The following is a 143,496-nucleotide window of genomic DNA, read 5'->3' on the forward strand; positions in this document are numbered from 1 at the left end:
AGGCACAAGACAAGTCGAAAATGATCAATCAGTCATGATAATCGTGATAATCCATGAATATTACGTATAACGTGACTCTTTTATTAACAGATGTCTTCTAAAAATTAATTACATAACCGAACTGAATCGGTCGAATATGTCTGTTTTCTTTATGATTTACGTAATATCTCACAGAAGGTCCTGGTATAAATGTTTTACTAAGTGTTTTATTGGTGCTTTTGACATAGATCTCCCTTTTCAACCAGTAAGGACCAACTGCATAACTGCATTGTCAGAAGTCGGGTCATTCAATTTCTTTGCACGTAACTTCCCTCAAGTGTTCCTAGTTACAGTGTATTGTTAAAGTGATCTTATCTTAGGATATTGACTTTTATGGCTGGGAAAAATATCACGAAAATTTTTTAACATTATAATTTAACTTAGTCCGACACGATTTTGCCAGGTAAGATGAAGGAAAATTAAACCGAATTTAGAAGGACAGCGAGATGAATAAAGAAGTCGAGTTTATTTAGCCGTCAAATGAATGGTTATCCAAAAGTGCAGACCTTTTTGTCTTATATTCTCGCGGAAGCGAGGAACTGCGATGAATTTTAGCAAAAACAACCACCCAAATAATGCAAAATTGTGCGAAAAAGGAAGTTGTCTAGATCGTGATTTGCCAGAAGTTCCAAATTATAACACCCAACCAATGTAAACTGCGAGGAAATTTTCTCCAATAAAAAAGCGATATTGTTTACCTTACATCTCCTTAGTACACAATTCATGATTTCTGCGGAAATCCAGGAGGATCATCATGAACAAGACAAAAAAATTTAACATGTCAGCTTTCAAGTTTTTGCTTTTGATTTAAACAGCAAACCAGCGAGAACATCTGCCGCAACATTTTAATAATTCAAACACTTTTTTTCAGATAACAAATGTTTTCTTCTAAACTGAGACGAAAACCATATAAGTGTTCTGGTGTCGGCCTTTATTCTAGAACAATATATCTGTTCCTTAATTTTCTCTCTTCATTTTTCTCCAAGAAACTTGATATAAACAAAAAAACATTTTTTTTTTATGATCAAACTGATCATCAGACTGTGTCAGAATTGTGTATAGATTTAATAACAATGACCAAAACCGCAGATTCTAGGTAACTTACATTTAAATTGATTCATAATGATTTTGATGAAAGGTAATTGGCTAAAGGTAAAGAAACCCATATTAAGAGCCAATTAAACGTCTTAGGCACGAAAGCATCCCAATCACTGGCATTTGATGCAAAAGATTTCAATTTGACTTTGATACCGACCTTACCGAAAAAATGCACTCAAGATACAAACACTTGCTATTTCTGGAAATATTAACAGAACCATGTTAGTTGAAACAAAATCTTTGAGCTTTATCAAATTGAAAGCGTTCGGTTGTTTCATACTGAAAACAAAGCTTCATTTTCAATTCTGATAAGACAATATTCGCTATTGTCTGTGTGATTTATAATTATACAAATACAGTCTAAACGCGTTCAGGAGTATTTTAGAGTGGTGATCTATTCGACTTTCAGTGTGCGAGTGTGAACGAGATGTCTGTGGGTAAAAACTGCATTCATCAAAAATTTGAACATATTATGGCGTAATAAAACTTTTCGATCTCATGCTAAAAGCTAGATCATTATACTAGCTTTTTCCTGCCGATTTATAGATTTTAATGTCAGATATCAAGAAACAAGATTAATTAACGAAATGCACGCGATAAACGTTCGAAAACGGCATAAGACCGGGAAGAAAAAATCGACACATCACTTCAACAGTTCTTTGCGGCAGACCGCTTCAAGTGTACTGCTTCCAAAAAGTCGCTGCCACTGATTTTAGCGGAGCGACTTGTTGTGGAAACAAAAGTCTGTCAGAACGTCAAACTTACTATGCCTCGTGTGTTTCAGGCTTCCTAGATTTTGAAAAACGATAATTGCGCTTTTTCGTTTTAACTTTGAGTAATATTGAATTCAATTTTATCTCTTACTTCGACTGCGTTTCGAAAAGAGAGAGAATGGAATATTCACGCCTATCAAGAATGTCACATCTGAGCCTGACTGTAATACGAACAGCGGCTATTCAATGGGCACACATGCTCACAAAACTCCCACTCAAAATTGATGAAATGTCACGCTGTTGGGTTTGATCCGTCAACCAAGGGCTTCATATTGTTTCCATAGAAACAGTAGGTAAGAACTCTTATCACTGATTACGAATAGAAACTTCAGTTTCTTTCACTTGTACATTCGTCGCTCCATCAATTTTTATTTAAAAAAATGATTTTGTTCCCTTACACTAGTATGGCTTCATGTTACTCGTCATTGTGCTTTATTTTTTAAAATTTTTGTTAGTTTTCCTTTTTCATTATTGTTTTAATTTTATTTATTATTTTTTATGTCTGCGGGAATTAAATGCGGTCTATCTTCTCAGCTCCCAATCAGAAATAACTCTTAAAATAACTTTACAATGAATTTAAACTACAGCAAATAGCAAAATTGAAAATTACAACATTTGGTGATTTAGAAAAGTTGAGCAGACATCTTCGCGATCATTCTGATTTTCTGGTCTGGGAAATCCTTCTTGAAACTTTCGTTTCTTCGATAGTATTAAGATCTTACGAAACCAATTAGCGATCCTTCAAACTTTCTGAACTGATGAGTTACGCATATTTCAAAATAACTAAGATACTGCGTGAGGCCCGATTGGTCATTGATTGTATCAGTAAAACCTAGGGAAATAGAAAGCTTTTACAGTTATGCGGTTAGTTTTTTGGAATAATCAGAGCTAATTTTCGGGCTTAAAATTGTCATCGATTTCGAATGTCATGTCAACACTAACCGTTATAAAAAATGGCGGATTGTTGTCTAAACATAGATCATTTTAAAGTTCAAAACTACCAAAACATTTGAACCGAGGGTTTTTATTCTTCGGAAATACCGTAACCTAATTTTATGACTAAAGCGTTTGCGTATTGTTTTGCCAATAGCCGTTACCTAGCTATGAATTGTCTCTTCTATCTTAAAAAAAATTTCCATTTCTCTTGGCTCTGAAACAAAAAACTATATAGAATATTATTTCTGTTATCATAGTGGCTCCCGTAAATTTGTTGATGCGAATGACAATTTCTTGAAATTTGTGAAAATTATTTTTCATCTTCCACATGGCAATTCTGTGTGAATCGTTACACCGTAATTATATTTATAAAATTCATTCTAAACCGAAACCTGCTCAAAATATCTCGTCTGGTTGAAATTTTTAGAAATCAGGCCTGTTCAAAGCTGAAGCCTGGGCAAATGTACGTCTCTTCATAGAAATGAACAGACGAATCACGAAATCACTTTCACAGATGAATATAAATGTATCAGAAGTAACTAGAAAAGGAGAAATTTACATAGATTATGAAATGTGACCCCATTTACTACCCATCATGAAAAATGTTCGCTGAGCTTACCTTCAATTTGTAATAACTATCACCTTCTTCTTGTTTAAAAAACAAATCTTTTACGAAAGCCCGTCTGTTCGTTTTAACAAAAGGCTGTGGTCGCGCCAGAATATCCTCATTTAAATCGGAACCATACCGCGGCAACAAATTCATGCTTACGCTGGTCATTACAGAGGTTTTCTCAATGGCGACTTCGTTTGAGTTCTCCCGATGCAATCGCAAAATACTTCTTCTTCCGATGTCTTGTGGAACTGACAAGCATAATCCGTCGCGAGAACTGCGCTTTAAATTTGTTTGAAGATGAGTCGAAGACGGATGCAATCGATGAACAAGTGTTTCTGAGCCATTTTCGTTTGGTTCTCTCAATACCTCATTAATTTTTACTCGCACGTCGCATTCGTCTAACGAGTCGTTGCAGTCATCGAACAAACCATAATCAGAGTCTGGTCTCACACGGGAAATATACTTGACTTTATCCCAGTTTGTTGCCATTACAAGAACGTTAAGAATCCTTCAAGTGCTCTCTGATCAACTCATGAAATAGGTTTGCAGGTTGTTTCTTTAATCGTTAGCAAAAAAATAATAATATTCTCCATGGCTCAATTGAAAAACACCAATATGCTGATGATATTGATTTATACGAAGAGTGCTGTTCGATCGCTCTATGGTCGCTGATTCCCGGTAAAAATTACGACAAGAGTAATTTATCATTGTTCAGCTAGCTGGCACTTCGTCGAAATAGGATTAAAAAAGTTTTCATACTGTTGTCTATTGAGTAAGTTCATCTTTCATCAGTGCCAACAATAATGCAAGCCGCTCACTGAATAAATAATTTTAAAAAATGAATCTCTTCATACACTCGGCAATATCTGTTAAATAAAACACCACTGGAAATAAACCACAATTTGTCCAAGGCGAGGAAAACATTCAAACTTCTTATCAACGTTGCATCTATTAAGCTGAGTCTTCCCTCTAATGGCTTCAAAGAGTTACCGGATTTATCCGTCTGGCGAGCTATTGGCTGGAAAATACAAAGCACTCTTGCTCAGCTGTCACTTTTAACAATACTTCTTTCGCTCTCGTAGTGGGTAGTGAATAATTCATCGCCGAATTACCCTCCATTTAATACACCTACCAAAAGCTCTTGGTACTTTTTGGTATCAAGTTTGCGTGAATTCGCCACGGTTGTATCCAGTAATCCTTCGATTTAGTCCATACAGACAATGAAAATGTAAAGCTAACTTATATGTTTCAAAGATCTCAATTAATATCACAAGACAAGGGGGAGGGGATATCTACAAATGTAAAATTGCTTTTCAAAATTCTGGGGAATACTTTAAAAGTATGTCTTGCTTCCGTATCTTTTAAGATAAAAGCCGTCGTAGAGGAAAAGCCCCTAACTATTTACACTCTAACATCAGTATGCATATTCCCCATACTGCCATTTATGCATTTTCTACGTTGTTGACGAGGATAATTTGTTTGAAAATTAAGAGCTGTTTTATTTTTGATCATTCCTTTATTCTCGTGACCTAAATATTTGCTCCAACGGTAATAATATCCACTGCCAAAAACCGAAGTTTTTTACTACTTGCCACAATTATATCAAGACAGCCACAACTTTGCATTAACAAAAATATCCCAATTATGATCAAGTTCTTTTAGTTTCAGTAACGTAAAGTACCACTGATGTTGCATGAAAGAGGTTTTCTTTGATTTTACCAAATTAGCCAGGGTTACGCGGATGCAGAAAAGAGAAACAACGTTCTCTCAAAATAAAATTGCCTGAAAAATAAACATCTGTCACTACACACCAAAGAAACTACGTGGACTCTATCGCCCTAACTTCACGCTGGTTAATTTGCTTTCTTTCCCCAATGCAGGAAGATCTTTAAAATCAAAATCAATCCTTTAATATTGTTGCTAAGTAATTCCCCTAAAGATCAATGATCCGCGCATTGTAGTATTATTTGCTTTTATCGGAGAGATTGACCCCCTACCCAATTCAACTAAATGTTTCCAGTCAAATTTGAAATTATCGACCTTGTGTAATTTCGTGGTTTTTACATAATTTAATCTTGTTTTGTTCCATTCTCGCTTTTAATTTAATTGAGCTTGATAATTCCGGCTTTTACGGTGCCAAAAATGTTTCAATTGGTAAGATACTTTCACTTCTCAAATAAGATATGATGATTCATAAAATCCTTAGGAAGCAACGAATATTTGCTTGGCATCAAGGGAAGTGAGCTTGTTTCTGTGACTGCGAATTTAAAACTTATTTAGTTCTTATCAATGCATTTTTGTCGGAAACATTTCCGACGCATTCTGATCTATCCCCTAATCTATTCTTACTAACCACTGGTGAAGATTGGCCATGACATAACTGTCAAATCGTTTAGTTTCTTTGATAATCAACACATTGGAAATTTCCCTCTAGACACCCCTCGTCCACTAGCATCTGACTATTTGTGAAAGCAAACAAAAATGTGCTCCATTCTAATAAAATACGCGTCCTTGCTTTAATATCAGAATAATTTTCGTCCAGCCATGCATACGTTATTCGCGCTGTTCCAATCGATGTCATTGTATCAAAAACCCCTGTTCAGGTCACTCCACATGAAAACAATAAAGCGACACTGTCAAATGATTTAACGTGAAAATCGTCTTTTAAGAGCTTCGTTTTTCGGAGCCCAAAACGAACTTAGCATGCCGTTACAGAAGACGAGAATGACGAAGAAAACATCAATTTTCAAAGCAGAAGGCAAGAAAGTTCCTTCTCTCGGTTACCTTATTCTCCCCCTCCCCCTGAGAAAGCTCATCCTCCAATGTTTCGTGATGTATTGATATGAGACGAAGTCGAGACGGAAATGTACGTGTGTAGTTTTTATTCATTACACAACAACATACACCTGCAGACAAACGTGAAAGGTTTACAAAAATTCATCGCTAAAGAGAAAACTAGTTGTAATCTAAATAAAACTAAAAAGACATCTGTTAATAAAAGCTCGCTTAAAAATGAGATAAAATGTAGTTATAGCCGTGAGAACGGAGCGACCTTCCCCTCTGCATGAGAAGTAGGTCACGTAGGCAATGGTCTTCTGAACATGGCTACTAATATCGCTGATGAAAACCACCTCATCAGATCACCTCTCTTGGTTAAGATAAGAAAATAATTGTAGCTTTCATGTTCCTCAGTAAAATGTTTGCGGTTTTACAATAATCATATTATTATTGTATTGGGTTTATTACAAGAGGAGTTGTTATCAGCCCGTGTCAAAAAGTAACCAACACACATTCTTCCTTCCCCCTCGGAATACACTCTTCACACGTTTTAAAACAATAGAAAATTATAAGAAATAAGGCTATTGCTCAAGTAGTAACTAAGATTCTACTCTATGGGGGTCCTTGCAGAACTGCAAAGGTTTTTATAAAGAGATGTAAACCATCAAAACGGGTCAGTTTAGTTTGGTTGTCAAATTCTCCCCGTATGTTTTTATTTGATTTATAATTCTCGCTTGATCTTTCATTCAGCAGAATCAGCTACAAGGTGGATTGTCCTTTCTCATGAAGGCAACCTTTGCCTAGCTACGCTACTTTTGGTACATTATTCTATCACTCAGTAATATCTTCCAATTGCAACTCGTCAGTTTTGTTATGAAACCCACGCCAGGAACACACGAATCAAGATGCCTCTCCTCAATGCCTCAAAGCCGCACACACGAAAGTAAATCGAATTTTCTCGAGTTCCGTTTCATACTTCATTGTTTTGAACAAAAGTTCACATCTCAGACTGCTTCCTTAACAATGCTTGCCATTAGAAAATGCAGTTATTCAAACGACGTCACTCAAGCTGCTGATTGTGAATGAAAAAGCGAAAGGTGGCAACTAAATGTGTTGTTAAGACGACGATATACACGCGATTTTATCCTTTGAGTTGTGCACGCATGGTCAAGCCGCATTTACATCTACAGACGATTTACTTTGTACAGTAATCTACACGAACCTCTTTGGCTTTTTAGGACTTTTTTTTATTTTTAAAGAAGCGACAACTGTTAGAAATTCATTGAAAATAATTTCGTTCGAGAAAACATCTGCTTTTTTATCACCGTCGGTTTACAGTAGATGCAGCTAATGCAAACAATTCTGAACTATTTAAATGTGTATTGTTCCTTTACCACAGTAGCGAACACTTTAGCACAAACGGTGTCTCAGATCAGTAGCTATTTTTCATACCCGTCCAATTTGGCTTCTTTATCGCAGAGTTTGGAGCGCTCGTAAGTCCTTCCAAACTCGTCGCATTATCATATTGACCAAACGCGGTTTAAGGGTTATTCCAATTAGGTATAAATAAATTCCATATTTCGCTCGAGGTGAGGTTCTTTTTTCCCGGCGTTAGAAAGAAATTCATGAAATCACATTTAGTAAATTGATAGCAACCAGAAAAAATGAGTTCAAAGGCTATGTTGGTTGAAACCTCATTTCACTTCTTTGATGGCCTTATTAAAAAAGGGGGTTTTTAAGAAGTTTCATGAAATTAAATTCGGTTTTAGGGACCTGAAAATAAACCTTACCTTTTTCCGGAAGCTGAGTCTTTTTGAACGAAGGTATCGCGAAGCTCTCATGTTTTCATCTCAAGAAATTGACCTGTCATCTCTTTCAGTGAAGAATGACTGACAACATGGCGGCCTTAGAGGCTATTGGATATGAAATGAAAGGTTTCATCCATAAGAAATTAACCTCCCACCTCATAAAGTCAGGGTTGAGGAGATTCAAACCAATAGGATGGAAGCCACAGCAACACTTACGATTCAGTGGGTCGAGAATTTTGTACGTTTTTCGAAATAATCCAAAGGTAACTAGAAAAGTCAAAGGTGCTCTTCAGCCTCGATATAATTTACATTTTGTTTCTTCCTTTTTCATTCGCCAATTACGAAGGTAGTTTTGCGATAAAAAAGAAGATAAAGCAAGTTCGACAAAAATCTTCGTCAGAAATTAATGTCGTGTGCTTGTAAATGCAAATAATTATGGAAAAAATTGTATGCGAACCACACTAACCGGAAAAAGGCATTTTGCAAATTAGACAACCGCCCCCTGGCAATTGGCTAAGAACTGAGGGGAGCAAATATGACTAAATACTTAGAGCAGCTGAATACTTAGAGCTGCTAAAGGCAGTTCACAAATGAGGAACAGCGCTCCATCAGGAGCATTTATCGCTTGTCATGTTCTATTTTTTAGATGAATACCTGATTTACTTAGAGTCAAGTCTCTTAATAATTGAGGAAAACATTTCATAGGAGAAATGACACACTGTTAAGTTTACATCGCCGTAGTTTTTTTCAGTGAAAGGGTAGAGCTAGAAAATCCGGTAAAAAATACTCGATTCTCGATACTATCGAGAGGTCCCGAAAGCTTTGGTATACATGGTCAGGTGCCTGGGTAGTTTCAGTCGAGGTAACTGAGATAGTCATGCGAACAACTCTTAGTCCTTTGCCAAAAATGTGAGAGATGGCCATATAAACTGGTGATGATAAAGCAATTTTCAATTGATTGTACAAGGTAACCTACGCTTCTGATTGGTCCAGAAACTCCTGCTACCCTCTCGACCACCCGATGCAAGACTAAAATTAATTACGTCTTTACGTTAATTACTAACGTTTTTCCGTGCTATGATCTGTTTGCATATTTGGCTCTTAAGGTATTATCCTTTACTGTTACTGGCCGATGTGATTTCTTCGTTTGGTTCTTACGACATTTAACGAGCTATTCCTGAGATGCCGAATACCTCTCCTTAAGAGATGGAAAATGGCGAGGCTGAGATAGAAATCCCTGCGAAACTAAGTTTGTAATGTCCAATATTTAAACTTTATTCCAGAGTCACAATCATGCAGTGACACAAGGTATTAAACTGGCGGTATCTATACTCAAGACAATTTGCATAGTACAAATTGAATGTAATAAATAATTAGCGTGGCACAGAATTTAAATAAGCTTTTAGAATAAGTCTAATTAATTGCCTTTTTTGTCATTATCTGAAGATAATTGGTATCAGTTTGGCAGTTTTGCAATGATTACCATCCTTAGCCTCGCCCTTTTTCCCATCGTTAATAGAAAATGTCGAATGCTCCTGGAATTTCGTCAAACCACTGATATAAAACGAGGGTGATTGCGAAGCTTTTGATGACTTTCTATTCTCGCGCAAACAAAAAAAAAAAAGAAAGGTTTTGCATCTAACCATGGTTTTGGGACTCGCACATGGCCCATTAAAGAAGGTATGTGTAGCTAGCACCTAGCACACGTCCTCAAGAGCGCTAATGAGGAATGAGTATGACCAATAAAAAATGATCCCGAAAATAATGTATGACCCACTGGCTTGTAGATAACTCAGGTCTTTATTATTTTGTTCAAAATAATTGCCATGGGAGTTATAGCACAATACTTGCAATATCTCTAAAAATAAGCCAGGAGAGATATAGACAAGTGCTATAGTATTGATTTGATGAATATAAGTAACAGGCGTGCAAGGACCTTCCAAATGACTCATAACAGGATGGGTATTTTTTTTGTCTTCCATCATTACTACTATCGCTGACATCATTAAAAAAAAAGATCTGGAAATCCTTTTTTCTTTTCCTATTTTACAGCTGTGGTAAGAAAATAAACTGTAAAACAAGGAGCTTCATTTGCCAACAAAATAAAAAGATTTTCACTCAGTTTGCAAGAACACATCTTTACAATATTTGCATAGATGCTTGATAAGTTTCCCCCTAAACCTGTTTCAACACAATCACTGAACCATTAATTACAGCAGGAGCACAAGCAAACAAGAGCATGCTATCAGTACATCGACAAGTGATGAATATGAAATTTATGATCATTCTCTGACAGGCTTAAGTCCATATATATACCTATGCATTAAAGGAAATTTATTTGCTTAAAGAAGGTATACTTTGAAGATGAAATTTACTCCATTCAAATATTAAAGTTGAGGATTTACCCATCCTGCATTCACTGACATTTGATTAACACTAGTCAGAGGGAGTAGAACAATAAATGGTAAACTCATCAGCTTTGAAATGTGTAGTCTTTAGAACATGTACAAAATATCATGAATTAGAAATGCAAGGAAAACAAAAAAAGAATAAATGTGCACAAGACTTGAGCCATACTACCATGCACTTTGCCAATTTAAATTGCATATTAATTTACACACACAGACAGAATTTCAGAGTTTCCTCAATTTTGAAACATATTGCCACCATTAAAATCAGTCAAAGTACATATACAATAAAGCTATACATTGAAGGTAACCTTGCCTTAACCAGCTTTTCAACAAGAATTAAACGATAATTTCTTCAGTCTTGTCCTGGACTATTTATTTCTAAAATTAATGTACTATGGAAATACATGTGTACGAAACACCTTTGAAAAGGTTTTGTTATGCTGTAAGTAAAGAGCAGGGCTTAAAGCCCAATGAGTATTTGGACAACAGTAGTCAACTCAGGTTTCTTCTTGACTAAGCATTACAACATTGAACTTTCTTTTTCTGAGCATCTTCATTCGTTGGATGTACGATAATGGGCTGCACATTATTACTTGGTTGGCTCCCATCACCACCAGGTGAATCATGAATTTGTTTTTGGGATACAATGTGGTAGATTTCTAAAAGGCAAAATAAATCATGGTATTAATGGCAATATGAATGGGCAACTCAGCTCCAAAACTTTCAAGTAAATCATAGTTCTAAATTCTCTACAGTGCCATCTTATTACATCTGAACTTACCCTACTGTATGATGATTGATCTATTACACTGATACCACCTTTTCAAAATATGTTTTTCAATTTTTTAAAAGAGCTTAAATATAATTACAGCTTGCAAGAGAATGCTTTTGAAGAAACACTGTACTGACCTGTTAAAATGTTGTGAAATGCCACCTCTACATTTGTTGAGTCAAGAGCTGATGTCTCGATAAATGAAAGACTATTTTTCTCTAAAAAAAAAAAATAAATAACTCTCTCCACATGAAGAATAAAATAAAGGGGCAACATTCATAAAATCACTTTCACTTCTTCTTAGCAGTGTTAAAGTTTATGCAAAATTGTGTGCCCTGTAAATCATACTTTACACCAAAGACACTGTTACCATCAAGAAGAGAGCCCAATTGTTATTGACTACAAATATAACTACAGGTATTTCATAATTCTTCAGTCTAACAAGTACTTTCAGTTCATGATACATCAGGCTACCAATCAGTTTGAAAGTTGAGGGCATTAAAAAATAGTTGGCTGCAAGTTTGTTTTTTCAGATCATATGCAAGACTGGGAACTATTCAGATATAATGTCCACATGTGTTCCCCAAAATTCCCACAAACCCTTGAGCACACTCTGAACCTAAAATAAAATTATGCCCAATGCAGCTACTGGTAAAATGTACACTCTGTTCCACTAAACACAGGGAATTGGCCACTGTACAAAATATCTTAGATGTTATTTCAATAATTGTACAATTTTACTCCAGCAGTCATGGGAAAATGAGATGAAAGAGATGCCTGCTAGGATAGACTGGCCAGTTGTTTTGGCTGGCTGACAGCTTCTGGCACTATAAGTATTTACGGTCAGCAATAGCCAAGTAGGCACTTCAAGCTTCAAATTTAATAATTTCTAGTGTATAGCTGCAATGTGCAAAATGTTAACCAGCATGCAAGGTTACTTTCAAAGTAAACTGGTGGTTATTTCCAAATTACCTGCAAAGGCTTTTGCCTCATCAGTAGGGACTGCACGAAGATGACGAAGATCGCTCTTGTTTCCCACTAGCATTATAACAATATTACTGTCAGCATGATCCCGTAGTTCTTTCAGCCACCTCTCCACATTTTCATAGGTCAAGTGCTTCGCAATATCATACACCAAAAGGGCACCTACAGCTCCTCTGTAATACCTAGAGACAAAACAACTCAGTCAGTGCAGGATTACCTAAAACCCAGTAGAGGACAGACCCACAGATGACATTATCATTAAAAGAACTTTGCTTTTAAATCACACAAAACAAATAAATTCCATGTTGCTGTGTGTCCGTACAGTTATAGATCACAAATGACATAAAAATGTTGTAAAAACATTAGTGTGTGCCACTTTTTTGGTTCCTACCACATTTTGACGTCATCTGTGATCTACATGTTTTACTGCACAGACACACAGCACCATGGAACTTATTAGCAATCAGGGCTCAGAAGAGAAAGGTGTACCATGTGGTGAGATATACAGAGGTTTCATTAACATTAAGAGCATAGGGCATTTGGATTTGGCTACCAGGCATACTTTACGTAAGCTTGAAGAACCTTCCCTCACCCTTAAAGTCATTTTGAGGCAATTCCTAGAAAATTCTGTAAGTTCAAATATGTATTTTTCAAAAAGTCATAGGAAGAAGATACAGAATCCCAGCTTGTACAGTATTTGTTCAGCTGAGATTTTGATGGCAGCTTGTGTTCCCAGCTGGTTAATTTTCCCTGTGCTGGGCTTTTATGAAATCCCTTGATAGAACATTGGTATTACCTAAGCAATTAAGGTAGTACAGCATGTGTTTCTTGTATTTCAATACAAAATTGTGGTCAATATCACTTCAAAATTGTTTGAGTTGTTCTCTGTTTGGTTCCAGGTACAATACCATAGTACAAGAACAGAGGAAACTACAAATCAAAACTAGTATGAAATCATTTCAACCTAAAAATATATGTTGAAGTGTAACATACGCGTGTGCCGGATAATTATTTGACTACTTTTGTGCTGAAGTTGATTCCTAAGAAAAAGTCTTTAAAATAACTAGTAAGCTTCCATGAGGGATAACAGAGAAAGAGAAAGAAAGATAAAAATGGCGAAATGAGCCAATTTTTTTAATCAGTCCAACATCAGTAATGTCATCGTTTATGAACACAATGAGAGACTCCAGTGAGAAAAGTCTACCGACCACACTCACAACAACTTTCAGTATCAAAGTAAAAAAAAGATTTTCATTCATCCTTGATACAATGTTCAGAAAAATTTAGAGGAAATTGCTAGCGGGAAAGAAATAGTTCTCGCATGCAAGACTTCGGTATGACAGGAATATTGACAAGGTTTCTTCGCTAAATATTAGTTAAAACCTTGATCTATTTTAAAATACCCAAATAGGCTCAAAAATAAACTGAATTTCAAACTAGCAAAATTAAAGGAACAACCTTCTGAAAATTCAAGCTACTTCTTAAATAATAATTTCCATAATTGTAATCTTACGCTATCAAACACTTTGGTAAATTATTGTGATACACACCAAAGCGTCGCTCAATTTTGATTGATAAAAACACCAATGATTAGTTAACTGTTACTGGCATTTATATTATGAGTAAATTCAAGATTTTACTAACACTTACGCGCTTGTTATGGCTCTGTATCTTTCTTGTCCAGCTATGAAAAGTGAAACAAGTCAAGAGTCGATCGCGTCAATCTACGATCAATATTGAACACCTCTACAACAGCCGTTTCAACGAGATTTAAAAGTTTGCCATAATTTTTTGAAAACACAAAATGCAACATTAACATTACAACGCTTGAGCCCAACTCTTTGTTAAAATAATGGGTTTCTTCTATGTCAAATAAAAATGCTGTCAACCACATTTAAAACTGGCTTCCGGGAGGAGCGAAGGAAACAACTCCCCCTTGCTACGTAAACTTACACCAGTCCAAAAGATCGAGCGATTTACCTCCTAAACAAACACGAAACTGGTAAACAAAATACCAAACCTATCTTACCAGTGTCCCAGATTTGGGCTTTTATAGTTTTTCCATCCACTTGAATGCTTCTGGTAGCAAATTCCACACCAATGGTCGACTTTGACTCCAAATTAAATTCGTTTCTTGTGAACCTTGAGAGAAGATTTGACTTTCCAACCCCAGAGTCTCCTATTAGAACAACTGATGGAAACGTAACACAAAATTAGAAACTACGCCATCACTTCAAAAGCAAATGAAGCCATGATTTAGCCACATTACCTTTGAAAAGATAGTCATATTCGTCATCTTTCGTCCCCATTGTAGTATCCTTCGAGTAATCCTAGATAAATAATAACGTCTTTCAAATCCTGAATCTGCTGATCACGGCCTCCTCCTCTAAATAGTATTTTTGAAGCCAAAATTTTGGCAAAAAGTTAAAAAAAGGGCTTTATCGATTTGAGATAACGAGAAAATTAAGAAGTAGACCGAACGATGACGAAGATTTTCAAAGGATTGCAGTTGTCACTGACGGGCGGAAGCAAAGCAAAATGGCCGCCCTTCAGGTCTAGGCCTATTCTTCCAAATTTGGGAATGATCTAAGTGCCTGGGAATGAGTCTCGTTGTCATGCCTCACGTAACCATTGCAACGTCACATTCCAAATGTCACGCTTTCCACTCGACCATTTTTCAAAAGCCATTGCTATACGGCAAAAAAGTGGGGGGTTTTGATTATTGGGCTAAAAAAACTGTTCATGATTTTCATTCATTCCAAAAAAGATTAAAAATTAAAATCAAATCGGCCGCAAAGATGATTTGTTTTCTCTAGTCGCACAAAAACTCACCGTGAAACAAAACTCCAGCAAAATTTGTGGCTACATAATTTTCCAAAAGACATATTGGTGACCGGAAGCAGAACTTAAAAAGTAAATAATCGGAAGATTATGCGCTTTGAAAGACAATTTGAGGTAAAGGAAACTCGTATTAACAGAAAAAAATGATAGCCTGAATATACTAATGTTTTGCGGAAGCTATGTCATTTTGCTGATCAAAAAGAAATCGGCTTCTGAAACAAAAACTTGACAAGATATCGATTAAACTCAATTATAAAGAAAGTTGGTTAAAAATAAAGTGTGGGGTGCCTGTGGTTTCTTTCGTAGTTCGAAGTTTGATGGTTTTGATTTTGATAATTTGTGGGATTCGATCTCTCTCTTTGAATCAGTGGATTTTTTCATGCAATGCCCGGAGATGGGAAAAGAGCAAGTTAAAGACAAAAAATTGCCGAAAAATGCCACAGTTCTGATAAAATCAGAATATTAAATATTTGTAATGAATTGGACGCCTTTATATCTCACAGGGCAGTCTTACATGTTATAAAAGTTAACATGCTTAACAACTGGATCAAGATATAAGCACCAAAAAGAGTTCGTTAATGAAGACATTTTAAACTCATGTTTAAGATGATTTTGTAATAGATTAGCGGTAAACTTTGATCGTATTGTCAATTCTGCATTGTGACATGATAGATTAACCAAGGATTTCAATTAGCTTTAACTGCTGAAGCAGCAGACAAACTTTTTACTGGGCGAACAAAAAACTAAACAAAGGTGTTAGTAAATAACAGCGAAAGCAATACGAAGTTAACTTAGGTTAGAACAGCTCACAGACGAGGACTAGAAAGGAATTGAAGTCATAAACATATCATTATTTTGGTAAAGTTCCTCGCATTTCTATAATTCGATGCTACTTGTCTTTCTTTCATTCTTTTCCGCGGGCAAAGGGCAAAAATGATACAAAAAAGTTAAATTCGAATCTTTCATATCCCGATAAATCTCGACCTTAATCGACGACGCTCTCGCGAAGACCACAAACCATTACACTTATCAAAATAAGGCCAAAATTTATGGTCAATGTCATTCTTTGTGCACAGCCACTTGATTCCATGAAATAATTTGCAAGAAAGTTGTGATACGATTGGTGCCAGATACATACCCTAAACGCTGTGATCGGTGCAAGATATCCAAATGCTGTGATATGATTGGTGCGAGATACATACCCTAATGTGGTAATCTGATCGGTGGGAGATACATACCCGTATGCGGCAATCTGATAGGTGCGAGATACATACCCAAATGCGGCGATCTGATCGATGCGAGCAACATGCCATTCTACACGCTAACATGGAATTTTTTTTTTTTTCATAAAAAAAATTACTTAAAAATGGTTCGATTTCCGCTGCTCTTTCGAGTGCGGTCATCGTGGGCTCAATTCCCGAATAGCGACTGGTTATCGAGCCTTACGATTATCGTGCGGCTCCCGGAATATTCCGGGTTTCCGAACATAATTGTTTTATTGGCGAAGAAGTTCGGAATATGTCGGGCTTATGTGGTTTTACGGTCATGGGCCTACCCAAGGGACATAAATTAAGCATCCGACAGAGTTCCGAAGATCCGAGTAGAATAAAAGAATTAATTAGCATGAAATATATTTTGTTGCGCGGTAACACTGATAAACAAAGATGGCGGCCAATATTGTATTTGTTGATGAAGGAACTATCGATGAAGTTGTTGGTGGCGAGGATAGCGATTTTGATGAAAACACGGATAGTTCTGAAAGCAGCGAAGAAGAAGATGACAGAAGAGAAGAAGACAGTGATGGCGAGGGGGAGAGCGAAGAGGAAACCGAAGAAGACAACTGGGTCCTTGGCGATCGTATCCCGCGAAGGTTTGACTTCACAGCTGATCGAGGGTTGAATGTGGAGCTTCCTGACAATCCATCATTCTCTGACTGCTTTCATCTCCTCTTCCCTGAAAACCTATTCGATGAGATTGCATCCCAAACAAATAAATATGCAAAGGAAACAATTGCATCTTTACAGCGAAGAGATCGTTTACCTCAGCACTCGAGGTTTAGAAATTGGCCTGAGGATGGTGTGACATCTGGTGAGATGAAAGCTTTTCTTGCCGTGATAATTGCAATGGGCCTGGTGAATCAAGAGAATATCCAGGATTACTGGTCTACCGACGAGGTTTTATCTACTCCCTTTTTCCCTCAAATTATGTCAAGAGACAAATTTATGAACATTTTAACATTTTTTCACTTGTGCAATAATGATAATTATATTCCTCGAGGACAGGAAGGGTATAACCCAGTAAACAAGCTTGGCACTATATACAGTGTTATCACTGGGAATTTTTCAGATGTCTGGAAGCCAGGCAAAAATATTTGCATAGATGAGGGAATGATTCCATTCAGAGGAAAAGTGCACTTCAAAGTGTACAATCAAGACAAGCCAGATAAGTATGGTGTTAAGTCATACCAGTTGTGTGACTCAAGTAATGGCTATTGTTGTAGGTTTGAAATTTACACTGGTGTAAACCAAGAACCACTCAGTGCTAAAGGCAAAACACATGACTTAGTCATGAGGCTCATGCAACCTTATTTGAATGTGGGTAGGTGTTTGTATGTTAAAAACTACTACACATCACCTACTTTATTTGCTGAGCTCTATAGGCAGAACACTGGGGCCTGTGGAACAGCCCACTACAGGAAAGGTATTCCCCAGAAATTTAAAAGGGCACAAGTGAAAAAAAAAGGTGACAAGTTTGTTATGAACAATGGAACTTTGCTGACAGTTAAATTTAGGGACCGCAGAGTTTTCCAGATGCTGTCATCAGTTCATTCCATTGCAGATGTAGAAGTTGGCCGAAATCACCCTGAAACTGGGCGCCCAATCACTAAACCCGAGATTGTACATGACTACAACAAGTTCATGGGGGCAGTTGACAGGTGTGATCAGGTGGTGGCCTATTCTTGCTTCAGGCGATGCACCATGAAATGGTGGAAGAAAGTGTTCTTCCATCTGTTTTCCTTAAGCGTCCTGAATGCTTATATCCTCTACAAGCAAAGAACCTGGTCACCTGTGCTGCAAAGGACCTTTTGAAGGGAGCTTGTGAAGGAGCTTATTAGGAATTCTGGCATCTCCCATTCTCTCACTCCAATAGGCCGCCCAAGGAGGTCAGCCGAAGGCTTAACCCACCTTCAAGTTGGAGGTCACTTCCCAGAGAAAATACTGGGTACTGGGAAGAAGTCCAACATCACCTGGGCATGTGTGGTTTGCTTTCCTGCTCAAAAGAAGATTCTAAAAAGGACAGGAGATAAAAGGAAGAGGCCAGGGAAGGAGTCTAGCTTTCAGTGCAGTGTCTGTAAAGTAGCACTCTGTATGCAAGACTGCTTCCAGTTGTACCACACTGTTGAGGATTATGTTGCTGCCTACATTTGAAGACATGATGCCAATAATGATAATGTGGATGCTGAAACCAATTGATCAACTGACCATAGCCATTATTCATCTTTTTTTTGGTTTTGTTAGGTTTTGAAGTCAATTCAAACACAGAAATAGATAAATTTAGACCAAAGACCCATTCAACTGAGCTGACTGTTTTGAACTAATTCAAAACCAAACAATGTATATAAATTCCTAATTTGATTATGTGTTAACTTGACAAATATGCAATTTTGCTACTATTTTGAGAAAAAAATGCTCTCACAGTCACAGGAATTGTTTTATCAAGTTGGTGGACTAGGACTTAACTCTGGCTGCCATTTTAGGCTTGTACAGATAATTTCTGGAAGAAATTAATATGATGTGTTATTTGTTAATGTATAACCTTTGACAAAAACATGATTTCATAGCTAAATTTTAAAAGCAACTTAGGTTCAAAGTTTATTATAATAGAATAATCAGAAAGGAAATTTATTAAGCTTTAATTAGATATATAGGTTGTTTGGATTTGATGAAAAGCAAAGCTTTCAATGCTTTTGAAAGGATCAACTGTCGTGTATGAGTGCGTTTCTGAAAATAAAGTCAGTTTAAGGGATTGTAACCTGAACTCAAAGTCAGCATGCTAAGGGTTAAAAAGATATATCTAAAGAATAATAAACATTATGAACTCAAACAAACACATAAAAAAGAACGACGTATATATACCTTGGCGACATTCAAAAATAAAGAAGGAAGTAATGATGCCGTATTTCGTTCTTGCAGAGCGTCACATGATATAGGCTTCTAAATATTGACTCAATATTCGGATAACTGAAACTCGGGATTTTCATGTGACCGTCTGGTATTTTGTCAATTGTTTATAAATAGCTTCACCGCATTTTGAGTTAAGTGAAGGAATATGACGCTTAAGCAGTGAAACAAGCTGAATCAAGAGTATATCTATTTATGTAACAGGGCATTATAGGGAAAAGTCCCATAAAAATCACGAGTTCTTAGAGGTCTGTCACCATGTTCCGCCTCCCAAGAGTTTCATATTTTTTTTCCTTGAAAGAAGTAGACTGGTAATTTGTGTGAAGGAGAAACCATAGTCAACGTTTGAAAGTTAATTAATGTTACAAAACACGACGATGTAAAATAAGGCAAATGATTCGGCGGGGAATGTTTCGTTAATTTTTCCTTGCATTTTCACTTCCGGTCTCGTGATTAACAACACGTAAATTTGTTTGTTTCGAATGCAAATCAACACTTCCGTGAAAAAGCATTTGAGTATCTTGGCAAGGACATATAAGCACGTTCCTCGCTCATTAACAACAGAACAAGTTAGGATCTGTTTCTGTGAGTGTTTGGAAAGTGAAACATGGGAATTGTTAGCCTAATCCAGCGCGCTTGTATAATACTTTCGCTTTTGATTGACTCTGGTAGAAGTGAACTGTATCCATCCATTCAATGGACAAGACATAATCCAAAGTAAGTGCCGCTGCAAACGTTTACATTTCGAGGCTTGTCAACACTTCAGATAACAACTTTAAAAACGTAAAAGAAGGGTTATTAATAGCTTACATCTACGGAATCTATTGTATAAGCAGCCACCGAGGAATGTGAGATGATTCGATTGTTACTGTTCGATTGTTACTTTTTTGCTTAAAAAGATGTCATTGTATTTTAGAGGTAAGGGCAATTTTGGACCAATTTTTTCAATCGACAATGACGTTATATGTTTATGCACTGTGTTGGAAACAAATCTGAAGCGAATCGAAAGGAGAGAAGGAAATTTATCGTTTAATAATTTCGATGGATAATTCTTGCTGCGCGAAAATCTTTTATTAACCCTGGACCTCATGTAGAGGGAACGTGGCTGATGTTTTCGTTTTCTTGAGCTGAAACTTTGCCGTGATTTGAACGATAAGAGCAATAAACTACTTTCTCTTTTTGTTCTCAGTCTGATATACTCTGTTTGTGAGAACAAAGAAAGATTATCATTTGCAAATATGACACAAGTTTACTGAGGTGGATAAACAATATACTTATACAAATGAAAATTTAAGCTCCTGCCGCTTTCATATTGCCTACGAATGCCATCTTTTATATTCATGCTTTCGGAAGCTCTTGAAAAATAACTCACAAACACCTGGTTTGAAGTCCAGCGGTGAAATTCTAAAGAAATTGTCGACATTTACACTATGTCACCAGACCATTAATATTTACGTCAAGTGCAATTTTATTTCTAAGAAAACCAGATACTTGTTAAAACTTTTCCTGTTTTTCTTTCGTCATTTTCTGTTTCTTTCAAGCTAGTTTTATGCTTAACTTAGCAAAAAGAAGACTTATAGGTTGCCAACTTACCACAAGGCTAACCTGCTATAATTCAGTTAATAATTTAAATGCTTATAGCAAGGAAACTCTCTAATGAATTTTGCGAAAAGAAAAGGACTCGCAGAATAATTCCCCTATGCCACCAATATCTCCTCAGAAACTTACTTCCAGCTTGATTGAGAAGGAAATACAAGAATTTTAGCTAATTTTGGTACATCAATTTGCCTTCCAGCCGACGGAGTTTTGGTTGCACACGTATATCACAATCGTTATGCACCTTGCTTCTTGGCGAAAATACCTTATGTATCTAATGATGATGCTAAGAATTTTCGACTTTGCAGAGCGGCGAAAAAATTAATTTGAAGTACTACATATCTTTTATTTTTAGCAAGTTATGGTTCTGAGCATCATACTTATTTTATCCATTGCGTGAAAGCCTTGAAGATCGACTTAGGCAAAATGTTTATCTTTAGTCGATGACGTAATCAGAACAACTTGAATTTCGCTTTTACATAGCTCTCAACTTGGCAAGCCTAAGGAAGAACGTTACATCAAGATACAATGAAAAATCTTTCGCTTGCTATTAAGATAAATCTGTTTCGAATCTGTTTCATGTAAATTTTTATACCTATTTCGAACCATGCTTATTCAAATTTTATTTCATTTTCATAATTAGCCTCAGACCTATTATTATTTCTTCTCTACCATCACAAGGACTTGTGTTAATCTAAAAAATTGCTGGTATTAGTTTTTAATTACTCCAATATGGTATCGAAGTTGGCCTTGGCTTCGCTTCGTCAGAGCAGAAAATAGCCGGAAGGAATGAACTCGATCGTGCTCCTTTGGCGAAAACATCACGTGAGTGCTTAGACGCAGTTACGAAAACAGTTGCTAGATATTTGTTAATGTTGGTGGCTGCCATGTTGATGGGGGATCTTTTTAATCGGTTGCCGAGTAACAAGCTCAGGCAGAAAAGACAATTGCTAAAAGAACATCAATAATGAAAAACAGTTAGCCATTGGTTTTCCTAAGTGCAGGTTTCCCCTGATCTTGCCTGTTGTTATGGGTCTAAACAGGTATTTGTTTGAAACAGATTCAGCTGACTTGTGTTGACCTTTACATCAAGCTTATTTATAGCGATGATACCTGCTGCATGCATAGAATGATGTGACTTTGTTTCTGCTTGTCACACGTTTGTCTGTTACTCACATAGAGATTTTATGAAATCGTATATCAATCCTGAATCCCAAAAAGTCTCAGAAATGGTACATGAGAAATCGTGCTGAAGTGATCGTGAGAAAATTATGCATCTATATTTGCCTAATAATGGAGCCCTTACTCAGCCAAAAAGCTTTTGACATGACATAAGATGTTGACTATGATTATACAGCTTTTTGCTTATCAGTCTAAAGCTCTTAGAAACATTACGGTACTTAGATACAAGAGAAAACACAAGAAAATAACGAACGACTATTCATCGAAGTGGAAGTGACAAAACACCTCCTCGGAAAAGCTGCTCACATCTTAACAGATTATATCCACGGACAAATATCTGTGCCTTTTTTTCGTGCCAAATAGAGACTTTTGTTCATCTAGCCACTGACACTGAGTTTATGATAAAACACTCAGATAATAAGGCACGAAAACACGATTTCAACTCATTTATTCCTGCGACGATTACAATATCGTGCAAATTGCGCTCGAGTTGCTCGCAGGTGAATAGCAAAGGATATCCAGCTGTTCAGAGCCCAGAAAAGAACAGATAACGCTTTGCAGCTGATAAATCGCTCCCTGAGGAATAAGCGTTACATACTTCCCTTTCCATTGGATAGAGATCTATCCAGTGAGTAACGAAAAACTGGAGCCTGGATGCGAGCCCTCGACCTTATTAACAGATCAGTCTCATTCGATCATTTCCATTGTTTGTTGTAGATTTGCATCGAATAGGACACAATGCGTTCACCCAATGTCTAAAGTGATCTTCGTGTGCCCAAACACAGCTACAATAGTAAAAAGACTCGTTCACAGTAGTTATGTAGATCCACAGTACGAAAATCTGTGGCTGGTCAGGAAACAAAGTTACGAGCGGTGTGTAATAAATACGACCACTGATACGAGACTATGGTTGTGCGACGAACCGCTTAAACTGAAATATTACACCGTGACTTTTAAAAGATTCAGCGCCAGCAAGGAGCCCGAATTTCAGCCAGGAAAAGATTACTATATTATAGGTAGGTCCCACCATTTCAAATTATACGATAAGCTGAATTACGTTTTTGATTGGTTCCCGTTATGACCTATTTATGACCTATTAGAGGGGAATACATCGATGACGTCACCATAACAAGTTTATGCTTTTTTGTTGTATTAAACTATAGATTTCATTTTGCCATGAGTCTGTTTCGCAGTAACAGAGCACAGAAAAATGAAATCTATAGTTTAATACAACAAAAAAGCATAAACTTGTTATGGTGACGTCATCGAAATCGAAAGTTAAATTCCCTGACCTTTCCAAGACAACTATGCCTAACATTATCACGCTGGAAACGAAACACTAGTTCTAAATAGTTTCCTATTGACCATAAAAACAATGACGGACAAGCGGCATCCGCTTTCAGTCTCTTAGTTCGGCTGTCTGCAAACCTAAAATCCTCGTCTTCGAAATGTTCTGTACACTTTGGTACGCGATGTTACTTATTTTATCCTAAGATTTCACAGTCTATGTTTTCAAAAAAAACCGAAAAACAACCATGACATCTAAAAATCGAGACGAGACAAAATAATTTGTCAGACAATTTACTGTGATAATAATAATAGTAATCTTTAATGAGGATGCCAACGTCACGAAGTGGTTTACAGAAGGGTCCTCAGAAGAATACTAAGTTTAGATTAAGATCTAGTTAAACATACAAAAATGTAAAAGATTAAAAGAGTATATACAATCATCAAGCATCAAATATAACCAGTTAAGAATACAAGAATGTAAAAGATAAAAAGAATACACAAAGGGTAAAAAGCAAAGAATGTCGTTAAGAATCAAAGATAACTTTGGACAGGCCACGTTTAAAAGCAGACAGTGACTCTGCATTCCTTAATGAAGTGTGTAACCCGTTCCATATATCAGCGCTAAAATTTACTGACGACCAATGACCCCGTCTTCCTGTGGCACTGGATTTGCGAATGTCATCTCTCGATCTTGTGTAGTTACTATGAAATCACCGTTGAATGTGACAGGGATAGAGTGACAGAAATGGTTGTTAATCAATTTATACATAAAAATAACATGATGTTCCTTTCTACGTCGCAATAATGGCTTCCAGCCAAGTCTCTTTAGCGCCTCAGCTGCAGAAAAATGCGCAGGAAGGTCTAAAATGAGGCGAGCGGTCTTATTCTGTAACACTTGTAGCTCAGACATTAAGGAGGCATTCCCGCGATCTCTCCAAATGATATCCCCATAGTCAAAAAGAGGTAAAATGAAACTATTAAAAAACATAATTCTACCATTGAGGGAGAGGTAAGATTTAATACGCCTTAAGAGACTTAACTTTTCACTGATCTTACCACGAATATAATCAATGTGGTCAGTCCAGGAAAACCGGTTATTAATCACAATCCCCAAGTACATATAAGAATCTACATTATCGAGAGGGATATCATCAGCAGAAATAAGGATGGATCCAACTTTGCTTAAGCGGGAACTACTACCAATAAGTAAAAATTTGGATTTCTTAACATTCAGAGTAAGTTGGTTAGCCGGAAGCTATTTACATATACGTCTTAAGTCAGCATAAATCTTGCTTTGTAAATCCACAGTAGATTTGGAGGCGAGATATAGAACGGTGTCATCTGCATTTAAGGTGACCTGACAGAACTGCAAAACGTCAGGTAGATCATTAATGTAAATTATAAATAGAAGCGGGCCCAATATAGAGCCTTGAGCGACGCCAATCGAAACAGGGGCAACTTTGGAGCATACATCATTACAGCTGGTCACTTGTTTTCTGTTCGTAAAGAATGAAGTAAACCAGGCTTTTGGCAGCATGATCAACACCATAATTTGAGAGCTTCTGAAGTAGTATTGTGTGATTGACAGTGTCAAACGCTTTGGCGAGGTCTTAGAATACAGCACCGGTCAGGCAACCATTGTCCGTGGAGTAGAGGATCTGATCAGAAAGCTGAGAGGCGGCAGTAACAATAGATGATTTTAACCTAAATCCAAACTGGTTGGGTGAAATTAAATTATTCTCAGTTATATATGCATAAAACCTAAGTATGAACCACCTTCTCCAAGATCTTGCTTATAGTCGGCAGAATGGGAAATTGGCCTGTAATTAGAAGCGTTCTGTTTATCATCCTTTTTAAACAAGGGTATAACCTTTGCTATTTTCCATTTAGAAGGAAAAGATCTTGTTTGAAGGGATAGATTAATAAGGCCGTTAAAGAAGGAGTAATAACGTCCACAGCATCTTTTAGCGGACGCACGCTAATTTTGTCGAGACCAACGGCCTTATTAGTTTTCAATAAACTGATGGATCTTGAAACAAAATCTTCACTTATCGGTTGTAACATAAAGGTAGAATGGCAGACCATAGCTTTAGCTGTGTACGTCTCAGGAACGATCTTTTCCACAAGGAATTTTCTCACACCCACGAAGTTTGTATTAAAAGCCGAGGCAATAGATTGAGCTGAGGTGAGAAGGGCGCCCTCAGCTAACAGACTGGTAATTCTGGAGGACGTTTTAGAAGAGGGTAGAGTTTATTTGAAGCTCTCCAGAAGTCTTTAGCGCTTGATTTGCTACTGTCAATTATCAGGTTAGTGTAAAAATTGGATTTGGCTTTCTTGATGCTATGGCTGACTTTGTTCCTCAGATCACGGTACAGACGCCAATGAATACTGCATTTATTTCCCTTGGCTTTCTTCAGGTGGTAATCGCGCTTATTCATAAGATCTGTAACGTGAGAGTTCAACCAAGGAATAGAAAGCCTCTGACTCGGCTTGTTCTTTTAGGAGCATGGGATTCGGCAACCTCTGAGAATAGTTTACTCCATGTGTTAATGCAGTCATCGATATCTTCATGGTTGTTTACAGCCACATGCCAAGGTACTTGGCGGAGTTCAGATACAAAGGAATCTCTATTGTAGTTTTTATACGAGCGAAATTGAATCGTGTTTGGTGGAGCTCGATAACGACCGCTCTTCATTGCGCAGTAAACCAAAGAATGATCGCTCAATCCAGGATCTATAACGTCGGACTCGGTAATTTTTCGTTGAGCATTGGTAAAGCACAAGTCGACGAGAGATTCAGAGTGTTCCGTGACGCGTGTTGGAGATTCAATCACTTGCTTGAGATCGTGAAGCTCAGTAATTCCCTTGAGCAATCGTTTCTGAGACGAATTTGCATTTCTCCTTCCAACTGGAAAATCAATGTCAAAGTCACCAAGCACGACCTTGTCAAAGCCAGAGTCAATCTTAGACAGTGACTCACTGAAGTTATCAATAAAATGGTCTTTAGGTTGATCTGGTGGTCTGTAGATACAACCAACCGACAAGAGGTGTACAGATTTTTCGGTTAACTTGAATCCAAACAGCTTCATTTTAATTATTTAGATCTTCGCGAACAGTAAAATTTATAGAATCGCGGCAATAAATTGCCACTCCTCCACCAGCCTTTCTTTGGCGATCCCGCCTCACACAGCTATAGCCAGGCATAAGAATCTCGTCATCAGGCATCATATCATTTCGCCAAGTCTCCGAGAATTATAATAAATGAAACAACTTTGCACCGCCCATGACGAGATTCACTTGATCCATCTTGTGTAGCAGAGTACGAATATTAAGATGAGCTAGAGCTAATCCTCTACTTTTGGGGCCAAACGATAATCCAGAACTGTTTAATTGAAATGTAGGACCAGGTTAAGGACAGATATCACCAGCTAATAGTATAAGACCAGCCAACCGTGCAGATTGAAACACAAATTCGTGGGACCACAGGTTGAAGACTTGAAATATAGCATGGATATTTTACTTTTGAAGCTTATAATCTTGAAGGTATTTATGAAAAGACAAATCAGAATTTGTGGAATATTGTGACAGTTACAAACGCAACACTAGTGGACCATTCTCTACGCTTCGCAGTTAATTGAGTATGGCCGCGACTGTTGTTTACCCATGTCGGACCACGTGACCAATCTATGACGTATGAAGCTGAAAAGGTCTATTAAGCAGGAAGGTTCAGGTTACTTAGTGAGGTGTATGAATTTCTTTGAAAAAATTTTAATAGTTTAAGTTTTTTTTATCGACTAGCAACTTCAGATGGAAGAAAAGAGTCCCTCAACAGTACGTCTGGTGGAAACTGTCGAACAAACAGAATGAAGCTGAAATTCTATGTTTGCACAAGCAATGCAGGCAAGTCGCCGTTAAAAGTTTCAAGGAGAAGCCCTTTCATTTGGAAAACGGAAAAAAGAGGGCTGATTTACAGTGTCACAACTGCTTCCAGGGTCACAAAATTAATTGATCACACTACAGGAAAGGAACGATGATTAAAGTGTTTACAACCAGTGAAAGGAAAGATGACATCGTATTATTTTAGATTAAATTCATTTCATGTTTATGGCAGTCAAATCATTGATTTTACCAAATCATTACGCGTTTTCACAGAAACCTGTAAAAATAAATAAGTTTGGTCCGGTGCAATCTTGCGACCTTTTATTTCTAATTTATTTTAATTTTCGATGTTTCTGTCTTTGTAGATCCACGTTGCAAAAGTGAAGACGAGTGTAATAGGGTCTCTCCAACACAATCTGAATTTACCTCCTCTGACCCTACCAGCCCGACAAAAACTGTTGAATCTCATTCAACTCTCAACTCGTCTCAGCCTACCAGCCGGACAAAAACTGTTGAATCTCATGCAACTCTCAACTCGAACATATCATGTGTAAACAATACTCACCCCACGATAAGAATCATCAATCCTGGTAAGTGAAAGGGCTGACTCGTTCATAATCAGTTCAATGTTACTGGTATTCACTACAAAATGTCACCTGGAATGCTCATGTAACTCAAGCAGTTAAACAAGCAGTAAATAGTAATCCATAAATAAGTTGCAACTTGGAAGACGTTTTATAAGCACCGTCCCTAAGGAATACTGTAACTCAGTTGTACCTCCGTGCTCCTCCACTGTCTCGATAGAGAATGTACACCTGTTTGTCCATGAGTACAACACCCAATCCCTTTTGGAGTGTCGTCAAGAAGATTGAGTGAATTAATAACCCTTTGAACGACTTGAAGAAATGACACGAAGACATAAATTCGAACTATGGAATCATTCATCACTCACGGGTTTATTACGAAACAACAGAATGAAAAGCTACCAGTTGCCTAGTTAGCTCAGTTGATAGAGCACTGCACTGGTATGGCAGAGGTCATTGGGTTCAACTCCCGTAAAAGCCTGAATTTTTTTCAGGATTTATTTCCACTATTGCTTAGGTAGTGTTCATAATTGCGAAGGTTACTCTCATATTCATTTAATAGCCCTTTGCACCACTCCAGGAACCTCCCTGTAAGCTTGATGAAATTTGAATTTTCCAGTCCCTTTCATTTCATCACCCATCCCCTCCCTTGACACTTCGTGGCCGGGATTTCTGAAGGTGGAAGGGGGGTGACCAAATTTGTGCGCGCCACTTTGTTCATTGTGTATAAGCTGGCTATCTGCAGGTATCTCAGGATCCTCCTCTCTGTAAGTGCATTCTTTGGAAAGGAACGGTTCAGGGTTTACCTTCAGGGAGATTCTTTCTTGCCAGTGTGGTAACTATGTTCCTATTAAATCATTTTATCGCAACTGTAGCAAACCTTGTTTTCTAAGTCGCTGTGCTGATTCGGAAAAGCCCTGGTCACCAGGCTCGCATTTTTCTCCAAAGAAAAAACTCTTCGAGGCTTTTTAACCAATGTCATGCGATAATGTATTGAAAAACTGTTCTAAAGGCGAAGACAGTTTTTTTCCAGTCAATAGAGAGATAACAAAAGTGTATTCTTTTTACAGATGATCCTGAAAAAGAAAAGGACGTGTTATCAAGTACATCAGGTTACGAGATTTCTATTGGTTTTCTTGGGGTTATGATCTTTCTTCTGCTAGTTCTTTCCACTATCCTGATGTACAAGCTTCACCTTAAAAGAAAAGTTCCGGCTTCTTCGTCACGTAGCAGTGCGCTTTTGATGAACGAAACGAAAACGAAAGCAGTAATGGCAGCGCAAATGGAGACTCGGAATACCGTGCATAGTTCTGTTTGATTTTGAAAGCGGCCGACTACTTCCACTCGATTTGAGCTTTGGTTGGCTATATCTGCGCTAAGAATGACCAAGATCGGGTGATAATTCTCGGACGATCCTATTGCGTCTTTTCAAGGTGTTTCAAAATGGTTTTGCTAACATGGGTTGACTATTTTCTGACATACCGGGTTTCCATGGCAACAGTAGACTTCAAGAAAGACTTTGCTCGGCTGTTGATAATAATAATAATAATAACTTTATTTAAGTGTCAGTGTATTTTAGCACTGCTGTGCTAATTGGGGACAGTGTTAATAAGGAAACAAATATCGTAAATGAACAGAAACTCGTTAAAAACCCCAACTGGTAGGAGGCAGACCAGTTGGTTATTTACAAAGCGTGCAGGAGTTGAATTCGGGGCCACCGAAGACAAATCCATCCAGTGGCAGGGAGGAGGACTTGAACCCGGGACCTCCGGCTTACAAGTGCAGCGCCCTAACCACTAGGCCACGCTCGCCTCCTCCCTGTTTCAAAAAGCAGTTTGATGTCCCTCATTTTTATCATTTATTCGCAATCAGCATATCAATATTCATCTTTCTTTAGGTAATGGTAATAGGACTAAGTAGAGTCCAATTCGGTCTTAAATCGTACGAGTTTGATTATCCTGACTATTATGATTACAGACCGAACCGGACAACGCGAAGAAACATTACAATTTCCGGGGCAAGACGAATAGCCAAGTTTTAATTAAAGTTTTATTTAATTAGTTGATTTTGATTAAAATAATAGAGTTTTAGTTAAAACAAATACATATAATCGTCAAGAGGCCGTCCCACAAACACGCACAGCAGAAAAGAAAAGATAGACAATCCTCGAAAGGATCCCTGAGTTTATTGATCCTATACAAGAATTTAACATTTCTAGTCCTTTGCCAATATGTGCTAAAATTTACAGTTGGTAATTGTATAATTTTTTATTATCATTTTTCAATGTCAGTTTAAGCAACGCTGTGAAAGAAGCTGAAAGGATGAGCAAAAAGATTTGATAAATTCTTTTCTCCAAGTCATTAATTGGGCCTAATTAGATCCACGCAGAAAATCAAGCAGGAAAACGCGTTTTTAGTAATTTTTAGCATTTTTATACATACACATCGTACGTACGGAGGTTAATTAGTTTATTTATAACCACACTTTTGAAAATTAAAAAATAATTTAAATGCCCATTCATGAACTTGTTGTGTTTTGATCCTTACCTGATTTCTTGTGTAACTAGTTAGTGACTAAGAAGAATTGATACCTAACGTTAAAGTTAACAGACCCACTGAAAAAACTTCGGCTGGCCGCGTGTAACACAACCTACAGATCGACAAAAAGAAGTATAAGCAAACTAAGGTGCCTCGTTCACATTCTACCTTCTTAGTTACTCCGGATTAAGCAAGTGAAATGTTTGAAAAATATGACGAGGAACGCGTTATTTACGAGCGTAAAAGCGATTATGACACCCAGTTCGTGGTCACTTGAAAATTGGTTGTAGCGAAAACAAAAACCTCCGAAAAGAGAATTTAAGAACTAGAACCCGAAAACAAGAACCCCTTCATTTTTTTTTCTTTTCAGTATGATATTGTTATGGTTCCTCGACGGAAACATCCAGAATGAAACACTGGTTTTTCATGGGCATTTGTTCCCCCCGAACTAAGTGCCAGTGACAACCGTGTGAGAACTGTTGGATTTTCAGTTCCTTATTGCTTCCTAAACAGCCCTCATCAAACTTTGAGTGTGGTACTGTAATGGGAAATTTCCCAGCTGAACCAATATGAAACGAAAACTCGAGGTAAAAGCATCGTAGCTGGCATTGCAGATCAGTGTAAAGCTCGATCGATTGTATCATCGATTATGGCCTGTTTTAGATCGTCCTAATCCTGTTCAATAAGATCGACCGTGCTTATTCAAAATTCCACACTTGCATACAGACCCCATCTAACATTTTATTGGCTTTAATTTGAAGTCATTTCGGAGTAACGGGCTGCAATAGAAACTCCACACGGTTTTCATTTAAATTTAATGAAGTTTCGGATTTACAAGTAGAATGACAAATCTGAGGTAGGCTTAAAACAGAATGCAAGACTCCCTAAAAATAAGCCACCTATTATTACATCTACAGAATCAATTAAGTAATAAAATTATCTAAAAATTCGTCAGTGTAACATGTCAGTTATAAAAGACATGCGAAATGATCGCTTGTCCATAAAATTATTGTAAATAGACTAATGATTTAGTAAAGTACAGTGTGAAATTAAAAAAAATCTACATTGAACTTATCATGATAAAAGGCCATCAAATTCTTACGAAAGATCGACAAGGTGTTTGACTCTCTTATACTAAGATGTAGTTCATTCCACAGGCGACAGATTCGAACAAAAAAAGAATTCTTAAAGACGTCAGTCTTAGTCGAAGGGCTAACGCTCGAAACGTCAGCATTTTTACCTTTTACGGTGGCTAATTTACGTTTTCAACCCAGTTGTTAACACTAAATTACTTGCTGAAAGATACATCAAGCGTTAAATGATCAAAGTTTCTCAACGGTTTGATACAAGAGCGAAACAATACATAATCGAAGATATTTAACTTGCATATATTCTTAAAACACTTAAAAAAGTGAACTGAATCATTAATTTCTCTACGATACTGCAAAAGTAATAAATTTAATTTACCGAGGCGCTCTTGCTCCGAATAATCCTTACCAAGAATCTCGTAGCCCTGCGTTGGACATGTTCCAAATTGTTGATGTTTCGTTTGGTATGAGGTGACCATACCACGTTAGCATATTCAAGTCGCGACCGAATCCAAGCAATATAAAGCAATTTCTTTGTACCTATATCAGTTATGTCCCTGCTCGTACGGTAAAGGAGATTAAGCATTCTTTGAGCTTTCGAAGAGATGAGATCAACGTGATTATTCCAGCTCAAATCGTGGCTAACCAAACCCAAGGTAATAGCCTTTATCAATGATTGATCCTATACGAGCCACCCTTAGAACCTTCTACTTCTTGCCATGAAACTCCATTCCCCAGATACGAGACCACTGAAATGTTTGATTCAAGTCATCTTGCAATTTGTCACCGTCATCCCGCCCAAGAATTAAGCGAAAACACTTAGAGTCATCGGCAAAGAGGTGTAACGATGTTTCCTTAGACATTACATTGGGCATATCATTGATAAAAATCAATAAAAAATCAATTGCCGAGCCCTGTTCATTTATGTGGAACTTAAGAACCTCAAACAATTTATACCAGCATCAATTTTCCCATACAAGCTTTAAAGGAGTTTAAAGATAACTTAACTGCTACGCAGCTTGCGGTTTTCAGTTGAGGTCCGATGAAATTGAACCGCCTGTCACCACTCCGCTTCCTTCATGTCTTCTAAGCTTCAGAACGCGCACAAACAATTATCAGCTACGCAGGCTACCACCCACTATCAGAGTAATGCTGAAATACGGAATATGGTTACTGATTTCCTCTCGGTGTGACCTCTTTCTATTTCCTAACCAGTTCTGGGGGGTCGATTTATGTTTTGATTGACTTACTTTATGAGATAATGATCAAACGGATCTTTAAATCCTCTCCAGGCACTGTCACATATAACTAAAACAAGTAAATCCAAGTTTCACCGTGTAGACCTCTTCTACTTGGTTCCTTTTACGGGCAGGTCCATTTATTGCTTTGGATAGACGATTTTAGTCAGAGATTTGCAGTTTTATTAGTACAATGTCAGTTATTGAGATCGTGAGCCTCGTCTGTCTCTTTATTTTGTTCTTAATAATGTTTTTCGTCGTCAAGAACTGCTTAGTCTTGATGCATTTGTGGCGGCAACGAGCGGAACGGGACGGTGCCGTGATGGATGTTCAAGACAGAGAGAACCCGACACTTGATACGCCTCTACAGCCTAGGGTGGTTGAGATGGCTCCCATGGGAATGCATCTTATACCGCGTCAGAAGGGTGTTCAGGAGTCAGGAGGAAACTACATCGACACAGCGATCGGTATACAGCGTATCGCTATGGAGCCAGGTACATTTTTCCATCAAAGAATTGTAAGGCGCCCACTTCCTCGAGAAAACGATGAATAACTCTTCAAAAAAGGTAAGAGAAATTAATCAATAAGTTTTACACTCCTTTTCTCCTATTTCCCTCGCTGCTCTTTCAAGCTACTCCTACAGCCAGTTTTTAGATGTTAAAAATGACTTATTTTATCGCTCGATAAAATGTTTACATTTTCAATCACTGCTTTTAATATGCGCAATCTAAAGCAAGCAGAAATAAACAGCACACAAAAAAGGCAGAGAGATCATACAATAATTTTAATCGCACATTTTCATCCCAACAGGTCTTTTCCGGAGCTGACTCTTTTACACCATGCATCTGTTGCTTTTTTAACATTCACCATTTCAGAGAGGAGAAAAAAAATTGAAGACATCAACAAAATACTATATAAAAATAGATTTGAGTGCGCTCGGTCGAGTTGCTATCCGCTCCAGTCAATCAGGGTCTCAAAGTCTTTCAAGGGCATCTCAGTTTGTATTCTTTGAGTTTCAATATAGTTCCATAATCATTAAATTGTTTTAGATATCTGTAATGTATCCATTAAATTTTATTTGACGAAAATGTTGGCTTACGCCCTTGGTATTCATTGTTTAAAAATTATAATTAGTGGGAATAAGTTAAGGTATCGATCAGGCACATTGACGACGTACAATGATGACTACTAAGTTTCGTCGAAAATAAATTTCCCGATTAATAGATAAGTCTTTAAAATTTAAGATCCGTGTTGGCGACCATTTACAGACAAAGCGTTGCTAACAGATCATAGAGAACACATCGCAAATTGATTCAGGAGTAACTCGTATGGTCCAATAATTCAAATGAGGCGAATATAGATGTTTTGCTAGCCGCAATCTTTACAACTGCCGAATTTGGAACGAATCTGGAGAGCTAGAGAGCACGCTCTTTTCAAAGTTGGCGTGGTAGTTTAAAAATATGGGGGTCTTAAAGTTTTCGGGTATTTGTTTTCGTAACATTCGTCTCCGCCAAAAAAAAAAAAAAATATATATATATATATGTATATATATAATGAACCTGTTATAAGGAAAAACTACCAAATCTTTCGAAAATTGTGCTCATTAGTGCTTAAAAATCAAATACGGCCACCGCCATCTTGAATATTGATTGGCAACTTAGTTGCCTTCCTTTGGCGTAACAAAGGCTTATTGTTCCTTTTTCAGAACTACGCTAAAAAGGTGTCTCTGATTCTTTACTGATTATTCGATAACCAGAGCAGCTGCTGACTGTGAAGCTCCCTTTGTGTTCGACCGTAAACGGCCAGGTTTATCAGACGATGTTCGAAACGACAGCGTCAATATGCGCCCATGACTATTTTAGAAGAGTTGCCTATTGTTGAGTGACTCACTTAAATCTCTAACCTCGATGAGGAGTGAATTCTCTTTTACCTGGTGGTAATAAAATTAAGTGGTTTCTCGAGTAATTCTCCTTGTGAAAGTGGCCGATGGTTGCATTATTTGGGCAATTTTGTCTCCATAATGAGCTACATGAAATGTGACCAAAAATTTCCCTAAATGCCACTTTTCACAAGTGGACACCATTATTTATCACATGAGGTTCAAGGTGTATGTCTGTCGAGATAGGCAAGGTTGGTCAACAATAGATAACTATAGTTAAATCTCCGACCTGCGGGTCTTTAAATCATTTAATTATTGTGGTCCAATTCCTCTTCGCTCGTCCGTCAACGATGTCTATGTCATCGTCGTCGGCAAATTCGTCCTTCACTTCGTGATATCTACCACCTCTCCTTCCTCTCCTCTGTCTCTGTCTTTTCAAAACCCACCTCAACCCACCCATTCCTTATTTCCTTTTCCAATTTTTCCCCTCCTTCTCTTGCTCTATCTCTGTAATTCAACAGCCTTACGTCCGCTACATTCTACTGAGTTGCGAGTCAAGAGATAATCTTAACATGAAGCAAACACAGCAGATAAATGCATCATTATGATAGATCATTTTAAGGGATTTTATTGTTTATAGTTCTCATCATAGACCTTTACAATGGCTTTATACAAATTAAGGAAAATGATAAATAAATATTTGTCGCTTGGACGGCTATTCCTTTCAGATGCAAGATGCACGGAAAGCCAGCCGTGACAGTCGTCGAAGCAGAAAACAGGAACGGTGTTCCAAATGTTCTCTACACGGACTCACTCAACAAACACACGAACAACTGAAGTATCGTTAAAACTCTGCAATAACACAGCATGATATGATTACTGAATAACTTTTCATCCGAAAAAGGGATCCCGCGGAAGCATACCCTCTTTCTAACCTATATCAATGTGTCCCAAATATGCAGGGCAGGGAGTGTATCCTGGGGTACATGTTACTCCCCCCCCCACTTTGAAGCTGATCTTGCTTACGCCCTTGGCATTCAGTGTTTCTAAACATAACGGGAAGTTGCGGCTCACCAAGTCTCTATAGAAAATTGGCTGCCAATAAACTGCCAATGAGGGAGGATCAAATGAAAATCACAGAGCCTTAGCTTTGGAGGATCAGGTAATTTGTATCGTGACATAACAAAAATCCTCCAAGCTCCCGACCTCCTTGAGATAATCATGACCATTGCACTTAAATTCGTCAAACATTTTGCTACGATGAAATCTGCCAAATGGCTTCCTCTTTCTAAATTGAATTTCGTCCAATTTCCGGTACACAATAGAGAACATTGGACAAAACCTTGATTTTAGTATGTATCTAAAAAGGACGAGGATTTTACGAGGAATTCATGATTGGCTCTAGAGAAGGTATTATTGTAGGTAAATTAGAACGGGGTGTCCCGAATATTTATTTGGGGGGTTATAGTTCCTTTTAATAAAATAACCTCGTAATTGAGGTTTGCTCATTAAATCCTCAGAGCAGTTTTTTTAGCGGAATTAGCTAAATACGAATAACAATCCTAAACGTTTAGGGAAATTTGATTACAGATGTTCTAACAAGAAAGAAGATTGACACAAAAACACACTCACGGCTAAGCATCACTTTTTGGATTTATCGTCGGTATCTTAGCAACTGTGGCGGTGTTGTTCATAACCAAAAATGCCTACCTGGTATGGCACATACACAAGAACAAAAATGAAAGCCATGTTAGAAGCAGCCTTTGCCCTTATTGCTTCAGTCGGAGGTTATTTGCCAAAAGATAATGCAGTTTATCATGACATAAATCGTTAGTGAAGCTGTACATGTCCAAGATGTTTATGGGCAAGAAAACTGGGCCGAGTTCATGAAAACTTCGAAGTGGTCTTTCGCGGTTTGAATTGCTTCAATTGGGTTTTCTCTTTTTGTTGTTGCTGATGTTGTTATCTCTTTGTTTTTATTATTAATTTCTAGTTCTCACCAAAAATTTCCAACGATTTCCTTGTTACAATTTGTTAAAACAACTATCGACAAAAGACAAAATTTCTCACCATATTCTCAACCATGTTAACCATGCACCTTTGTTATTCTAAAGCTTTTCTCACATATCGCTTTCTGCAAGCTACTGACCTAAAAGCTCTGAAACTCTTTACCATCCTTTATGCGGCCTTGGAAGCTTTATAAATTGAGTTCGCTTCTTCAAAGGGTTCACGTGAACTTTGTCTTGATTTCAAAAGTTTTCGTTTTGATACTTAAGAAAACAAACCCAGATATATCTAATTCGGCGAACTTTGCGATAACTTTTAATCAGAGGTTTGTACTGAAACGGAAGTAAACAGAGTACAATTTGTGATAAAACAAAGTAAGAATATAGAATTCTAATAAAAATAAGGGATTAATTTACAATATTGTGTGTACTGAGGAATCATCGTAACCTTTATTCATTCCCAGTATCTTTTATTTTCACTGGTGATAATTTAGGAAGGTACACGTATCAATCGTAATGAATGTCTATCCCGGCTCTTTTGTCGAGTCCCAACGTGGAAACAGTGTACAATGATACAATTATCATATTGTTTTCATTTTGCTGTTGTTCTCGTCGTTGTTATTGTTTCTGCTGCTTTTTTTTTCTCTTGTTATTGTAACCGTTTTACATATTCACAGCAACAGTGATATGCTTGTTCACTAGCACTGAGACCTCTGTTATTTTGTTAAACAAATACGGATTCAGGGGGACCTCCAGGGAAATACCAACAGGGAAACACAAGAGAGTCCTTTAGCAAAATTTGAAAATCGTCAGAAGTTGCACCGAAATGCACCATAAATGTAGGTTGTGATTCTAATGGATTTTAACCGTAGAAATCATTAATGATTCAGCTTTCTCGAGTTCCACCTGAAACAAGAACATTTGCGTGGATATCAACGCAATCGGACCGCAGTGAGGTGCCTCCTGAGTTCGTGCCTTCACCTCAGCGGAAACCTGCGTACATGCGTCACTGGACAAGCCTTCATTGCCGAAATTTTAGATGTGCTTCAACGCTGGCTCTTGAAATACGTTTTCCACTTCAAACTAACTGATGCATGAACTTACATATTCCGGGTTTTTGAGGGTTTTCTTTGGCCATTAAGACCGTTACGTACAACTTGTGCGAATAAGCAGGTGTCTCTGTTGGTGTGGTCGTTCATAGTATTATTTTTGGTTACTTCTTTGTATGGACTAATTCATAAGAGAAATCGTGACCATGTTAGCTTTCCCTTAGGCAATGATAGTGTGTCAGTTCAGCTCGAAAAGACTGGAAGAATTGGGGCGCCTGGGTCGTCGAGGCAGCCGTTCTAACTTTGAGCATGCTTCAGTTTTCACGTGCCTCACGAAAAGAGTTTAGATCGGAGTTTTTTAAGATATTTGTTCAAATAATTTGGATGAGCTCTACTACGGATAAAAATTAAATCAAAACTGCTCAACAAATCATTTATCACGTCCTCTTCCAACCTGCCATGAATGACATGATTATTACACATCGCATGACATGACTATCAATCATAATTTTTTAATGAAAACATTAAAGCCAAACCGTTCTAATTAACTAATTCAAAACACAGTGGGGAGCAAGAAAGCATGCAGAGAACTGCTTAAGTTTATTTATAAGATCAATTTTCCCTTTCCCCTCGATTGCCTAAGAATAAAAACGAGCGCCAAACGTTTCTAAGATGTAGGACGTTTTAATACGAGCAATATGAGTTGCCTGTGGCTTTTTAGGAAAACAAATGTTTCGTTATTTGGGTTGTAACATGAGTTTGTCATTCTCATTATGATAAGTTTTGGCAGCCCCCTGGCCTTGCAAAGATGTTTTAACAACCAAAACTTCCATTTGCTGAGTTAATTTTCTAATTTAGAATATTCTTGCAAATGTTAATGGATACTTTCTCGTATTGGCCTATTTTTACAGTCACATAGTAAACAAGGGTAATAAACTTCGGTCTTCTCATTTAGACTAACTTTTTTCGAACAAACCTTCATTGATTTGAGTATTCCTTTGTCACTTCAGTGAGTAATAGAAACCATCCGATACATTCCGTGGTCTTCGTGGGCAATAATGTAATGTTTTTACGGCAGGGGGCACAAAAATCATAAATAAAATTGTTTAGCTTAATGAACACCAAATGAAACAACTCGATATACAAATGATTTGGCTTAAAAAGGTCATCTTAAGATCGCCAGCAGGCACTTGTACTCGCTAATCTTGAACATATGTTACTCTAATACCTAACCAAACAACAAAATTTCCTCTTCGGCTTAAGATGTTCGGGAACATGAATTGCAAAGTTAATATAAGTTGGCGAAATTTGTTTTAGCAACAATTCTTAGCACACAGCTAGGGGAGGGTACGGACAAAACGGTACTTACTAAGGGTGGGAAGTGGGTTTGTCCTAAATCAGCACTCCACTTTTCAACGCCTATCATGCGTACGAGTAAATGAGAGGTCAGTTCCGTTTCGAGTGTCGGTGTTCCCAAGAGCATTTAAGAATTAGAGGGGTTAAGATATAGCCATAAAGCCTTTACCAGCGTCTGATCCTTGTGAGGGAAAGTTATAAGATTGGAATTTCACATTGCTGTTTTGCGAGGCGAGAGGACTTGTACCCGCGAAAGTGATAATACTGTGTGGGACTCAATCTGTCAACAGCTGTACACTCAGTATTCTCACCATATTGGTTTGCCGTGGGCTAAAATGACAGTCTGATATTCGTCGATGAAAACATTTGTTATTTGTGGCTGAAGGATTAAGGAGAACCAAAGCGTTTCCGGTGCGTTTAAAGACTTCGCTGGAGAGGAAGCTGTGAAATATTCTTCTCTCCAACTGTGGTGAACGGAACTGAGGGAAAAACCACAGCAAGAAAACTCGCCTCACTTCACATGACTTGCGTCGTTTAACGAGAACCTACACGATGCCGCGACGAACGTATTCCTTCTTATTACTTTTAGCTCAGATCGTCGCTCTTTTCGATGTTTTGAAGGGTGCTGTTTATCCATCGATTCACTGGTCTCCGCAAAATCCTCTGTAAGTCAAACATTTTCTTTACTCATTTGTGTGTAATGATTTAATAAGATTAAGCACGCAGAATCATTGGCTCTTCTTGAATATCACTCGCTGCCTTGTGGAGTTTCATGTCCTTGCGCCATGTCCGCGTTTCATTTTCGTGTTTCTGTGATTACATTTTGACGGTTTGAGCCTCTGACACTAGTTGATTGCACTCCCTATAGAAATAGCTCAATTTTCTATTGTCTTGTTCCATAATTACCTGTTTTGTGCGGTGCTTTTATGCTGTTCGATCTTAGGACAATCAACGTTATCAGATCGATCGCGTTCGAGGCAACTACTTCGTAAATTTATTGGCGGTTTCCCTTATCTTCATATGTGTCGAAAGTTGCTGATAACACAATGGGGAAACTTGAAACTAGCGCTATCGCGATTGTATTTCTTCAGCGTGAATTGAGAATGTCTCATCTTTGTTTTACTTGCGAATGGACATGATTCACACTGCATTTGTTTAGTATTTTTGTTGAAATAATAATTTAGCATTGCGAGAATCCGCTCCTACATGGTTTTATCTCAGATTGCCAAACAGAGCTGTCGTAAATCTTTATTGTTATTTCAATCCCTAGCTATCCTTGTTAGCTTTTGTTTGGTTTCGCTCATGTCGCGCGTTGTTTACATTAGCCTTGCGTTCGGTTTTGCGTCCGCGGTGCAATATGTGCTTTGTCAAAATAGAGTACACGAAACTTAACGCATGATATAGTTTACTACTCTTTTTAGACAAGCATAATAAAAGTCTGACACGTTGTTAATCAATATAAGACCGATGACCTTTCCAAGTTCATGGAACAGCGCTAACCCAGTGTGTTCAAGACGAGAGCAAGAAGAAGATTTAATAAATTTGGCATTCCTAAATAATGGATGTGTACACAGTTTGTGCTGCACTAGAAATTCTTAATTTGCAAGATATTTTCATTCAGTGGATACCGCATAATAAAAGTCGTGTTTTGGTTATAAACGTATTCAAAAGTCATGGCAGTTTCAAATAAAACAGCTGGGTAAACTAGAATTCAGTTTAACAGTGAGGAAGGCAGGACACAAACGTATCTATTCATGTTCAAACCAAGAATAAACGCTGTTTAAGTTTTACAATACTAAGAACACAAACCGGAAACTCTATTTGCTTATTTCATATCCTTAAATCAATTTTACTTTAGCTGCTTGACATAAATTTCCCTGGTCGGTTTTGGCTGTGTGATTTCAAACAAAGACGGATGACCTATTGAATTGTGCGAGATGACCCAGTGTAAATTAAGTTTAATAAAAATGCGGTCCCTCAGAACAAAAGAAGATATGGCGGTTTAATTTGGCCAACGGTGCGCTCAATACGAAGACGGTTGATTAACTCAGCAGATGCGAGACAAAGGCGAAACAATTTTCACGTTGGACTTTTAGGGATCTTTCTTAGGGGTAATCCTGTTTGCGGAGAAAATTACTTAGTCTGCAAACTCTAGGAATTTCAAATCCCCACATGTTTTTTCAGTTATTCCGTTACTGCAAAGGATAACAACGTTGACTTGTCGACATAACTCGATTATCACACGAAGAAGATCAGATCCACAGCCAAAAATCACATTATAAAACTACAAAATTGCGCTCAACATTAGAGGAGAGATGGCAAGGATTGCCATAACTTTTATTGTAAGCAGATCACCAAGAGAGAACAAGTCGCCATATTGATAGCAGCACTTAATATTCTAATACGTACAACTTACATGTATTTCTCCCAAAAAAGGGGACATTTGATAGTTATAGTTATCGAAATTGCCCAAAAAAGAATTTGACATAAAATTAGAACGTGATGAAATGATATATGTTGATGTTAGTAACCTAATATTGTAATTCACCTCAAACCCCAGTCAACATTTGTCAAAATACGCGCGGAGATATAAGCTTGTTTGCTTTTTCCAAGTTCACTCTTGTCAGACCTTTGAGAAAAACATCCTTGAATATGGCGTCATTAGACAGATTTAAGATTTTTTAGGAGTTTTCGAGCTAAATTTGACACAGCGAGTACGTGTGAAAATGCGAATACGATATAATTGTGAACACTCTGAACACCTTATTGGGGTAATCGATCTGAATTTTCTTTTTCTCGTCACTCAACGAAATCCAAACAGTTAGCAACCAGCTGACAAGAAGTACTTCTTAAAAATTTTTCTCCGAAAGAACTGACCTAATTTTAAGGAAACTGAGGAGATAGATGAGAGACAGAGAGACTGAACAATTCAAAATAAACCCCTGTCTAGCACGTCCAAATCACAACCTAAAATGTTTACGATATGAATGTCGGATTGTTCTGTCGAACTAATGTTGTCTAAGCTGACGTCTCGGCCGGAGTTCCGGCAGTCCGACTGTTACGAAATGGATGAACATTTGTCGTTGGTGAGGTCATGAGCAGGTTGTTGTACGGGGCTAAATTACAGAAATATCTTCACGAATGAGATAGTAGATTCGCAGCGTTCGTTTGTTCAATGAAACGACACTCTTTCAGGATAATTTTAACTTAGACCCTCTCGAACTTAGCGCGCAATCTTTTTAATCTCGCGTGTACTTTGCGCATCCCTATTAAAGGATTACAAATAAAGGTTCTTTGAAAGGGATAGTGTAGGTCATGTATCCGATATAATTCAAGTTTTACGTCTAAGACAACTTTCCAGTGTAAGATACGTGATGGACAGTTGGAAGGTTTCCTACGCAATAGAGAATGTCTCTTTTTCCACTGGAGAAAAAGGTTCTTGATTTTTATGTACTAAACTTTGAACGCTAATGTTTCTCAAAGTTTTTTTTTTCCTTTTTTTTTTCACTCATTTAACCCACAAACAAAATATAGTAAAGTTTCCTTTAATGATCGCTGGGTGGAGTGATATTATCGACATGAGCACTGCACATCCATATCTGTGGAAAGCTGAACCTTGTTGAGGCTTTTAGCCCGAGTAATAACATGCATCTGTTTTTTTTCTTCCTCTAGATTTATCAGTCCTCTTTCATTCCAATATGCATCGTTTTCTTTTCACGGAAATAAGTTGTAGCTCCAAATATCTCGCCAATGGTAGGAAAAAGGGGGCTTCGCTGTTTTCAATTCGTGCAAGTCGAGTGTGCATCGTTTTCCTGTCACTCATGAATTAAAACATGTCACATTTTAAGTTAGAAACTTGAATACGTTCTTGAAAGCGAATGACCTTACCCTTTCGGAGAGCCATAAAGGAGCAAGAGATAAAATCACATGATAATTATGTGTTTTGGAAGATATCTGTCAAGACAGGATTAACGAGGAATACAGACTATTTTCGGCTGAAGGGATCTGATTTCGCGCATATGGTTTCAATTTGTCGGAGAATTTCACAAATTTGTAACCCCTCGGGTTGGAGCGAAGATTCCAGGGATGACCTTAAACTACAGTAATTTCTATTTATGCATCCATTCCGAGTGATTTTTTTCCTTAAAAAAAGGCATTCTCCGCAATGATTAAAAAAGCAGAAAGATACCGATATAACAAGTTTGGCCATGTTCCTCTTTCGATCATAAGTGTTTATGCGGTGGATTTCACTTAAGATTTCTCGCACAATTTAGCCCCACTTCAAAGGTAGCAAAGTAGCCAAAAGACATTCAATATCAGTTGTTTTTCCTTTTCGGCAAAATATTCCCAACCTTATTTGTCAAGAAACATCAATATATTTACGAAGATAAAATGTTTTCGCGTCATATCTACAGGTGTGACTATATAAGTACGGCGGCGGATTTGGTCACGCATATAGTCACAATCTTGATTTTCTTTCGATCCGAGCTAAACAATATCGCTGGCGGTCTCTTTCTCTCCATATTACTAGTTTTGAATGTTTCAACTTAACGTTCTCTTAAAAGTTAAACAAATTCCGAGGTCTGTCTCGTTTAGACCACCAGCGCCTATGTTTACACAGTTTTCAGTCTAGCAGGATGTTTTTGCGGCCAATTTGGAAAACATTGTCGGTGTATTATTTGCGAATATAAGATTAAAAAAAATATTATAATTGAATGAATGTAATCAATTCAATCTCAGTTTCCTATATTTGTTTTGGTTTCTTCAGTTATGTCTGATTTTGGTGGCATTGCGGTTTTAATTGCTAGGGGTACGGATAAATTTCGGTCTTCAAACCTTATAAGATACCTGCCCGTGAGGAAGGCTGTTTTACTGGTCCAGAAGAAATTTCCAGACCTCGCAGGTTCTCCTAGATGTTAATTACATCAATTGATTTTCTCGCGTGATTTTCATGGAAAGAAGTAATTAGTTATCATGGTTATCTCATATCACGCCCATAAAAGGGGTTTCGGGAAAGCATAGGAAAACTTTTAGGATTTGTTCTGGTTTGGTGTTTTTTCTCACGTGTAAACAAAAAAAAACCGACAATAATAACGCGCCTTGTCGGAAAATTGGATCCTGCCCCCTTAAAACCACATCTGTTTTTCCATCAAAATCCTCGATGGGGCCTAATTAATTTGCAGAATACGAAATATTTTATGTTTTTGGAATAGCAGACAAATTAGTCTTTCTTTGCTCTCCCGCAAAGGGTTTTCAACGCCAGCGAGTAATTAAGTTAAGTGGCACAGGCATATGGCATATACGTTACACTTCTGTCATTCATGCGCATATCACAATATTATTGTGAAAGACTCGACATGCCCCCTCATTGGTCGGAAATTATGTTCAAGAAAAGGAAAGAAAGCGTGTGAAAAACAAATGGCTCATTAAACTCTCCCTACAGCAAATGCCTTGAACTTTTCGGCGCACTTTATAAATTTTGATTTGTAACCATTTCGTAACGTAAAAGTGGAAGCATGTTTGACGCATTTAATAAGTTGTTAGCGTCATAATATGTACAGTAAAGGATAGAGAGATCGCAACAAACAAATGGTTTCTCAATTCCCCCATCATTCCACTCTACAGTCCCTTTCAATAAGCACTTCAAAAAATTACAAAATATCAGAGTGTACTCTTTTTAGTAAGATCGTCCGACCTCATTTCCTCCGCTCACCCATGAGTTACACCAGTTTACCTTGAGAAGAAAAATTTTTGTTCTCCAATTTGTCGTAACCTCTAAAGCACTCTATATTTCGGGCCCTCATATAGAGACATCGTCCGTCCGCCTTTTTAATACGTAGAGAACAAAACATACTATACAAAACTTATATTAGGGAATAGAACTTAATTATGTTCCTCACCAATTTCTTGACGTAGTTTTCTTGTCTCAATAATTTCTAAGTAGTTTTTTTCGCATTAGACTAATTTATACTTTCAAACCAAAACCACAGTTTTCGAATTTGATCCACTTTTTTTAAACGTACGTGGCTCTTAGAGGTTCTAGGAACTGCTTTCTTTCTGTTTGCATTTTCTTTTTGTCGTTGCCTGAAGAACTGATGTATGTGCGTGTTGTCAGTTGTTTATTTTTCTGATCATTCTCCTCAAGGGTTCTTGAATATAAAGCTCATTTCCGTTGATTTTCTTATTTTGCCAATATTGTCTAGTCATTTGGATAGCTCATAAGTATGAGCACCACCTTGATAAAGTTTCTTGCATTTCATTATAATTCTAATTGTTTGAAAATTTTTGTTTAACCCTCTTTTAGGTTTGGCAATGGTGACAGCGTTCTCAATGTCCTTCCGATGTCCAAGCTTCACATCGTTTGTCCAAATCCGTCCACAATCTTGAAAATGGTTCGAGACAATACGCCCAAAGACAAACTTTATGAAAATGTTTGGATTGTGTCACGCGACAATTATGACAGCTGTAGTACAGACTCTTCTAAGGGGAGTAGGCTTCTTCAACGATGTACCACCCCCCTGGCGCTGAAGTATTACACTCTGGTGTTTCAGAGGTTCAGCGCTGTGTCAAGCCAGGTGTTCAATCCAGGCCGAGAATATTATCTTATAGGTATGCTTTCCATTGAATAACACAATTTTAGGTACTTTTTTCACGCCTCAGTCAGTGGAAGTTAGGGTTAGCGTTAGGGTTAGTGTTAGGGTTTCTTGAGTTAGACTAGCAGCCCTTCCAGGCAGAATGGCATTACTCTTTATTGCATTATTATGCGGAAATCGGAAAAAAGCTTCGATGGAATGGAAAAGTTCATAGCAATATTAACTGCTACAATACTCTGTAGTTTCGTGATTTACCTTTATTCTGCGAAATCAAACTCCTGGCAGTGGAAGACTTTTAACACTGGTAAAAAAACCAATAATTTTTTCAAAATGCCTTTTTTGTTTTGTTTTTTACTTTAAATCATCGCTGAAGACATTTGCAATGTTATGCTGTTCACATTTCAGCGACTTCAGATGGCACGCAAGGTTCAATAGACAGTCGATCAGGAGGAAACTGTAAACACAACAAAATGAAACTACGGATATATGTTTGTAAAAACACTAAAGGTGAGAACCTGTAGTTAGTGAAAAGTACGGTAGAATAAGAGACAGACCAGTGGCGTATGTGGGCAAGCCTCAGTAATGTTTTAAATGACCTAAAACTTTATTTTCAACATGCTGATACGTTCATGCAGAAATTTTCTTTTTCCTTAAAACGCAACGTTCCTGGCCAATATGTTTTCACCTTTCAGAATGTGATATTTGATTTGAGGAAAAGATATATGCTAATTTGGATATCGTTTATTAAACGTCTGACGAAGTTTAAAGTGGAACAATAGAACGGGGAGTTGCGTTTCTGACATGAAGGGTGACGAGATTCTTAAAAATTGTAGCGTCCGAAGATGACTTTTGCTGTGATAGCCGAAATTTCTAGACCTTTTTTTACTGGTAGTTTACCAAGTTTGTATGGTGTCCATCGCACCAGCTATACGTTACTAATGTTGTTATCGTTTTTCTTTTTTTTCTTTCTTAAGATCCCCGATGCAACCGAAAACCTACAACCACTGCTACTAAAGCTCCAACGACTTCAACTACAACTTTAAAATCTACCATTCCATCTACGACTACAAGCTCCACAACCACTTTTCAAACTACTAATTCAACCACTACGAATGCACCCACTGAGAAGGTCACGTTGTCAACAAGATCAACAAGCGCCAGCGAATCGTCCACAAGAGCAAAAGCTGCTGAAGAACTGGCCACGACTACAGACGCAGATGTAGTTGGTCGCCCAGTGAATGCTGAATTGAGCAGTCCTATAAAACCAGGTAAAAGACAGGGCTCTCCAATAAGTGCTTCATTGCCAAGCTTCGTCGCCAGAAATATAACCTTCCGATTACTGGTGCGGATGTCGCAGTATCTAAACTGTAATGAACTTCCTTCAGACTGTTGCCATGATGCAATTATACCCCAAAAAATTGAGAGGATCCGTTCAGTTCAAATGGTTAGACGTTTTGTCGAGATTAAAATTCCCCCAACTAGTCGCATATCTGGCTCTCTTAATGACAAATCTTAGCACTCTTCGTACGGTTTCACACCTATTCCGCATCTACTTTCGTATACACGTGAAAGGCACGTGAAAATCATTTGGAAAAAAGAAAAGGGAAAGTATTAATCCTTTCACACAGTGTTCTCACATGCCTTTCAATCAGTTCTTGAGGGCGTACATGTGATAAACTTGCACTCGCGTGAGCACCGCAGAGCGTTGGCAGTGATTTGCGGCTGAACCAAACCCGAATTTTTAAACGGAGGCCTCCCACAGAGTACGTGCATAAACACCATTCACACGTGAGGTCTGACCAATGTTATATTTGTTCAGTTTCAGAACTTAATTGGACGATCATGATTCCTTTAATGGCCTGCCTTCTGCTGTCGATCATGGTGAACATTATTTTGTTTTGCCGTCTGAAAAAACGAAAACAGGGATATGATTTAGAAGAGAGGAAACCTAAAATGATTGAAACAACTTCAGTAAAACACCAGGAGAAGGACAGAATAGAACCACGAGTGGAAAGAACTTGGCTACTATGCAGACGATCGGCAGACGTCACAGACGTGTGAGATATTTAAGTTGTTGAAGAAAAGGTGCAGAAAATGGAGCGAAAATGCCTCGATGTAGGCGATTCAGCCGTAACTGGTGATGATATGATCAGATGTTGTCCAGTTCAAAGATGACAACTAAGACGGGAGGAGTTTCCACCAATCACTGCTTGGCAGCTGGTAGGCAGTAGAAAACGCCAAAATAGAATCAGCTGTTGTGTTCATCTGTCCAGATTAGTTATTGGGTTCTTTGGTATTTCACATCTACGTTATATTCTTGTCTGACTGTTCATCGTGAACTGACCATGGTCGAAACCATGAAAATTGTGAGGTAGTTTTCTTTTCATCTCAGTAGGTGTTTTTTATTTGTTTTAACATTGCTTTCGAAGCCACCCTTCGTTAGCTCTCTTGTGAACTCTTGATTATTATATTCTGTGATAGCTTTATTGCCAATCATTAGAGTTATCTGTAAGGCTTGAGTAACAGCTTCTGACACAAAGACTCCTAGGAGCACTTCGGGAACCATCAACCTCTACCATTAAATTTTGGCCCGAAATGATGGTGTCTAGCCCCTGAACGATATTTAGGATTCAGTAGAGCGCTTCAGTAGCTTTCAGAATTGGTTTTATTTGAAGGAGAAGTTGTTTTACAGTGATAAAAGATAAAAACGCATCTTTTTTTTGGCCACTAAAGAGAAAAGTTGATGGTCACAGTTTCACTAAATTCAACTTCTGTCAGTCATGGCGTATTTGATCGCACTACAACAAAAAATCAACAAAAAATTAAAAAAAAAATTAAGAAGCCACAAAACAGCAATAGAACTAATATACAAAATTTGTTTTTGAAAAAAAGAAAGAAAACACCACCAGCTCTAAACATCCATCGTTTACTTTGTTTGTCGCAATATTAGCCCGCCCTCCTGTAGTGATTGATGATTGTCGAGATGCAGCCATTGTTGCGTCGTAGTGAGGCTGAGTAAGCCTTCCCAGAAGATATGTCACTGCTTTGACCGATAAGCCTCCGCGTTGGTCCTCATTATAAGCACTTCGGTGCGAGTGTTTCCGCCGAAAGTACGCTAGGAACGCGAGCCGACGAAGGGTTTGCCGTGGTCTTGCACTGATAATTAGTGCTAATTAAAAGTAATTTCTCCCCAACTTGTCTTGAATCTTCCCGCGGGCGGAGAAACGCGCTTCCTGCAGCGCTTATAATAAGGGGTTGATCGCAAGCTATTGAACAATGAAATGTCCCAACTGTAGCGTTGGTTATCGCGTTTATCTCCTCTTTTGTGGTTTTTGTTTTGTGGCTCGTTTTATTATTTTTATACACATGATATATATATATATATATATGTATATATATATAACAGATATTTGCCAATTATGATGGTGTAAATAGTTTGTATTTAATGAAGAATATTTTGAAGAAAGACATTTGAATGACATGTAAAAAGACTTAAGCACATGCCAACCGGAAATAAAGTCGAGTTAAAATTTTATTCTGGCTGTAATGCAGAATCAAATCGTTCTTTTTATACACACGTTAAATCCATTTACGTGTTAATATAATTATCATTACTTTGGTAGAGATATTTAGGATGTTATTTCGCTGAAGATTATTTCTGTCTTGTGTTGCGTGTCACACTCCGTAAGTGAACGTATCTTAGTTTCTCACCCCTTGCTTTTTGTAACCCTGATTTTAGTTAAATTTTTATTCGAAAGTCGTTATCTTTCAAAAGGTCCATCTTTTATTTAACAAATAAAGAAGGCTGGACTGTGTTCTATTCTGTTGTAAAGCACGCTGGAAGCGGCTAGAGCACGGAAGAAGAGTAGTCTCCCTGCGAGCGAAGAAACACTCGTGCGGCAGCGCTGATAAGGAGCAACTGTTACAAGTTACATCAGATAAGTGCCTAGATTTTTTCTGAGCAAATGCAGTCTACGTTAATCTAGTCTACTCACGTGATAGCAATCATTTTTCTTAGCCACTAAAGCGTTGTAATTAATACAGGATACACCGTTTTATTCTTTGCTTTGATTCGCATTACCTATTGCAAGGAAAATTTTCCTCCACAAAGGAAAACAAATTGATTCTGACCTTTTGAGCCTAATCGGCACCTGGTTCAATAAAAATTCCTTTAAGCATGACTATCAGACCTTATACATATACGCACTTATTTGAGATCTCGCGGTTATCTTCCTATATTATTAATCAAATAAAATGAGGTTTTTGCTTCAGCGTCAGGGTGTCGTCATCAGGCTTCTCCATCGTTGACCTCTGTGATATTTGTATATGTCCTCTGAATTAAATCATTAGAATAAATTAGTCACAAAAAAATTTGAATAATGATAGAAACAACGTATAAGAACTAAATCTAATCGAGAATGGACTTAGGAACAAGCAAAAGAAGGAACGGACGAAAAATAAGGTCATATAGATAGACGGGAAAGGATGACTATGTGTACGAATGGATGGGTGGATAGCTGCAGTTGACGATAAAAGATTTATCAGAAGGACTGATAGGGTGACAGAGGGATTCATGAAAGGGTGAAGGGAAGCAAAGATGAATAAATGGAAGGAGGAAGAAGAGGGCAGATATAATTTTTAGAACAGCGAAAGGAAGGGAAGAAACCTTCTAAATACAACCATTAATTACCTTCACTTCTCGCAAAAAATTCTTCAGCTGTTGAGCGATCTGCGAAAAGGCTGGTCTCATCAAAGGATTTTCTTTCCAACAAGAACTCATGAGTTCATATCTAAAAAATTCAATACAGTATTAGCTAACATTGTCTTGCAACTGATACTCTCAACATCTGAATTGACCATACCAAGCGTTGAAAGGGGTGCAAAGAGGGGATTTTGAACTCATGACAATGATCATCAAAAAGATCACATATTGGCCGAATGTGACATTTGATTTGAAGTACAAATTGTCAAATCACGACTGATTCAATGCATCGTTTTGATTTTCAACGAGAAATATTGAGTGTCAGCGGATCTTGCGAGACTTTGCTCGAAAGGTAAAACGCTTTTCAATTACTTTTAGAAAAATCCGGGAGATAAACGTCCATTTTTTAAAGCCTTCTTGATATTCAATGATTCAACTGAATTTTATTAGCATTATTTAGGACTTTATAGCTTACAGTTCTTCCGAACATCGATCGGGACGAGGCATCCGGTATCCCGAAGCAAGTCGAGTTACTAAGGCAATTGGTGATGTGATGTCAGGGTACGGCAACTCACCTGTTTGGCGGAAATAAGATATGATTTAACGATTTCAGTTTTTAAAGAATACCATTTAAGACAATAAGTATTTCAGCAATAACTTTGTGAATAAATAGAGACTTGCAAAGACTTTATGTGGATGATTTAGGTAGATAAAATTAAGTGCAGCACTGTGACAAATAAGATATAGCACGTATAAAATGTTTGACACGAGCACAACCTATACCTGGAAGCGGTCTTCTCATCTTGTTTAGTTTCGTCTGACTGGCAATAGTCATTTTCAAAATGAAGATACTAGTGTCTATATTGTTAGCTTTACAGAAGAGCCTTGCTAACTTTGGGTTGCTTTACGGATTGGAGCCTCATGACGAGAATATGATTTGTAGTTCATAAGATGTCGTTTAAGTCGCACATAGTAACACATCACACTTACCATAAGTGGTGATTTCCCATAGAACGATACCAAATGACCACCTGCAAATAAGTATCAAGGCCTTAGCCCAAAACAGAATTTCTCCTTACAATATCAATACAATATCAAGCAGGCAAGTGATGTGATTTAAAAGGAGACGGTTTAATTTTTAAAAAAATTACCAATAAAGAGATTATTATAGTTGAGCCCATACCAAATTCTCCGAATAGAAGCTAAAGAATTGTGTGGCAGACAGTAAGGAGAATTAACAATGAGATCTTGGGAATGAAAGGGTTAATAACTTCAGCGAGTAAAGAATTCGAACGATAAGCGCTGAATTGATTAAAGATCGAGTCTCGTTGTATTCTTTTAGTGTTTAATGGATATTTATATCACTCAAAACTTCGTTGAGTCTTTCCTTTTATGTGGACCTTGCCTCTGGTATTAATTTCAATCAGGTAATATGTGCATATGATGCTCGATTTGAAGGAAGTAATTTCTTAAGTCACACTAAGTTCCCATGGTGTGTCCATAAATGCAAATAGGTATAGATACACCATGCATGTACATGTACATGAAGACAAACAAAAAACGTAAAAGAAAGCCTAGATGTAACCATGACAATGCTCCAAGAGATATAATCGAGCGCACGGCAGAAGTTTTTTTTTTCGGAAATCCTTTCAACTAGGCAATACTTTCGACTCGAAGTCAAGAGACAGAAAACTGACAAAGACAAAATGAAACTTACACATCACTCATGGATGTAAAATGCAGATCTCGTAGAGATTCTAACGACGACCATCTCCACGGAACCTTGCCCTGTTGAAAAGATAGATTCATGTGAGCAAGTTACTGTTTGTGGTGCAGGCAATGCCCTTTGAAACTGTGAAGCGGATAACTTATGAAACGGAAGGATGCATTCATTATAGTAAGCAAGTTCTTTTTCAACGTTAAGATATATAATGGTTTGTAATTATAACTGATTTCCAGTAAAAAACCAGAGTAATAGTTAGCGTGCCCATTATTTTTATTATTATTAACATTATCCTAGGTTCAGACACTATCCCATAATTAATAATGGTAATAAGACCGAATGGAGTCCAATTCGGTCTTTAATTATACGAGTGATTAACAAATCGACGGCCACGAAGCGGGAGTCCGATTTGTTTGTCACGAAACTCCCCAGTTTTTTTGGGTAAAATGGTTGTTTCTATAGTTAATGTAATCAATTCTGTGTTCGGTGGATTTGGCTGGGTAGAATTGGCTGCTTAAACTGTCCGATTACAGGTGTCCAATTACAGCTAACTGTCCGATTACAAATCTACGGAAAAAGTTTGTGAAATATAAAGCGCCTTGTGCATCAATCACATTTGAAGAAATTGTAATTGTTATGATTAATTAAGTAAACGTGTCACATAATACACTGTTCATTGAGAGTTTCAATGTAAATTATATCGTTAGAATAAATTCATTTATTCTGCTCGATTGTACCAAGGCAGAGTATCAATTTAAATGCATTTCAGTTTTTTTCATTTTTCTGTTTAGTTGTTGATTTTGATTGAAAAGCGTACTTACGTTAGAGGTTATGGTGTATATACCAGCAGCGGATATGTCCCTGGCTAATCCAAAGTCTCCAACTTTAGCCACCAAGTTGGCATCAACTAAAATATTCCTCGCTGCTAAGTCGCGATGGACAAACTGTGAGAGAAGACAATGTATAATTTTTTTGCTTAGAGACGCTCAAGGATGGAGTGGCCTATACGAAAGTGCGAAAGATCCTCAAGGTGTCCTGAAGAAAATTTACAAACTGGGATTGCCTGCGTTATAAATATTTGCTTAACAGAGGCTCACGAATGATTGGATGGCCTAAACCAAAATGCCAGAGATCGCCAATATGTCTTTAAGCCACTTCAAAACCTCGAACTGCCCGCGTTATATTTAGTGCAGCAAGAGATTATCAACTGTCTCTAATCTCTTGAGAACAGTCATCTCTAATGGAAGGTTGGAAAATTTACCTCTACACCTCTACACACTGCCAGCCGGTCTTACCTTTCTCTCCTCTAAGTGCTGCATTCCCATGGCGATTTGAAATGCAATTGTGACCAGTTGCCGGTCATTCAGCTTACAGCAGACATTATGATAATTGCTCCTTTCCCCTGGCGCCCTTAAAAGATTTTCCAGACTGCCACCATGAATCAATTCAGTGACCACAAGAACGTTTCCTTGAGAGAGTAGAGCAAACACATTAGAGTTGAAAAGAGAAAGAAATTAGACATTATTGGCACCTTGGGTTGATCAAAAGATGATTCGTCGGTAATTTAGGTTTAGTTGGTGCCCAAAACAAAACAGGAAAAAAATTTCATATGAACTTCCCTGAAATTAGCCCAGAAAAAAATGTTTTCCGATCAAGAAGCACAGATTTTAACAGTTAAGTGTACTCATCTGTCTTTAATCATAAGGTCAGTACATGCACTGTTCTAACTGATCTTACACACGGCTGGAACGTTACCATGTTACTGTCAATCACCAAGAAAACACGCATATTTCTAAGACGGCATTGCATCGTCGAAAACTGACTTACCTTCCTCTATCCTTGTGCCAATCAAAGTGACAATATTAGGATGTTTCCCAGCTTGCTTTAAGGTCCTTATCTCATTAAGTAGGGTTTCTTTGGCAATGACACTAGGGTCTACAATGACGTAGAGAAAAAAAAAACAAGGGCATTTCTTAAATTGCTTCATTTTACTTAGTTCGCTCATCGTATCTGGCTATGGTAACAAAATTACGTATGGAAAAAACTGGCTTGATTAAGGCTACAGAAAGCGTTCAGAGGAGGCAATAGCAGACTTTATGGGTGTTTTCCACCAAAAGGAAAATGATGAAAAAAATCAAGATGGTGCATAGCTTCGAAAAAGAAAAAATCAGTTTAGAGGTATACCACTGTACTCAGGAATTAACAAATAGACATTTCGATTTCGTGTACCTACCTTTTAGCTTTTTCACAGCTACATCTGTTATGTTTCCGTCTTTCCCACCATAGCGACCTTTGTAGACGATTCCAAACTCGCCTTCTCCGAGTATTTCATCAAACACTTCAAGATTTTCCAAGTTTTCAGATTCTTCCTCGGTCCCTTGAAATATCTCTCCACAATCCCGCTGTTCGTCGACACCTAAGTGTTTATCAGCTGTGAAAATGTGACCACCAGCAATCCCCTCACCCGACTCTAATCTCTCTTGACCTCTTTCTTTTATTCCTTGCACCGAATCATCCTGCTCGCTTCCGTCTGGAGGCAGTCTGTCCCCTACTCCATCCCCCACTAACGGGAGCCTTTCCTCGGGGGTTTCGATGGTTTGGCTATTGGGCGACCGATTGTTTTCAAGGTCCTGTATCCCATTTTTCAACTGTTGGCCTTTTTCCAGATACACCTTTATTGCACGTTTTGGTCCCTGTCATATGATTTAAGAGAATAGGCAATTGTGATATCTATCCAAGATTTATCATCATCATCACTTGTTTGAGTCCCCTTCATAATCATGAATTTAAACTGGACGAACTGAAATCTCTCGCACTCTGATTTACTAGTCGTATGCGATTTAAATAGCGTTTTTTTGATAAAAAAGCAAACAAATTTAGCTGAAATAGACGCACCATCTTTCACAACGATAATCCTCAAATGTGATAATTCTAAGGTATGTTAGTAAGGAATATAGCTTTTTTTCAGATTGAACTGCTTCATAAACCCCCTAAATATGGGTCGCGCAAGCCCTTGCTTGTTTCTGCATGAGGTATTTACAGACCCAAAGTGGAGGAAAGGACAATTGGAGTAGACCAAGTAGGGACAGAAATGGGCATTTTCCAAAGCCTTGACTCATTTTAAAGGCCGAATTTTGCCAAATAAAGCCAAACTGACGGAAATCACCATGAAAAGGAAAACAGCTCATAATAATAATACCAACAATAATAATGATAATAATCAGTTGAATTTGGGAAGTTTTTCTCGACTCTGGATCTTAACCCCTGAGAAAACTGCATGGTTCTTGGCTGGTCAATCCCAGTATTCGTCTAGACGCCAGCACAAGCAAAGTCGCATGACGGACAGAGGAGATCATTACTCTGTGTGGGGATGTCACGTAACGCATTATTTACCTCCTTATCACGATTCCTACGCCGATTCCACACAAACCCAGTGACTACACAAATAACTACAGCTGCCAAAGTGCATGATACAGCGACTATAGTTGTCTGAGATGCTGAATTTTCTGGCTCTCTTTTCACGTGGGTGAGAGTAGGAGTTGCTGTGGATAAATTATAAAAAATACGTTGTTCTTAAGAACAGCACTTGTAGTTAAGAAGGACCCCTCTCACCCTATTTTTTTCCCTTCCATTTAAAAAAAACCTAACCTTTGTTCAAGACAGCTACTCCTGATCGGCTTCTTCCAATGCTATTATTTGCAATGCATTGATATTTTCCATAGTCTTCCATCTGTGTTCTCGTTATAAAAAGCTGGCTGCGATTAGTTGGCCCATCTGGAATGACACGTGCTCTGAGATTAGACCGTAAAGGGTATGAAGAATTGTCCTTTATCCAGCGGATTGTTGGCCTTGGGAGACCCCTAACAGTGCAGCTTAAGGTAGTATTGGAACCAATCAGGACACTTTGGTTCTTTGGACCCTCAACGATCTCAGGTTTCTGGTCATCTAGCAAATTGAAACAAAATTAAGTAATATGAATGAATGGGACGTTATGAATTGTCTCATTTGTGATCTTTCTTTGGGATGTCGGGGCCCAAGGCTTTTTTGCCGCTCGAATGACCCGGTTTGAAGAGAATTGAACTTAAAGGGGATTCTTGCATGATGATAAGAAGACTGAGGAGGTACAGTGACCGGGTGAAACTGAAATGACAACTTAAAAAATTTGTATAAACATTTCACAGAAAACTGCTCATTTTCTAGCTCTTGATACTCTAGTGACACTCCGAGAGTTTTTACAATCTACAGAAATTTAAACCAAGAGGCAATCATCCAAAAGCCGAGCTTTTCTCGCTTACTGGGTGTTGAGGAAATTTCAACTGGGAGACTGAGTTGACATGCAACGGGAAGACTTCGTGGGTTTTCAACTTTGAAGTGATAGGGAGGACAAACATACACTAATGCATATTCATGTCTAACCTGAATCTTTCAAGGTTAAGAAAGCTGGCAGCGACAAATTTTTACCAGCACTGTTTTTGGCCTCACATTGATATTTGCCAAAATCTTCTTTCTTCGCTCCTGTAATAAACAGCTGGCTTTGCATGGTTTTGTGGTTTTTTGATGAACTTGAATTGTTATAACTTGAACTGAATGTCACCCTTGAGTTGGTTTGTAAGGCAGATGAATCACTGTTTTTGATCCATGAGATGCTTGGCTTAAGAAGACCTGTGGCGGTGCAGTTGAAAGTTACATTGGCCCCTATATCAATGCTTTGGTTCCGAGGAACTTCTACTAACTCTGGCGCAAGACCTGTAGGGAAAAAATATATTGTAATAAATATCCCCTTTTATTACTGAGATAATCTGGTATGAAGTTAATTTCATAAGCAAATGACGGCAGAACGAGAGGATATTTTCACTATCATACTCTTATGCCACACAAGAAGATGAACTGCTAATACAGGTACCCAGAAGGAACTATTTCAGGCCAACTCTCCCTTGCCGGGGTATGAACCTCTTCCCTTTTTCATTTTAATTATCATCATTCCTTTTTTTTTTTCACAAAATAATTCTTTTCTCATCTTCCAAGGAATATGTAGGTTTTTTTTCTTCTACAGCATCACCGGCACCGTATTTAGCGACTACCCTGTGTTAAGCAGTCGGTTGCATTAGTGTTTGTCGGTTGCCAAAGTCTCCAGTTTGTCTCCTCTTAATCACCATAATTTTTACCGGTAATACGCGGTTACCTCTACTTAGCGGTCGTAGTCAACCTTTACAAAGTCCCAACGGCCTCTTTGTATTGCCCTCCACCTGTTTTTAACAGCCACCTATAGCCCAACCACTCGAATGAAAATAAGTATGATCCTTCAAATAATTTTTTTTATTTATGCTTCTCTCCCAAAATCGAAGTTAATAGTATCTTTGATCGAGATTCTGTACATAGAGTGGTCAATTTTAATAGTGGCGTTAGTGGCGTTGTGTTTGTTTCAATTTTGTTTTTGTTTTTTTGGTTTTTTATCATTTTTTTTTAATAATACTCCTTATCCGTGGAGCCTGTATTAAGAGGTCAACCTAAATTAAGCGGTCACCACCGTTCCCGGTGAATGGCCGCTTAATACAGGTTCCACTGTACCAAGTAATATGATATGCATTAGGACAGGTCAATCGAATTGCTCCTGATTCAAATTTAATCGTTATCAGCGTGAAGAATTTCGTTCTTTGAACAGTGCATTTCGGGCCTTGTTAGCCAATGACCACAGCGGAATTTTCCTTTTGCAATGAATTATGAATTGGACTTGCCTGTCCATACATTCCAAGGGTTTCTTAGAAGCTGATTATTCGAGGCCCCTTATTCCTGAATTAAACAAATGATGAGTCTACTTTCATATGTTTAAAACTGGATCATTGGATAATGCAATTCAAGAGTTTTCATTGGATTAGCAATTATGGGCTATGGGCCATTTTACCATGGGCAAGCATGAAGACGAATCAAACCGGAAGTGTTTTGGTACATTGTAACGTTCCGTTTGTTCATGCAAAATAAAGTTGGGAAGATTTTTGTATATATGTTTTGAGGCGTTTTCTATAAAACAATTATTCTATTCGCGTTTGTTGGATACGAGATGATTATAGCCAATTCGGCCCTATAAGCCTCTTGGCCATCCATCATCGCTTATCCAACAAGCACGAGTGGAATAATTAATTACTAAGGGTATGATAAGCTTGGTTTACTTACCTTGAATCACTATTTCAAATGATTTCCTAGTGCAGTGTTTTATGTAACCGTTGCCGGCTTGGCAGTTGTAGCGGCCAAATTTGTCAACTGTCAGATTTTTAAGTACTAATGGGCAGCTTAATTCACGTTTTTTTGAAGGCTGCTGGCATTTAGATCCCACTTCATTACCCTGTGGATCGTACCACTCGATATACTTGACCCATCTATCCTTATATCCAATATCTTTCGCTCTGGGCTGCGCTGTACAATTCAGGGTAATGGAGGCACCAATGGGTAATGTGCTGTTTTCTGGACGTGAAGAGATGTCCACAACAGGTCTGACTGGGTTGGAGAGATTGAATAATAATAAAAGAAAATGAATAATGCACAATCTCTTTGTATATGAGAAAGATTATCAATAAATCTATCTTACAAATTTAGCAAGTTTAGTTGACAAACTCTTGACCGAACAAGAGTTTTAAAGCAGCTTTTTAATGTTAATTTTGAATTTTGAATGCAGCTTTTTAATGTTAATTTTTAATTTTTTATGTTCCACCCGAAGTAGGCCCAAGGCCGAGACGTCGTCTATTTAAACGTTGGATCAGTCAAGAGTTTATCTTCGTCCTTTCTTATCTACACATGCTAAACATTTTGATGAAGATACTTTTGGATCCTCTGACTGAGAGCTGTTTTTTTGGTAGCCATTTTACACTTTCTGTACATACACGCATTCATTTAATGCGCATACAAGAAAAACATAGGCATATACATGCTCTTTGACCAGGACGTTTAAAAGAAGTAAACACTACTTACTCTTAATTTTGGAATGGCATGTTTCACCTCTGACCAATGGGAGATTCCATAAAGCGCTGGTAAGAGTTAATAGTGCCAAACACGTTGACGCTTCTCGAAGACAAAAGTTACCCATCATCATGACACGTTGACAAATTTGTTGTTTGGATGTTTGAAGTGGTCTGCAAATGGGATTGTTTATTCAAAATTAAATAAGTTGTTTTCTAGAAGAACGTACGATACTGAGGGCCATAAGTCAAACTTGGTTGTCATTAACTAATTGTATCTTCATTTACCTACTCTACAAATTTGGCGATTTTACACAAAACTTCTGCTAAAATGTATAGGATTTCATTGTTTTCTTTCACTTATCCGCATACTCTCGTTTTAACCCGAATCCATGATTCATAAAAAATTATATTTTTCACCGAATACATTTAGTTTTAATTTTGTCTCTTAACTACTCAATAACTAAATGGCATCTTTTGCTACTTTTTCGAAATTGCTAATAGAGACAAACAAAATCTAAAATGAACAGCACTAAAATTGCTCGTAAATTTACCAAAAAAAATTAGACCTTCCTTTTTCGTTGGCAAGGAAATGCAATCTACTTCAAAAAGAAAATGAATTTTCCGTGTTATAAAGACCTCCTGCGATGAGAAAGCGAAGTTACTATACATCAGTGCTTATCATTAAAAAATGGATTGTTCAGCTTGACAAGAACTTTGTATCAATGTATCGCCGATACATTGATACAAAGGGTGACACAACTTTTGTAAGTAAGGCAGCCTACCAAAGGAAACCAAAGGAAACCATGTACTCTTATAATGAACGAAAATAACGAACAATCACACCAGGATTAATTTGAAAAAAATTCAAAATTTCTTGTAGTGTAACATTTACAGATCTAAAACAGTACTTTCTCAAGAATCCTTCGTAACATTTTATAATTTTACAACGACATCCTTCTTCGTTTCTTTTCGATTCAGATAATACCATTACTATTGTCATCACAATAATTTATATTTTTGTCATTATCATTATCAGTGTTGTTCTTGTTATTGATCATTTTTCTTCTAATTCTTATTCACCGTTTGCTTTGGCATCATATTAACCGCTTTTGTTTAATGACAAACTGTATAGCTCACATGTAGCATATGTTTAAGATAGGTGAGTTCGGTTATATTTTATGTTATTTTCTCCGCCCAAGAAGGACTATATCTGAAGGAAGAGACATCTAGGTTAGGTTAATCGGCTCATGGAAAATGTAACTTCACTGGCCAAAATACACCTGTTAACAGAGAGATTTCATATTAACGTTGGATTGATTATATCACGATACGAGGCAAAGTCACGATTGACGAAATTTATGCATCGCGGAGGGAGTTTGTGGAAGATTGACCGCATGTTTATTTATTAACGGACGAATAAGTATTTAACTTGTTTAGTTCAATGAGCTCTACGTGCACTAAAGAAATATAAAAAAGGATTGCAATAATAATATACGATTTGCCTCGTTGAAAAATGTCAGAGGAAATGTTTTTAATGGAGTGTCAAACGTGAGAATATCGGCCAGAACTGAGACCTAAAGATTCACTGTCCACTCTTTAGGATCGTGTTGAAGCAGATGCTTACGGAACTTTTAGACCGTGGACGGAAGTTGTATTCCGTAGACGGAAGTTGCATTGTGTACCGTGAACGGAAGCATGCTACTCCTCCCCACTTAGTGAAAGTCAAAAGCACGTAGCGGGTTCATTCCAACACACGCAGTGACCACGAGGAAGAGCATCAGAGGCAGCCAGACTGGTAAGCCGCGCATTTGCGTTCGTCTTCAGTAGGTATAAAGTAATCATTGCTCTAAGATTGTGCTTTTCTACGGGAGCTCTTCAACATACAGTCCACATTTGTGATACAAAATGAGCTTGAATGAGCTAAAAATGAGATTAGCTAGTGGCCTTTTTATAATCAATCATGGCGGCCAAGATAGTCTCACTAAAATGGTTTTTTCGAGCTCCAATATTTCGGTCTAGGCTTGAGGCTCGCTCGAAAAAAAAACAGCAATACCAATCCGGTCAGTACCAAATGCAGACTGCAGATCGGGTACAAAATGCAGACTAGGTACAAAATGCAAACTGCAAGCTGGGTACAAATTGCAGACTGAGAATTTATACTAATTTTTGTCTGATACGTGATAACATGTCATCTTACAACTTACTGAGGGTCACGCAATTGCTTTTCCGCCATCATCTTTCACAATTATTTGCACTAATGTGGAATATTCCTTGCCCGTTTCTTAATCAAAATCATTCTTAATATCATTTCAAGCTTTCACGTAGTCTTCTCACTTTGCGCGCGAGTTGGTTGGTGTGATGTCTGTACAGATTTTACCGACTTAATGAAAGTAGGTATAGATGTAAATGAGATGTCACAATTGAATATTTAACATGTGCAATATCCAAGAAACAATTGACAGCTTTGCATGTGGTCCGTACGTTTCATCTTTTTAACCGATATGTGTTCATTTTGTTGACAAAAATGTGGACCGAGAACAAAACTGTCCCTTCGACTTGATATATTTTCAACGTTCAGGGGTGTACACACATTGATTTTCACATATGTGCCTTACATTGTTTTTGGCTTACATGAGGAACTGGCGAGTTTTTATAGGGAAAGGGTCATCCGCACTGGCGACAAAACTGTTTATTTAGACAAATTTTCCATCATCACCAACACTTTACTAATGTGGATGGTTTGTCGCGGCTTGACAATTTTTTGCCGAAGCGGACAAATTTTCGAACGCTCCGCCGACAAAATTTGTCCCGGGTAAAAGCTTAGCAAAATCTACTAAATTAACAAAACCGTGATGATCTTGTCTATCATATGTCGTAAACGCTACCATTAGAGTGGTAATTGAACTGGGTTCAGTTTACCAAAAGATTGCAATAGTTGTCCTTCGCAGCGAAACTCGCAGATTTTACAACTTTAACTTAAGATGAATCCCGGTAATTGGAGTTTTGATCCATAGGCAAATTATAGCGACCAGTCGTATGAGCAAATAAGGCGCTCGAATGTGCCACCCTATGAAGAACAACAAGGAAACAATTTTCATTCAGCTGGGGCAACCTACAAAAGTGGAGTAATTTTCCAGTCGCCGCTTCGTCAGACTAATAATGAAGTTGTAGATGTGGCCGCCCAAGATCCAGTAGTTATTGGCTTACATAAGGAACCGGCGAATTTTTATAGGGGAAAAAAGGCGAAGCGTTGCTTTCGTGACTGGCCATTTGTTTACTTTTCTAATGGTTTTATCTCTCATCTGTTTGGTGACAACGCAAATATTAATATGTGAACATCAGACTATATGAAGTCTCGAAATTCTTTTTAGAACGATTGTGGCCGCTTTGTTAGAAACCAAATGGAATAGCCGCTTTGTTTAACACAAAACATTTCAAGGAATATTTCACAATAGTGCAAATGATCGTGAAAGATGAGGGTAACTGATATTTTGCTGTCTTGAAAGTTCACATAAACCGAATCCAATTATACCTATATTCAATGAGTCCAAGAAATCAATACAAACTTAAGCCATAACATGAATGAGCTGGCTCCAAGAGCCCTTTGATCCATTCTATTTTTTCCTTTTTCGATATGTGAATGATGGTGACTAAACATGACATTTCGAAATCCGTGGCAGAACATGAGAGACTCCCTATAGTCTGTACTAAGATAAGATATGTCATAACGTAAGGCCCAGTGTGTCCATTTTTTCCTACCTGCGACAACTGTTTGTGAAAAATATCCTATTCTTTACATGTAACGTTAATTATTAGTCACTAGACTAAAAAGATCATCTCAATGCAAGCGATCAAATGTGCCCTAATGCAGAACAGGTGCATCATGCTTCAACTCAAATTCACACACGTTAATTATCAGTCGCTAGACTAAAAATTTACCCCAGTGCAAGCGGTCGAATGTGCCCTAATGGTTACCTGGCGGAGGACAGAACAGGTACATCATATTTCAGCTCAAATTCACATAGCTGGTAGACTTCCAATGACGTAACAGATAATGAGATCGATCTTCCTGTCTATCAATGAAGGAAATTTGAATAAACGCGTTTTGCATCAACTCCATATTTTATACAAATATTTTCCATGAGCGCTTAATAAAAGTACAAAATACGAAGATTGCCTTAAATTAAAGTTAGCTCTGTATAAAACCCTGATCATTGTAGATTAAGGAAACAAATATGAATAAACGTTAGGTCAAGTTGTCTCAAAACAATTGGGCGATTACACATCACGTATAAATCTTGCCTGATAAATATATCTTATAAGACGTTTTGGTGTGTGGTATCGCTGAGTATTTTTACTTGTTGTGCCGTAATTTGAATCGCCCTTCGGGCTCGTCAAAATATCACAGGGTATTTGTACTCTATTCACGCGTTATTTGTACTCTACTTTGTTCTGTGTGATAATAATAATACGTATTATACCAAACAATTTTGTTGTGCAACGATAAATTGTTCTGAAAATCGTTTTTGAAAATAGCTTTTTGGCATGTAGGTCTTCGTCATTGCTATTTACAATATCACGATCGGAATAAATATTTGATTCATTTCCTTTTCATTATTAAGACATCATTTTATTTGGCAGAAAAATGCAAAAGAAATCATCATTTGATAGAGAAATTGTGAGAAAAAATGCATAAACTTACCTTATGGTTTCGCCGTGCGTCTTGTTAATGTACCACTTAAAAGATGATAGAGGAATTAATCATAAACTATCGTACAACACGAGATCAGATAGGAAGTTATGTGCACTTTACTTAGTCACAAAATAAACCGTCACTCGAAACGACCTTTTTTGTAATAAAATACGACTCAGCAGATGTTGTATGACGAAATTGAAAGTTGGAGCGAAAAGTTCCTGATGAGCCAAAAGTTCACGATGGTCGGTTGCCATGGGTTTTCCTCCCGCAACTCTGATGCGCGCTGGCGCAGAAATCGTCAGCGGCAGTTGGCACGAAAAGTAAAGGCCTATTCAAAAATGGCGGCAAATAATAACAGCGCGAGCACATCAGACAAACTCTGTTTAAGGCACTTCGGCATGGAGGATGAAACAGAGAGAGGAGACCGGTTTTGGAATACCAACTCCGTAGAGATGAAGTTCTCTACGGAGAAAGAATGGTTGAGGAGGGTTCGTTTCGCAGAAAATAAACCTAATTACGGGATGAGAGACCTTGATCCCGTGTTGGAAGAACTCACAGGCAACAAGCTGGAGCTTGTAGGTCCCCTGGATGGCTTCCTAAAGGAGATCAGGCTCTCTATTAATGCGAAGCTCGCTCGCTCTAGAATGACCGGTCTTATGGCGCCCATCACTCTCTTTATGCCATTTCAAATATTTAAACATATCTGGGTTTTAGTACAAGGCTACGGGGGAAGCGCGGACGCAACCAAGAATGGTGAGAGAATAACGCTAACTTTCCAAAGGCTCGACACTGCAGAAAAAATTTGGTCTCTCGCGAGATTTAAAGGAGAGAATTTTCTCAAGAAGCGGCACTTCGAGAAAATCCCCGAGGATGGTCGCGTGCTTCAAAGTTACAACGGCAAGACAACAATTATTGTTGTCGTAACACAAACTACGCCGCTGCAAATGGTTTATTCAACAAAACAACAAAGGGTAGTAACCACATTTTGCGTGCAGCGCTATGATCGAGAAGGATTTTCAAAGGACTCAAATTTGCAAAAGCTATTGAATTTGAACACTATCTGGCTTGACAGTTAATTAACAGTAGGACTTGCTAATGTTTTGTTAGACCTTGTCACGAAACTTCATACATCAAAAGAATGACAACCTTGAATGTAATCTGAAACAAAATTCTAAAGGAACCATGTTATTAATACAAGCAGATATTTTAAAATTTTATCTTCGTATCTTGTAGACTGTAATACATTGGAGTGAATAAATAGAATTATGGTTTTACCTAAACACGATAGCTGAAAGCTTTTTTATTATTTGACTAACAATGATGTCTGACTCATTTATGAAATTATCTATCAGTATACAGAATTACTCCTTTTAGATACAAATTTCATTTATCTGTGTATACTTCATCTTACTATTAAAACTATCAAGCTGCAAATTCATGTACCTTTTATTTAAGACAAATCCGTTACTAAAACAAATTTATTGTGTCAACATAAGCAAAATGCTGGGTCATTAGTTATTGACCCTTTGACCCCTTACAATGTCTAGCATCTAATTTCTTCTTACAATATTAAGCCCAAATTAAACATAAGGTCACAAGAATGAGGGAAATAATTATTAACTAATGAAGCTCTTGATTATTTAGCAAATTCTCCTTGTCAACACCTTGTAAAATATATTGAGAACAGTATAGAGAATATTCATGCTGTTGTTGGCATGTAAAGGGTTAAGTGGCCAAACCTTTAAGTACAAAATTCCATAAATTCATTAGAGCAGAAACCCTGCCTCTAAAATGCAAGTTAGTAAAAAAATAATGGGTTAATAAAGTTTTAAATGTAATATATTAGTGCATACCAAGTGATATCAGTGACAACAGTACTTTTACATTTGAACAGGTTTAACCTCTCTGACAAACATAGCTAATTTAAAAAATTTTGCACCAATTTAAATATATTTTTCTTATGAAGTAGGTATATTACTCACATTACTGGTACACAGAATTTGTTGAGAGCCTAGTTATCATTCTCATAACAAGTATGCCTTATTGTGCACCAACTTGGCAAAGAAAAATAACTTTCAATTCAAATATTTTGGGAGATTTAAACTGTTGATTAAAAAATAATTCAACTACCCCTCCCCAGCCAATGCACCTTCAAGGTGCTTAATTAGAATTTCTTTAGTACCTGCAGTGCTTAATCCTCTACTTCGTAAAGCTTCCTTTAAACTAGGTACTGTCATCAAAGTTGGCTTGATAGCTACCTTTCTTACCTCAGTGGCATTGCAGAACTTTAAATGAGATGATAATGATAGGTTATCAGCAAAGCGAGTATTGCACTGTTTACAGACAACATGTTTTAGTGTACACAACACTGATTCTGTCAGACTTCTGCTGCTTGCACAAGTCACAAAGTTAATACCAGACAAACAAACTTGACAACCGAGCAAATCGTTTTCTTTATTTCTACCACAATTACAAACATTTGATTGGTAACAGTGTGGTGGAGAACGTGATTGGTAGTGTGAGGTACAAGAAGAGGGCATTGGTTGATGTTCTGGGAGGTAAAATGAGCGAACATAATTACTTTGCATGACTTGCCACCATTTACCAGTGGCAGTACTTACATTTGACCGGTTAGTTAAGGTCAAATCTTCCTTCACTCCAGAATGTTTGGCCTCTTTAGCCTGCAAAGAGACAATGCCATAGCCCACCCCATACCTTGTAAACAGCAAATTTGCATGATAGGGAATGGCATATCCAATTGTCCATGTTGTGACATTAACACTGGATGAAAAAAACAAAGACATCAGGTTAAAATACATACTACACATTTCTTTTAGTTCTGCAACCTGAGCAGAATTGGTCTCTATTCTATTAAAAAGCCCCCCAGCATTCCTCAGATACTCACCTATCTTGCTAAGAGCCAGTCGTTGGATTGTTTGTGCCTCTGTTTCATCTTCACTTTCTAAAGTGTCAACTAAACGGTAGTAATATCGAGCCAATGCAATAGCTTGATTGCCAATAAGCCTAACTGGTAACTTGTTATACCTGTTAGTTTCATCACTAAAATGTTCTTTTACTCTTGAAACCAAGTATCCCAGTCCACACCCCCCCTCACTTGTTGCATGCCTTACATGAGGAAAACCTGTCTTCTGCAGGTATTGTTTTAGGTCCTCCTCTGATTTCTGCAACATTTCCTGCTTTCTAGCACGCTCCCCAACACTGTCTATATCAGAAACCCTCAAAAGAGTCTTTTGGGGTTTTCCCTCCTTAACATCTCCATCTCTATTCCCTATAGGTGCTGCCAGGGCAGAAACAAAAGGATCAAACTTTCCTCTTCTTACTGCCTCTAAATATAGGAGATCAATATAATGCTGCCAGGCATTGATCTCACAGTGCATGGGTTCTGGCCTTAACTTGTCTGCAAAATGCCCAATCCTTGGGAGACCTAACTGTCAGATGCCATTTTCAGCCATAAACTGCAACTTTCTGGAATTTTATTTTTTTCTGAAAGGTTTGGGGGAAGAGAGGCGATAAAATTGTTTACCTTCTCAGTATTAGAGGTTCTCATTTCCATAATGTAAGGCTTCCAGGTGTCATCTTTACCTTCTCCAATACTACCTCCCATAGTGTTCATGTTTCCTTTATGAACATTTGCATATGGGGAAGGATATGTAGCTGCCTGGTTGAGTTCATTGGCAGCCCAGCTCTGCCAGGACATGTCTGCTCCTGGCTGAAATTCAACAGTGCACTCCTTATCACAAACAGTCAAAACATTACCTTCCAACATTTTCATCTCTTCAGTGTGCTGCTTCCAGAGGTCATGCATTATTTGATCTCTCTCTTTTACACTTACACAGTGGAGGAGGTACTGGAAGTCCCTACTTCGTACCTGATCTCCAAAGTTCCAGCACACCATACTTCCTATTGACATTGTCAGCTCATTTGTTTCAGGAGCTCCATCATCTGAGAACTGAAAAATAAAATGATTTTCATTTTCATTGAACCAGACAAGTTAACAAGAAAGATGGGGAACTCTCAAGTGCAAATCCATAATCATAAACACCAGGCCAGTGACTGTGCGAGAAACACCTGATACCCCTGGGATCTGTGTGACATGACCAATGTCTAAACTTTTCACAAACTTTTCAACATTGTCATCTGAGAAGCTGAGCTTGGGTAACCTTAAGTCAACTCCAAGACATTTAATGTTACGTGGCAGCCAGACTTCTTTTTCAGCATTAAAAAATGAACTCTGTGTTTTACAGACAAGATTATACTTTCTTCTAGACAAATAACTCTGATATTTAAGTGCCACAGACTGTTTCAGTACTTCTTCTGACTTCTGAAAATCATTAATGGCTCTCTCAAAAATACCCTGAAGAAATCGGCCCCTCTTATAACTACTCATTAATTTGGTCATGGTTTCATTACTTGCATTGGCAGCCAAAAAATCCCATGCCCCATACAATGAAGCTTCAAAACCCCCATGAATAAATTCTAAATTGTTTTTAGTTTCTTCCCTTCTCCTATATCTAGTGCTCGACTTATAATCATTAATCATTTCATATGATGTGCTAGCAGCAGTCCTTCGTCTTCGGGAATAATCCTTCTGCTTCAACAGCTTTTTCACTTTCTCATATGCCTCCTTTAGTTCTCTCAGTGTCTCCTCTGTTTCACTTATTTCTTTGTCTAGTGTCTCTTTCTCTCCTTTTGATTTTTACAGTGCTCTTTCTATAAACAAAGATAGGGAATCATCATCAAAATAATGACAATTCCAAAACGGCAAATAAATGAATAAATAATAGTCAATTCCGTTTATCTTGCCGCAACTAACCCACTTACAGGTAGGAAACTAACCTGATTCCTCCACTAGAGCATCTGTCTCCCTTTGTAAAGCCAAGATATCTTGCTCCTTCTTGGATAAAGCATCTTCTTGGACTTGAAGATGGCGAAAGTTGTCTTGGAGCGTTTGGCGCTCCTTATGAATGTTAAAAATGGGCGATGTTTCCCAGAAACGATTTACTTGTCGTTTCGAATCACATTTGCCCACATGGCCTTTCCCTTTGTTGCATTTTCGGCTTTTTCCGCAACATTTACGGTCTCCTTCAGGGCTACAGATGAAATAAAACACTCGACATTGAGCCTGAGGAAATTCAAGAAAAAGAAAACGGCGAAAACGACGCCATTTACACCAAAGTCCACTTTCAACTTTCAATTTATGGCACGCTCGGTAACTAAACGGTCAAAATTATACTTTTTAGGGAGGAGGACAGGTATTTTGGGTGTATTTTCTTCGTTTTTGTTCTGCGTTTGTCTTAACAGTGGAGCCCCCTAAGTAAAAAATTGTTCTCTCAGTCCTAGGACTCTAGAAATACAGAAATCACAACGGTTGTGTTGACGTATTGGCTTCTGTAAACCCGTTGCTAGCCGGTAGCGTACCTATCTTAGACGAGCCGTTTCGTGGAGAAGTCAGTCGAAAAACCTGATTTTTTTCTCTCTTCTGCCATAAGTGAAAGGCCATAGTCATTCAATATGAAAAAAAAATAAACGACTGAAAAAAGCCCTTTAGCTTGACGCCTTAAATCAGCTCAAGCCGTGAACGCGTCGTCACGTGACCTCTAAGATAGCAACGGGAGGAGTTTACATAGCAACCGACCATCGTGGTTGGACAAGATCAAAGAGCCAATGCCTGTTTCTGGGCAAATGGTAGGCTGCTTTATCATCCAAATTGTGATGTCCGGTAGACTCGAGAAAAAGAAAAAAACAGGAAGAGGTGCGTAGGCGCTGAATATGAATTTGTGGGATAATCATAATCATACGTGTCGAGCACTGTAAATATATATATATATAAAGTGTAAAATCTTGACTTTCGTAAAACAGTGCTCAATACATAAGAGTAGTGCCACAGGGCACGTGCGTAAACACCATTCACACGTAAGGTCTGACCAAAGTTATATTTCTTCAGTTTTTAGAACTTAATTGAACAATCATGATTCCTTTAATGGCCTGCCTTCCGCTGTCGATCAGAGTGAACAATATTTTGCTTTGCCGACTGAGGAAAAGAATACAGGGATATGACCTAGACGAGAAAATCCGAAAATGGTTGAAGCTACTTCAGGAAAACACCAAGAAAAGGACAAAATGGAGCCACGGGTGGAAAGAACTTTACTATGCAGACGATCGGCAGGCGTCACAGATGTGTGAGATGTTCAAGCTGTTGAACAAAAGGTGCAGTTAATGGAGCGAAAATGCCTCGATGTGGGCGATTCAGCCGTAGCTGGTGATGATATGATCAGATGTTGTCCAGTTAACCAAGAAGAGAGGAGTTTCCGCCAATCAGTGCTTGGCAGCTGCCAGGCAGTAGAAAAGGCCAAAATAGAATCGACTGTTGTGCTCATCTGTCCAGATTAGTTATTGAGTTCGTTGGTATTTCACATCTACGTTATGTTCTTGTCTGGCTGTCACTCGTTAACTAACCAGGTTTGAAACCATGAAAGTTGTGAGACAATTTTCTTCTTATCTTGGTGGGTGTTTTTTTATTTGTCTTAACATTGCATGCGAAGGCCACCCTTCGTTAGCTTTCTTGTGAACTCTTGATTGTAATATTCTGTGATAGTTTTATCGCCAAATTTTTAGAGGTCAGGTTCCAATAACAGCTTTTGACACAAAAACTTCTGGGAGTACTTCGGGAACCATTAACCTCTACCATTAAATCTTGGCCCGAAATGGTGGTGTCTAACTTCTTCTTAAGATATTTAGGATCCGGTAACTTTCAGCGATTATTATATATACATATATATAACAGATATTCTCTAATTATGATGGTGTAAACAGTTTTTATTTAATAAAGAATATTTTGAAGAAAGGCATTTTAATGACATGTAAAAAGCCCTAAGCATTTACCAATCAGAAATAAAGTCGAGAGAAAATTTTAGTCTGGTTGTAATACAGAATTAAATTGTTTTCTCAACACACTTTCACTTCATTTACGTGTTGATATGATTATCATTACTCTGGTAAAGATACTTTTTAGGATGTTATTTTGCTGAAGATTATTTCTGTCTTGTGTCGCGTGTCACACTCTGCCCCTTACACTCTCTGTGACCCTGATTTATGGTTAAATGTTTATTCGAAAGTCATTACCTTTCAAAAGGTCCATCTTTTATTTAACAAATAAAGAAGCCTCGACTGTGTTCTATTCTGTTGTAAAGCACGCTGAAAGCGGCTAGAGCACGGAAGAAGAGTAGCCTGCCTGCGAGCCAAGAAAGCACTCGTGCGGTAGCACTGATAAGGAGGACCTGTTTTAAGCTAGATCAGATGCGTGCTTAAATTTTTTCTGAGTTAATGCAATCCACGTTAATCTAGTCTATTTACGCGATAGCAATGATTTTTCTTGGCCACTTCAGCATTGTAAGTATTACAGGATGCACCGTTTTATTCTATGCTACGATTTGCAGTACTTATTGTGAGGAAAACTTTCCTCCACAAAGGAAAAAAATTGATTCTAAATTTTTGAGTCTATGTGCTTATTTGAGATCTCGTGGCTATCTTCCTACTATCAATTACATAAAATGAGGTGTTTGCTTCAGCGTCAGGGTATCATCAAGCTTCTCCATCGTTGAACTCTGTGATATTTGTATATGTCCTCTGAATAAATTAGTCGCAAAAAAATACGAATAAGGATAGAAAAAACGGTTGTACCGTATAAGAATTAAATCTAAGAAAGAATGAACTTACGAATAAGCGGATGAAGGAACGAATGGAAGTTAAGGTCACATCGATAGACGGAAAGCAAGTGGATGGATGAGTATGTGTACGAATGGATGGGTCGATAGCTGCAGTTGGAGATAAAAGGTTTATCAGAAGGACTGACAGAGTGACAGAGGGATCCATGGAAGGGTGAAGGGAAGCAAAGATGAATAAATGGAAGGAGGAAGAAGAGGGCAGATATTATTTTGAGCAAAGCGAAAAGAAGGGAAGAAATGGAAAGCTTCTAAATACAACCATTAATTACCTTCACTTCTCGCAAAAAATTCTTCAGCCGCTGGGCGATCTGCGAAAAGGCTGGTCTCATCAAAGGATTTTCTTTCCAACAAGAACTCATGAGCTCATATCTAAAAATTCAATAAAGTATTAGCTAACATTGTCTTGCAACTGATACCCTCAGCATCTGAATGGACCATACCAAGCGTGGAAAGGGGTGCAAAGAGGTGATTTTCAACTCCTGACAATGATCATTGGAAAGATCACATATTGGCCGAATGTGACATTTGATTTGATGTATAAATTGTTCTTAAATCATCACGACTGATTCACTTAGCTTAATACATCGTTTTGATTTTCAACTAGAAATATTGAGTGTCAACGGATCTTGCGAGACTTTGCTCGAAAGGTAAAACGCTTTTCAATTATTTTTAGAAAAATCCGGGAGGTAAACGTCCATTTTTTAAAGCCTTCTTGATATTCAATGATTCAACTGAATTTTACTGGCATTATTTAGGACTTTATAGCTTACAGTTCTTCCGAGCATCGATCGGGACGAGGCATCCGGTATCCCGAAGCAAGTCGAGTTACTAAGCCAATTGGTGATGTGATGTCAGGGTACGGCAACTCACCTGTTTGGCGGAAATAAGGTATGATTTAACGATTTCAGTTTTTAAAGAATATCATTTAAGACAATAAGTATTTCAGCAATAACTTTGTAAATAAATAGAGACTTGCAAAGACTTAATATGGCTGATTTAGGTAGATAAAATTAAGTGCAGCACTGTGATAAATAAGATATAGCACGTGTAAAATGTTTGACACGAGCACAACCTACAACTGGAAGCGGTCTTCTCATCTTGTTTAGTTTCGTCTGACTGGCAATAGTCATTTCCAAAATGAAAATGCTTGTGTCTATATGTTTAGCTTTACAGAAGAGCCTTGCTAACTTTAGGCTGCTTTACGGATTGGAGCCTCATGACGAGAATATGATTTGTAGTTCATAAGATGTCGTTTAAGTCGTACATAGTAACACATCACACTTACCATAAGTGGTGATTTCCCATAGAACGATACCAAATGACCACCTGCAAATAAGCATCAAGGCCTTAGCCCAAAACAGAATTTCTCCTTACAATATCAAAACAATATCAAGCAGGCAAGTAATGTGATTTAAAAAAAGACGGTTTAATTTTTAAAAAAAATTACCAATAAAAAGATTATTAGTTGAACCCATACCAAATTCTCCGAATAGAAGCTAAAGAATTGTGTGGCAGACAGTAAGGAGAATTAACAATGAGATCTTGGGAGTGAAAGGGTTAATAACTTCAGTGAGTAAAGAATTCGAACGATTAGCGCTGAATTGATTGAAGATCGAGTCTCGTTGTATTCTTTTAGTGTTTAATGGATATTTACATCACTCAAAACTTCGTTGAGTCTTTCCTCTTATGTGGACCTTGCCTCTGGTATTTATTTCAATCAGGTAATATGTGCATATGATGCTCGATTTGAAGGAAGTAATTTCTTAAGTCACGCTAAGTTCTCATGGTGTGTCCATAAATGCAAATAGGTATAGATACACCATGCATGTACATGTACATGAAGACAAACAAAAAACGTAAAAGAAAGCCCAGATGTAACCATGACAATGCTCCAAGGGATATAATCGAGCGCACGGCAGAATTTTTTTTTTTCGGAAATCCTTTCAACTAGGCAATACTTTCGACTCGAAGTCAAGAGACAGAAAACTGACAAAGACAAAATGAAACTTACACATCACTCATGGATGTAAAATGCAGATCTCGTAGAGATTCTAACGACGACCATCTCCACGGAACCTTGCCCTGTTGAAAAGATAGATTCATGTGAGCAAGTTACTGTTTGTAGTGCAGGCAATGCCCTTTGAAACTGTGAAGCGGATGACTTATGAATCGGAAGGGTGCATTCATTATAGTAAGGGAGTTCTTTTTCGACGTTAAGATATATAATGGTCTGTAATTATAACTGATTTCCAGTTAAAAACCAGAGTGATAGTTACCGTGCCCATTATTGTTATTGTTATTAACATAACCATAGCTTCAGACAGTATTCCATAATTAATAATGGTAATAAGACCGACTGGAGTCCAATTCGGTCTGTAATTATACGAGTGATTGACAAATCAGACGGTCACGAAGCGGGAGTCCGATTTGTTTGTCACGAAACTCCCCAGTTTTTTTGGGTAAAATGGTTGTTTCTATAGTTAATGTAATCAATTCTGTGTTCGGTGGATTTGGCTGGGTAGGATTGGCTGCTTAAACTGTCCGATTACAGGTGTCCAATTACAACCAACTGTCCGATTACAAATCTACGGAAAATTTTGTGAAATATAAAGCCATTTGTGCATCAATCGCATTTGAAGAAATTGTAATTGTTATGATTAATTAAGTAAACGTGTCACATAATACACAGCTCATTGAGAGTTTCAATGTAAATTATGTCGTTAGAATAAATTCATTTATTCTGCTCGATTGTACCGAGGAAGAGTATCAATTTAAATGCATGTCAGTTTCTTTCACTTTTCTGTTTAGTTGTTGATTTTGATTGCAAAGCGTACTTACGCTGGAGGTTACGGTGTATATACCAGCAGCGGATATGTCCCTGGCTAATCCAAAGTCTCCAACTTTAGCCACCAAGTTGGCATCGACTAAAATATTCCTCGCTGCTAAGTCGCGATGGACAAACTGTGAGAAAAGACAATGTATAATTTTTTCCTTAGAGACGCTCAATGATGGAGTGGCCCATAAGAAAGCGCGAAAGATCCACAAGGTGTCCTGAAGCCAATTTATAAGCTGGGATTGCCCACGTTATATATATTTTGCTTAACAGAGGCTCACGAATGATTGGGTGGCCTAAACCAATATGCCAGGGATCGTCAATATGTCTTTAAGCCACTTCAAAACCTCGAACGTTATATTTAGTGCAGAAAGAGATTATCCACTGTCTCCAATCTCTTGAGAACAGTCATCTTTAATGGAAGGTTGGCAAATTTACCTTTACATTTCTACACACTGCCAGCCGGTCTTACCTTTCTCTCCTCTAAGTGCTGCATTCCCATGGCGATTTGAAATGCAACTGTGACCAGTTGCCGGTCATTCAGCTTACAGCAGACATTATGATAATTGTTCCTTTCCCCTGGCGCCCTCAAAAGATTTTCCAGACTGCCACCATGAATCAATTCAGTGATCACAAGAACGTTTCCTTGAGAGAGTAGAGCAAACACATTAGAGTTGACAAGAGAAAGAAATTGGAAGTTATTGGTCGCGATCGGTAATTTAGGTTTAGTTGGTGCCCAAAAAACAGAAAAAATGTTTTCCGATCAAGAAGCACAGATTTTTAACATGACACGTATTAAGTGTAATTATCTGTCTTTAATCATAAGGTCGGTACATGCACTGTTCTAACTGGTCTTACACACGGCTGAAACGTTACCTTGTTACTGTCAATCACTAAGTAAACACGCATATTTCTAAGACGGCATTGCATCGTCGAAAACTGACTTACCTTCCTCTATCCTTGTGCCAATCAAAGTGACAATATTAGGATGTTTCCCAGCTTTCTTTAAGGTCCTTATCTCATTAAGCAGGGTTTCTTTGGCAATGGCACTAGGGTCTACAATGACGTAGAGAAAAAAAAATGGGAATTTCTTAAATTGCTTCATTTTACGTAGTTCGCTCATCGTATCTGGCTATGGTAACAAAATTACGTATGGAAAAAACTGTCTTGGTTAGGGCTGCAGAAAGTGTTCAGAGGAAAAATGGTGAAAAAATTAAGATGGCGCATAGCTTCGAAAAAGGAAAATCAGTTTAGAGGTATGCCACTGTATTTAGGAATTAACAAGTAGACATTTCGATTTCGTGTAACTACCTTTTAGCTTTTTCACAGCTACATCTGTCATGTTTCCGTCTTTTCCACCATAGCGACCTTTGTAGACGATTCCAAATTCGCCCTCTCCGAGTATTTCATCAAACACTTCAAGATTTTCCAAGTTTTCAGATTCTTCCTCGGTCTCTTTAGATATCTCTCCACAATCCCGCTGTTCGTCGACACCTAGGTGCTTATCAGGTGTGAAAATGTGACCACCAGCAATCCCCTCACCCGACTCTAATCTCTCTTGACCTCTTTCTTTTATTCCTTGCACCGAATCATCCTGCTCGCTTCCGTCTGGAGGCAGTCTCTCCCCTACTCCATCCCCCACTAACAGAAGCCTTTCCTCGGGAGTTTCGATGGTTTGGCTATTGGGCGACCGATTGTTTTCAAGGTCCTGTATCCCATTTTTCAACTGTTGACCTTTTTTCAGGTACACCTTTGCTGCACGGTTTAGTCCCTGTCATATAATTTAAGAGAATAGGAAATTGTGATATCTATCCAAGATTTATCATCTCTATCATTTGTTTGAGACCCCTTCATAATCATGCATTTAAACTTGACGAACTAAAATCTCTCGCACTTTGATTTACTAGTCGTATGCGATTTAAATAGCGTCTGTTTTATAAGGAAGGAAACAAATTGAAATAGACGCACCATCTTTCACAACGATAATCCTCAAGTGTGATAATTCTAAGGTAAGTAAGGAATATATCTTTTTTTCAGATTGAACTGCTTCATAAATCCCGTGAATATGGGTCGCACAAGCCCCTGCTTGTTTCTGCATAAGATATTTACCGACTCAAAGTGGGGGAAAGGACAATTCAGAGTAGACGAAGTAGGGACAGAAATGGACATTTCCTAGGCCTTGACTCATTTTAAAGGCCGAATTTTGCCAAATAAGGCCAAACTGACGGAAATCACCACGAAAGGGAAAATAGCTCGTAATAATAATAATAACAATAATAATGATGATAATCAGTTAAATTGGGAAGTTTTTCTCGACTCTGCATCTTACCCCCTTGGGAAACTGCATGATTCTTGGCTGGTCAATCCCAGCATTCCTCTGGACGCCAGCACAAGCAAAGTCGCATGACGGACAGAGGAGATCATTACTCTGTGTGGGGATGTCACGAAACGTATTATTTACCTCCTTGTCACGATTTCTACGCCGATTCCACACAAACACAGTGACTACACAAATAACAGCAGCTGCCAAAGTGCATGATACAGCGACTATAGTTGTCTGAGATGCTGAATTTTCTGGCTCTCTTTTCACGGGGGTGAGAGTAGGAGTTGCTGTGGATAAATTATAAAAAATACGTTGTTCTTAAGAACAGCACTTGTAGTTAAGAAGGACCCCTCTCACCCTATTTTTTTCCCTTCTATTTAAAAAAAACCTAACCTTTGTTCAAGACAGCTACTCCTGATCGGCTTCTTCCAATGCTATTATTTGCAATGCATTGATATTTTCCATAGTCTTCCATCTCTACTCTCGTTATAAAAAGCTGGCTGCGATTGGTTGGCCCGTCTGGAATGACACGTGCTCTGAGATTAGACTGTAAAGGGTATGAAGAATTGTCCTTTATCCAGCGGATTTTTGGCCTTGGGAGACCCCTAGCAGTGCAGCTTAAGGTAGCATTGGAACCGATCAGGACACTTTGGTTCTTTGGACCTTCAACGATCTCAGGTTTCTGGTCATCTACCAAATTGAAACAAAAATAATCAATATGAATGAATGCGACATTATGAATTGTCTCATTTGTAATCTTTCTTGTGGATGTCGGGGCCCAAGGCTTTTTTGCCGCTCGAAAGACCCGGTTTGAAGAGAATTGGACTTAAAGGGGAGTCTTGATGATAAGAAGACTGAGGAGGTACAGTAACCGGGTGAAACTGAAATGACAACTTAAAAGATTTGTATAAACATTTTACAGAGAACTGCTTATTTTCTAGCTCTTGATACTCTGGTAACACTCCGAGAGTTTTTATAATCTACGGAAATGTACACCAAGAAGCAATCATTCAAAAGCCGAGCTTATCTCGCTTACATGGTGTTGGGGGAATTTCAATTGGGAGACTGAGTTGGCATGCAAGTAGAAGACTTCGTGGGTTTTCAACTTTGAAGTGATAAGGAAGACAAACATACACTAATGCATATTCATGTCTAACCTGAATCTTTCGAGGTTAAGAAAGCTGGCAGCGACAAATTTTTACCAGCACTGTTTTTGGCCTCACATTGATATTTGCCAAAATCTTCTTTCTTCGCTCCTGTAATAAGCAGCTGGCCTTGCATGGTTTTGTGGTTTTTTGATGAACTTGAATTGTTATAACTTGAACTGAATGTCACCCTTGAGTTGGTTTGTAAGGCAGATGAATCACTGTTTTTGATCCATGAGATGCTTAGCTTAGGAAGACCTGTGGCGGTGCAGTTGAAAGTTACATTGGCCCCTATATCAATGCTTTGGTTGCGAGGAACTTCTACTAACTCTGGCGCAAGACCTGTAGGGAAAAATACATTGCAATAAATATCCCCTTTTGTTACTGAGATAATCTGGTATGAAGTTAATTTCGTAAGCAAATGACGGCAGAACGAAAGGATATTTTCATTATCACACTTTTATGCCACACAAGAAGATGAACTGCTTATACAGATACCCAGAAGGAACTATTTCTGGTCAACCCTCCCTTCCCGGAGTGTGAACCTCTTCCCTTTTTTCATTCTAATTATCATCATTCTTTTTTTTTTCTTTTTTTCACAAAATAATTCTTTTCTCATCTTCCAAAGAATATGTAGGTTTTTTTTTCTGCTACAGCATCGCCGGCACCGTATTTAGCGACCACCCCTGTATTAAGCAGTCGCTTGAATTAGTGTTTGTCGGTTGCCAAAGTCCTCAGTTTGTCTCCCTTTAATCACTATAATTTTTACCTGTATTAAGCGGTTACCTCTACTTAGCGGTCGTAATCAACAAAGTCCCAACGGCCTCTTTGTATTGCCCTCCACCTGTTTTTAACAGCCACTTATAGCCCAACCACTCGAATAAAAATAAGTATGATCCTTCAAATAATTTTTTTAATTTATGCTTCTCTGCAAAAAACGAAGTTAATAGTATCTTTCATCGAGATTCTGCACATAAAGTGGTCAATTATAACAGTGGCATTAGTGGCGTTGTGTTTGTTTCAATTTTGCTTTTGTTTTTTCGCTTAATACAGGTTCGACTGTACCAAGTAATATGATATGCATTTGGACAGGTCAATCGAATAGCTCCTGATTCAAATTTAATCGTTATCTGCGTGAAGAATTTCGTTCTTTGAACAGTGCATTTCGGGCCTTGTTAGCCAATTACCACAGCGGAATTTTCCTTTTGCAATGAATTATGAATTGGACTTGCCTGTCCATACATTCTAGGGGTTTCTTAGAAGCTGAGAGGCCCCTTATTCCTGAATTAAACATCTTCGGCATCTACCTTTGCATTAAGAAACAAATGATGTCTACTTTCATATATTTAAAACTGGATCATTGGATAATGCAATTCAAGAGTTTTCATCAGATTAGCCATTATGGGCTATGGGTCATTTTACCATGTGCGAGCATGAAGACGAATCAAACCGGAAGTGTTTTGGTACATTGTAACGTTTCGTTTGTTCATGCAAAAATAAAGTTGGGAAGATTTGCCTATATATGTTTTGAGGCGTTTTCTATAAATCAATTACTCCATTCGCGCTTGTTGGATATGAGACGATTATCGTCAATTCTGCCCTATGAGCCTCGTTGGCAATCTATCATCGCATATCCAACAAGCACGAGTGGAATAATTGTTTATTAAGGGTATGATAAGCCTGGTTTTCTTACCTTGAATCACTACTTCAAATGATTTCCTTGTGCAGTGCTTTTTGTAACCATTGCCGGCTTGGCAGTTGTAGCGACCAAATTTGTCAACTGTCAGATTTTTAAGCGCTAATGGGCAGCTTAAACGTTTTTTTCTTCTTTTTGGAGGCTGCTTGCACTTAGCTACAACTTTGTTATCCTGTGGATCGTACCACTCGATATACTCGACATATCTATCCAGATATATTTCATCTTCTATTCTGGGCGCCGCTGTACAATTCAGGTTAATGGAGGCACCAATAGGTAATGTGCTGTTTTCTGGAGTTGAAGAGATGTCCACAACAGGTCTGACTAAGTTGGAGAGATTGAATAATAAGAAAAGAAAATGAATAATGCACAATCTCTTTGTATATGAGATTGTCAATAAATCTATCTTACAAATTTAGCAAGTGTAAGTGACAAACTCTTGACCGATCAAGAGTTTTAAAGTAGCTTTTTAATGTTAATTTTTAATTTTTATGTTCCACCCGAAGAAGGCCGAAACGTCGTCTATTTCAACGCTGGATCAGTCAAGAATTTATCTTCATCCTCTCTTATCTACACATGCTAAACATTTTGATGAAGATACCTTTGGATCCTCTGACTGAGAGCTGTTTGTTTGGTAGCCATTTTTCACTTTCTGTACATACACGCATTCATTTAATGTGCATACAAGAAAAACATTGGCATATACATGCTCTTTGACCAGGACGTTTAAAAGAAGTTAACACTACTTACTCTCCAAATTGGAATTGCATGTTTCACCTCTGGCCAATGGAAGATTCCATAAAACACTGGTAAGAGTTAATAGTGCCAAACACATTGACGGTTCTCGAAGACAAAAATTACTCATCATCATGACACGTTGACATATTTGTTGTTTGGATGTTTGAAGTGGCCTGCAAATGGGATTGTTTATTCACAATTATATAAGTTATTTTCTGGAAGAACGTCGGATACTGAGGGCCATAAGTCAAACTAGGTCGTCATTAACTAAGTGTATCTTCATTTACTAACTCTACAAATTTGGCGATTTTACACAAAACTTTCGCTAAAAGGTATAGGATTTCATCGTTTTCTTTCACTTATCCACATACTCTCGTTTTAACCCGAATACATGATTCATAAAAATATATTTTTCACCGAATACATGTAGTTTTAATTTTGTCTCTTAACTACTCAGAAACTAAATGACATCTTTTGTTTTGCTACTTTTTCAAAATTGCCAATAGTGACAAACAAAATCTAAAATGAACAGCACTGAAGTTGCTCGTAAATTTACTAAAACAAAATTAGACCTTACTTTTTCGTTGGCAAGGAAATGCAACCTTCTTCAAAACGAAAATGAATTTTCCGTGTTATAAAGAACTCCTGCGATGCGAGAGCGAAGTTACTTTACATCAGTGCTTATCATTAAAAAATGGATTGTTCGGTTTGACAAGAACTTTGTATCAATGTATCGCCGATACATTGATACAAAGGGTGAAACTACTTTTGGGGTTGTAAACTTGAATAAGTAAGGCAGCCTACCAAAGGAAACCATGTACTCTTATAATGAACGAAAATAATGAACAATCACATCAGGATTAATTTGAAAAAAATCAAAATTTCTTGTAGTTTAACATTTACAGATCCAAAACAGGACTTTCTCACCAATCCTTCGTAACATTTTATAATTTTACAGCGACATCCTTCTTGGTTTCTTTTTGATTCAGATAATACCATTACTATTGTCATTACAATAATTTATATTTTTGTCATTATCATTATCAGTGTCGTTCTTCTTATTGATAATTTTTCTTCTAATTCTTATTCGCTGTTTCCTTTGGCATCATATTAACCGCTTTTGTTTAATGACAAAGTGTATAGCTCACATGTAGCATATGTTTAAGATAGGTGAGCTCGGTCATATTTTATTTTCTCCGCCCAAGAAAGACTATATCTGAAGGAAGAGACATCTAGGCTCGGTTATTCGGCTCATGGAAAATGTAACTTCACTAGCCAAAATGCACCTGTTAACGGAGAGATATCCAGCGGCGAAACTGGTCCTGAAAGCGGACAAGTGCCTAAGAACTCTTGTTTTTAGAAGATTGAGTTGAAACTAAATAGGTTCGATTGCCGTCGAGATGCAACAAACAGTCGATGTGCATTTGTAAACTAACTTTAGAGGACGAAAATGATTCACTTGACGATAGCGCAGTATACAATTGAACATTCGTGGTAGTATTATCACCAAATGCAAATTGGATAAAGTTTAGACATTGTCTTCGTTTTATCTCTATTAAGTATAATCGCTTCGTTTCTAAGCAGCATTTTAATACAAGTTGCAGCTCCCTCCCAGTTTGCTTAACACTGTGATTATTTTTCATTGCCGGACTTGCCAACCGAGCGTTTTTCTGAGCGGGTGTTTCAAATTTCTTTATTTGTAATTTTGTTTCTTTTATGGCTTTTATCTACACATCCAAAGCTTAAAAGCGAAATCGCCAAATGTGAAGTCTAAACAGGCTAACAGCAGAATCAAAATTATGCAAGTAGCTTTAACATTTCATATTAACGTTGGATTGATTATATCGCGATACGAGGCAGAAGTCACGATTAACGAAATTTATGCATCGTGGACGGAGTTTGTGGAAGATTGACCGCATGTTTATTTATTTATGGAAAATGATTATGATAATATTATACGATTTGCCTCGTTGAAAAATGTTTTTAGTGGAGTGTCAAACGTGAGAATACCGGCCAGCACTGAAACTTAAAGATTCACTGTCCATTCATTAGGATCATGCTGGAAGCAATGAATGAGGTATTGTGTTGAAGCAGATGCTTACGGAACTTTTATACCGTGGACGGAAGTTGTATTCCGTAGACGGAAGTTGCATCGTGGATCGTGAACGGAAGCATGCTACTCCTCCCCACCTAGTGAAAGTCAAAAGCACGTAGCGGGTTCATTCCAACACACGCCGTGACCACGAGGAAGAGCATCAGAGGCAGCCAGACTGGTAAGCCGCGCATTTGCGTTCGTCTTCAGTTGGTATAAAGTAATCATTGCTCTATGATTGTGCTTTTCTACGGGAGCTCTTCAACATACAGTCCACACTTGTGATACAAAATGAGCTTGAATGAGCTGAAAATGAGATAAGCTAATGGCCTTTTTGTAATCAATCATGGCGGCCGAGATAGTCTCACTACAATGTTTTCGGTTCAGGCTTGAGGCTCGCTCGAAAAAAAACAGCAGTACCACTCCGGTCAGTACAAAATGCAGACTGCTGATCGGGTACAAAATGCAGACTGTAGGCTGGGTACAAATTGCAGACTGAGAATTTATACTAATTTTCGTCTGATACGTGTTAACATGTCATCTTACAACTTACTGAGGGTCACGCAATTGCTTTTCCGCCATCATCTTTCACGATTATTTGCACTATTGTGGAATATTCCTTGCCCCTTTCTTGATTAAAATCATTCTTAATATCATTTCAAGCTTTCACATAGTCTTCTCACTTTGCGCACGAGTTGGTTGGGGTGATGTCTGTACAGATTTTACCGACTTAATGAAGGTAGATATAGATGTAAATGAGATGTCACTATTGAATATTTAACACGCGCACTATTCGAGAAACAATTGACAGCTTTGCATGTGGTCCGTACGTTTCATCTTTTTAACCGATATGTGTTCATTTTATTGACAAAAATGCGGACCGAGACCAAAACTGTTCCTTCGACTTGATATATTTTCAACGTTCAGGGGTGTACACACACTGATTTTCACATATGTGCCTTACATTGTTTTTTGGCTTACATGAGGAACCGGCGAGTTTTTATAGGGAAAGGGTCATCTGCACTGGCGACAAAACTGTTTATTTAGACAAATTTTCCATCATCACCAACACTTTACTAGTGCGGATGGTTTGTCGCGGCTTGACAACTTTTTGCCGAAGTGGACAAATTTTCAAACATTCCGCCGACAAAATTTGTCCCGGGTAAAAGCTTAGCAAAATCTACTAAATTAACAAAACCGTGATGAACTTGTCTATCATTTGTCGTAAACGCTACCATTAGAGCGGTAATTGAATTGGGTTCAGTTTACCAAAAAATTTTAGTAGTTGTCCTTCGCTGCGAAACTCGCAGATTTTACAACTTTAACTTAAGATGAATCTCGGTACTTGGAGTTTTGATCCATTGGCAAATTATAGCGACCAGTCGTATGAGCAGATCGGGCGCTCGAATGTGCCACCCTATGAAGAACAACAAGGAAACAATTTTCATTCAGCCGGGGCAACCTACAAAAGAGGAGTAATTTTCCAGTCGCCGCTTCATCAGACTAATAATGAAGTTGTAGATGTGGCCGCCCAAGATCTAGTTGTTATTGGCTTACATATGGAACTGGCGAATTTTTATAGGGAAAAAAGGCGAAGCGTTGCTTTCGTGACTGGCCATTTGTTTACTTTTCTAATAGTTTTATCTATCGTCTGTTTGGCGACAATGCAAATATTAATATGCGAAAATCAGACCATATGAAGGCTCGAAATTCTATTTAGAACGATTGTGGCCGCTTTGTTAGAAAGCAAATGAAATGGCCGCTTTGTCTAACACTAAAGATTTCAAGGAATATTTCATAATAGTGCAAATGATCGTGAAAGATGAGGGTAACTAATATTTTGCTGTCTTGAAAGTTCACATAAACCGAATCCAATTGTACCTATATTCAATGAGTCCAAGAAATCAATACAAACTTAAGCCATAACATGAATGAGCTGGTTCTAAGAGCCCTTTGATCCATTTTATTTTTTCCTTTTTCGATATGTGAATGATGGCGACTAAAAATGACATTTCGAAATCCGTGGCTGAACATGAGACTCCCTATAGTCTGTACTAAGATAAGATGTCATAACGTAAGGCCCAGCGTGTCCATTTTTTCCTACCTGTGACAACTGTTTGTGAAAAACATCCTATTTTTTACATGTAACATTAATTATTAGTCACGAGACTAAAAAAATCATCTCAATGCAAGCGATCAAATGTGCCCTAATGATAAGCAGAACAGGTGCATCATGTTTCAGCTCAAATTCACACACGTTAATTATCAGTCGCTAGACTAAACATTTATCCCAATGCAAGCGATCAAATGTGCCTTAATGGTTACCTGGCGGAAAACAGAACAGGTACATCATATTTCAGCTCAAATTCACACAGCTGGTAGACTCCCCCTGATGTAAAAGATAATGAGATCGATCTTCCTGACTACCAGTGGAGGAAATTTGAATAAACGCGTTTTGCACCAACTCAATATTTTATACAAATATTTTCCATGAGCGCTTAATAAAAGTACAAAATACGAAGATTGCCTCGAATTAAAGTTAGCTTTGTATAAAACTCTGATCATTGTAGATTAAGGAAACAATTATGAATAAACGTTGGGTTAAGTTGGTAGGTTAAGTTCACGTATAAATCATCCCTGATAAATATATCTTATAAGACGTTTTGGTGTGTGGTATCGCTGAGTATTTTTACTTGTTGTGCCGTAATTTGAATCGCCCTCCGGGCTCGTCAAAATATCGCAGGGTATTTGTACTCTATTCACGCGTTATTTGTACTCTACCTTGTGCTGTGTGATAATAGTAAAACGTATTGTATCAAACAATTTTTTTAACGATAAATTGTTCCGAAAATCGTTTTTGAAAATAGCTTTTCGTCATTGCTGTTTACAATACCACGATCAAAATTGATATTTGATTCATTTCCTTTTCGTTATTAAGACATCATTTTACTTGGCAAAAAAATGCAAAAGAAATCATGATTTGAAAGAGAAATTGTTTTAAAAAATGCATAAACTTACCTTATGGTTTTGCCGTGTGTCTTGTTAATATAACACAAAAAGGATGATAGTGGAATTAATCATAGGCTGTCGTACAACACGAGGTCAGAAGTTATGTGCACTTTACTTAGTCAAAAAATAAACCGTCACTCGAAACGACCTTTTTTATAATAAAATACGTCTCAGCAGATGTTGTATGACGAAACTGAAAGTTGGAGCGAAAAGTTCCAGATGAGCCAAAAGTTGGACAAGATCAAAGAGCCAATGCCTGATTCTGGGCAAATGGTAGGCTGCTTTATCATCCAAATTATGATGTCCTGTAGACCCGAGAAAAAGAAAAAAACAGGAAGAGGTGCGTAGGCGCTGAATATGAATTTGTAGGATAATCATAATCGTACGTGTATATACGTACACGTACGTGTATATATATAAAGTGTAAAATTTTGACTTTCGTAAAACAGTGCTCAATACATAGGAGTAGAGCGATGTATATATTGTGGGAGGAAAAAGACAAATAAACTACAAATTCATCCCTACAGGCCCGCTTCTATTTCAAATCCCCTGACGATTGAGCAACCACGAAGCAGGCCTGTAGGGATGAACTTGTAGTTTATTTGTCTTTTTCCTCCCACAATATATATATATATATATATATAAATCTCGATTATAGTCTATCCTTGCGGTATAGTACTCGATGCGTTCGCAGAGCGTGGAATATCTAAAATTTGGACAAATCAGTAAGGGATAACTTTTCTGTGACTCTGAGTTTCACGCCTACGCGATCATCAGACAGATTTTAATGAAGAGTATACCTCACTTACTTTATATATATATATATATATATATATATATATATATATATATACAGTAGTTAGTTAATTAGTAAGTCTACACTCCCTATACATTAGGGAGTATTTGTTCTCATGGCGGCATTTGGAAATTAATTCAGTTCTTTGGTTAAGGTTGCTTGCTTTGTTGGCTTTAAGGCAGGCAGAGGTTACATCTTTTCCAAAAATTGTTGTAGGCGCTTACTAAAGAGATGATGTAGTTTCCATTGTTGTCCTTGAGTTTCCAGATGTGTTTTGCTAGTTCGGTGCGGTTGGCGTATTTTCTGTTACGGAATGATAGTTTATGTTACGTATATCGTTGTTTGAATGTTCCTTCAGTTAGTCCGATTTAGTTCTTTCCAGGGCCGTCTTTGTTACGCAGTAAGGCTTTTGTTACTGTGGCGGCATGAGGACAATAGTTCATTACGTTTATTGAGTGATGATAATTCAGGTCGGCGGATGATAAGTAGTTTTTCTTTGAGGCTGATGAAAGGATGCACTATGAAATGAAGTGGTCAATGTTAGTTTCTTTAAGGGTCCAGATATGTTTGCTGAGTTCAGTAGAGTTTCTGTGTTTGTGTGTCGGAATGATTTGGTGTGGTTTCTGTATCTAGTCTTGAAGTTGTTTTATGTAAGTCCGATGTATGTTTCAGTGGTGCTGTTTTCCTTACATGCGATAGTGGCTCAGTAGATTAGTGATGATTGGAGACAGTTTCCGTTAAGTGGGCATGTCTTCTTCTGGCGGCAGTTGCAAGTTTTGGTGTCTTTTATGTTGGTGTTATCTGCGGTGTCATTGATGTGTTTGCATGAATTCAAAAATGCATTTGTTGTGGTTGTCGATGATCTGCTCAGTATTGTTCATACAGCTGTAACTGATCTTGATTGTGTTACGATTAAAGATTTTTCTATGTTTGTGGTCTTTCAGGAAGTGCTTGTCTACTAGGGCAAGGAATCTGAGTCCGATTTTGGTGCTGACGTTTTTATCGAGTGAGGGGTTGTACCAGAGTATGTTGCTCCGTTGTCTGATTTTTCGTTTGTTAGTTGTGGGTAGTTCGTAGTGTAGAGTGTAACGGTATCCGCATTCGTCGAGTAATATTTGGTATGGAGGAGCGGCTTGGTCGAAGGATGACAGTCTTTCGTTGATACCGGCGGGTATGTTCTTTGTGGTGGTTGGTGGGTGGTTGCTTTTGCGGTGGACATATTGTAGGGTGGTGTTAGGCTTTGTGAAGGGCTGGTGGGTGTTTTTGTTCAGGTTGAAAGTGACGTCTAAGAAGTTGATGTTGTTTCTACATTTCTTTGTATATCTTAACTGACTCCTCTTAGGAACTTGTATTCAGAGACTCGGTTATTGGTGGCCGAGTTTGTAAAAAAACTTTACTTTACACCTTCTGACCTGAATTTCTGTTGAGTTTCTATTTTATATTATGGGAAAGGCGGCACCTCGGCTACGCCCCTCCTTCTCCAATTTTTCTGCTTGCGCTATTGTTACGTAGCAACCTTAAAAAGCAATTTTCTCTGCTGTTCTCATTGAAAGTCATATTCTGATGTCACTAGACTATTCTCTACAATTCCAGAATTACTTGTATTGTTTTCGTTATTATTTTAACCGAGTCCCTCCACAAGGCACGTGCGTAAACACCATTCACACGTAAGATCTGACCAAAGTTATATTTCTTCAGTTTTTAGAACTTAATTGAACAATCATGATTCCTTTAATGGCCTGCCTTCCGCTGTCGATCAGAGTGAACATTATTTTGTTTTGCCAACTGAGGAAAAGAAAACAGGGATATGATCTAGACAGAATCCAAAAGTGATTGAAGCTACGTCAGTAAAACACCAAGAGAAGGACAGAATAGAGCCACGGGTGGAAAGAACTTGGTTGCTATGCAGGCGATCGACAGACGTCACAGACGTGTGAGATGTTCAAGTTGTTGAAGAAAAAGTGCAGTAAATGGAGCGAAAATGCCTCGATGTGGGCGATGCACCCGTAGCTGGCGATGATATGATCTGATGTTGTCCAGTTTAAAGATGACAACTTAGACGAGGCGAGTTTCCGCCAGTCACTACTTGGCAGCTGCCAGGCAGTAGAAAAGGCCAAAATAGAATCGGCTGTTGTGTTCGTCTGTTCAGATTAGTTATTGGGTTCGTTGGTATTTCACAACTACGTTATATTCTTGTCTGGCTGTCACCCGTTAACTAACCAGGTTCGAAACCATGAAAATTGTGGGACAATTTTCTTCTTATCTTGGTAGGTGTTTTTTTTATGTTTTTATTTGTCTTAACATTGCTTGCGAAGGCCACCCTTCGTTAGCTCTCTTGTGAACTCTTGATTGTAATATTCTGTGATAGTTTTATCGCCAATTACTAGAGGTAAGGTTCCAATAACAGCTTTTGACACAAAAACTTCTGGGAGTACTTCGGGAACCATCAACCTCTACCATTAAAGCTTGGCCCGAAATGGTAGTGTCTAGCTTCCTAAATATCTCTAGGACTAGGTAAAGGGCTTCAGTAGCTTTCAGTGATGGCTTTATTTAAAGAAGAGATTGTTTTACAATGATAAAAGATCAAAACACATATTATTAAACCACCCAAGAGAAAGGTTGATGGTTTCAGTTTCACTTAATTAAACTTATGTCAATCGTGGCGTATTTGATCGCACTGAGACAAAAAATCAACAAAAAATTTGAAAAAAAAAACTAAGAAGCAACAAAATGGCAATAGAACTAACATACGCAATCTGTTTTTTGTGAAAGGAAAGAAAACACCACAAGCTCTAAACATTTATCGTATACTTTGGTTGTTGCAGTAGTGGTCCGCCCTCCAGTGATGATTAATGATTGTCGAGGTGCAGTTAATTATGTTGCATCGCAGTAAGCCTGAGTAAGCCTTTCCCACAAGATATGTCACTACTTTGACCGATTAAACTTTGCGCTGGTCGTCATTATAAGTGCTTCGGTGCGAGTGCTTTTTCGTACAAAGGAAAGTACGCGAGCAACTTCGAAAGTCATTATCTTTCAAAAGGTCCATCTTTTATTTAACAAATAAAGGAGGCTGGACTGTGTTCTATTCTGTTGTAAAGCAAGCTGGAAGCGGCTAGAGCACGGAAGAAGAGTAGTCTGCCAGCGAGCGAAGAAAGCACTCGCGCGGTAACACTAATAAGGAGGACCTGTTTTAAGCTAAATCAGATACGTGCTTAGATTTTTTCAGAGTTAATGCAATCCACGTTAATCTAGTCTATTTACGCGATAGCGATGATTTTTCTTAGCCACTTCAGCATCGTAAGTAATACAGGATGCACCGTTTTATTCTCTGCTACGATTTGCAGTATCTATTGTGAGGAGTACTTTCCTCTACAAAGGAAAATAAAACTGATTCTAAATTTTTGGGTTTATGCGCTTATTTGAGATCTCGTGGTTATCTTCTTACTATCATTCAAATAAAATGAGGTGTTTGCTTCAGCGTCAGGGTGTCATCAAGCTTCTCCATTGTTGACCTCTGTGATATTTGTATATGTCCTCTGAATAAATAAGTCACCAAAAATACGAATGAGGATAGAAATAACGGTTGTACAGTATAAGGATTAAATCTAAGCATAGAATGAACTTAGGAACAAGCAAAAAAAAGAACGAATGGAAGCTAAGGTCATATAGATAGACGGAAAAGCAAGTGGATGGATGACTATGTGTACGATTGGATAAGTGGATAGCTGCAGTTGGAGACAAAAGGTTTATCAGAACAACTGACAGTGACAGAGGTATCCATGGAAGGGTGAAGGGAAGCAAAGATGAATAAATGGAAGGAGGAAGAAGAGGGCAGATATAATTTTAAGAAGAGCGAAAGGATGGGAAGAGATAGAAACCTTTTACATACGACCATTAATTACCTTCACTTCTCGCAAAAAATTCTTCAGCTGTTGAGCGATCCTCGAAAAGGCTGGTCTCATCAAAGGATTTTCTTTCCAACAAGAACTCATGAGTTCATATCTAAAAAATTCAATACAGTATTAGCCAAAATTGTCTTGCAGCTGATACTCCCAGCATCTGAATGGACCATACCAAGCGTCAAAGAGGTCATTTTGAACTCATGACAATAATCATCGAAAAGATCACTTATTGGCCGAATGTGACATTTGTTTCGATGTACAAATTGTTTTAAATCATTACGACTGATTCAATGCATTGTTTTGATTTTCAACGAGAAAAAGTGGGTGTCAGCGGATCTTGCGAGACTTTGCTGGAAGAGTAAAACGCTTTTCAAGTATTTTTAAAGGAATCCGGGATGCAAATGTCCATTATTTGAAGCCTTTTTCAAATTAAATGATTCAATTTAATTTAACTAGCATTATTTAAGACTTCAAAGCTTACAGTTCTTCTGAACATCGATCGGGACGAGGCATCCGGTATCCCGAAGCAAGTCGAGTTACTAAGGCAATTGGTGATGTGATGTCAGGGTATGGCAACTCACCTGTTTGGCGGAAAGAAGATATGATTTACCGATTTCATTTTTTATAAGAATATCATTTAAGACAATAAGTATTTCAGCGATAACTTTGTAAATAAATAGAAACTTGCTAAGACTTAATGTGGCTCATTTAGATCAATAAAATTAAGTGCAGCACTGTGACAAATAAGATATAGCACGTATAATATGTTTGACACAAGCACAACCTATACCTGGAAGCGTCCTTCTCATCTTGTTCAGTTTCGTTTGACTGGCAATAATCATTATCAAAATGAAGATATTTGTGTATGATATAGTTAGCTTTACAGAAGAGCCTTGCTAACTTTGGGTTGCTTTATGGATTGGAGCCTTATGACGAGAACGTGATTTGTAGTTCTTAGGATGTCCTTTTAAGTCGCACATAGTAACATATCACACTTACCATAAGTGGCGATTTCCCATAGAACTATACCAAATGACCACCTGCGCATGCAAATATGCGTCTTAGCCTTAGCCCTTCAACTCCCATTGGTGACAAAGACAGAATTTCTCCTTACAATTTCGATACAATATCAGGCAGGCAAGTGATGAGATGAAATATCAAGAAGGAGATTATTTGTTAAATGTAACGAAGTCTTTAGAAATTAATAGAACAGTGATTTCCCACAACGCTATTGCATAGGCTGAGTTAGAAACTTCTCCATATTCCGGAACATTCTATCGAGTTATTTTAAGGATATGTCATCATTAGCGTCTAGAATGTTCTTGCTGCTAAAAATAGTATTTCAGAAATAAGTATGATGTAATCGGCTACTATAAATAAGGTTCGAGATGGTAAGGTTTTCAGAAGTTTAAAATAAATAATAAAGTGTTTAAAAGGAAAACAAGAATCTTCTCCTGGCTTCGTGACATTAAACCCATACCAAATTCTCCGCATAAAATCTAAAGAATTGTATGGCAGACAGTAAGGAGACTTACCGATGACACCTTGGGAGTGAAAGGGTTAATAACTTCAATGAATAAAGAATTCGAACAATTAGCGTTGAATTAATTACAGATTGAATCTCGTTGTATTCTTTTAGTGTTTCATGGATATTTACATCATTCAAAACTTCGTTGAGTCTTTCCTTTTATGTGGACCTTGCCTCTGGTATTAATTTCAGGTAAAATGTGCATATGATGCTCGATTGGAAGGAAGGAATTCATTAAGTCACACTAAGTTCCCATGGTTTGTCCATAAATGCCAATAGGTATAGATACACAATGCATGTACATGTACATGAAGACGAACAAATAACGTAAAAGGAAGCCCAGATGCAACTATAATAATGCTCCAAGGGATATACCAGAGCGCGAGGCAGATGCCTTTTTTTTTTGGAAATCCTTTCAACTAGGCAATACGCCCAACTTTATAGTCAAGAGACAGAAATTTGACAGTATTAAATATACAAAGTGAAACTTACACATCACTCATGGATGTAAAATGCAGATCTCGTAGAGATTCTAACGACGACCATCTCCACGGAACCTTGCCCTGTTGAAAAGATAGATTAATGTGAGAAAGCATCTGTTTGTAGTGCAGGTAATGCCCTTTGAAACTGGAAAGCGGATGACTTATGAAACGGAAGGGTGCATTTATTGATAGTAAGCGAGTTCTTTTCCTACGTCAAGATATATGATAGTTTGTAACTATTTTTAATTTCTAGTAAAATCCAGAGTAATAGTTACCGTGGCCGTTGCTATTGTTGTTGTTAATATTATCATAAGTTCAGCAACTAACAGGAGTCCGATTTGTTTTGTCACGAAACTCCTCTGTTTGGTTGGGTAAGTGGTTGTCGCTATAGATAAAATAATCTATTCTGCGTTTAGTGGATTTAGCTGAGTGAGTATGGTAGAATTGGCTGCTGTAACTGTCCGATTACAGGTGTCCGATTACATCCAACTGTCCGATTACAATCAACGGAAAAATTTGTGAAACATAAAGCGCCTAATCTATCAATCACATTCGAAGAAATTGTAATTGTTGTGTCAAGTTAAGTAAACGTGTCACATAATACACAGCTCGTTGAGAGTTTCATTGTAAATTATATCATTAAAAGAAATTAATTTCTTCTGCTCGATTGTACCAAGGAAGAGCATCAATTTAAATGCATTTTGGCTTGTTTGATTTTTCTGTTTAGTCGTTGATATTGATTGCACAGCGTACTTACGCTGGAGGTTATGGTGTATATACCAGCAGCGGATATGTCCCTGGCTAATCCAAAGTCTCCAACTTTAGCCACTAAGTTGGTATCAACTAAAATATTCCTTGCTGCTAGGTCGCGATGGACAAACTGTGAGAGAAGACAATGTATAATTTTTTTGCTTAGAGATGCTAAATGATTGAGTGGCCCATACGAAAGAGCGAAAGATCCTCAATGGCTCCTGAAGCCAATTTACAAACTGGGATTGCCCGCGTTATAAATACTTTGCTTAACAGAGCCTCACGAATGATTGGGTGGCCTATAACAAAATGTAAAAGGTCCTGAATGCGTCCTTAAGCCACTTCACAACCTCGAACTGCCCACGTTATATTTAGTGCAGCAAGAGATTATAAACTTTTTGTAATTTCTTGAGAGAAGTCATCTTTAATTGAAAGTTGGCAAATTTTAATTTTACATTTATTTCTACACACTGCCAGCGAGTCTTACCTTTCTCTCCTCTAAGTGCTGCATTCCCATGGCGATCTGAAATGCAATTGTGACCAGTTGCCGGTCATTCAGCTTACAGCAGACGTTATGATAATTGTTCCTTTCCCCTGGCGCCCTCAAAAGATTTTCCAGACTGCCACCATGAATTAATTCAGTGACCACAAGAACGTTTCCTTGAGAGAGTAGAGCAAACACAAAAGAGTTGACGAGAGAACGAAATTGGACATAACTGGCACCTTGGGTTGATCAAAAGATGATTCGTTGGTAATTTAAGTTTAGCTGGTGCCCAAAAAAACAGGAAAAAAATTCCGCATTAACTTCCCTGAATTTAGCCCACAAAAATATGTTCTTATCTTTCTTTAATCATAAGGTCAGTACATGCACTGTTCTAACTGACCTTACACACGGCTGAAACATTACCTTGTTTATATCAATCGCCAAGTAAACATGCATATTTCTAATACGTTGTATCTTCGAAAACTGACTTACCTCCTTCTATCCGCGTGCCAATCAAAGTGACAATATTTGGATGTTTCCCAGCTTGCTTTAAGGTCCTTATCTCATTAAGCAGGGTTTCTTTGGCAATGGCACTAGGGTCTACAATGACATAGAGAAAGAAAAACAAGGGAATTTCTTATATTTCTTCATTTTACGTAGTTCGCTCATTCCATCTGGCTATGGTAACAAAATTATGTATGGAGAAAAACTGGCTTGGTTAAGGCTACAGAAAGCGTTCAGAGGGGACAATAGCAGACTTTATGGGTTTTTTCCAAGAAAAGTAAAATGATAAAAAATTAAGATGGTGCACAGCTTCGAGAAAGAAAAATCTGTTTAGAGGTCACCACTGTACTTAAGATATAACAGGTAGACATTTCGATTTCGTGTACCTACCTTTTAGCTTCTTCACAGCTACATCCGTTATGTTTCCGTCTTTCCCACTATAGCGACCTTTATAGACGATTCCAAATTCGCCTTCTCCGAGTATTTCATCAAACACTTCAAGATTTTCCAAGTTTATGGAACCTTCCTCGGTCTCTTGAGATATCTCTCCACAATCCCGCTGTTCGTCGACACCCAGGTGTTTATCAGTTGTGGAAATGTCACCACCAGCAATTCCCTCACTCGACTCTACTCTCTCTTGACTTCTTTCTTTCATTCCTTGCACCAAATCATCCCACTCGCTTCCGTCTGGAGGCAGTCTGTCTCCAACTCCATCCCCCACTAACGGGAGTCTTTCCGCGGGGATTTCGATGGTTTGGCTATTGGGCGACCGATTGTTTTCAAGGTTCTGTACCCCATTTTTCAACTTTTGGCCTTCTTTCAGATACAACTTTGTTGCACGTTTTCGTCCCTGTTATATAATTGAAGAGAATAGGCATTTGTGATATCTATCCAATAAGCGTGTTTAGCTTTTATCATCATCATCATTTGTTTGAGATCCTTTCATAATCCTGCATTTAAACTCGACGAACTGAAATCTCTCGCGCTTTGATTTACTAGTCAAATATGATTTAAATAGCGTTTGTTTGATAAGGAAGGAAACCAGTTTAGCTGAAATAGACGCACCATCTTTCACAACCATAATCCTCAAATGTGATAATTTTAAGGTATGAAAGATATGGGAACATTTTTTTCAGATTTAACTGCTTCATAAACCCCGTGAATATGGGTCGTGCAAGCCCTTGCTTGTTTATGCATGAAATATTTACAGACCCAAAGTGGAGGAAAGGATAATTTGGAGTACACGAAGTAGGGACAGAAAAATAAGACCAAACTGACGAAAAATCATCATGAAAGGGAAAAGAGTTCGTAATAATAATAATAATAATAAGTTAAATTTGGGAAGTTTCTTTCGACTCTGCATCTTACCCCCTGAGGAAACTGCATGTTTCTTGGCTGGTCAATCCCAGCATTCCTCCGGATATCAGCACAAGCAAAGTCGTATGACGGAAAGAGGAGATCATTACCTTGTGTGGGGATATCACGTAACGTATTATTTACCTCCTTATCACGATTTTTACGCCGATTCCACACAAACCCAGTGACTACACAAATAACTGCAGCTACCAAAGTGCATGATACAGCGACTATAGTTGTCTGAGATGCTGAATTTTCTGGCTTTCTGTTTACGGGGGTGTGAGTAGGAGTTACTATGGATAAATGATAAAAAAATGTAGTAACAAACAGTACAGCGCTTGTAATTAAGAAGGACCCCTCTTACCCTGTTTTTTTTTCCTTTCCATTTATGAAAAACATCTCACCTTTTTTTAACACAGCCACTCCTGATTGGCTTCTTCCAATGCTGCTATTAGCAATGCATTGATATTTTCCATAGTCTTCCATCTCTACTCTCGTTATTAAAAGCTGGCTGCGATTCGCTCGACCGTCCGGAATGACACGTGCTCTGGGGTTAGACTGTAAAGGATATGAAGCATTGTCCTTTATCCAGTGGATTGTTGGCCTTGGGAGACCCCTAGCGGTGCAGCTTAAGGAAGCATTGGAACCGATCAGGACACTTTGGTTCTTTGGACCTTCAACGATCTCAGGTTTCTGGGCATCTAGCAAATTGAAACAAAAAGAATTAATATAAATGAATGGGACGTTATGAGTTGTCTCATTTGTGATCTTTCTTTGGATGTTGGGGCCCAAGGCTTCTTTGCCGCTCGAAAGACCCGGTTTGAAGAGAATTAAACTCTAAGGGGGTCTTGATGATAAGAAGACTGAGGAGGTACGGGGACCGGGTGAAACTGAAAATGACAACTTCAAAATTTTGTATAAAAATTTATAGAAAACATTGCTTCTTTTCTAGCTCTTGATACTCTGATACAGGTGCTGAGAAAGAACTGTTTCAGGCCAACCCTCCTTGGCCGGAGTGTAAGCCTCTTCTTCTTTTTCAATTCTAATAATTATCATTCGTTTATTTTGTTTCACAAAATTTTTTGCTGTTTGTTTATTTTGTTTCTCATCTTTCGAAGAATATGTTTTTTTTTTGCTTCAGCATCGCCGGCACCGTATTCAGCGATCACCCCTGTATTAAGCAGTCGGTTGCATTACTGTTTGTCAGTTGTCAAAGTCCTAAATTTGTCTCCCCTTAATCACTGTAATTTTTATCTGTAGTAAGCGGTTACCTCTACTTAGCGGTCTCAGTCGACCTTTACTAAGTCCCAACGGCCTCTTTGAATTGCCTTCCGCCTGTTTTTAACGGTCACTTATGGCCGAACCACCCGAATAAAAACAACAATAATCCTTCAAATACCTTTTATCCATGTTTCTCTCCCAAAATCGAAGTAAATAGTATTTTTGAGCGAGATTCTGTACATAAGTGGTCAATTATAGCAGTAGCGTTAGTGATGTTATGTATGTTTTGATTTTGTTTTTGGTTTTTCTGTTTTTTTTTTTTAATAATACCCCATTGTATTAAGCGGTCACACCACCATTCCAAGTGAGGGGCCGCTTAATACAGGTTCGATTGTCCCAAGTAATAAGATATGTATCAGGACAGGTCAATCGAATTGCTCCTGATTCAAATTTAATCGTTATCTGCGAGAACAATCTCGTTCTTTGAACACTGCATTTCGAGTCTTGTTAGCCAATGGCCACATGGCGGAATTTTCCGTTAGCATGTATCGATCATGAGTTGCCTGTCCATACATTTCAGGAGTTTCTTAGAAGCTCATTATTTGAGGCTCCTTATTCCTAAATTAAACATCTTCGGCATCCATCTTCGCATTAAATAACATATGATGTATATTTTCATTTATCAAAAACTGGATAATTGGATAATGCAATTCAAGAGTTTTCATTGGCTTACCCATTATGGGTTATGGGTCATTATACCATATGCGTGCATAAAGACAGTTACACCGGAAGCGTTTTTGTACATCGTAACATTCAGTTTGTTCTTGCAAAATATAGTTGGGAAGATTGATTTATATATGTTCCGGGCCTTTTTTGGATTTAATAATTGTTCCACTCGCACTTTTTGGATATGCGATCATAGACGGCCAACTAGGCCCTATGGGCCGCGTTGGCCGTCTATCATCGCATATCCAACACGCACTCGTCGAATAATTGTTTATTAAAGATATGACTAGCCTGGTTTGCTTACCTTGAATAACTATTTCAAATGATTTCCTTGTGCAGTGGTTTCTGTAATTATTGCCAGCTTGGCAGGTGTAGCGGCCAAATTTATCAACTGTCAGATTTTTGAGCACTAATGGACAGCTTAATTTAAGTTTGTGTGCACGTCTGTTTGAAGGCTGCAGGCACTTAGCTCCAGTTTCCTTATTCTGTGGATCGTACCACTCGATATAATTAACCCATCTATCGTGATATCCTCTATCTATTGTTCTGGGCTCCGCTGTACAAGTCAGGGTAATAGAGACACCAATGGGTAATCTGTTGTTTTCTGGACTTGAAGATATATCCACAACGGGTCTGACTGAGTTGGAGAGATTAAATGATAATAAAACAAAATCAATAATATACAATCTCTTTACAGCCTATCCAACGATGAGAAAGATCATTAATAAATCCATCTTATAAACTTAGTAAGTGTAGTTCACAAACTCTTGACTGATCAAGAGTTTTAATGCAGCTTTTTAATGTTAATTTTTAACTGCTATGCTCCACCTGAAAAAGGCAGAAGATGAAACGTCGTGCATTTAAACGCTGGATCAGTCAAGAGTTTATCTACGTCCTTTCTTATCTACACATGCTAAACATTTTGATGAAGATACCTACATTCTCTGGATCCTCTGACTGAGAGCTATTTGTTTGTTAGCCATTTTACAGTTTCTCCACGTTTAATAAACATACAAGAAAACATTCGCATAAACATGCTCTTTAAGCAGGACATTCAGAAGAAGTTAACACTACTTACTATTGAGATGTGTATTGCATGTTTCACCTTTGACGAATGGAAGATTCCATAAAGCGCCAGTAAGAGTTAATTGTACTAAACACATTGACGCTTCTCGAAGCCAAAAATTACCCATCATCATGACACGTCGACAAATTTGTTGTTTGGATGTTTGAAGCGGCCTGCATATGGAATTATTTATTCAAAATCAAATAAGTTATTTTCGAGAAGACCGTAGAATACTGAGTCGAACGTTATCATTAACTTGTTGTATCTAAGTTTACGCACTCAGGCAGGTACAAAAAAGTAAAATGGAAAAGTGAGTAACAAATTTGGCGATTTTTCGCAAGACTTCTGCAAAAAGGTATAGGATTTCACTGTTTTCTTTCACTTATCCCCATACTCTCGATTCAACCCGAAAACATGATTTATTTAAAAATACATATTTCCGAGTACATGTGGTTTTAATTTGTGTCTTAACTACTCACTAAATAAATGGCATCTTTTGTTTTGCTACTTTTTCGAAATCGCCAATAGTGACAAACAAATTCTAAAGGGAACAGCAACGATGTTGCTCGTAAAGTTACGTAAATTTTGAGAACTTACTTTTGCGTTCGCAAGGAAATGCAATGTACTTCAAAAAAGGAATGAATTTCCCGTGCTATTTAACAAATAGAGAAGCCTTGACTGTGCTCTGTTCTGTTGTAAAGCACGTAGGAAGCGGCTAGAGCACGAAATAAGTGTAGGGAGAAACACTCGACTACGTCTCGTGTTTCTCCCCACTTCTTGAGCGCTCTAGCCGCTTCCTAAGTGCTTTACAACAGAACAGAGCACAGTCAAGGCTTCTGTATTTGTTTTATAATAAAGAATCCGTTAAATTCCCAAAGAATTACTTTCAATTTTCAAAACAAATCTAATACAGGATCTGAAAGTGAAATGTTCAGTGAAATTCGGCCCAATCGTGGCTCACAAAAATACGCAAGTTATTTCATTTGACAAGTAGAAAACAAACTGTTCAAGGCGAGTGTATTATGAACGAACAACAGCCGAATTCCCTAAGAAATGAAGATCGCTCGGAATGACAGCGCCGTAAAACTCGGTTGCAGTGACTGATTTGGCCATCCACTCAACGCATCGGAAAGGTAATCAGGGCAAGCTCTTATATTTTCACTCGAAGGGTAGTCGATTTAGTTCCTGAGGCTTGCTCCACTACGATGACCGAAGATCGCCATGATTAGCTAGCCGCGATAGACCTTAAGTCGCTCTGACACCGTTATAATTAGTATGAATTTTAACAGTTATGCCAGGTTATATTTTTCATCATTCCTGTTTTTTTCTGTTTGAAATCGAAACTTTATATATTATATAAGTGTTAGCTGTGTTTGATTTTTATTAGCATACGTAAACTCGCAATCTAACTGAGCGTGAAAACCGTTAAAAAAAACTCGGACTGTCTATCTTGTTTTATCTTTGAGGATTTTTGTCTCTGCTCACGTTACAGTAACGTAAATTACTGCGCCTAGCATTTTTGCAAACCTTTGCTCGCTTGTTCCGAAATTTCACTTTCAATTAACGAAAGAAAAGCTAGAAGAAGTCCCGGAAAAGGTCGGACATCGTACGATTTGGCAGATGGCGTGACAGCTTTAGCTCAGTTCTATGCTCTATACTCTCATAGAGCACGCTCTTTCAACCAATGACAGTAAGTGTTATATCCGAACTTTATTATAAAGTGACCTCTTGCGATGAGATAGCGAAGCTACTTCCACATTGCTTATCATTAAAAAAGAGATTGCTCGGCTTGACAAGAACTTTGTATGGATATATCGAGTGAGTCGACTCTTCATGTCAGGGTTAAACTCGGGGGTCGTGAACTTGAAGAAGTAAGGCAGCCTACCAAAGGAAACTATGTACTCTTATAATGAACGAAAATAACGAACAATCACACCTGGAGTAATTTGAAAAAAATGAAAATACCTTGCAGTTTAACATTTACAGATATGAAACAACACTTTCTCTTGAATCCTTCGTAACATTTTATAGCGACATCCTTCTTCGTTTTCTTTCGATTCAGATAATACCATTACTATTGTCATCACGATACGAAGTAAAAGTCACGATCAACGAAACTTATGCATCGTGGAAGGAGTTTGTGGAAGATTAACTGCATGTATATTAACGGACGAATAAGTATTGAACTTGTTTAATTCAATGAGCTCTAAGAGTGCACTAAAAAAGAAATATTAAAAATTGTTATAATAATAATATACAATTTGCCTCGTTGATAAATGTAAGAAAAAATGTTTTAATGGAGAGTCAAACGTGAGAATACCCGCCAGCACTGAAACTTAAGGATTCACTGTCCATTCATTGAAATTAAAAGATCTGAATATTGACCAATATTGCCTTTCAAAACCGAAATAGAAGTCATTGAGAGTCTTTCTCATTATGGGAGTCGTGTCGCCTGAAATGTCGACGGCAGTAGACAGGTTTGTTTTTCGTAGAAGCAAAAAGTTTACCAATCCGGTTTTTATCCATCATATGCGTGCTTTCGTTTGGCGACCGCATTAACGAAATGACAATGAATGAATCATTTTTGTACATTGTACATGTTCCAAATGGTTCATCGATATCAAGAAAAGCCAATTTGTTTCTTATAAATAGGCCACAAATCAATCGTAGCGGCTAAGATATTTTCACTAAATTTTTTTCAAGCTCCAATATTTCGGTCCAGACTTGAGGCTTGCTCGAACAAACACAGCAATACCAATCCGTTCAATACAAAATGTAGACTGCAGACAAACACAGCAATACCAATCCGTTCAATACAAAATGCAGACGAGGTACAAAACGCAGACTGAGAATTCATACTGATTTTTGTCTGATACGGGATAACATGTCATCTTATCATTTACCGAGCGTCACGCAATCGCTTTTTCCGCGATTATCATTCACGATTATTTGCATTATTGTGGAATATTCCTCGGCCGTTTCTTGATCACAATCGTTCTTAATATAATTTCAAGCCTCCATATAGTCTTCTCACTTTGTGCGCGAGTTGGTCGGTGTGATATTTGTACAGATTTTACCGACTTAATAAAAGTAAATGAAGATGTAGATGTAAATGAAATGTCACTATTGAATATTTCACATGTGCAATATCCAAGAAACAATTGACAGCTTTTCACGTGGTCCGTAAGTTTCATCTCCTTAACCGATATGTGTTCATTTTATTGACAAAAATGCGGACCGAGATCAAAACTGTTCCTTCCACTTGATAAATTTTCAACGTTCAGGGGTATATACTCATTGATTTTCACGTATGTGCCGTATAATTACTTTTCAATACTTAGCGTATGATTCAAACCACCCTCAATCAGTAAAACACGGTATTGTTAAGTGCCTTTACTAGCGCGCCAAACGTCTCGTAACAAAACTCTCCGTCATCTCCGAGGAGAAAAAACATCTGTCATCTGATCTGGTTTCTAATGCTTATCCTTTTTCTTTCTTGCAGAAACTTATCAAGATCGGAAAACCAAACAACAGTGCCGAACCCGCCGACGAGTTCAAAGCGAATGCGGTTTTACCTTCTGTCAAAGGTCTGTCCGAACAGCTTCGCCGTTGCCTACAACAACAAGGCGTACGCGCTGTTTTCAAGTCGGAGACTAAGCTAAGATCTCAGTTAATACGGTCAAAAGACGCTGTCGACCCGGCTAAACAAGAGAGAGAGACTGGAAGACCTATGCAAGACAGACCTATGCAAGACAGAATTAAGGAGCACGATCGACAAACTTAAGCCATAACATGAATGAGCTGACTCCAAGAGCCCTTTGATTCATTTATTTTTTTCTTTTTCGATATGTGAATGATGGCGACTAAAAATGACATTTCGAAATCAGGGGTGAACACGACAGACTTCCCCTATAGTCAGTACTAAAATAAGATATGCCAAAACGTAAGACACAATGTGTCCATTTGTTTCCCACCCGCGACAAACGTATGTGAAAAAGATCCCAGTCTTTACCTGTAACGTTAGTTATTAGTCACTAGACTAAAAAATTCATCCCAATGCAAGCGATCAAATGCACCCTAATGATAAGCTGGCGGAGAACAGAAAAGCTACGTCATATTTCAGCTGAATTTCAACAGCTGGTAGACTCCCCCTGACGTAACAAATACTGAGATCGATCTTCCTGTCTACCAATGGAGGAAATTTGAATAAACGCGTCTTGTATCAACTTAATATTTCATACAAATGTTTTCCATGAGCGATTAATAAAGGTACAAAATACGAAGAGTGCCTCAAATTAAAGTTAGCTCTGTATAAAATTCTGATCATTGTAGATTAAGGAAACAATTACTAATAAACATTAGCAAAAATTCAAGACGTCAGAATATTATGTTGAAGACAAAAATGGCCACTAATACTTTCCACAAAAAAGTATACAAGCTACCATCTGATCAGTTGTCTCAAAACAATCGGGCGATTACACATCACATATAAATCATGCCTGATGAATCTTATAAGACGTTTTGGTGTGTGGTATCGTTGAGTATTTTTACGACTTGTGCCTTATTTTGACGAGCCCGCAGGGCTCGTCAAAATATCGCAGGATATTTGTGCTCTATTCACGCGTTATTTGTACTCTACTTTGTGCTGTGTGATAATAATAAAACATATTGTATCAAACAATTTTGTTAAACGATAAATTGGTCCGAAAACCCCTTTGAAAAATAACTTTTTGGCATATAGGTCTTCGTCTTCGCTGTTTACAATACCACGATCGAAATAGATATTTTATATAACTCCATTTCTTTATTCAAAAATTATTTTACTTGGCAGAAAAATGCAAAAGAAATCATCATTTGAAAAAGAAGATATTCATAAACTTACCTTATGGTTTTGCCGTGAGTCTTGTTAATATACCAGATAAAGGATGTTAGTGCAATTAATCATGAGCTGTCTACAACACGAGGTCAGATCGAAAGTTATGCGCACTTTACGTTGTCAAAAATAAACTGTCATACGAAACGACATTTTTTTATTTGTAGAATACGACTCAGTAGATGTTGTATGACGAAACTGAAAGTTGGAGCGAAAAGTTCCTGATGAGCCAAAAGTTGGGCAAATTGTAGAGCGTCATTATCATTCAATATGTAAAACAGTAGCCGGTAGACTCGAGTAAAAAAAAAAAAACCAAGTGCTTGTGTGCGCGCGGGGAAACGCTCTTGGATAATTGTAAACAACTGGGACCAGCTTTATTTCTTCCATTATTTTATTAGATATACATATATATATATACATATATATATATATATATATATATATATATATATATATTGATTTGATTATATGATTTGTCCAATTTTCAGATATACCACGCTCTGCGAACGCATCGAGCAGAGCACTATACCGCCTGAGGATAGACTAAAATCAAGATGTATATTTATACCGTATTTATTCACCAGTAAGGCGCACCATTTTTACGAGAAAATATGCTTGTTTGATCAAAATCTGCTCTAAACTTGGGAGTATTTCGCGCAACAAAATACAACTTTTCCAAATTTCCCTAAAAAAACTGAAATAAGTATGTAAAAAAAATACCGGTAAATGAATAAACCAAAGACAGTCAGCGTTGATCATTGACTTTATCTGATTTGTTGGTTCTAAAAAGAACCATTTGTTTGAACCAGAACCATTTGTTTGAAAGCTCGGCTGAGCTCAGCTACTCGTCGTCTTCGGCTTCGCTGTCTGTCTCGAACTCGTCGTCAATCCGCTCTTCTGTGTCTCCTGCTTCTTCTTCCTCGTCATTCCGCTCTCACCACGAAGCGATGGAATTCCACTACCTTGTCCTCCATGTCGGCTGGAAGGCCCTGAGCCAAAGTCGTCTTAGTTCTCGTGGAAATTGCATGGCGACGTTTCCATTTCGTGTACCTGAGCCAGGGGAAATCTTGAAGTCTGGATCTGAGCTGAGTTCCTTTGCCTTTAGCCGAATCATGATGCTGTTTACTGCGACACCTGCAAATATAAAAACAATGCGATCAGCGATTAACAGCGAAAGGCCAACATAAACAACTTGTAGGGGTAATTTAAACAGTGCAGTTATCAATGTCATTTAAGTGAACAATTTTTGCCTTGGCTTCTTTGGTTGCTGAACCTGTCAACCAACTGCTGATCAGCATCTGGATCTTTTGGCCTGTAGCGACCCATCGAGGCACGTTTGGCAGTCATCTTTACCTCGCCGGAAAACAAGAAATGCTGTTGGTTTCTCCATTTACGGACAATCGATTCCGATAAACCGTATTCGCGAGCAATTTCACGATTGTTGTTCACGGCTTCCGCTTCTGCTACGATCTTCAACTTAAAGTTTAGATCATAGGAATGACGACGAGTGCTTGGCACAATTACTGAAAATTTACGGTACGCTGAACGAATGCTCGAAGATTAAGATGAACTGGTCAGATGAGTATTGATTATAAACGTAAAAACGGATCAATTAGTATCCATAACTTAAAACAGTCTCCTGAGAAGGATGACTTTCGTGTATTAAAAAGAGTGACTTTTCTGCTATTTTCCATGTGTGACTTTTTTGCTATTGTTTGTAATGTGTGACTTTTTCGCTTTTGTTTTGAGAATGGGAGCACTGTAACTATCAACTTTGGGAAGCAAATTGTTGTAAGTACAGCGAACGCGGTCGACAAAATTTCCGTAATTCCAGGTGCGCCTTATAATAGGGTATTTACGTGAAATTTTCATTTCGCTTACTTGTCACAATCGTCTTCGAAAGTTTAGGGTGCGTCTTGTAACCGAGTGCACCTTTTAAGTGAATAAATACGGTTTATAAATATATATATAACAAAATGCCGTCAGAATTCAAACCCCACCGGTTCCTCCCTCTATCGCCTTCAAGATAGACAAGTCCTCTAACATTCAGAAATTGAGCTTTTGTTTGGTTTGAAGTCAGTACCTCATGCATTTCTTAAAGCCAAGAGAAAACAGAGAATTAAATAGAAAAAAAATACAGAACTTTTTCTCAGTGAAAGGGGATCTTCTTGAATGCCCATTTCAACTAAGACGGTCATGATACAGTTGTCATCTGATCATCTGAATACACGCAATATGTGTGCAGATGATGGAGCATTATTTCAGTTCAACGATAAAATTGACAAAAGTAAAAGTAGTGTCCTTTTAAAATTTGTGTCTTCAAATGATGGGAATTTAAAGACAGTAGATATATATTTAAGGTAAAATCGCATATTTGAATAAAATCTCGCATTCTGATTATTCAACGAATCGAAGTATTTAGGCTAAGTGATATTGTTTCGCATCTACGTAAACATAACAACTAAAGTGAAATTGTAACAAAGTTTTCTACAATGTCATTTGAGTGATTTCAAAACCATTGTCACCACATGAAGAGCCAAAAACAAACAAAAGCGTTTTTCAAAGTGAGCCAGGTTCTTCCCTGTTTTGAAATGAACTACAAATTATTGGAGAGGCATAAAAAACCTCTTTCCCTCGCGGAAACGAGAAAGCGGCCCATAAAATGGTAAGCAAAAGTTCAATCAAACAAGACGAAGAAGCGACAACGGAAGAAGTGACAGGGTCGATTGTCATATATTCAGAAGAAGAAATAAACACCTTTAATCGCGATGTTAAACTTTCAGAGCTTTCGCTTGGACACTTCATTTCTTTCAATTTTGCCACCAAATAGGTAAGGGGAGTAAATTATTTTCCTTCTCGAGCAAATGATTTGGAAATTTGAAAAAAAGATCTTAAAGATAAACGGCTTGTAAATTCAGTGAAATACCACTATTATCCTTAAGATAGTGTGAAGCTTGTTTAAAAGTTTGAAAACAGATGTAAAAACAAGCACAATGTACAAATAAAGTTGTCGAAGATTCAAATGTGTACGACTGACCTTGCTTCTCATTCGCTGACACAAGGACAGATCTGACAGTTGACTTTTTAATGGCTTTCTGGGGCGCGCGCTCAGGATAAAAACAAACAATATTATTACTGTTCTCTTTTTTTACTTATTTTTATTCAATTATGCGATTCAACGGAAATCCATTTCCTGGCCCGTTAATTCCGCGTTAAATTGCACTTGAAAACCGATATCGCACTCATCGCTTCGCGATTTGTGCGATATCAGTTTTCGCTTGCACTTTAACGCGGAATTCTCTCTTCAGGTAATGAAATTTCCTATAGAATCGCACAGCTAAAGGTAAACTCGCGGTCTGATTGACTATCGAAGAAAGGGTATTTAGCGTGGAATTGTACTTGTTGTGACGGTGTGTTAGGACATTAATTTATTAGAATATTGCGCAATACACTTGTGCATGAAGGAATACTGCACGAATCGCGAAGCGATGAGAGCGATATCGGTTTTTGAAGTGAAATTTAACGTGGAAATCACTCATCAGGCGGTGAATTTTTCTATAGAATCGCCTCACTCGGAGGACTTCCAAAAAACCCTTCGCTAATGACATTTATTAAGAGAAAATACTCTTTAACTTTATTGAACACTTATTGTCAGCTGTTTAAAGCTTAGATAAGTTCGCATCTTCTCTTATTGTGAATTAATCGTAGAACGGATCGCAAAATTGTTTTCGTCAAGTTTTTGGAAATATTTTCGTAAGGGGTTCTCTTGTTTTGGTTTAATTCTGCTAGGTTTCTTTTATATGGAATTTATGATTGGAGAAGGCCGCGTTTCTACATTTCTTTAGATACCTTGACTGACACCTCCAAGGAACTTGTATTCAGCGATTCGGTTAAAGGTGGCCGAGTTTGTAAACAACTTTTGATTTACACCCTCTGCACTTAATTTCCATTAAGTTGCTGTTTTAATTTATGGGAAAGGCGGCACCTTAGGTAAGCTCCTTCTTCTCCAATTTTTCTGGTTGCACTATTGTTATGTAACAACCTTTACAGGCAATTTTCTCTGCTTTCCTCATAGGATTTTATATTTTGATGTTGTTAGACCTTTCTCTACAATTTTTATTTAACTAATATTGTTTTCGTTATTGTGGAACTAATGACATTTCGGTAAATGGTAAGCAAATAGAAGGAAGTATGCAAGAAAAGTTACACGTAGCCCAACACGATTGGCTGTCGTAGGTTGATGGACATTAACTAAACTTTTCTAATACTTGGGATAATTGTTGCCACCGAGAAATACTGTTGTCTGGTCTTGGGAAATTGATTGTAATTTCCGAAAAGTGAAAATCCTGTCCGTTGTGGTGCTACCAGACCTAAAACCATGCACAATGGCTTTCTGGTAGAACTTCCTCTGTGCTTGTCCTTAGTCTCTTCAGGATAACTCTGGTCAGGATCTTCCCCCCAAATGAGAGGAGTGAGATATGTGGTGGCTGCTGCACTCATTCCAGTATTCTTCCTTCTTGTAAAGGTGACGATAAGGGAGTAAGATGCAGAGTTGCGAAAAACTTCCCAAATTTTAAGGCTTATTATGGTTTTTATTATTATTATTGTTATTATTATCATTATTACGAATTATTTTCCTTTCCATTGCGCTCATAGGAGATCATCATCCTCTGCAGAGATGTCACGTAAAGTAGTATGTACCTCTTTATCACGATTTTTACGCCGATTCCACACAAACCCAGTGACTACACAAATAATTGCAGCTACCAAAGTGCACGATACAGCGACTATAGTTGTCTTTGATGCTGAATTTTCTGGCTTTCCGTTCATGGAGGTGGGAGTAGGAGTTGCTGTGGATGAATGATAAAAAAATGTAGTAACAAACAGGTTGTTCTTAGCAACAGCGCTTGTAGTCAAGAAGGACCCCTCTTACCCTGTTTTTTTCCCTTCCATTTAAAAAAAAAACTTACCTTTTTTAAGGACAGCCACTCCTGATTGGCTTCTTCCAATGCTATTATTTGCAGTGCATTGATATTTTCCATAGTCTTCCATCTCTACTCTCGTTATAAAAAGCTGGCTGCGATTCGTTCGCCCGTCTGGAATGACACGTGCTCTGGGGTTAGACTGTAAAGGATATGAAGCATTGTCCTTTACCCAGTGGATTGTTGGCCTTGGGAGACCCCTAGCAGTGCAGCTTAAGGTAGCATTGGAACCGATCAGAACACTTTGGTTCTTTGGACCTTCAACGATCTCTGGTTTCTGGGCATCTGCAAATTGACACAGAAAGAATTGATATGAATGAATGGGACGTTATGAATTGTCTCATTTGTGATCTTTCTATGGGATGTCGGGGCCCAAGGCTTTTTTGCCGCTTGAAAGACCCGGTTTGAAGAGAATTAAACTTAAAGGGGAGTCTTGATGATAAGAAGACTGAGGAGGTACAGCGGCCGGGTGAAACTGAAATGACAACTTTAAAATTATCTTTTGACACTCTGGTGACATAGAAAGTTTTTTACAATCTATGGAAATGTACATCAAGAAGCAATCATCCAAAAACCGAGGCTATCTCGCTTATTTGGTGTTGTGGAAATTTCAATAGGGAGACTGAGTTGGCACGCAAGTGGAAGACTTCGTGGGTTTTCAACTTTGAGATAATAAGGAAAACAAACACTAATGCATATTCATGTCTAACCTGAAACTTTCGGGGTTAAGAAAGCTGGCAACGACAAATTTTTGCCACCACTGTTTTTGGCCTCACATTGATATTTGCCAAAATCTTCTTTCTTCACTCCTGTAATAAACAGCTGGCTTTGCATGGTTTTGTGGTTTTTTAGCGAATGTGGATTGTCAATGAATGTCACCCTTGGGTTGGATTGTAAGGCAAATGAATCATTGTTTTTGATCCATGAGATGTTTGGCTTAGGAAGACCTGTGGCGGTGCATTTGAAAGTAACATTGGCTCCTATATCAGTGCTTTGGTTCCGAGGAACTCCAACTAACTCTGGCGCAGGACCTGTAGGGAAAAAGTGCATTGCAATAAATATCCCCTGTTATTACTGATATAATCTAGTGGGAAGCTTATTCAATAAACAAATGTCGGCAGAAGAAGAAGATATTTTCATTATCATTGTGCCACAGAAGAAGATGAGTTGTATATGCAGGTACTAAGAAAGAACTATTTCAGGCCAACCCGCCCTTGCCGGAGTGTGAGCCTCCTATTTTCATTCTAATAATTATCATTACTTTTTTGTTTCACAAAATAATTCTTTTCTCATCTTTCGAAGAATATGTAGGTTTTTTCAGCATCGCCGGCACCGTATTCAGCGACCACCTCTGTATTAAGCAGTCGATTGCATTAGTGTTTGTCAGTTGCGAAAGTCCCAATTTGTCTCCTCTTAATCATTGTAATTTTTACCTGTATAAAGCGGTTGCCTCTACGTAGCGGTCGCAGTCCACCTTCCACCTGTTTTGAACGGCCACTTATAGCCGAACTACCCGATTAAAATTAAGGATAACCCTTCAAATAATTTTTTATCCATGTTTCTCTCCCAAAATCGAAGTAAATAGCGTTTTTGAACGAGATTCTGTCCATAAAGTGGTCAATTATAACAGCGGCGTTAGTAGCGCTGTGTATGTTTTGATTTTAGGATTTTTTTTGTTTTGTTTTGTTATTTTGTTTGTTGGTTTGTTTGTTTGTTTGTTTGTTTGTTTTTTGCTATAATACCCCTATCTGTGGAAACTGTTTTAAGAGGCCAACTTACATTAAGCGGTCACACTACAATTCCTAGTGAGTGGCCACTTAATACAGGTTATACTGTATCAAGTAATAAGATATCTATCAGGACAGGTCAATGGAATTGCTCCTGATTCAAATTTAATCGTTAACTGAGTGAAGAATTTCGTTCTTTGAACACTGCATTTATAGTCTTGTTAATGTGCCAATGGCCACACAGTGGAATTTTCTTTTTGCAATGAATTATGTATTGGACTTTCCTGTCCATACATTCCAGGAGTTTCTTAGGAGCTGATTATTTGAGAATCCTTATTCCTGAATGAAACATCTTCGGCATACATCTTCGCATTATCAAAAACTGGATCTTTGGATAATGCACTTCAAAAGACTTAGCCATTATAGGTTATGGGTCAATATACCGTGTGCGCGCGCGGAGACGAGTTACACCGGAAGCATTTTTGTACGTTGTAATAGTCCGTTTGTTCTTACAAAATAAAGTTGGCAGGATTTATGTACATATGTTCAAGAGAGTTTTTGATTCAACAACTATTCCACTACCATCGCATATCCAACAAGCGCGAGTGGAATAATTGTTTATTAAGGGTATGATAATCCTGGTTTGCTTACCTTGAATCACTATTTCAAATGATTTCCTTGTACAGTGGTTTCTGTAATTATTGCCAGCTTGGCAGGTGTAGCGGCCAAATTTATCAACTGTCAGATTTTTAAGAACTAATGGGCAGCTTAATTTTAGTTTGTGTGCACGTCTGTTTGAAGGCTGCAGGCACTTAGCTCCAGTTTCCTTATTCTGTGGATCGTACCACTCGATATAATTAACCCATCTATCGTGATATCCTCTATCTATTGTTCTGGGCTCCGCTGTACAAGTCAGGGTAATAGAGACACCAGTGGGTAATTTGTTGTTTTCTGGACTTGAAGATATATCCACAACGGGTCTGACTGAGTTGGAGAGATTAAATGATAATAAAACAAAATCAATAATATACAATCTCTTTACAGCCTATCCAACGATGAGAAAGATCATTAATAAATCCATCTTATAAACTTAGTAAGTGTAGTTCACAAACTCTTGACTGATCAAGAGTTTTATTGCAGCTTTTTAATATTAATTTTTAACTTTTATGTTCCACCTGAAAAGGCCGAAGGTGAAACGTCGTGCATTTAAACGCTGGATCAGTCAAGAGTTTATCTACGTTCTTTCTTATCTACACATGCTAAACATTTTGATGAAGATACCTACATTCTCTGAATCCTCTGACTGAGAGCTATTTGTTTGTTAGCCATTTTACAGTTTCTCCACGTTTAATAAACATACAAGAAAACATTCGCATAAACATGCTCTTTAACCAGGACATTTAGAAGAAGTTAACAGTACTTACTATTGAGATGTGTATTGCATGTTTCACCTTTGACGAATGGAAGATTCCACAAAGCGCCGGTAAGAGCTAATAGTACTAAACACATTGACGCTTCTCGAAGCCAAAAACTACTCATCATCATGACACGTTGACAAATTTGTTGTTTATATGTTTGAAGTGGCCTGGAAAAGGATTGTTTACTCAAATTAAATAAGTTATTTTCAAGAGGGACGTAGTAAACTGAGGCCATAAGTCGAAGTAGGTTATCATTAACGTATTGTACCTAAATTTATAAACTCAGGCAGTCACACAGAGGAAAATGAAAAAGGGAGTTACAAATTTGACGATTTTGCACAAAACTTCCGCTAAAAGGTATGACTTCATTGTTTTCTTTCACTTATTCTCATACACTCGTTTCAACCCAAATACATGATTCTTAAAAAAAAAATTTTACCATATACATGTGGTTTTAATTTTGTCTCTTAACTTCTCAGTAACTAAATGAAATCTTTTGTCTTGCTACTTTCACGAAATCGTCAACAGTGACAAACAAAATCTAGAGTGAAAAACAACGAAGTTGTTCGTAAATTTACGAAAACTTTTGAGACCTTACTTTTGCGTTGGCAAGGAAATGCAACGTACTTTAAAAAAAGAAAGAAGTTTTCGTGTTATAATGACTTCCTGCGATGAGATAGCGAAGTTTACTTCTACAGTGCTTATCATAAAAAAGGGATTGTTTGGCTCGAACTTTGTATCGATGCATCGGGCGAGTCGACTCTTCATGTCAGGGTGAAACTACTTTTGGGGTTGTGAATCTCAATAAGTAAGGCAGCCTACCGAAGGAAACCATGTACTCTTATAATGAACGAAAATAACGAACAATCACATCAAGAGTAATTTGAAAAAATTAAAATTTGTTGTAGTTTAACATTTACAGATCTGAAACAATACTTTCTCTTGAATCCTTCGTAACATTTTACAGCAGCGACATCCTTCTTCGTTTCCTTTCGATTCAGATAATACCATTACTTTTGTCATCACAATAATTTATATTTTTGTCATTATCATTATCAGTGTTGTTCTTGATAATGATCATTTTTCTTCTAATTTTTATTCACTGTTCCATTTGGCATCATATTAACCGCTTTCGATTAATGACAAAGTACATAGCTGATATGTAGCATATGTTTAAGATAGGTGAATACGGCCTTTTTTTTTTTTAATTTTATTTTCTCCGCCCAGATGGACTACATCTAAAGGAAAAGATATCTTGGTAAGTTACTCGGCTCATGGAAAATGTAACTTCATTAGGCAAAAATCTACCTGTCAACGGAGAGATATCCAGCCGCACAACTGGTCCTTAAAGTGGACACGTGCCTGAGAACTCTCGTTTTCGGAAGATTGAATTTTAACTCTCAACCTCTTTGAGAGATGTAAGAGGAGATGTTTTAAATTGAGTTTCAAACGTGATAATATCCGCCAGCATTGAAACTTAAGGATTCACCGTCCATTCATTGAGATTAAAAGATCTGAATATTGATCAATATTGCCTTTCAAAACCGAAGTAGAAGTGACTGAGAGTTTTTCTCATTGTGGGAGTCGTGTCGTCTGAAATGGTGACAGCGGTGAACATGTTTTTATTTTTCCTGGAAGCAAAAAGTTGACCATTCCAGTTTTTATCCGTCATATGCATGCTTCCGTTTGGCGACCGTATTAACGAGATGACAATGGGAGTTAAAAGAATCATTTCTGTACATTTTCCAAATAGTTCATCGATAGCAAAAACAGCCAGTTTGTTTCTTATAAATAGGCCACTAGCTTATCTCATTTTTAGCTCATTCATGCTGGAAGCAATGAATGAAGTATTGTGGTGAAGCAGTGTTGACGGAAGTTTTAAACCGTGGACGGAAGTTGTATTCCATAGACGGAAGTTGTATTGTGAACCGTGAACGGAAGTAGTCTCGCATGCTACCCCTCCCCACTAAGTGAAAGTCAAAATTAATTTCGATGAAGCTCGTAGCGGGTTCATTTCAACACCACGCTGTTCTTGTGACCGATCTAGTCGGCAAACAACGAAGGATTACAACAGATTGAACTTTAAACGATAGGTTTATTCTGTTACACGACTCGTTACGGTCCTTAACAACTACAGTCAGGCGTTACATGCACCACTTAGGGAGAGTCTGGGTCCTAATACACTACAGCTGGGACCACGAGGAAGAGCATAAGCCGCGCATTTGCGTTCGTCTTCGGTTGGTATAAAGTAATCATTGCTCTTTCACTGTGCTTTTGCTCGGGAGCTCTTCAACATACAGTCCACACATCAATCATAGCGGTTAAGATAGTCTAAATTTTTTTTTTCGAGCTCCAATATTTTCGGTCCAGACTTGAAGCTCGTTCGAACAAAAACAGCGATGCCAATCCGGTCAGTACAAAATGCAGACTGCAGACGGCAGACCGGGTACAAAATGCAGACTGGGAATTTATGTCTGATACGGGATAACATGTCATCTTATCATTTACCGATCGTCACGCAATCCCTTTTCAGCGATCATCTTTCACTACTATTTGCACTATTGTGGAATATTCCTTGGCCGTTTCTTGATTACAGACGTTAATATAATTTCAAGCCTTTATATAGTCGAGAGTGTCTAATTGTCGCGTGTCGCGGGTTGCAGGTAAATTGTCGCGGGTCGCGAGTAAAATGTCGCGGGTCCAAAAATAGAACTTTAATCGTAAAAATTGAACTTTTTTAATTTGACCTGGTAACAAGTAATTAGCTGATAACAAATTTCAAATTGTAATTGTTTAAAACCGTGATGAACTTGTCTATCATTTGTCGTAAACGCTACCATTAGTGTGGTAATTGAACTGGGCTCAGTTTACCAAAAGATTGCAGTAATTGCCTTCGGTGCGAAACTCGCAGATTTTACAACTTTAACTTAAGATGAATCCCAGCAATTGAAGTTTTGATCCATGGGCGAATTATAGCGACCTGTCGTATGAGCAGATCAGGCACTCGAAAGTGCCACCCTATGAAGATCAACAAGGAAACAATTTTCATTCAGCCGGGGCAACCTACAAAAGTGGAGTAATTTTCTAGTTGCCGCTCCATCAGACTAACAATGAAGTTGTAGATATGGCCGCCCAAGATCCAGAGGTTAACCGAATTTAATAGCTCTTTGAAAAATTCGATATTTTTTAGTGTAGATGCAACAGAGAAAACAAAATTCGTCATCACAAAATTTGTCCTTTAATTCTTTCGGAAGAATTCTAGGTTTGTCTGCTAATGCGGATGGGCCCAAAAGCAAAGCTTTGCTTTCGTGACTGGCCATTTGTTTACTTTTCTGGTGGTTAATCTCTCATCTGATTAGTGACTACGCAAATATTAAGAGGCTGTCTCTCTTATTTCCACCCGGTCAATTTTGCGTCAAAAATAATTTTGCCCGAAACTCTGTTAACAGAAAGACTTTACCTAGGAAAGAACTAAATTAGATTTGGTTTGATTCGAAATAATTTTCTGACTGCATTACGGGCCATAATTATTTCCCAGTCCGTAGGGACCGTCGCGACGTCTCGAAAATTGAAAAATAGGTATATTTTGTAACGTTGTAAAATATTTGATTCGCATAGTTAAGCCACAGAATTTATATCAGATTGCTTAAAAACCTTTCTAGTTTGCCAAGAAAGTTAGAATTTTCCCTCTCAACATATTTGAAAAGGCGAATTTTAGCATATTCTGACCACTAGAAATCGCCATCGGCCGATGGCCGAAAATAACCTTGATTTAGACGCTAAGTTTTGGGATTTGGGACCTGGTTGACGATTCTATCCTACACAGCCGTTAAGTTTAGACCTTTATAGGCAAAAATATGCAAAAACCCCTGTACGTTTTCGATTTTTCAAAAGTTATGACCGTTTGAATCAGCACATGTACGAGCATTCGCGATTTTTTCGCCTACACCAAAATCGAACCACTGGAGCAGATTTCGCCATAAATACAGCTTACCCGCTTTGCAGCCCGGCTTCATGGCTCACTTCAGAGTTTTTCTAATAACCAAATTGGTTATTAAAATCCAAAAATCCATGATAACTTCAACAAATAGCTAGGTATTGCCTTCGAAATTTCCGCGTCGATTGTGTCCACAGAACAGCAACCTGTCGATAGCCGGAGAAATCGGCTGCCAACGTGTTAAAAACTTGACGCATGCTTCGTATGAAGAGATGTTATAAGTGTTGCTTTTGGTAAATTTTCAATCGATTTCATCAAAACATTTCACTGACTACTAGATATTATAATATATTACACTATAACAACGCCGTCAGAACTTGATATCGGAAGTAAAGGTAGTTTGTATCTGTAGAGCATATTCTACACTTTCAGCCACCGTATAAGACATTGTTTACATAAGTCTACTGGGAAACACACTGACAATCACTAATCACGTCCGACAGTTTGTCTATGAGGATCTGTTTTTTGTCTCTCAATTTTACAGGGATCTCAAAATGACTACAGATGGCTCTCAACAAAACCACATTGAATTTCTGAAGTGTGTTATTGTGGTAACGTTCACAGAGGTCCTACGTATCGTAGCAGATTGGATGTGAGACTTTGATCTCTTTGTTAACTTTGTCTACCAGATCTTATCTCTCGGAATTTTCCTGGACGCATTGGATATCTTCCTCCTCATCCAGTGATATCCCGATCACACCCTGATCTTTTCGCTGCATTGCTGCTAGCCGGGAGAAAAAGCTCTGAACTTGGTTCTTTGTCAGCCACTGTTCTCTAGTGAACAAACGTGCATTTGATTCATTTTTCGCATTTCGCATGTCCACTGCAACTTGGGCGGGGTCGGCCTTTCGCCCAGTTCTTTCTCCAAGTTTAAACCGTGCCGTTAGGTATTCTTTTACCTTCTCTGAAAATCTAACGCTGCCCCTTGGTTTGCTTACGGCCCATCCTGTTCGTAAAGACGAGTGGGGCGAAGTATCCACGGGAGAAGTGAGTGGTGTACTAGAATCTAACGAACAGCTCGAACACTCGATACCAGCGGTATCTATCGACGAGAACTTAAGGGCCCAGTCCCTTTTGATTGCATCATACTGGCTTTAACCTGCTGACTGTATGCTTTCCAACGTCCAGGTGCAGCTCCAGCTGCGAAAAGGTTTCGAACACTTCAACACATCCAAACACAGAGCATTCAAACAATGGCGTTGTACTCTCTGTTTCCTTGCTGCCCTTTGAACGACGCTTGACCACACGCTTTTCAGGAAGATCATAAAACCCTTGAGATTCTATGGTTTGAAGGGACGTTTGACCTTGGTGCTTGATATAAATTACGTCATATGGAATGTATTTCCCTTTACCGATGCCATAACATTTCCAAACTCTCACACCGATATCTCCATATTCGAATCGAAGTTGTGGAAGCTACTAAAATGCTCAATCTTATTTATACAGAGAGTGTTCTTTGATTCGTCTACTATTCTTACTGCAGCTGTTGTTCCCTTCACTGGGTGTTTCGTCAATGCGTATCCTCTGTCCAATGAAAGCTTTAACAACCTCGCTGAAGACTCGCTACAGACTGAAGCCTCTCTGGTTTCGAAAAAGCACTTGCATGCCATACTACACTTGCAGGTCTTCCAAAAAAAATAAAGGGTTAGCGGGTTCACCCGCAATGATTAATGCGGACCTCTGTTATGCGCGATAGTGCAATCGTTCAGCTTTAAATTCCAAAACGCCAAACTTCGACACATAGACTTACAAGTGGAGTTCTATGACTGATTCTTGAAGAGAATGCAGCTGCAATCCAAAGTTTCAACGGGACATTAAGCGCGAAACATGGCTTTAGTTTTCGAGTTTAGTTCGCAACAACGAGTCAAAGAAGAGTATCGACAGATGCCGACCGCTGAATTTTGGAGGTATTTGCTGGAGTTATCATTAAGTCCAGTTCACCAGTTTGGGAAGCGAGGAATATCTGAAATTTCACATAAACCCATGATTTCTCCGGCTATTGACAGGTTGCTGTTCTGTGGACACAATCGACGCGGAACCGAGAGAAGCAAGCTCAGGATATTTGAAATTGATTTATTAATTATATGATATCAAACTCCAGGTAAAAGCATTTATTCTTTTCATCCAAAATTTTTCTGCCCAAATATTACTTTGAGATACAAAACAAAACCATATGGCACAACTTACGGCACAAGCTATCAGCGGTCTTCTCTTTTGTGCGGACCTTTGTGAGAACAGTATAACATCGAACTGGATCTAAATTTAAGCGATTATTTCTTCACTTCAGAAGCCTAAAACCTTCATTTCTCCCTCAGCTTCCAGACATGGAGAGTTTATATTCTGATTTTGGAAAAAATTCAGCTCTGCAGCGATGTTAAATGGGTGATTCACCGCGAAATGTGGCCAATTCCGGCATTTGTTTTGATACCACGAATCACGATTGATGCCGCCTACTTTTCGAAGGTAATACCTAGCTATTTGTTGAAGTTATCATGGATTTCACCAATTTGGTTATTAGAAAAACTCTGAAGTGAGCCATGAAGCCGGGCTGCAAAGCGGGTAAGCTGTATTTATGACGAAATCTGCTCCAGTGGTTCGATTTTGGTGTAGGCGAAAAAATCGCGAATGCTCGTACATGTGCTGATTCAATCGGTCATAACTTTTGAAAAATCGAAAACGTACAGGGGTTTTTGCATATTTTTGCCTATAAAGGTCTAAACTTAACGGCTGTGTAGGATAGAATCGTCAACCAGGTCCCAAATCCCAAAACTTAGCGTCTAAATCAAGGTTATTTTCGGCCATCGGCCGATGGCGATTTCTAGTGGTCAGAATATGCTAAAATTCGCCTTTTCAAATATGTTGAGAGGGAAAATTCTAACTTTCTTGGCAAACTAGAAAGGTTTTTAAGCAATCTGATATAAATTCTGTGGCTTAACTATGCGAATCAAATATTTTACAACGTTACAAAATATGCCTATTTTTCAATTTTCGAGACGTCGCGACGGTCCCTACGGACTGGGAAATAATTATGGCCCGTAATGCAGTCAGAAAATTATTTCGAATCAAACCAAATCTAATTTAGTTCTTTCCTAGGTAAAGTCTTTCTGTTAACAGAGTTTCGGGCAAAATTATTTTTGACGCAAAATTGACCGGGTGGAAATAAGAGAGACAGCCTCTTAATATGTGAAAATCAGACCATATGAAGGCTTGAAATTATAGTAAGAACGATTGTGGTCTCTTTGTTAAAAACCAAACACAACGGCAGCTTTACTTAAAACAAAAGATATCACGGAACATTTCATAATAGTGGAAATGATCGTGAAAGATGAGGGTAACTAATATTTTGCTGTCCTGAAAGTTCACATAAACCGAATTCAACTGTACCTATATTTAGTAGGTCTAAGAAATCAATACAAACTTAGGCCATAACATGAATGACATAACATTCTATTTTTTCCTTTTTCGATATGTGAATGATGGCGACTAAAAATGACATTTCGAACTAAGTGAGTGAACATGACAAACTCCCTCTATAGTCTGTACTAAGATAAGATATGTCATAACATAAGGCCCTGATCATTGTAGATTGAAAGGAAGCAGTTATGAATAAACGTTAGCAAAAATTCAAGATGTCTGAATGTTATGTTCAAGACAAAAATGGCCACTTAAGAGGCGATCTCTGTAAGAGCGGTCCAGGGCATTTCGCATCGGAAAAAAGTTTTCCCTCAAACTTTGCCCAATGAACTATTTTTGGTAACAAGTAAATAAAACCACATTAGTTTTTGGAAATACCTCAAAATAAAATTTTTAGAGCTCTCAAAAGTCAAAGCTGCAAAAGGCCCTTTTTTGACTTCTTGCGACATCGAAAATTTCAAATGTTGAATAGCCCGTTCCTCGTATCACACCGCATGCAACAAAAAATATTTTGTATTCTTAAAGTGTGTGATATATAAGGTGTATAAAATGCATTTCAATTTTGATATTCGTTTATTCAGAGGCTTGTCATGATTTATTTAAAAACACTCGTTGGACAGCTTTCTGAAATTGGTTAAAAGTACTCTTTCTTTCTCGATTGATATTGCTTAAGTCCAGACCAGACCATTAAAAACTCCGCTTGATTTCTGCTAATAAGATGTTTGGCTGCAGAAAAATATAAAAAAATCTTGCACTTATTGATTTTCTTCGCCGAGGTGACTTCGAACTTTTAGCGATATTGCAAGCGTGACAGCCGATTATGCAAATTAGTTCATTGAGCAAACTCCGACCGTTTTATGTGAGTAGCTCAATAAATCTTAGATTTTAACCATTTTAAGTAGAAAATATAGTAGGACAGAGCTTTAAACCACACCGATTAATACTTTAAGCATTTTAAAAGGCCAAAATTTGACAAATTTTATTATCTCGTGACGAAAGACGTCAAAACAACGTATCGAATATCATAATTTGATTAGCGCTCGCAAACTCTTTTTTAAAAATTTGGCTTCTGTTATTTCATATTTGAGTTCTGATGGCTTACGCTATTCAAACCTGTATGAACATTTCAAAATTAAACTTCAGGATTCTATTTAGTGTAACCGGCGATAACAGCACACACTAAATTCACCGTGACCAGTGACTCTGTCACGTAATTCCATCGTGTAATTGTCCTGAATACTTCTCACGTCTAAATAAAGCAGCGATTTCTCGGATTTCTCGCTGAAAGGGAAAAAATGATATTTGGTCGTCACATCTGTCTGCATAACAGTCTCTGTTCATAAGTTTGAAGAGTTCTTGTAATAAAAGATATCGCATTCGCATAACGGGTGGACGTCATTACTAGATTGCATAACAACTGCACTCTGAAATCATTTCCTCCATTTTTGCAAGAGGTGCTGCATTTGTATCTTGCATTTTGAATGCGAGCTCAAAATGTTCGCATATGTCTCTTAGCATCTTGACTTTGAGACTAGACAACCTTGCTTCTCTTGCCAACGAGCACACATCATAGATATCAAACATGATTGGATGTTTCAATCTATCTCATCCATTACTGTGTTCCTCGCCTCTCTCAAACACCCTTCGTCTACATCAGACGCGGATGCTTCTATCAAGTGGTCGTCTGCGTCGGTGGCATCATCCGATTCTTGTTGTATTTTAGATTGCTGTTTAAGGCACAATCTCGAGAAGAAACCCTGAATCTGTATGTTGGATAACCATTCTGTTCTATCGAACATTCTTTCTCCATCTATTGTGCAAGCAGTTCGCATATCCTTTTCTACTTTCACTGGGTTTGGTTTCTGCCAGTGTCTCATCCGATATTGAATTTCTGTTTCAAGTACTGCCTGACGTTTTGCGAAAGCCGTTCACTTGCACCTCTCTTATGAAAAGCTCATCCCATGGGAAGCTTTGATGTACTTGTCAAGGGTTCTGTGGACACTGCAACCAGTTCAGTTGAACTTTCACCCTCTAATGACAATGACTGAAAGTAATGAACCCACTACCTCTTCACTTTGTCATAAAGACTTTAAGTCATGCTCGCAGGCACAGGACTTACATGATGAACTAGCTAGTTCATATGGAAGTCAAGGTCGGCCTGCGTCTTAAAATCTTCATCGCAACCAGGTTCAGGGCATTGATAGGAACAACCGTTGTTGCCATCATTGCTTTCTCCTGCTGATGCAGTTCGTCGAGCAGTAGTGGGGAAAAATGGAATCTCCTTCACCAGATCCGTCATTTTTTCTGTGGAAAAATTGCAATTTTAATTTTACCGAATAAACTTTCCAGACCCAACATTAAACGCTCTCCAAACGCGCAGGCCCTCTTGTGTAAGTTGCTGAAAGTGGCAATCGTGATGTCCGAGCCCTCGTAGAGATGATACTAGCTTACTGTTGTGATAGCAACCTGCTTCATCCGATCTTATAAAGGGCTTTTTTTTATTCCTGAATTTCTTAACTTTATGGTGACAAAGAGATTTTCTAGGACTGAAAGCACTGAAAACCAGTCTTTTTTACAGCTGTTAAGAAGGTCTACGTATCAGGTTACTTCCAGGCTTTCCTCCTGTCTTACAACAGCGCTACTCACATGCCAATTGATTTCCCTCTAGGGAAACCATTCTGCTTGCTTTTCCCGGAACTTCATCGCTATGAACTTCATTGTCCAGTCAATGAAATAAATAATATAAATAAATGCTTCATCTCCCTCCAAAGTCGACAATTTGCCGCTCGTACTGATCCTGGTTTCTGCTCTCAGGATATACCCTCTCCATTCAAAGGTCTTAGCGGCAGCATTTTTTGCTTCATACAGATAGTCTTCCGCTTGAAACCTACCCAATTGCATTGTGTACTAAGAAATAGCGCCTTTTACTTCTTCAAGAACACTCTTCAACATCTCACAATCCTCACACTTCACGTTGTGACTGTGACTGCATACTTTCTGAACTTCAGTGTCACCGGCATAGCTCAGTGAAAAGACCCTACAGTGATCGGCACATTTGCTATCGTCCTCTTCGCAGTGATTACGGTATGTAGTCTTCAAATACAACTTGCTCTCCTGAAGCCTCTTCCGAACTTCTTTACACTAGTCCTTTTCTGCTCCCACGCTTTCCAATTCGTCTATAATTTGGAGAAAATCCTTGAAACTATCCGCTCCCTCAGCTGCAGTATCGTGTAAACCTCTATATAACACCATACATCTTAGAAATGGCCTTTGACTTTTGCAAATTGACAGAATACCAGCTCTTTAGCCCTTTGGAATCGCTACCAGGGTGTGTCGGATACTGGCACGCTGAACTTTGGCGCCAGAACTTCCCATAAGTGTGCCTATGCTTTGCGCAGACCCACATTTTGCCATAACTGAGTCTTCTGCATCGAACAGGCCAGCCCTTGCAAAGATAAGCTCTCCTTCTGTGAAACTCTCTTTTGACAAGTGGATTAAGCAGAGATGACTCTTTATTGAGTCAGTACTCTGAGGCAAGTTAAACAAACCGGAAACTCCTCGTGAGTCTTCGAACGAAGTTTCTGAAGAACGCGACTGAAAACAGGACTTCTTTTGGCGAATACCGCTTCAAGAATTTAGTGTTATTAATCTCAAGCAAACCAGTACCGAAAGAGAAATATGAATTACAGCTAATATAATTACGCACTTTACAGTATAGATATAGCTAATTGTTGGAAAAATGAGGTCACACGTAACGTAATAATTTATTTCCTCAAAAATCGCGTGGTCCTTTTCCACAAGAACTCCCTAGAGTTCTGAATAGAAACTTTCATAAAGACAGGTGTGCAGACAAAATTTCTCTTATTCCTGCCGACCAGAATTCGGATCCAAAAGGCGATGTTATCGCTGCTTTATTAAAGAAGGGAGAAGCAAATGAGGATAATTACACATGTACAATTGAATTATGTGACAGTGGTCACAGTGTATTTTAGTGTGTGCTGTTATCGCCGGTTACACTAAATAGAATCCTGTAGTTTAATTTTGAAATGTTCATACAGGTTTGAATAGCGTAAGCCATCAGAACTCAAATATGAAATAACAGAAGCCAAATTTTTAAAAAGGGGTTTGCGAGCGCTAATCAAATTGATATTCGATACGTGTTGACGTCTTTCGTCACGAGATAATAAAATTTGTCAAATTTTGGCCTTTTAAAATGTTTAAGGTATTAATCGGTGTGGTCTTAAAGCTCTGTCTACTATATTTTCTATTATATTTTCTACTTCTAAGATTTATTGAGCTACTCACATAAAACGGTTGGAGTTTGCTCAATGAACTAATTTGCATAATCGGCTGTCACGCTTGCAATATCGCTAAAAGTTCGAAGTCACCTCGGCGAAGAAAATTAATAAGTGCAAGATGTTTTTATATTTTTCTGCAGCCAAACATCTTATTAGCAGAAATCAAGCGGAGTTTTTAATGGTCTGGTCTGGACTTGAGCAATATCAATCGAGAAAGAAAGAGTACTTTTAACCAATTTCAGAAAGCTGTCCAACGAGTGTTTTTAAATAAATTATGACGAGCCTCTGAATAAACGAATATCAAAATTGAAATGCATTTTATACAACTTATATATCACACACTTTAAGAATACAAAATATTTTTTGTTGCATGCGGTGTGATACGAGGACCGGGCTATTCAACATTTGAAATTTTCGATGTCGCAAGAGGTCAAAAAAGGGCCTTTTGCAGCTTTGACTTTTGAGAGCTCTAAAAATTTTATTTTGAGGTATTTCCAAAAACTAATGTGGTTTTATTTACTTGTTACCAAAGATAGTTTATTGGGTAAAGTTTGAGGGAAAACTTTTTTCCGATGCGAAATGCCCTGGACCGCTCTTACAGAGATCGCCTCTTAATAACTTAAGAGAGAATTTTTCTGGAGACCGCGTGAAATCAAAAAAATGTGGCACATGCCTAGAAAAAGCCCTACCTTCATACTTCGCTCAAAGATACCTTAGGGTAAGTCTATAAACGTGGTATAATTTTTTTGTTCAGAACTGTTTTTATTTTCTAGAAAATCACCAAACACTGTATCGAGCCCCAACCGCCATAACAGTGGCCGAAATGAAGCCGACGAGTAGGGCAACAAAAACGTTATTCTTCAAAAGCGCAAAAGAAAGCAAATCTTTCCGAATATTATCTATTTGTATACGAGGTATTAACAAATGATTTGAACCTAATAACGGGATTATTGATATAACTATGAATTATTGGCGAATATTTGAAAATCGCCAAAATTTGATTGATTAAAAATTTCATTTTGGAGCAGTTTTTCAATAAAAATTTTTCCTGCTCGGTATAACTCGGAATCACTTGAGATGAGCATTTCTGAAAATTGGAAACGATGTTCTTTTCAAGGATATAAAAATTAATTTGGGGCTCTTAATTACTGCGAAGAAATAGCCCGATCTATTTCGTGCAAATCGCAACGCCGCTGTGTAAACAACCGCAGATAATCCAATTATTCTTTTATTATCGAAGCCATAATTTCTGCAAAATCTTACCGCTTTGAGCTGTGCTTTATCAGAAACTCAATATGTTACCCTTACCTTCTGAAACCAGTGATTAAGGAATGATGTTTCCATTATTTTTGTTTCAAATCGCCATGTTCACTTGAAAAGTGTTTACAACGTCCGGCTTGACCATTTACAATACTCGAAGCTGTTCATAAATCGTCGCAGACCATCGCACCTCTTGACTTATTTCTGCTTCCAAACAACTCCAGTATATACAAAAGTCTTTTTTGCACGATAAACCAAGATGCTTTGATTGCTTACAGTTTCAGTTAAGAAACGTTTGGCTCCCCAAATGGCACAACGATGTTCACCAACGAAGTCGTGTGTCATCACTCATGTTTGTCACGCAATCACGCTAAACGTGCACAGGACACCCAGACAGGCATTCGTCTGCAGACATCGCTGTACCGAGTGCAGGGCCAACTAATATTTATTTCTTAGTCAGTGTTATGTTATAAACAAAAACCTGCGCGAATTCACTTAAAAAACGCTGTAGATCTCTTTTGAGTGTTTTGAATCAGTGCCATTCTGAAAAACTACTTTTTGACGTTTTCGTAAATTTAGTCACCCCCTGGTACTGACTATACATGCGTTGTTATCGACTCTATTTCCACGACTTCGCGCTTGCAAAGATTATATTTATCAATAGGCACTTTAAGTATGACGTTTAACGGCAAACGGCAAACGCAAGCTTGCCTTTCATTTGGTTACCTATTTATGGGTAAATCCTGCACAAAAAATAAAATAAAATAAAATAACACATTCACGACAAACACAAACCTACTTAATTCCGTGTACACACGCCTAAAGACAGACGACAGAAATTGAATTTTTGACGTTCGCGGGAAAAACAAACGTCATGCGTAACCTCTCAAATGACAAACTTCCCAGTTAACTAAAACAACTGGAAGTTAATTGTCTAGTGCTCCGTGATTATATACATCACCTACGTGTCCCTAGTGGATCGATAAGGTCTACCATGACCTTCAGTGGCAGGCAGACAGGTTCCACGGTGAGGCGTTCTTTTCTAATGACACTGGAAAAATTCTACCGACTATGTAATCAGAACAACAGACTAACAATTTCGTGCTTTGAACGTTAAACTTCACTAAAAACGTAAATCTTCGAGTCACAAAGTCGGCCGCTTGTATCAGGCCGCGAGACAGTACGTGTTATTTGATATCGCCTGACTGTAGGTCATTACAATTACATTTTTTAAAGCTTTGGACTTACACAATCTCTGTTTTTTGTTTTTGTTGTTGTTGTTGTTTTTTTAATTTTCCTTACGATAGCGTGCTCATCAATTTAAACCTTTCGATTTTGTACCTTGATTGCTACGATGATAATGGCCATCGCTAGAAACTTGACAGTTTTCTCAACTCGAACTCGGAAAAAGTTGTTTCCCGTCCCTTAATCAAACAATTAATCGGCCATTCTTTGAGATCCCGAATTCTCGACAAGACAGAGGCGGCGTACCCTCGGAGATTCAAGAAATCAGGAAGTTCCTCCATACCAGCTAACTGAATGGGTTTTATAAAGCAAAAAAAGAAAGAAAGAAAGAAAGGAAAAGAATACAGTGTCATATACTTTAGGTGTTTTCCTGGTCAATGAAACCAATATTCAAGCTACATGTAGTACGTCACTGCTGACAGGTACAGCTAAAACAAAGGGCTTCGATCTTGCTCACGTAAGGCTGCTTACGATGAACGGAGATATCGCTGATATTAATGCTAAAAAATAAGCAAATATCCTTCAGCAATGAAATGGAAAAGCTCTTTAACCTGGACTTTGCTGCCATTTCACAAAGATTGTACGCATTATATGTGATAGGGCGTCTAAGCGCCAGTTCCTTTAAAGCCGCATTCGACAGCTCTTGGATTCTTGCTTCACTTGCAGCGGCCTCCAAGTCGTCATCAGACAGTTCCTCGTCATCCTGGAGGGTCTTTATCGCAGCCAGTCGGGAAAAGAAGGCAGCTATTTGATTTGCTGTAAGGAAATCGTCGCTTGTAAACAGGCGGTTACCACTCGCATCTTTGGCGCTTACCATCGCACGTGCAACTGATGCAGGGTCTGCTTTCTGTCCTGATTGTTCCCCCAGTTTAAATTTGGCAGTAAGATAGGCCTTCTGGCTGGAAGTAAATCTCTTTCGTGGGGCACCAGCCCTTAGTGCCCAGCCCATTGGTACTTTTCTGCACGAATCTGGTATGATGTCAGGTCTACTGTTTGCAATAACCTCTGGTACTGAAGGAGTCTCGCCCTCCAGTTTCTCTCCATACACCTTAACAGCTCTGTCTGTCTGTCCGCGCTCTAGAGCTCGCTCGTGTTTACCACAATCTAAGTGTCGCTGCATTGAAGAATACCTTAGGAATGTCCGTGTGTGGTATCGCGCTTAAAAAATGCAAACAACGGTAATTTTAAATTCTGGATTTAAAACTTTTTCCCGGAAATAAAAAATAGGGGATAAGAAGGAAAGAAAATAAGAGCGTATTGGTAACCGAGCCTCCTTTCGAGTGACATGTTATTGCGTGACACCATCGCAAAAAACGAACGTCAATGATTCACTTCATCTGTCAGGATTCTCTGGCTCGTTCTATAAAAAACAAACTTCCATTCTTATTGTGAAAGGAAGACTTGTAAAATGTGAGTGTTCCAAGCTGAAATATGGTTTTAACTGTCCAGCAATGCGACGTTTCCGGCAGGAACCTTCGTGAGATGTTTTCACTGTGATTTGGTATACACCGCCTGTAGTACTGTACTATCGAAGCTGTGGTCAAGTCTCTTTATAACAAGATTGAGGCAAGGAACCAATCTTAGAAAGGTGTTTTTCGCCTGGTGAGCTTAAGAAATCCAGTTTACAATCTAGTATAGGTCAAAGCGATAAGATTTTGTTGGAATTATGGCTTCGATAATAAAAAGCCTAATTGGATTATCTGCGGTTGTTTACATGACGGCATTGCGATTTGCACGAAATAGACCGGGCTACTTCTTCGCAGTAATTAAGAGCCCCAAATTAATTTTTATATCCATGGAAAGAACATTCTTTCCACTTTGTAAAAATACTCATCTCAAGTGATTCCGAGTTATACCAGGTAGAAAAAATTTTTATTGAAAAACTGCTCCAAAATGTAATTTTTAATCAATCAAATTTTGGCTATTTTCAAATATTCGCCAATAATTCATAGTTATGTCAACAAGTCCGTTATTAGATTCAAATCATTTTTTAATACCTCGTATACAAATAGGTAAAATTCAGAAAGACTTGCTTTCTTTTGCGCTTTTGAGGAATAAAGGTTTTGTTGCCCTACTCGTCGACTTCATTTCGGCCATTTTATGGTGGTTGGGGCTCGATACAGTGTTTGGTGATTTTCTAGAAAATAAAAACAGCCCTGAACAAAAAAATTATACCACGTTTATAGACTTACCCTAAGGTATCTCTGAGCGAAATATGAGGATAGTGATTTTTCCGATCATGTGCCACCTCCCACGCGGTGATAAAAAAAATTCGCTCTTAAGCCATAACATGAATGATATTACTTCAAGTGCCCTCTGATCCATTCTATTTTTTTCCTTTAGATGGCGACTAAAAATGGCATTTCGAAATAAGTGTGTGAACGTGACAAACTCCTCCTATAGTCTGTACTAAGATAAGATATGTCATAAAGTAAGGCCCAATGTGTCAATTTTTTTTCCTACCTGCGACAACTGTTTGTGAAAAACATCCTATTCCTTATGTAACGTTAATTATTAGTCATTATACTAAAAAATTCATTCCAATGTAAGCGATCAAATGTACCCTAATGATTAGCTAGCGGAGAACAGAACAGGTTCATCATATTTCAGCTGAATTTCAACAGCTGGTAGACTCCCTCTGACATAACAAATAATGAATGGATCTCCCTGTCTACCAATGGAGGAAATTTGAATAAACGCATTTTCCATCATCTCGGTATTTCATACAAATATTTTCCATGAGCGCTTAATGAAAGTACAGAATACGAAGATTGCCTCAAATTAAAGTTAGCTCTGTATAAAACTATGATCATTGTACATTAAGGGAATAAACGTTAGCAAAAATTCAAGACGTCTGAATATTATGTTGATGACAAAAAATGGCCATTAATACTTTCCACCAAAAAGTATACAAGCTACGATCTCATCAGTTGTCTCAAAACATTGGGTCGATTTCGCTTTACATATAAATATGCCTGATAAATATATCTCACTGATTGGATGTTTTGGTGTGTAGTATCGCTGAGTATTTTCACGAGTTGTGCCGTATTTTGACGGGCTCGTCAAATGATCGCAGGATATTTGTACTCTATTAACGCGTTATTTTTACTATACTTTGTGCTGTGTGATAATAATAAAACATATTGTATCAAACGATTTTGTTTCACGATAAATTTTTCTGAAAATTCTTTTGAATAATAACTTTGTGGTATATACGTCTTCGTCTTCGCTGTGAAACCACGATCGAAATAACTATTTTTTTATTGCCATTTCTTTATTGAAGCATTATTTTACTTAGCAAAAAAATGCAAAAGAAATCGTCATTTAAAAAAGAAATTGTAGAAAAAATAAATAAACTTACCTTATGGTTTTGCTGTGAGTCTTGTTAATGTACCACTTAGAGGATGATAGTCGAATTAATCATAAGCTGTCGTACAACACGAGGTGTGATAGAAAGTTATGCTCTCTTTACCCAGTCAAAAATAAACCGTCTTTCGAAATGACCTCTTTTATCATAGAAAATCTCGCATTCTCATTGGTCAACGAAGCGAAGTATTTAGCGTGGAATTTGGGGTTGAAAACGAGGCTTAGTGATATTATGTCGCATCTACGTAAACATAACAACTATCCTCAAATTGTAACAAAGTTTCCTACAATGTCATTTTAAAGTGTTTTCAAAACCATTTTCACATTTTGAAGAGCCAAAAACAATCGAAAGCGTTTTTCAAAATAAGCCAGAGGTTCTTCCCTCTTTTGAAATGAACTACAAATTCTTAGAGAGGCATAAAAAAACTCTTTCGCTCGCGAAAACGAGAAAGCGAGAAAATCCTGTGAACGCGGCCCATAAAATGGTAAGCCAAAGTTCAACCAAACAAGACGAAGAAGTAAGAACGGAAGAAGTGACAGGGTCGATTGTCACATATACAGAAGAGGAAATAAACACCTTTAATTGCGATGTTAAACTTTCAGAGCTTCTGCTTGCACACTTCATTTCTTTCAGTTTTGCCACCAAAGAGGTGAAAGATGTAAATTATTTTCCTTCTCGAGAAAATTATTTAGAAATTTGAAAAAAGATGTTAAGATAAACGGCTTGTAAATTCAGTGAAATACTGCTCTTAAGATAAGTGTGAAGCTTGTGTAAAAATTTTGAAACCAAATATAAAAACAAGTGAAGCACAAGGTTCAAGTAAAGTTGTCGAAGATTCAAATGTGTCCGACTGACCGTGCTTCCTTTCGATAACGCAGACAGATCTGACAGTTGACTTTGAAATGAAATGGCTTTCTGGAGTGCGCGCTCAGGATAAAGTTAAAAATGATTTTCTCTTAATAAATGTTATTGGCAAACGGTTTTTGTAAGTCCTCCGAGCAGGGCGATTCTCATTATATAAATATTTATTGTCTTTAAATTCCCAACACCTGAATACACAATTTTTAAAAGGACACTAATTTTACTTTTGACAATTTTATCGTTGAAATGAAGTAATGCTCCACCAGCTGCACAACGCACCGGATAATGTTTCACAAATTGGTTGATAAAAGCACTTTCCCAGAAATAGGCACTAAGAACATGCTATTTGCATAAACTGATATCGGCTTTCGCGGTTTTCAAGTGCAACTTAACGCGGAATTCCCTCGTCAGGTAATGAATTTTCCTATAGAATACGACTCAGCAGATGTTGGAACAAGTTCAAATAGCATGTTCTTATGTTTAGCTTTTTTAGTCCGTATATTCTCTTATTGTGAATTAATCGTACATCGAATCGCAGAATCGTTTTTGCGATCCAATTTGTTTTGTATTTAATTACTATTTCAATGATGGGAAAGGCGGCGCCATAGATACGCCCTTTCTTCTTCAAATTTTTCTGTTTAAGCTATTATTATGTAACAACCTTTTAAGATAATTTTCTCGGTTGTTCTCATAGAAAGTCATATTCTGATTTCGCTAGACTGTTCTTCACAGTTTTTATATTACTAACATTGTGTTCTTTATTCTGGAACTGAGGTGTGACAGTAAAAAAATTAAGGAGGAAATTCGTTTCTGTAAATGATAAATAAGTCGAAGGAAGTTACTTAGTATGCATGAAAAGTTACACGCAACCCAACACGATTGGCTGTCGTGGGTTGATGGACATTTACTAAAAATTCTCTGACACTTGGAATGATTGCTGTCATCTATAAAGACTGTTGTCTGGTCTTGAGAAATTGATTGTAACGCAGCTAATCCTCTTAAAAGTTGTTATTAATAAAGTGAAGTATGAAAAAAGGAGTGTTAAGAAGAGTTATTCCCTTAACACTCCCCTTATAATTAGCATGTTTTGCGACTCACTTTCTAGGGGCAGTTAGGAGAGGCTTGGTTCAATAGCTCAGATTTAGAGATATTGTCACAGTGCCCGAACATGTCTGTGGAAAAGGAAAGTTTGTCGACAATTTCCTAGATAACATATACATCAGTAACGACTCGAGCGGAGACGTCTGCGTAAAAAAGCTCTCTACTACAACGATCTCTTGTCTTGGTTGAAGATAGTAGACGGGCAAGTTAAAGACTCATCCATCCGTCATAGTTCTGGTGTAGACCCCCATTATAGGTTAATGTTGATGGCCTCCTGTGGTCACTCGAAACGAAATTTAGTCACATAGATGGAGAATCGACACAACCTTGTGTAACCCCATGATTAACGGTAAATGCAGCGATCAGCTCACCACCGACTGACACTTTACAGCATTCCTTCGTGGAAAAGTTTGATTATATTCACAAGTTTATCTGGAAACCCAGATATTTTCTTATCCACAGTAATTTCCGAAAATTGAAGATCTTGTCCGTTGTTGTGTTACCGGACCTAAAACTATGCACAATAGCTTTCTAATAGAACTTCCTCCCTGCTTTTCCTGAGTCTTTTCAGGATAATTCTGATCAGGATCCTCCCCCCAAATGAAAGGAGTGAGATTTTTTTCTCTTCCATTTAAAAAAAAAAATCTAACCTATGTTTGAGACAGCCACTCCTGATTTGTTTTTTCCAATACTATTATTTGCAATGCATTGATATTTTCCATAGTCTTCCGACTGAGATTCACTCGCCCGCCTGGAATGCCACGTGCTCTGTGGTTAGACTGGGCATCTGCAAATTGACACAAAAAGAATTATGTTATGAATTGTCTCATCTTTTATCTTCCCTTTTATGTTGTTGCTATTGCTGTTGTTGTTGTTGTTTTTTTGCTATAGTACCCCTTACATGTCAAACCCTGGTTCTTCCTGATGATGTTATATTACAATTTTGACAATATTACAAAGGTAGTTGTGCATCATGCCACTGTTTGAACACTTAAAGAAGCTTTCAATAGTTGTGTTCTACCCTTTCAAACCAAAGTTTTAAATTTGCATTTACCAATGCTCCTCTGAACTTTATCAATTGTTGATGTTCTAGTTCCAAACGGTTTTGTTTCACAATACGATATACGCTTCTACTTTTATTGAACTCAGTGGTACATTGAAGTACATTGTTTTGCAGTAATAAAGATCCAAAGAAATAATCCCCTATCACCTTTTTCAGTGTGTAACATTTCTGATTAAAATATAAAAGAATCAGAAACTGAAGATAGCTGCTAGTCTCAAAGCAATTGCATAGTTTCAATCATGAAAACAACTTCCATCATTCTAGCGTCAAACCATATAACTGTGATATACCCCCCCCCCCCCCCCTTAGCACATGTTTTCGGCAAGCCGTACAACAGTCTCTTCTCACCTAGCACGATTAGTCCTTATTGAAAGTGATACGTACTTGTGGGAGAAACTCGGCCAAAATACTAGCAGAGCTTTTTTTTTTTTGGGGGGGGGGGGTGGGGTCGGGGGAACGGGCTGTTGAACCTCTGGTGGAGTTTGTTTTGACACTCAAACACCTGACCAGCGTGATCGTAAGTCTTTCCTCGCACCCTCTGTGATGTGTAGATCAAAAAACTTCCGAACGAGGTTCCTATTTCTTTTCATGAATTCGCAGAAGCCTGTCGTTGACTATATATATGTTATTTGCCAGCTGGGAGGTCCGTATGGTGAAAAACTGTGACCGACGTCTTGAAAATGCATTTTCAAGGCCGAGGTCACAGTCTTTCATCATACGGACCGACCCTTAGCCGGTAAATAACAAATTTTTTTTTTCAAACTTGACAAAATTAATTCCGAAAGAACCCGAATGATTTAGGGCTATAAATACGGCTTCCATAAACTGAACAGTTTTTGAGCGAGTGAATGGTAGTTAAAATAGAGGTGACGCAAATTAAAAAGAACATTTTCATTTGCCTAAGGATAAAAGTGATTTAAAAGGCTTCCAAACAAACTTTGAAACGTTATTATACAAGTATCTGTCACAATCTGACACCTGTCAATTAAAGAGCGCGTTAGAAAAGAAAAAAAGCGCATGTAAATTTTTAAAAAATAACGAAACTAGTTTGACAAGAACTATCACCACAATGTTTTCTTCAAAAACAGTCAATGATCTTACCGAAGGTATTATTCACTCTCATCGACGATTAATTTATGTACGAAGATTCACCTTTGTTCATTAAGTGATCGGCGAGGAAAGTAATTGTAAGTAAATTCAAATTTTTGTTTTGAAGTTGTGAGAGTTTGCTCGTTTGTTTGCTGCAATGGCGTGTGAAAATCTGGTCTTTCCTCCAACAAGACACGAGGGGATTTCATGCGGCCTTTTCTCATTTAATTTCTTAGGTTTCTGTTGTGCAATTTATGATACAAATGTCCAAATTGAACGGACTTGAAAAGACTCACCGAGAGCGCATATTTGTTGCAGAACTGAAATTAAAACTTCGCTCGCCTTTTCACCACGAACAAATTGTTTGAGAAAATTCAGATATTAAATGAATGCAAGTTCCATCGATTAGTTCAACTGTAGCCAAATATCTTACGTTTTAACTCTCTAGGTACTTTTTGTGAACGATTAAAATTAATTGCAGACGGTTTTTAGGCCGCCTGTCAACCGACGTAATGGCATTATTGCTTATACAAAAAAGTCATTCTGAAACGAAAATTTTTCAGTCGACCAAAGTGACTTGAGAGAGAGAAAAGAGAGGATTAATAAGTTATTTATCGGCTTGAGGTAGTGACCGACTTCTTTGCTTGAAAATACTGCCCAGCCGGTAAAACGAGATATATTTATGAAAATAGCAACGAATGAAGGGATGTACTCGGCGACTCACGAAAGCGTTACCGTTGCCCGTGGGCAGAGATAGGAAAATACTGACCGGGTAAAGGCATGCTTTACAGGTAGAAATGTAATTATTTGTTTGCTATAAATAGACTATTATCCATCTTTTCCATGCAAAGTCACTAGACGAAAAAAATTCATCCCAATGCAAGCGATCAAATATACCCTAATTATTAGTGGGCGGTGAACAAAACAGATACAATGTTATTATTCAGCTCATATTCATACCGCTATTAGACTTCCCTTGACAAAAAAAATTATGAGATCGATCCTCCTGTCTACGAATGGAGGAAATTCAGTATTATATCAACATAATTTCATATTTCATCAACTGAATACTTCATACAAATATTTTCCATGAGCGCTTAATAAATGTAAAAAATACGAAGATTGACTCAAATTAAAGCTAGCTCTGTTTAAAACTCTGATTTTTGTAGATTAAGGAAACAATTACGAATAAACATTAATAAAAATTCAAGACGTCGGAATATTATGTTGAAGATAAAATTGGCAACCAACACTTTCCACCAAAAAGTATACTTACGCTCTAAATCATACTACTCGTTAGGAAAGATACAGTTAATGAAGGCTTCTATAAGCCTATCCGACTACTAATTTGTAAACGCTCAGAGACGTCTTCTAAGATATACATATTTTTGGTAGTATCCGACTTTCAGCGTCCATTAAGTTCAACTACCCTTATAGATTATTATTGTTACTAACAGCAGAGTTAGCACCTCCGGATCTTAAACTATGGAGGCCATACATTTTGTGATCTAAACCGAGTTCTTTAAGGCAATCCTTAAATATTTCCCTACACTTAGTGTACGATAACTTCCCTCCATACAACTTGTACTCATTAGTAGATTGAAACAGTCTTGCTGGCCTAAAGAGTGCAACGGAGCCGGACAGATTAATATCTCCCATTAAAATATACCTTTCTAAAAGTGCCACGGGACAAAAATTGTAATCTAGCCTCTTGACATAAACATAATTTCCTTCCCGGTAAAATCATTCTTCGCCTTGGGAAAAACACCCTCAAGTACTCAGGACAAAACTTTAAATGTGCGGGAGCAAGGTTGCTCAGCTCATCATAACGAAAAAACCTTGCAAGACCTATCGAGCAAATACAAGCTAAACGTAGATCCTCTAAATTTGCTGATGGACCAGTATACTTATTAATTATACTTCTAATAATATGGGCAGGCATAGGTGCCTTCTTAACAGTAATTGGCTTGCAACGCTTAACCGCTTCCAGCAAATTATGACCAAATTTAACTATTGAGTGGACTGTTGTCGTTACACGGAAAGAGAGAATGAAACCTCTTTAGATTGGCGTGAGACAACAATAATGTGGCATAAGAGTTTGAGCTTTTGTAAACTTTGTTGAGATAGGAAACAGCGAGAGAGACAGACAAAGGAAGCACCAGAAACCTTCAAGAAACCTAAGAATCTCTTTCTTGTATCTCTTCAATGTAGACTCCGCCTTAGGTTTCAATAGCATCAAAAGAAGGTCTTTCAAGTCTGGCCTTATCCTAGCCGGAAGATGATTCCAATGGCCATCCACATTAAACATCTGCAGCGAGAAAACTCTATGGTAATAGACGATGCACGCTTAACCTCCCGTTCTCGTTTCAAATTGACCGTCATAAGGGCTGCAGGCAAGCGCCAGTGCCTACAAAAACCGTTCCATCTTCAACTCAGGCCAGCGCCCCCTTTCACTGTATACACTTAATGACAGGCGTCTCGTGTCTCTTTTCCCTGCTCAACACGTAGACAATCAACTGAGCAATACTCATGAAATTACCTAAAAGTATGAGAGGGAGAAGAGAACTTCATTCGAAGAGCTAAAACTAGTCCAGTGAATCCGCCGCTACCCAAAAACGAGTTGGTGTTCCACCCATGCTCTAATGCATCCTTAGCGTTGAACCACCTATAATCCTCTACGGAACTGGCAAATTTCCTGGTGATAATTTGCCAAAAATACGATGATGGCCAAAAGGGTACAACTATAGTGGTGGTGGCCTTGGAAACTTATAGATAGTAAATCGCTCTGATCTTCTTTTTACAAAAACTAGCAAAGCAATCTACAGTGTGAATCCCCTAGCTGGTATCTAGAGACGCAAAGCAAGCTGAAATTTGTCAGTCGTCTACATCCATAAAGCGACTTATATAATCCGCTCTGTCAATTTCAGAACGAGGAATCCACTGGACTTCCAGCGCAAAGTTATCATCAACACAAAACTGAAAACTCTCCATGGCGATTAAGCTCAAATCGCTCCTCATGCTTCCCACTTGTATAATTTTACAAGCATTCTAACTATCAGAAAACCAATTCATGTAAGAGCCTATAAGGAGAGGCAAAAATGAATGCAGGGTGAACGAAATAGCTGACAGTTCCCTCCACGTGGAACTTTTACCACAATCATCTACATCCCATAACTTATGACAGTAATTGTTCACCGTTGACATCTAAGTGGGCACCACACCCTGTGGGGCTAGCATCGGAATAAACTACGTAATTAGATGTTTTAGACGGACAATCCACAACTGACTTCAAGTTCAATCGTGTCAAATTCTCTTTCCAAAAATTAAGTTCCCTGACACAGTATTTATCCAGATGAAACCTAGAGTCCCACTCATGAGAGGACACAACCGATATAGAACAGTACCTAGTCATAATTCGGGAAATGTTACCAAATACTGTCCCAGCGGAAATAATTTTACCCACGAGGGAAGATAATTCCCGTGCCGAGACGAGATAATCTTTAAGGAAGATCCTATCTACAGATTTCGCGATGCTCAACTCCCGTCTTTTCGAAATACGAATCATACCGTTGACAGCATCCCATAAAATACCCAACCATTCAATAATTTGGGTCGAACACCACTGCAATTTCTCGTCATTAGTGACAAACCCAGCTCTCTTTAAATCGGACCTAACATTAGCAGCTAGACTGCGCAGGAGTTTCGATCAACATCGATAATTAAGCCAACCATCATTAAGAAATAAAGCAATATTGACCCTGAACGCCTGATGGTGCAGGTGAATGGCCATATGGTGGCAGCCACTCTTAAGGTCGAACGAGATCGTGTAGGCCCCTACTGAAAGTAAGATAACGTAACTTTCCAATCTTCATACTTAATTTTTGCTTAATTAGAAATTTATTGACGTAGCGAAGATCCAGAATTAACCTCCTTTTCCCACTGGGTTGAATGGACACGGTCAAACGGTTTATGACGTACTGGGGATTTGCGATTTCTACTACCACGCCCGAGTGCAAGAGCTCCAAAACTGATTCTACTACAAATTCTGAGTGGTTTAAGCCTGAATTATTGTTTCTAGAGACATTCCCGGGCATTAATTGCTCGAATAGTATGCGATAACCCTCGCTAATTACCGATGATATAAACTTAGGGCCGAAAATGGAGCGAGATGTTTTGATGTAGGCGATTTAGCCGTAGCTGGTGATGATATGATCAGATGTTGTCCAATTTAAAGATGACAACTAAAATGAGATGAGTTTCCGCCAATCAGTGCTTGGCAGAGGCAGTAGAAAAGGCCAAAACAGAATCGGCTGTTGTGTTCATCTGTTCAGATTAGCGATTGTGTTCGTTGGTATTCCACATCTACGTTATAATCTTGTCTGGCTGTCACTCGTTAACTAATCAAGTTCGAAACCACGAAAACTTATCTTGGTAAGCTTTTTTTATTTTTCTTAACACTTTTTGCGAAGACACCCCTCAAATACTCTCTTGTGAACTCTTGATTGTAATCTTCTGTGATAGCTGTATCGCCAATCACTAGAGGTAAGGTTCGAATAACAGCTTTTGACAAAAAGACTTCTGGGAGTACTTCGGAAAGCATCAACCTCAACCATTAAATCTTGGCCCGAAATAGTGGTGTCTAACTTCTTCTTAAGATATTTAAGACCCGGTAAAGCGCTTCAGTAGCTTTCAGCGATGGCTTTATTTAGAGAAAAGGTTGTTTTACAATGATAAAAGATCAAAACACATCTTTTTGTCCACCAAAGAGAAAATTTGATGGTTTCGGTTTCACTAAATTTAACTTATTTCCATCATGATAGATTTGATCGCACTGAGACAAAAAAAAAAATTTTTTAAATTTGGAAAAAAAATTAAGAAGCCACAAAACGGCAGAAAAACTAACATATGAAATCTGTTTTTTCTATAGGGAATGAAAACACTACTAGCTCTAAACTTTGCTTGTTGCAATAATGGCCAGCCTTCCTGTAATGATTGATGATTGTCGAGATGCAGTTATTGTTGCATCGCATAAAGCTGAGTAAGCCTTTCCCAGGAGATACGTCACTGTTGTGACCGATTAGCCTTCGCGCTGGTCCTCATTTTAAGCGCCTCGGTTCAACGCGAGCAACGCGAGCCGGCTGGAGGTCTGCCAAGGTGTTGCACTGATAATTAGTCCCAGATCCCCGACAAATCTCTCCCTTGCTCATTTCACATCTTTCCGCGGGCTGAGAAACGCCTGTCCTGCAGCGCTAATAATGAAGTGTTCATCTCTTTATTTAACAAATAAAGAAGCCTTAACTGTGTACAATTCTGTTGTAAAGCACGCTGAAAGCGACCAGAGCACAGAAGAAGAGTAGTCTACCTGCCAGCGAAGAAAATACTCTTGCGGTAGCGCTGATATGGAAGACTTGTTGCAAGCTAGATCAGATAAGTGCTAATATTTTTTTCTGAGAAAATGCAATCCACGTTAGTCTAGTCTATTTACCTGATAGCAATGATTTTTTCTCAGCCACTAAAGCATTGTAAGTAATACAGGATGCACCGTTTTATTCTTTGCTTTGATTTGCGGTACCTATTGTGAGGAAAACTTTCCTCTACAAAGGAAAACAAACTGACTCTAAATTTTGAGTCTAGTCGGTACCTGGTTCAGAAAAAATTGCTTTAATCATGACTATCAGACCTTATACATATATGCGCTTATTTGAGATCTCGCAGTTATCTTCCTATATTAGTAAGCAAATAAAATGAGGTGTTTGCTTCAGCGTCAGGGTGTCATCGTCAAGCTTCTCCATCGTGGACCTCTGTGATGTTTGTATATGTCCTCTGAAATAAATCATTAGAATAAATTAGTCACAAAAAATAAGAATAACGATATAAATAACTGTTGTACTGTAAAAGAATTAAATCTAAGCAAAGAATGAACTTAGGAACATGCAAAAGAAGGAACGAAAAGAAGCTAAGGTCATATAGATAGACGGAAAAGCAAGTGGATGGATGACTATGTGTACGAATGAATGGATCGATAGCTGCAGTTGGAGATAAGAGGTTTATCAGAAGGACTGACAGAGTGACAGAGGGATCCATGGAAAGGTGAAGGGAAGCAAAGATGAATAAATGGAAGTAGGAAGAAGAGGGCAGATATAATTTTGAGAAGAGCGAAAGGACGGGAAGAAATAGAAAACTTCTAAATACAGCCATTAATTACCCTCACTTTTCGCAAAAAATTATTCAGCTGTTGGGTGATCTGCGAAATGCTGGTCTCCTCAAAGGATTTTCTTTTCAACAAGAACTCATGAGCTCATATCTAAGAATTCAATACAGTATTAGCTAACATTGTCTCACAGCTGATACTCTCAGCATCTGAATTGACCATACCAAGCGTGAAAAGGGGTGCAAAGAGGTGATTTTGAACTCATGACAATGATCATCGGAAAGATCACTTATTGGCCGAATGTGACATTTGATTTGATGTACAAATTGTTTTAAATCATCACGACTGATTCAATGCATCGTTTTGATCAACGAGAAAATTGTGTCAGCGGATCTTGCGAGACTTTGCTCGAAGAGTAAAACGCTATTCAATTAATTTAAAAGAATCCGGGAAGTAAACATCCATTATTTGAAGCCGTCTTCATATTAAATGATTTAATTTAGTTTTACTAGCGTTATTTAAGACTTTAGAGCTTACAGTTCTTCTGAACATCGGTCGGGACGAGGCATCCGGTATCCCGAAGCAAGTCGACTTACTAAGGCAACTGGCCCTGTGATGTCAGGGTATGGCAACTCACCTGTTTGGCAGAAATAAAATATGCTTTAACCATTTCAGTTTTCAAAGACAATAATTCAGCAATAACTTTGTAAATAAATAAAGACTTGCGAAGACTTTATGTGTCTGATTTAGATCGATAAAATTAAGTGCAGCACTGTGAAAAATAAGATTTAGCACGTATAAAATGTTTGACACGAGCACAACCTACACCTGGAAGCGGCCTTCTCATCTTGTTCAGTTTCGTCTGACTGACAATAATCATTTACAAGAAGATGCTTGTGTCTATATGGTTAGCTTTACAGAAGAGCCTTGCTAACTTTGGGCTGCATTATGGATTGGGGCCTCATGACGAGAACATGATTCGCAGTTCTTAGGATGTCGTTTTAAGTCGCATGTAGCTAATAACACATCACACTTACCATAAGTGGTGATTTCCCGTAGAACGATACCAAATTTAACTCCCATAAGTGACCAAGACAGAATTTCTCCTTACAATATCAATACAATATGAAGCAGGCAAGTGATGAGATGAAAAAAATATCAATAAGGAGATAATTAGTTGAACCCATATCAAATTCTCCGAATAAAATCTAAAGAATAGTATGGTAGACAGTAAGGAGAATTAACAATGAGATCTTGGGAGTGAAAGGGTTAATAACTTCAAAGAATAAGGGGTTCGAATGACTAGCGCTGAATTGATTAAAGATCGAGTCTCCTTGTATTCTTTTAGTGTTTAATGGATATTTACATCACTCAAGACGTTGAGTCTTTCCTTTTATGTGGACCTTGCCTCTGGTATTAATTTCAATCAGGTGATATGTGCATATGATGCTTGATTTGAAGGAAGGAATTTCTTAAGTCATGATAAGTTCTCAAGGTGTGTCCAAAAATGCAGATAGGTATAGATACAACAGGCATGTACATGAAGACGAACAAACAACGTAAAGGGAAGCCCAGGTGTAACCATAATAATGCTCCAAGGGATATACTAGAGCGTAAGGCAGAGGTTTTTTTTTTTTATTTGGAAATCCTTTCCACTAGGCAATACTTCCGACTCGAAGTCAAGAGACAGAGATCTGACAGTATTAAATATAAAATGAAACTTACACATCACTCATGGATGTAAAATGCAGATCTCGTAGAGATTTTAACGACGACCATCTGCACGAAACCTTGCCCTGTTGAAAAGATAGATTCATATGAGCAAGCTACTTTTTGTGGTGCTGGCAATGCCCTTTGAAACTGGGAAGCGGATGACCTATGAAACAGAAGGATGCATTCATTAATAGTAAGCGAGTTCTTTTTGACGTTAAGATATACGATAGTTTGTAATTATTATTAATTTCTAGTAAAATCCAGAGTAATAATTACCATGGCCGTTGTTATTATTGTTATTAACATTATCATAAGTTTAGAAACTAACCCGTAGTTAATAATGATAATAAGTCCGAGTGGAGTCCAGTTCGGTCTGTAATGATACGAGTGATTTAAAAATCGGACGGCTACGAAGCGGGAGTCCGATTTGTCTATCACGAAACTCCCCGGATGGTTGGGTAAGTGGTTGTCGCTGAAGTTATTGTAATCAATTCTGCGTTTGGTGGATTTAGCTGAGTCGGATGGTAGGATTGGCTGCTTTAACTGTTCGATTACAGGTCTCCAGTTACATCCAACTTTCCGATTATACATCAACGGAAAAATTTGTGAAATATAAAGCGCCTAATCCATCAATCACATTCAAAAGAAATTGTAATTTTTATGATTATTAAGTAAACGTGTCACATGATACACGGCTCGTTGAGAGTTTCATCTTAAATTATATCATTAGAAGAAATTAATTTCTTCTGCTCGATTGTACCAAGGAAGAGCATCAATTTAAGTGTTTCCGTGTTTGTTTAATTTTTCTGTTTAATCATTGACTTTGATTGCAAAGCGTGCCTACCCTAGAGGTTATTGTGTATATACCAGCAACGGATATGTCCCTGGCTAATCCAAAGTCTCCAACTTTAGCCACCACGTTGGCATCGACTAAAAATATTCCTCGTTGCTAGGTCGCAAAGGAAAAACTGTAAGAGAAGACAATGTATATTTTTTTTGCTTAGAGGCGCTCACTAATTGAGTGGCCTATACGAAAGTGCGAAGGATCCTCAATGTGTCCTGAAGCCAATTTACAAGCTGGGATTGTCCGCATTTATACATATTTTTCTTAACAGAGGCTCACCAATGATTGGGTGGCCTATAACAAAATGCAAAAGATCCTGAATGTATCCTTAAGGAACTTTACAACCTCGAACTGCCCGCGTTATATTTAGTGCAGCAAGAGATCATAACCTGTTTGTAACCTCTTGAGAGTTGTCATCTCTAATGGAAGGTTGGCAAATTTGCCTTTACATTTATTTCTACACATTGCTAGCGGATCTTACCTTTTACTGAGAGTTGAGCGAACACATAAGAGTTGACAAGAGAACGAAACTGGACATTATCAGCACCTTGAGTTGATCAAAGGGTGATTCGTTGGTATTTTAGGTTTAGTCGGCGGCCAAAAGTAAAGGAAAAAATTCCATATGAACTTCCCTGAACTTAGCTCAGCGGAAAATGTTCTTATCTTTCTTTAATCATAAGTTCAGTACCTGCACTATTCTAACTGACCTTACAGACGGCTGAAAATTACCTTGTTACTGTCAATCACCCAGTAAACATGCATATTTCTAAGACGTTCCATCGTCGAAAACTGACTTACCTCCTTCTATCCTTGTGCCAATCAAAGTGACAATATTAGGATGTTTTCCAGCTTGCTTTAAGGTCCTTATCTCATTAAGCAAGGTTTCTTTGGCAATGGCACTAGGGTCTACAATGACAGAGAAAATAGAAGGGAATAACTTCTTAAATTGCTTCATTTTACATAGGTCGCTTATCGTATCAAAATTATGTATGGAAAAAAGTGGCTTGATTGAGGCTGCAGAAAGCGTTCAGAGGAGACAGTAGTAGACTTTATGGGTGTTTACCACCAAAAGAAAAATCAGTTTAGAGGTATACCGCTCAGGAAAGGCTTTACTTAGGAATTAGCAAGAAGCCATTTCGATTTCGTGTACCTACCTTATAGCTTCTTTACAGCTACATCTGTCATGTTTCCGTCTTTCCCACCATAGCGCCAGACAAGATAAATTGCGTGAGACTTACGTATACCCATTTATGACCATATTCTCGTGCTCAGAGGGAAGTACGTCAGGCATATGAATAAAGGAGGTGACTTTCTAAAGAAACTGAGAGTGGTGCTGCGGTGGTGGGAGGGTATAACAGGGTAATTAAGTATTATCAACTAATTTGATAACGTAAATTCCAAATGTTTTGAAAATAGTTACCGATAGCCTCTGTTAACAGGAGACTGCACAACTCTATAACCATGAGAAGGTAATAATTAACACACCTGATGTCACTAGAGCTGGCTGTTGGTTCTCAAGTTCCTTAAATGGCATTGCCCAATCCTCCTAATTTTTCTGCAATGTATCCTTCAAGTGACCTATCTTAACATTTAGGTCTCTGACTTTTCCCTTCTCTTTAACTTTGTCCTCTCTTTCTTCAAACTTTCAAGCTCAGCACAGCTAGAATAAGGTGCTGTCTCCGAAGTGACATCCTCCACATCAGGTACCTGATAAGAATGACAATAACAGATAGAAGAGATGTTAATGCCAAAAATAACACGGGTTTATCTTCTAAGATCTATATTAAAAAGACACCTTTTTGAGAGTATTAGTCTCCATCAGATCCCTCTGACAGCTTTCATCTGTTAAACTTTTCAAGGTAGGTCCATGTATCTGCTCACCAGTAACATTCTGCAAACAAAAATTTGTTTTATTTCGTTAAAGAGGACATTGTTTTTGAGCAAGCATAAAGCTGAAATTATTCAGCCAGTAGGTAAGAAATCTACTTGTTAGGGAAGTATGAATGTTATCAGAGGCAGAATATGTAAGCTTGATAGCAGGATACAAATTTTTTTTTTCAAAGGAAAAGCTTCGGCTGGTAACATCTATACTGTAAATACCATGTTTGGTGTA

General features: G+C 38.0%; 10 protein-coding genes and 1 pseudogene across 26 annotated transcripts in view; 4 read left to right on the forward strand and 7 right to left on the reverse strand.

Annotated features, from left to right (window-relative positions):
* The window catches only part of LOC131772542 (transient receptor potential cation channel subfamily A member 1), a 24,205-nt gene extending 15,727 nt beyond the window's left edge, over positions 1–8,478 (reverse strand). The window contains exons 1-2 of one of the 5 annotated variants that reach the window (XM_059088472.2): positions 8,262–8,478; positions 8,028–8,150 (exon numbers count right to left, since the gene is read on the reverse strand). In XM_059088472.2, the coding sequence (XP_058944455.2) occupies positions 8,028–8,078 (51 nt within the window). In that variant the 5' untranslated portion in view covers positions 8,079–8,150; positions 8,262–8,478. Of the gene's footprint in view, positions 1–737; positions 831–3,465; positions 4,432–8,027 lie in introns of those variants that run through there. The other 4 variants (XM_059088471.2, XM_059088470.2, XM_059088473.2 and 1 more) reach the window with 4 other exon arrangements.
* Positions 8,479–9,826: 1,348 nt separating this feature from the next.
* Positions 9,827–14,774, reverse strand: LOC131772500 (ras-related protein Rab-11A). The gene is made up of 6 exons (XM_059088412.2): positions 14,482–14,774; positions 14,242–14,403; positions 13,863–13,896; positions 12,201–12,394; positions 11,366–11,446; positions 9,827–11,115 (listed from the first exon to the last, which is right to left on the reverse strand). Exons 1-6 carry the CDS (start codon positions 14,519–14,521, stop codon positions 10,970–10,972), a joined length of 657 nt encoding a protein of 218 aa, XP_058944395.1. The 5' UTR covers positions 14,522–14,774; the 3' UTR covers positions 9,827–10,969.
* A 1,555-nt stretch (positions 14,775–16,329) lies between these two features.
* Positions 16,330–19,359, forward strand: LOC136277506 (piggyBac transposable element-derived protein 4-like). The gene has a single exon (XM_066159758.1). The coding sequence runs from the start codon at positions 16,718–16,720 to the stop codon at positions 18,140–18,142; it is 1,425 nt and encodes a 474-aa protein (XP_066015855.1). The 5' UTR covers positions 16,330–16,717; the 3' UTR covers positions 18,143–19,359.
* Positions 19,360–19,741: 382 nt separating this feature from the next.
* On the forward strand, positions 19,742–30,274 carry LOC131772537 (ephrin-B2-like). 2 transcript variants are annotated; one of them, XM_059088463.2, is made up of 5 exons: positions 19,742–19,951; positions 22,730–23,028; positions 27,100–27,201; positions 27,546–27,770; positions 28,835–30,274. In XM_059088463.2, the coding sequence occupies exons 1-5, from the start codon at positions 19,842–19,844 to the stop codon at positions 29,080–29,082; spliced, it is 984 nt and encodes a 327-aa protein (XP_058944446.2). In that variant the 5' UTR covers positions 19,742–19,841; the 3' UTR covers positions 29,083–30,274. The 2 variants fall into 2 exon arrangements, with proteins under 2 accessions (XP_058944446.2, XP_066015869.1); XM_066159772.1 differs by having other exon boundaries at positions 27,100–27,200; positions 27,536–27,770.
* Positions 30,275–38,992: 8,718 nt separating this feature from the next.
* Positions 38,993–49,045, forward strand: LOC131772566 (ephrin-B2a-like). The gene is made up of 5 exons (XM_059088504.2): positions 38,993–39,582; positions 45,222–45,526; positions 45,916–46,017; positions 46,485–46,778; positions 47,330–49,045. Exons 1-5 carry the CDS (start codon positions 39,470–39,472, stop codon positions 47,569–47,571), a joined length of 1,056 nt encoding a protein of 351 aa, XP_058944487.2. The 5' UTR covers positions 38,993–39,469; the 3' UTR covers positions 47,572–49,045.
* Positions 49,025–63,747, reverse strand: LOC131772445 (fibroblast growth factor receptor 4-like). Of its 7 annotated transcripts, none has more exons than XM_066167857.1 (17): positions 63,591–63,720; positions 62,864–62,961; positions 59,459–59,527; positions 58,899–59,058; positions 58,107–58,427; positions 56,352–56,681; positions 55,584–55,880; positions 55,329–55,477; positions 54,169–54,628; positions 53,763–53,870; positions 53,231–53,403; positions 52,757–52,879; positions 51,930–52,000; positions 51,203–51,243; positions 50,688–50,787; positions 50,201–50,300; positions 49,025–49,843 (listed from the first exon to the last, which is right to left on the reverse strand). In XM_066167857.1, exons 4-17 carry the CDS (start codon positions 59,017–59,019, stop codon positions 49,799–49,801), a joined length of 2,439 nt encoding a protein of 812 aa, XP_066023954.1. In that variant the 5' UTR covers positions 59,020–59,058; positions 59,459–59,527; positions 62,864–62,961; positions 63,591–63,720; the 3' UTR covers positions 49,025–49,798. The 7 variants fall into 7 exon arrangements, with proteins under 7 accessions (XP_066023954.1, XP_066023955.1, XP_066023956.1 ...); XM_066167858.1 differs by having other exon boundaries at positions 62,828–62,961; XM_066167859.1 differs by lacking the exon at positions 59,459–59,527 and having other exon boundaries at positions 58,899–59,059.
* A 76-nt stretch (positions 63,748–63,823) lies between these two features.
* On the forward strand, positions 63,824–64,660 carry LOC131772443 (uncharacterized). The gene has a single exon (XM_066172613.1). It carries the CDS (start codon positions 63,824–63,826, stop codon positions 64,658–64,660), a length of 837 nt encoding a protein of 278 aa, XP_066028710.1.
* Positions 64,661–65,042: 382 nt separating this feature from the next.
* Positions 65,043–68,145, reverse strand: LOC131772442 (uncharacterized; annotated as a pseudogene).
* A 2,226-nt stretch (positions 68,146–70,371) lies between these two features.
* On the reverse strand, positions 70,372–85,275 carry LOC131772548 (fibroblast growth factor receptor 4-like). 4 transcript variants are annotated; one of them, XM_066167843.1, is made up of 16 exons: positions 85,175–85,263; positions 84,482–84,545; positions 80,077–80,237; positions 79,324–79,650; positions 77,643–77,972; positions 76,879–77,175; positions 76,492–76,772; positions 75,474–75,933; positions 75,111–75,218; positions 74,635–74,807; positions 74,168–74,290; positions 73,341–73,411; positions 72,615–72,655; positions 72,100–72,199; positions 71,599–71,698; positions 70,372–71,231 (listed from the first exon to the last, which is right to left on the reverse strand). In XM_066167843.1, exons 3-16 carry the CDS (start codon positions 80,195–80,197, stop codon positions 71,187–71,189), a joined length of 2,577 nt encoding a protein of 858 aa, XP_066023940.1. In that variant the 5' UTR covers positions 80,198–80,237; positions 84,482–84,545; positions 85,175–85,263; the 3' UTR covers positions 70,372–71,186. The 4 variants fall into 4 exon arrangements, with proteins under 4 accessions (XP_066023940.1, XP_066023936.1, XP_066023933.1 ...); XM_066167839.1 differs by lacking the exon at positions 84,482–84,545 and having other exon boundaries at positions 85,175–85,275; XM_066167836.1 differs by lacking the exons at positions 84,482–84,545; positions 85,175–85,263 and adding an exon at positions 82,710–82,819.
* A 2,987-nt stretch (positions 85,276–88,262) lies between these two features.
* Positions 88,263–102,977, reverse strand: LOC131772549 (fibroblast growth factor receptor 3-like). Of its 2 annotated transcripts, XM_059088484.2 has the most exons (14): positions 102,863–102,977; positions 97,993–98,153; positions 97,219–97,551; positions 95,372–95,668; positions 95,112–95,260; positions 94,002–94,461; positions 93,600–93,707; positions 93,111–93,283; positions 92,631–92,753; positions 91,884–91,954; positions 90,863–90,903; positions 90,345–90,444; positions 89,864–89,963; positions 88,263–89,497 (listed from the first exon to the last, which is right to left on the reverse strand). In XM_059088484.2, the coding sequence occupies exons 2-14, from the start codon at positions 98,111–98,113 to the stop codon at positions 89,453–89,455; spliced, it is 2,121 nt and encodes a 706-aa protein (XP_058944467.2). In that variant the 5' UTR covers positions 98,114–98,153; positions 102,863–102,977; the 3' UTR covers positions 88,263–89,452. The 2 variants fall into 2 exon arrangements, with proteins under 2 accessions (XP_058944467.2, XP_058944468.2); XM_059088485.2 differs by lacking the exons at positions 88,263–89,497; positions 89,864–89,963; positions 90,863–90,903 and having other exon boundaries at positions 90,342–90,444.
* Positions 102,978–106,589: 3,612 nt separating this feature from the next.
* On the reverse strand, positions 106,590–129,547 carry LOC136276900 (neurotrimin-like). Of its 2 annotated transcripts, none has more exons than XM_066167865.1 (6): positions 129,417–129,547; positions 110,987–111,147; positions 110,214–110,546; positions 108,546–108,866; positions 107,824–108,120; positions 106,590–107,703 (listed from the first exon to the last, which is right to left on the reverse strand). In XM_066167865.1, exons 2-6 carry the CDS (start codon positions 111,105–111,107, stop codon positions 107,504–107,506), a joined length of 1,272 nt encoding a protein of 423 aa, XP_066023962.1. In that variant the 5' UTR covers positions 111,108–111,147; positions 129,417–129,547; the 3' UTR covers positions 106,590–107,503. The 2 variants fall into 2 exon arrangements, with proteins under 2 accessions (XP_066023962.1, XP_066023961.1); XM_066167864.1 differs by lacking the exon at positions 129,417–129,547 and adding an exon at positions 128,556–128,662.
* Between the last annotated feature and the right edge of the window lie 13,949 nt (positions 129,548–143,496).

Source organism: Pocillopora verrucosa, chromosome 1 (assembly GCF_036669915.1).
Source record: "Pocillopora verrucosa isolate sample1 chromosome 1, ASM3666991v2, whole genome shotgun sequence".
Classification (NCBI taxonomy): Eukaryota; Metazoa; Cnidaria; class Anthozoa; order Scleractinia; family Pocilloporidae; genus Pocillopora; species Pocillopora verrucosa.

Coding starts and splice junctions, on each gene's coding strand:
- LOC131772500 (XM_059088412.2), bottom strand. CDS start 14,521: ATGGGGACGAAAGATGACGAATATGACTATCTTTTCAAAG. Junction 14,404..14,481: donor ATATGACTATCTTTTCAAAG/GTAATGTGGCTA, acceptor CGTTTCCATCAG/TTGTTCTAATAGGAGACTCT. Junction 12,395..13,862: donor TACAGAGCCATAACAAGCGC/GTAAGTGTTAGT, acceptor TTTTGTCTCTAG/GTATTACAGAGGAGCTGTAG.
- LOC136277506 (XM_066159758.1), top strand. CDS start 16,718: ATGGCGGCCAATATTGTATTTGTTGATGAAGGAACTATCGATGAAGTT.
- LOC131772537 (XM_066159772.1), top strand. CDS start 19,842: ATGGGAATTGTTAGCCTAATCCAGCGCGCTTGTATAATACTTTCGCTT. Junction 23,029..27,099: donor AAAAGATTACTATATTATAG/GTAGGTCCCACC, acceptor TTTATCGACTAG/CAACTTCAGATGGAAGAAAA. Junction 27,771..28,834: donor GATAAGAATCATCAATCCTG/GTAAGTGAAAGG, acceptor TTCTTTTTACAG/ATGATCCTGAAAAAGAAAAG.
- LOC131772566 (XM_059088504.2), top strand. CDS start 39,470: ATGCCGCGACGAACGTATTCCTTCTTATTACTTTTAGCTCAGATCGTC. Junction 39,583..45,221: donor TGGTCTCCGCAAAATCCTCT/GTAAGTCAAACA, acceptor ACCCTCTTTTAG/GTTTGGCAATGGTGACAGCG. Junction 46,018..46,484: donor TGTTTGTAAAAACACTAAAG/GTGAGAACCTGT, acceptor TTCTTTCTTAAG/ATCCCCGATGCAACCGAAAA.
- LOC131772445 (XM_066167856.1), bottom strand. CDS start 61,124: ATGATGGCGGAAAAGCAATTGCGTGACCCTCA. Junction 55,881..56,351: donor CTTAACCTTGAAAGATTCAG/GTTAGACATGAA, acceptor TCAATTTGCTAG/ATGACCAGAAACCTGAGATC. Junction 53,871..54,168: donor AGCTGTGAAAAAGCTAAAAG/GTAGGTACACGA, acceptor ACGTCATTGTAG/ACCCTAGTGTCATTGCCAAA.
- LOC131772443 (XM_066172613.1), top strand. CDS start 63,824: ATGGTCGGTTGCCATGGGTTTTCCTCCCGCAACTCTGATGCGCGCTGG.
- LOC131772548 (XM_066167836.1), bottom strand. CDS start 82,741: ATGATGGCGGAAAAGCAATTGCGTGACCCTCA. Junction 77,973..79,323: donor ATTTGAAGTAGTGATTCAAG/GTAAGAAAACCA, acceptor TTTTCCCTACAG/GTCTTGCGCCAGAGTTAGTA. Junction 73,412..74,167: donor TATACACCGTAACCTCCAGC/GTAAGTACGCTT, acceptor TCTTTTCAACAG/GGCAAGGTTCCGTGGAGATG.
- LOC131772549 (XM_059088484.2), bottom strand. CDS start 98,113: ATGATGATGGGTAATTTTTGGCTTCGAGAAGCGTCAATGTGTTTAGTA. Junction 97,552..97,992: donor ATGCAATACACATCTCAATA/GTAAGTAGTGTT, acceptor TCTCCAACTCAG/TCAGACCCGTTGTGGATATA. Junction 91,955..92,630: donor TATACACCATAACCTCCAGC/GTAAGTACGCTG, acceptor TCTTTTCAACAG/GGCAAGGTTCCGTGGAGATG.
- LOC136276900 (XM_066167865.1), bottom strand. CDS start 111,107: ATGATGATGAGTAGTTTTTGGCTTCGAGAAGCGTCAATGTGTTTAGTA. Junction 108,121..108,545: donor CTTAACCCCGAAAGTTTCAG/GTTAGACATGAA, acceptor GTCAATTTGCAG/ATGCCCAGAAACCAGAGATC. Junction 107,704..107,823: donor AGTGGCTGTCCTTAAAAAAG/GTAAGTTTTTTT, acceptor ATTCATCCACAG/CAACTCCTACTCCCACCTCC.